At 37.4% G+C, this 140,000-nt stretch overlaps 8 protein-coding genes across 13 annotated transcripts in view; 4 read left to right on the forward strand and 4 right to left on the reverse strand.

The window, feature by feature from the left end:
• The window catches only part of LOC109097897 (multiple C2 and transmembrane domain-containing protein 1-like), a 28,923-nt gene extending 11,094 nt beyond the window's left edge, over window positions 1-17,829 (reverse strand). Inside the window, exons 1-11 of one of the 2 annotated variants that reach the window (XM_019111516.2) lie at window positions 16,804-17,829; window positions 9,489-9,603; window positions 8,310-8,452; window positions 7,219-7,298; window positions 6,717-6,840; window positions 5,244-5,282; window positions 4,202-4,369; window positions 3,518-3,648; window positions 3,195-3,381; window positions 2,481-2,574; window positions 1,225-1,327 (exon numbers count right to left, since the gene is read on the reverse strand). In XM_019111516.2, coding sequence (XP_018967061.2) covers window positions 1,225-1,327; window positions 2,481-2,574; window positions 3,195-3,381; window positions 3,518-3,648; window positions 4,202-4,369; window positions 5,244-5,282; window positions 6,717-6,840; window positions 7,219-7,298; window positions 8,310-8,452; window positions 9,489-9,603; window positions 16,804-17,268 — 1,649 coding nt within the window. In that variant the 5' untranslated portion in view covers window positions 17,269-17,829. The remainder of the gene's footprint in view (window positions 1-1,224; window positions 1,328-2,480; window positions 2,575-3,194; window positions 3,382-3,517; window positions 3,649-4,201; window positions 4,370-5,243; window positions 5,283-6,716; window positions 6,841-7,218; window positions 7,299-8,309; window positions 8,453-9,488; window positions 9,604-16,803) is intronic. The other variant, XM_042733114.1, reaches the window with a different exon arrangement.
• A 6,008-nt stretch (window positions 17,830-23,837) lies between these two features.
• On the reverse strand, window positions 23,838-32,610 carry sept5b (septin 5b). 3 transcript variants are annotated; one of them, XM_019111512.2, is made up of 12 exons: window positions 32,532-32,604; window positions 32,360-32,373; window positions 30,484-30,574; window positions 29,151-29,237; window positions 28,932-29,073; window positions 28,718-28,852; window positions 26,631-26,748; window positions 26,412-26,513; window positions 25,509-25,605; window positions 25,216-25,351; window positions 25,024-25,126; window positions 23,838-24,295 (listed from the first exon to the last, which is right to left on the reverse strand). In XM_019111512.2, the coding sequence occupies exons 1-12, from the start codon at window positions 32,572-32,574 to the stop codon at window positions 24,233-24,235; spliced, it is 1,131 nt and encodes a 376-aa protein (XP_018967057.1). In that variant the 5' UTR covers window positions 32,575-32,604; the 3' UTR covers window positions 23,838-24,232. The 3 variants fall into 3 exon arrangements, with proteins under 3 accessions (XP_018967057.1, XP_018967059.1, XP_018967058.1); XM_019111514.2 differs by having other exon boundaries at window positions 23,843-24,295; window positions 28,932-29,055; window positions 32,360-32,370; window positions 32,532-32,610; XM_019111513.2 differs by having other exon boundaries at window positions 23,845-24,295; window positions 28,932-29,055.
• Window positions 32,611-47,474: 14,864 nt separating this feature from the next.
• On the forward strand, window positions 47,475-49,040 carry LOC109097894 (claudin-4-like). Its single transcript, XM_019111511.2, has one exon. The coding sequence runs from the start codon at window positions 47,622-47,624 to the stop codon at window positions 48,270-48,272; it is 651 nt and encodes a 216-aa protein (XP_018967056.1). The 5' UTR covers window positions 47,475-47,621; the 3' UTR covers window positions 48,273-49,040.
• A 1,235-nt stretch (window positions 49,041-50,275) lies between these two features.
• On the reverse strand, window positions 50,276-54,669 carry acads (acyl-CoA dehydrogenase short chain). Its single transcript, XM_042733115.1, has 10 exons — window positions 54,544-54,669; window positions 53,378-53,541; window positions 53,134-53,283; window positions 52,691-52,802; window positions 52,354-52,505; window positions 51,973-52,143; window positions 51,243-51,380; window positions 51,023-51,118; window positions 50,832-50,888; window positions 50,276-50,750 (listed from the first exon to the last, which is right to left on the reverse strand). Exons 1-10 carry the CDS (start codon window positions 54,569-54,571, stop codon window positions 50,598-50,600), a joined length of 1,221 nt encoding a protein of 406 aa, XP_042589049.1. The 5' UTR covers window positions 54,572-54,669; the 3' UTR covers window positions 50,276-50,597.
• Window positions 54,670-55,339: 670 nt separating this feature from the next.
• LOC109098179 (beta-crystallin B1-like) lies at window positions 55,340-57,693 on the reverse strand. The gene is made up of 6 exons (XM_042733116.1): window positions 57,640-57,693; window positions 57,244-57,390; window positions 56,507-56,625; window positions 55,999-56,131; window positions 55,777-55,919; window positions 55,340-55,694 (listed from the first exon to the last, which is right to left on the reverse strand). Exons 2-6 carry the CDS (start codon window positions 57,367-57,369, stop codon window positions 55,574-55,576), a joined length of 642 nt encoding a protein of 213 aa, XP_042589050.1. The 5' UTR covers window positions 57,370-57,390; window positions 57,640-57,693; the 3' UTR covers window positions 55,340-55,573.
• Window positions 57,694-59,954: 2,261 nt separating this feature from the next.
• On the forward strand, window positions 59,955-63,596 carry LOC109098205 (beta-crystallin A4-like). Of its 3 annotated transcripts, none has more exons than XM_042733117.1 (6): window positions 59,955-60,112; window positions 60,432-60,478; window positions 61,476-61,594; window positions 62,877-63,018; window positions 63,134-63,276; window positions 63,364-63,596. In XM_042733117.1, the coding sequence occupies exons 2-6, from the start codon at window positions 60,440-60,442 to the stop codon at window positions 63,509-63,511; spliced, it is 591 nt and encodes a 196-aa protein (XP_042589051.1). In that variant the 5' UTR covers window positions 59,955-60,112; window positions 60,432-60,439; the 3' UTR covers window positions 63,512-63,596. The 3 variants fall into 3 exon arrangements, with proteins under 3 accessions (XP_042589051.1, XP_018967355.1, XP_042589052.1); XM_019111810.2 differs by having other exon boundaries at window positions 59,962-60,112; window positions 60,435-60,478; XM_042733118.1 differs by having other exon boundaries at window positions 60,086-60,112; window positions 60,403-60,478.
• Window positions 63,597-64,611: 1,015 nt separating this feature from the next.
• On the forward strand, window positions 64,612-116,433 carry grk3 (G protein-coupled receptor kinase 3). The gene is made up of 21 exons (XM_042733119.1): window positions 64,612-66,909; window positions 73,322-73,398; window positions 89,013-89,086; window positions 89,345-89,446; window positions 90,924-90,998; window positions 91,096-91,157; window positions 91,244-91,295; window positions 91,397-91,488; window positions 91,576-91,675; window positions 91,761-91,839; window positions 93,646-93,776; window positions 98,708-98,802; window positions 99,844-99,951; window positions 103,287-103,353; window positions 105,517-105,617; window positions 106,257-106,323; window positions 107,204-107,299; window positions 107,669-107,831; window positions 109,485-109,621; window positions 111,462-111,575; window positions 112,885-116,433. Exons 1-21 carry the CDS (start codon window positions 66,797-66,799, stop codon window positions 113,044-113,046), a joined length of 2,067 nt encoding a protein of 688 aa, XP_042589053.1. The 5' UTR covers window positions 64,612-66,796; the 3' UTR covers window positions 113,047-116,433.
• A 2,487-nt stretch (window positions 116,434-118,920) lies between these two features.
• LOC109097712 (unconventional myosin-XVIIIb-like) overlaps window positions 118,921-140,000 on the forward strand; it is a 48,803-nt gene continuing 27,723 nt past the window's right edge. The window contains exons 1-19 of the mRNA XM_042733122.1: window positions 118,921-119,140; window positions 122,003-122,147; window positions 124,905-125,060; window positions 126,461-126,877; window positions 127,761-127,821; window positions 128,527-128,639; window positions 129,855-130,022; window positions 130,451-130,658; window positions 130,949-131,091; window positions 132,156-132,256; window positions 132,593-132,656; window positions 133,505-133,649; window positions 133,731-133,901; window positions 135,228-135,318; window positions 135,402-135,595; window positions 136,813-136,892; window positions 136,978-137,098; window positions 137,186-137,333; window positions 139,907-140,000. The exon at window positions 139,907-140,000 is cut by the window's right edge and continues 90 nt beyond it. Coding sequence (XP_042589056.1) covers window positions 122,109-122,147; window positions 124,905-125,060; window positions 126,461-126,877; window positions 127,761-127,821; window positions 128,527-128,639; window positions 129,855-130,022; window positions 130,451-130,658; window positions 130,949-131,091; window positions 132,156-132,256; window positions 132,593-132,656; window positions 133,505-133,649; window positions 133,731-133,901; window positions 135,228-135,318; window positions 135,402-135,595; window positions 136,813-136,892; window positions 136,978-137,098; window positions 137,186-137,333; window positions 139,907-140,000 — 2,514 coding nt within the window. The 5' untranslated portion in view covers window positions 118,921-119,140; window positions 122,003-122,108. The remainder of the gene's footprint in view (window positions 119,141-122,002; window positions 122,148-124,904; window positions 125,061-126,460; window positions 126,878-127,760; window positions 127,822-128,526; window positions 128,640-129,854; window positions 130,023-130,450; window positions 130,659-130,948; window positions 131,092-132,155; window positions 132,257-132,592; window positions 132,657-133,504; window positions 133,650-133,730; window positions 133,902-135,227; window positions 135,319-135,401; window positions 135,596-136,812; window positions 136,893-136,977; window positions 137,099-137,185; window positions 137,334-139,906) is intronic.

Consider the following 140,000-nt stretch of genomic DNA (forward strand, 5'->3'; position numbering starts at 1 on the left):
ATAATGGGCCGTATTTCTGTGGGAAATTATGTAGGGCGGTACTTCACATCAGGATTTGATCGGATGATGAATCATACCTTATGTAGGTTTTTTGAGATCAAGGTGTGCAACAAATTATGCAGAATAATTTCTATTTGTATTGACTATAATATGGCTTAGTATATTGCATTTACAAATACTGTATGAAGTCAACATGAATAGAATTTGCAAAATAATGTTTGGAAGTCAAATCTTGCAATTTTGACTCTTTTCTATGATTTCTGAGTTTACATCTCACTTTTTTTCTTGCAAATGTAAGTTTATATCTCACATTTCTAACTCTTTTGTCTTGTTTAACCGTTTAATTCTTAGTTTATATCTTGGAATTCTTGTTTGTCTCCTCAACACCACGGAATAAAAAAAATAAAGCAATTTTGACTTTTTATCTTGACACTCAGAGTTTACATCTTACAATTTTAACTTTACAATTTCTTTTTTGTTTCCTCCATGAAAAATAAAAAAGATAATTGTGACTTTTTATTTGAAAATTCTGATGCTTCTTTTTAAAACTGCAAGCTAACATTTAAGTTTTGTTCAGAACTGAGACAAAAAAAGGTGAGATATGAATTCATATGTGACATATTTCTGAGAGAAATTATGAAAGGCGGTACTTGACCAGGTCTGATACCTTGAACCATGTGGCTTTTTTTTTGGTTTTTTTTTTTTTTTTTTTTTTGTAAAAAGGTGCACTATAACTATTCTAAATGGTCGACTTTCAATTAGTTTTTAAATGACAGACAATAAAATGTCCAAAAATAAAAACACCTTAGACTTGCATTGAATAATCAATCGTCTACACCTCTTTTTTTTTTTTGTCACAACAATGCATTGATTTCTCAGTCTGATTAAATTACGCTACTGGAAAAAAGTCATGCAAATCATTTAAGAAATACAACAACTGCATAGCATCCATGTCTACTGCACTATTCGTATTTTCTTTTGAAAATGTGCATTTTGTTGGTTACTTGTGGTTATGAAAGTAATTGGATTTTGATGAAAGATAATGAAATGGATGAAGTAAATGGGAGACATTTTCATTTCTTGTTTTCTATAATATATTACACAATCAAGCCAAACTGATAGTTCAATCCACTTGAGTCCAGGTGACAGAACAACTTGATCAGCTGTGAATATTTGAATTCGTCCTCTGCTGGGAGCAGCGGTGGATGTGCATAATGAACTCACAAGGTGAAGACTTTATTCCACTCGGGGTTCAGTGTCTTGTAGACCGTGTGTGTTTGCAGACGGTCGTTACACAACTCCGCAATGCAGAACGGGTCGCTCTTTCCTGAAACACAGTGTTGCGTTCAAAAGCTTTTAGGTTAAAACACCCAAGTGAGATATGAAAATGATATGACATGATAATGTTTTTAGAAAGTCATTTTTACTTAATAACAAAACAGTTTGATATCGGTTTTGCTGCAATGCAGTTTCTTGTCCCATAGTTCGAGATTTAAGTGTGGTCAATGATGTTTTACAGTCCTCTCTCTCCAGTAATTTTATGTCCTCTTACACTAAACATTTGGGGTTAGTAAGGATGCATAAACTGATCAAAAGTGACATTTATAATGTTTTATTTGAAACAGATTTCCATTACTGTTCTTTTGAACTTGTAACATGGTTTCTACAAAAATAATCAGCGCAGCTGTTTTCAACTTTGAATGTAATAATAAATGTTTCTTGAGCAGCAAACCAGCATATTAGAATGATTTCTGGAGGATCATGTGAAATCCCATCACAATTATCAGAGTTACTCATGCATGTTTATCTGGTGATCACACTAAAATGTTGCCAAAGTGAAAGATTGGCATAGAGAAACTGATATTTTCATTATAATTGTATTTTAATTTTAAAGGATAGCCTGAGTAAAACATCTATGACATCTGTGCTGAAAGAATCTAATTCCACTCATCTCCCAACACTTACATGTTGTTTTATGAAATATTTGGCTAATTTTGAAGGGTTTGTGCTAAAATAAATAAAAATGTGAGGGGGAAAAAAATTCACAGAATCAGTGTGGGCAAATTTTGGAGGGAAAAAAAGTATAGAGGAGCTAAAAATCAGTCTTTATAAACCAAAGGCTTAGAGAAAGGCACAGAAAAATGTGTGTGTGTGTGCAAAAGGTTTTTAAAAGCCTTTGTCTGTCCACCACGGTGTGGTATTAGAAGGAGGCATGAAATCAGAACCCATGAGGTGGGCCGCTTTTGAGAGAACAGCAAACCTCAAAAACCAGATCAACTTATGAGTGCCAAAAAATTCAATTAGGAGGCTCCTCTCTTTCAGACAGTCATCTTTCCATCATACACCTCCAGAAGAGAAACTGAGGTGTTAACCACTCCAAAACATTCCGAAAAATGCCTGGGAGAGTCTTATAGACCATCCAGAAACTAAGAATCCTGGTTATCGTTCCACTGGGTACAGGAAGTGACATATGATTTTACCTGTGACATCAGCAGCCATCAGCCCCTCAGCCCGCAGGATCTTCACCTGCACCATTCCGACGTCCTTCAGGTTAAAGAACGACCTTAATGGACTCTGAAAAAGAACAAAAACGCATCACGGAGGCCCACGGCTACATTCAAAGCGCACAATCTGCCGAGCAGCAATACATCCATATGTTTCTGACAGCTCTATTTTGGCCCTAACTTTCTCTAATCCCCCGTCAGAGTCCGCGAGCAGTTTTGTGTCCACGTCAAAGCCACTCGACCGTGGACAAAAACACTGAGCCGCCACGCCAGATTATCTGGTGGCTCTCACCAATACATCTTCATTATGCAGCTGTTATGAAAGAAGGTCAGTCTGCATTGGTGGTGAGTTTCTGTAAGCGGTTCAGTGACCGGCCCTCCGGGGGACAGTGACAGGACAAAGACAAACCGTGAATAGAGAGGACAGACAGCTCCGAGAGCAGTGAGATGTCTCTCTCTCTCTGTCTTTGTTTGGTGTGAGTTACTCCACTGTCGTCCAGTTGTGAGCGAGGCCAGTGTTCATCCAGTAGTGCACTGGACTGTGATCATATTACGCCCCCTTTTGGTCATAGAAGTCTACTGCAGAATAGGGCATTAACAGTTTCTGCTGTATTTTGCACATTTATTTGATCAAAAAATACAGTAAAAACAGCAATATTGTGAAATATTATGTGAGGACGTCACACTTACATATCTCTTAATGATCTGCTGGCGTTCATGTGGGTCGTCCAGTAGGTTGACAGACAGGTCAGAGATGGAGACCGCGACTGTGGCGGTCAGAGTCACCAGCAGTACCAGCATCCCTTTATCCTCCTCCAGCTCAAGTTCTAGCTTATGTGTCTTCTCTCTGCTCAACTTGGACAGGTCCAGCTGACACCTGAAATATGTTAAACACATGCACTTCTTGTAAATCAAGCATCTAGCAATGGCGTATTGATGGGTTTGATTTCCAGGTTACAGACATACTGATAACATGATATGCATGTAAATGATTTGGAGGAAATTGTACGTACTGGCCGATGAAGTCATCTCTCATTCCAATGTCTTTATCCCAAACGGAGATCTCCAGAATGCCTCCCTCCTCGTCATACAGATGCAAGTCGAACTGCTCCCTCCACTGAGGGTTGAGGGTCTTGGGAATTGTCTGTTTGTACAGAAGAGAAGAATAAGTAACAGAGAAATAGTTTTAGCAGACAGTATTCTTCTGAAACTCATACTGAAGTGTCCTTCACATGACAAGGTTGTCATGATGATACGCACATGTTGAGATAAATAAATTAGTGAATGAAAAATGTATTCATAAATTAAAATATTATTTAATTTTATTTAATAGATATTAAACAAATAATAATTTTTGACTTTGTTTAATTTTCATTTATTATTTATGATGACAAAAAAAATTCAATTAAAAGACAAACACATTATTATTATTTAATTCTTTTATATATTAATAAAATTAATTATTTTAAATTATGACAAAAATTTTAAATTAAGATATAGCTTATTTTTATTCATGACAAAATGATAATGCAAGCTAGGGTTACTGGTGTATATTATTTATCCATTCCTTGGTTCCATTAGCAAAGAAATTTCTGTCAGAGGTGGGGAAAAAATATTTTTTCTTTTGGAATAAGGGCTTAATCGTTGAAAGAGATCCCACAGTGTCATGTTACCATGTTGAAATGCCACAGTCATACCTTACTCTTGTACTTCTGAGGGCCTAGTTTGAACTTGACGTAAGGGTCACTCAGGCCGTTCTGGTCCATGGGGATGAGGTTACGACCCTCGATGAGTCTGATGCTCACGATGCCCCTCCACAGCTGAGACTTTCTGTACAGGTCCGACAGCCGAAGATTCTGCTGCTGCTGCGCTCCGCACACACATCACAGGACATTAAAGGGTTACTTCAGTCCTATCATCTGCTCACCCTCATGTCGCTCAAAACATGATTTTTGGACACAAAAGGAGATTGTCTATACAGCAAAACCAAAGCTCCAAAAAGGACAATCTGAGCATCAAGGACACTACTGTTTTAAAGTTTGGTAAACATAAAAAAATCCTGAAAAAAAAATGCATCTCAGTTTTTACAAAAATACTAAGCAGCAAACAGTTTTTAACATTAATAATTGAGCAACACATTTTTTTTTTTCTGAAGAATCATGTGACACTGAAAACTGGAGTAATGATGCAGAAAATTCAGCTTTGCATTACAGGAATACATACAATTTTAAAATATATATATAAAAAGAAAATATGTTTTTTTAATTATAATTTTTACAGAATTTTTCACCAGCCTTGGTGAGCATAAGAGGCTAATCTTACTGAGCCCAAACTTTTGAACAGCAGTGTACAGTACATGATGACAGACTTCTGGATCAATCCCTTTAAGACAATGAAATGACTCCTCAGTGGGGAAGAACTCAAAGAGCGTGGAATGGTTTTACATACACCATGAAAGAATGGGTCACCAAAGCATAAAATGCAAATGTCTACAAAAAGGCATGGCCCATCACCCCGAGTGATGCATGACTGCTGCAACTAACTGAGCCGTACCGATAAAACTCATCCTCTGACCAGACTGCTGCAGTGCTGACATTTAGGGCATTTGGCACACAAACCAATTTCTCTTTGAACATGTTGCTTAAGTCGCATTGCAAAATGTCCCCTGATAAAGTGTGTGGGGCAGTTTACACAGCAGCTAGTCAGAGAATCTGAGGGCAAACGCTCTTGCTTTTTTACCTTACTGCAACTCTTCCAGCTTCTCCTCAGTAGCATGGTCTACAAAAACAACAGAGCAGGTTATATGCGTTACTGTATATTCAGGGGGCCGGGATGGAGGTGGGTGCGCTTTGATTACTGCCAAGACTACTTTTCTATTGGATGAGAACCTAAATCTCTAAATCTGATCAAGAGACGCATCTTCCGTTCTTACGCTCTGTCCTGATAATCAAAGCCGCCCCTCAGACTGCTGTTTCATCTGTTGGTAGAACATCATGTGAATTTTGATATGTTCTCCGCCCGCCTGCACACTACAGCAGGTTTCTAATGTCTAATTCAAAGTCTTTTCATGCATTATGCAGACAGCACAAACATCCCATCATCCCAGTGTCTCTCAAGAGGCTTTTTGGACTAGCCGAATAGAATCCTTATACTATTTTTGCACAGTATGCAATTTTTTCTGTAAGCCAACTGAGCACGTTGTGCTGGGCACAGTATCCCACAATGCAGTGTGCTTGACTTGATTAAAAAAATAATAACCATTTTTACTGGATAACTGGACTCCACAAACCAAATTAAATGCAACATAGTAGCTCACATGAGTGTGGAAGAGTAGGCTACTATTTGAAATGTACATTATGCATAATGCATACTGTTTTTTTTTTTTTTAAATAGTAGGCTAGGCAGTATATACACTACCATTCAGAAATTTGGGGTTGGTAAAATTTTATAACCTTTTTAAAATAATTCTCTTTTGCTCACCAAGGCTGCATTTATTTGTAAAAATACAGTAAAAACAGTAATATTGCGAAATGTTATAGCAATTTTAAATAGCTGTTTTCTATTTGAATGTATTTTAAAATGTAATTTATTCCTGTGATGCAAAGTTGAATTTTCAGCATCATTACTCTTGTCTTCAGTGTCACATGATCGTTCAGAAATCATTCTTATGTGCTGATTTTCTGCTCATTAAACATTTATTATTATTATTATTATTATTAATGTTGGATTAATTTTGAATTTAGAAATTTTCAGTTGTGTTGCTTAATATTTTTGTGGAAACTGTGATACTTTTTCAGGATTCTTAGCAAAAAAAGAACAGCATTTATTTGAAATAGAAATAGTGCGGGACATTATAAATGTCTTTACTGTCACTTTTGGTCAATTTAATGCATCCTTGCTAAATAAAAGTTTCATTTTCTTTAAAAACAACATCATAACCCCAAACCTTTGAAAGGATGTGTACAGTAAACAGATATCAACTTCAGTTGCATGATTCACATGCTTTTCAAAAACAAGATGACTGGTTGTGGTTGCCAAACACTTCCTGAGAGCTAAAAATAGTCTCATGAGAAAGGTGTGAAACAAATTTGAGGTCTGTAAACATGTGAGAATGAAATCTTTTTGGATGCATGCTAAGAATTTGTCAGCAGATTGAATCTTTTTCAACTTTTACAAGTATAAAACAACATAAATCTGCCAAATGAGTCTTACCGCGTGTCGGAGGGCCTCTCTGTCCTCTGTACTTCTTGGGAACAGAGTGACCACCAGCTCCAGAGACCCCAGGTCCTGATCAGGGCAGTGAGGATCTTGAAGGTCCAACTGAACATCAAGAGACCTACAACAAAAACATGAGCTGTTATGACCACCATTAAAAGTAGTGTTGTAGTTTATCACACAAGTGAGTAATCTTTTTGATAAATATGTTTAAACTTAATTATTTGATCTACCTAAAATGATAATGACCACTTGTCAAAATAATACTTAAATTGGTAACCGAAAACTTTTGCATTTGTATAATGCTTCATCCAAGACACTAGATGTCAGTATAAACTCAGTATAGATCACAACAAAACATTAGCAAAACTGCCCTTGTCAATGGTAATTTCATGAAATACCTAATACATTTAAACACCCTTTTATGCTGATTGAAAATGTATTTTGACACTAACTGTTGAATTGTTATAATTTTGCTGTAATGATGAAAACACGATACCTCTGCAGTTCCAGAGAATCAAGGTACAGGTAAGCCGAGCCCATAAAATCATCTTGAAGGCCAAAATCATAGTCAAACACCTAAAATAGATTGCAAAAGGGAAAATTCTTTAGGAAGAAATATCAGTGATCATTGTAGACTTTTTAATGACTGACTGATTACTCTTGTTGATTCAATAAAAAGAACCAGCTCATATGAGTCTGTCGTACTGGAATCAGTCTACAATGTTCAGTCTGTAATGCTTTTGTTTCACTGATGAATTCATTCATTCGGGAATCAGAATACATCGGTCCCACAATATGTTTTTGCTTCACTAAAACAAACCAGCTCATGAGGGTCATTCATTTTGAAATCGGTCAAAATTTTTCATGGTGTAATGTTTTGGATTTGCTGAAAAGAACCAGCTCATAAGAGTAATTTGTCCAGATTGATAGACACCTGTCGCATAGTATGTTTTTTATTTACTAAAAAGATCCGGGTCATTAGAGTCATTTGTTTTGGAATCGGTCTTTATTGTTTGTGCTGAACTGTTTTTGATTCAGTAAAAATCATTGGTTCATAAGAGCTGTTTGTTCAGGAATTGGACTACAGCGGTCACGCAGTATGTTTCTGATTCACTAAAATGAACCATCTCTTAAGAGTCATTTGCATTGGAATCAGTGTATATTGTTTTTTTTTTTTTTTTTCTATTATTCTCTAAAAAGAACCGGCTCATAAGAGTAATTCATTTGGGATTGGACCACATTGATCATGCAGATTTACTAAAATGATTAGCCTCATAAGAATCATTACTTTGGGTTTTGGAATTCACTGGTCAAAAATATGATTTGATTCACTGAAATGAATCGACTCATAAGAGCCATTTATTCAGAAACCAGACTATACCAGTCGTGCAGTAAGTTTTTGATTCACCAAAATGTATTACCTCATTAGAATCATTCATTTGGGTTTCAGAATACACCGGTCAAGCTATATGATTCTGATTCACTAAAACAAACCAACTCATAAGAGTCATTAATTCAGGATTCATACTATATACTATAATGGTAACAAGCATCCATAAACACTGTGAATAAAAGTGGTAATTTTACCTTAATATACAGAGGCTCTTGTAAATTGTCCACTATCAGACAAACACGCTCGTCCCAAACTGGGTTAAGGTTCTTGTGGATGATTTTACTACGGAAAACTTCTTTGCCGGCTATTTTGAACTTCACATATGGGTCACTTGTTCCTGAAACATAAGAGCATTTTGATTGAAAAAAAAAAATTAATAATACATTTAAGCGAATTGCAGCAATTCAGCAAATTTCTCAGTAAAAAAGCTAATGTGTAGCTAGGGTGTTCGGGGTGTGTTCCATGTGGTTGCTAAGGTGTTACTAGGATGTGTTCTACAGTATGTGGTTGCTAATGTGTTGCTAGGGTGTCCTGGGTGTGTTCTATGTGGATGCTAAGGTGTTGTTAGTGTGCGTTCTACAGTATGTGGTTGCTAAAGTGTTGCTAGGGTGTCCTGGGTGTGTTTTGTGTGGTTGCTAAGGTGTTGCTAGTGTGTATTCTACAGTATGTGGTTGCTAAAGTGTTGCTAGGGTGTCCTGAGTGTGTTCTATGTGGTTGCTAAGGTGTTACTAGGGTGTATTCCACATTATGTGGTTGCTAAAGTGTTGCTAGGGTGTCCTGGGTGTGTTCTATGTGGTTGCTAAGGTGTTACTAGGATGTGTTCTACAGTATGTGGTTGCTAATGTGTTGCTAGGGTGTCCTGGGTGGGTTCTATGTTGTTGCTAAGGTGTTATTAGTGTGCGTTCTACAGTATGTGGTTGCTAAAGTGTTGCTAGGGTGTCCTGGGTGTGTTCTGTGTGGTTGCTAAGGTGTTGCTAGTGTGTATTCTACAGTATGTGGTTGCTAAAGTGTTGCTAGGGTGTCCTGGGTGGGTTCTATGTTGTTGCTAAGGTGTTGCTAAGGTGTGGTCTACAGTATGAGGTTGCTAATGTGTTGCTAGGGTGTCCTGGGTGTGTTCTGTGTGGTTGCTAAGGTGTGTTCTACATTATGTGGTTGGTAAGGTGTCGCTAGGGAAGTTGTTTACTGGCCCAGGTTAAATTATATTCTGTGATATTCTGGCCACTTTGATCTAAAGAAAAATTTGATCACACATTTAAGCAAATCATAAAAGGAACATAAGTATTGAGAAGCATATGAATACATCTTATTAAACACACATTTCCTGACAGTGGTGTTAATGGAGACAACATGAGCATCAGAGATGCAGGTCTTACCGCCTCTGTCTCGAATGGCAAGGTTGTTTCCTTTTTTCAGCACGATGTCTAACTGGTACATTGATGAAGTGGGCAGTGAAGGCTGTGTTCCACCATTACCAGCTGCATTAATGCCCTGAATAAAACAGACATTGTCCCAGATACTTTAGTGTGAATGATTGACAGGAACTCCTCAAACATTTCATACACCCAAAGCCATTAATGACAAACCTTATAGAGTTTACTAACTCAAAAGTGCTCATATGAGAAAACAAACTCCTGGGGAATTTATGATTGAAACTATGACAGGATGTTGCAAAATGCTGAAAAAAAAAAAAAAAAAAAAAACGGTGCTCTGAAACCAGAATTGAGAACATAACACTGAGCTCTTGTTATGCAGACCAAGTATTATTCTGTTCTAATAGTTTTATTAGAATGGCCATTGGCACTCTGCATTCATTTAACTGGACTCAATACAACATATTTTCTTGTTTCAGTCATAGTTTTGGCTGTTATGTAGAAATATTATAGCAGTGTTGTGTCATGTTTCGACATGGCAAGTGTCCTGCAACAAGTAATTTCTCTGTCCACACTAAAAGGCACAATATGAAGCAATCAGTTTATCAGATAAATGTGATTCCACTTTGCTTTTATACTTTCACAAAGTCAGGACTCATTTTCTACCAGTTTCTTCCTTGTACCCTTTTGTGGAGATGTTCACTAGTGAAATAAGCTTCTTCCTGCATGCCACTTAATAACTTCGTCTTATCATTTGTGGTTGGTCACTTTATGTCAGTCAGATGATCTCATCCAGTCTAAGTAACCAGTTCTTGAACAGAATAAGCCACAAATAAAATGAAAAGCAAGAGTCACAGGAGGTTAAACTAGCTATCTGTTGTCAATTGTCTAATTTTTGCAAAGGAAATGAAATAGTGTACGTGTGATGTCAAGTTCACACATCTGACAGTGCTTAAAAACTGCCTGTTAGAGTCCAGAAAAAGTCATGTGGTTTTTCCAGTGGTGTGGCCTAGTTTTTAATGGTTTAGTCTGAAAAGTTGTGTATTCATCAACTACCATCATTGCGCCTATTTAAGCCACCAACTTGAACACCTGCTGCAAGTCATTTAAAGAAGGTATATCATGGTAAGCAGTTTTTTCCCCAACATCCAGTGTCCCGGACCCCCCATAACAACCAAAAATAATTTACTTGGGGTGGGGGGGGGTTTAATACTTAAAATGAAGTTTCCATTGCTGTATTCAATTTCGGAGTGTCTATTTACACTAAGTGCAAATAGACCGCCTTGTTGGCAGAGGCTATTTACACTAGCTCCACCCACAAACGTGTGATAGGGATGGTCAACACTATAAAAGACGGCTGTTGATCATCAGCTCCAGCGGCATAGATGGTAAAGCGCATACCCGGGTTCGAATTCGCCTTTTACCAAATTTTTTTTCTCCCTTTTCACATCCCATATCACATCGGAAAGGCATTTATTTTCAATAAAAACGGAGGGCTTTATTGTCCCAATAAGGTGGCATTCATTTAAGAAATTGAATTAAAATTATAATTTACACTCAATACGTTATAACTTCATACTGTTTTATTATGTACTATAATACTGAGGTGCAGATAATTGCCACTATTTGCAATAAGTAGTATAAATAGCAGGAAATCCTGCTATTTTAACATCATGTAAATAGAATCTATTGCTATCGGCACTTAATGTAAATAGCATCCATCACTATTTGCACTTAGTGTAAATAGCATCTATCGCTAAGAAAATATGCTATTTTCACTTAGTGTAAATAGTATCTATTGCTATTTGCACTTAGTGTAAATAGCTTCTATCGCTATTTACACTTAGTGCAAATAGCCGCTGCCATTAAATTTAGGCCTGCTTATGTTACATCATATTTTATTTAAGAGGACTTATGAGTGCTTAAACACCAGCTAGACTGAATGCTCATTTAGGGTGTGTTCTTTCGCTGCATGATTCAGTACCACAAAATACATTTAGAATGCTCCCAAAATTCAAGATATGGGGGCAGAAAATATATATATTTAACATTATTTATGAATTTGTAACTGCGTTTTAAAGTATTAATGTCTTGCGTTAAACAGTGTGTATTTGCATCTAAATGCCACTTCAGATGCAGCTTCTGTGTTTCCTCTGCATTGCATGAACTTTGTTGATCATGATTTTATTTGTCTGGTAACAGCCACAAATGTCTTATTATTATAATTGACTTCACTGATTAAATGTTTACGAATTTCACACACTTCTAAAAAAAAATGGCTTTACAAAGGTAAAAATGCCCATAAAGTCATCAAGTAAAAACAGCTATTCTGATCACAGGTCTGAAAATATTAGCAAACCTCTCCTCAACAAGCCTCTTGATTTGATTCATATCTGCAGCACCAATGGTGCAGAACAAGTTACGTGACAATGTTGAATATTTTGGGGCTTCAGAAAACACAGCACCACTAATTATGTAACTTAAACACACAGACAATATTTGACGAGCACTACAGACATTCTACTTCCTCTTTTTCACCCTTGAGTGAGAGATGATGTCAAAAACACTTTTCTCTCACACACTAAGTGTGTTTGCAGTGTCAGCTGAAAGCAGGCGATTTGCATTGTGGACCTTTAGAGCCTATTTAACATCCTGTTAATGACAGGATTGGCAAGAAGAAGGATATAGGATATTGTTATTAGATCAGGGATTCCTCTAACAACATCCTGGTGTCATGTTTGAGATATAGAAGTTCTTATAGCTGATTTACATTTACATAAACAATATTTATCTTCCTCCATCATTTTTGCATCGCTAAAATCAAACAGAAAACAGAACAGACTTCCAAATATAATGAATGAAAGGTTTCACCTCCTCGTCAGATAATTGGTCAGTCAAACAGATAGTCCCGCCTCAAACTCACACCTGAATGTCCAGTTTATAATGGTTCCACCTAGAGCTGCACGATTTGACGAGGTAAAAAATGTGTTATTTTTGTAAAGAAATTTTAAAAAAAGTGATTATGACTTAAACTGTGATTTTTTAAAAAAAACTCCAGGTTTAGTGTTTGTAGAGCTAAAATATTTGGATAAAAGAGTATATATCAATTTGTTTATTACTATTTCTGTTATGATTTATTATTATTGTTATTACAAAAACATACTATTGTAATTTCACTGTAAAATAAAATCAAATATATAAGAAAAATATCATTAATAATAATAATTTTCTTTTACAGTACAACTGTAAAATATATCACTTTGAATATAAAATTATATTTATTATTTTATGATAATTAAGATGGTTTATTATGATTATGGTAACTGATTATGATTATTATTATTACTAAATATAAACAAAATACAACATATTACTATGGTAATTTCACTGTAAAATAACTAAATCAATTATTTAATAAAATATAAAAATAATAATAATATAAAAATGACAATAATTAATATAAAAAAATTACACTACAACCACTAATTACTAATTTTATGGCTGCCTTATTTTCTTCATTTTCAAATGGTAACTCATCAAACTTTTTGACAGAATGCCACAGGGAGCCTTTGAGCTTCTGTTTTGGTGATAAAACTCAGAGCAGATGCAGAGATGGAGTTTGTGTGAAGAAGCATTAACTGCGAACTGAGACACTAAAAACACTGGTTCATGAACTGCTCACGAGAAGATAAACACAGTGCCAGGCTTAACTCTGAAACATGCAGCACACATAGTTTTTTAATTAAATCACAGCCTTTGCAATTTGATAACTGCACTGCATGTTGAGATTGCATTTTTATTTCAATTAATCATCCAGCCCTCATTCAACGCTCCCCTTTAAGACCTGTCTAAGATGAATTCACCTTTCTCTGTACTGTTCAGAGCATCTCTGTAAGCAAAGACACCCGTCGTCTCACCTCCGCTGTGAGGTGATTACAAGAGCAAGTCTCCTAAGGAGAAAGACACTGACATGGGATACAGCGCCAGCCAATGAAACAAGTCAATCACTGCACTGAAAATCTTTATTGAGGTTTGTTCAAGTAGCTCATGTTTATTGTGTCTATAAATCAAAGTCTCATAATAAGCTCCCTCCTGCTCCATAAAGTAGAAACCGTGTGAACGTGACATCAACCAATACTAGAAACATCTCTCTTTACTTCATTTCCCACATTCCATGACTTTACACGATCAGTGCCTAAGACACATGTAGAGTAGTTGATCTGAGTTGTAAAATTACTCCTGAGCAGATCAATCATCTCCACTGCCAGATCCTGAGTCACAGATTTCACAGAAAGGCATGCTGCTGTTTATCAAATCTCATACCTCCCCAAATACCTTCCTCATCTATCCACAAAGACAGCTCACGCGGCTCCATACCAAAACTGTTTGTCAAGTCCGCACATGCATTAAAGATAGCAGCAGTATGATCTAGAGGAACTCTAAGCTCCAGGTCGTGATGTTTGTTTGGCTCTAATCTATGCTGCACTGTTGGTGGCTGTTAAGCCAGTGATGTAATGGCTTGGGATGGACATGCATACAGAAAAGCTATATGTAGGCTACACTAAGTTTCAATGTCTAGTCAAACTTTATTGTTCAGGGTCTCTTGCTCAAAAGAAGCCATTTTGAATTATTATTTAAAAAATTAAAATCCTGTCATAATTTACACATCTTCACATCAGATTTTCTTTTTTCGGGGATTCCTGAACTTTTTCGTCAGCCTTAAGGCGGCGTACACGGTGCGATTCTGAAGGTCGGAACGTCGTGAGCCTTCGCAAATGTCACGAGTGAGTTTATCTGAAAATCGTACGGAGGCAGTCACACACGACACGAATTTACTACGATTTTACAAACTCTGAGCAAGCATTACGTTTCACGCCATTCATAAAAGTTTTCTTTGTGGCAGCTATGGCTTGTGACGTCCAAAAAAAGGAACAAAGACATGGCAAAGAGAATGACTGAAAAGAAGAGAAAAGCATGTACTTCTGTTCTTCATAAACAACTCGAGGTGAGAAGGATATTTCTGAATTTCTGCTTGTTTTGCCAGAAATACAACGGGTAGCCTATATTCATTCATAAAGCTGAACGGCAAAAAAGGCACAATTCGGAATAACAAATAAAAAATTGTCATCCTCTGATTGGTCAACTTCAGATGGATCGTCAAATGGTCTAGTTCAACTGCACATACGCCACGAATTTAAACCGACAGTCCGATTTTTTTTACATGTTTGAAAATTATCGGGAGGTCGGGAGGTGCTCGTAAAAAATCGCCTGCGAGCTCGTACAACAGCAAAAATCGCACCGTGTACGCCTGCCTTTAGACATAAAATATTTACTTGAATTTACTTCCATTAGATCTTAAGTTAATATTTCAATAATGTATCAACACATTTGCAAGTTCACGGCTTTCTAATGTCAGTTAATGGTCACATGACATGCAACTAAACAGATAAAAATCAAATCTTTTTATCATGTTTTTTATTATTGTTTTTATTTAAAAAAATAAAGTGAACCTAGCGCACATTGCATTCCCAAATGCACGTTAAACTTCCAGTGCTTGCAAAGATCATGAGAAGCAGCATTAACCATGAGCCAAGCCACTCTGAAAACACTGTATTATATACTGCACGCGTGTAAATGAACACAGTGCCGCTCTTAATTCTGAAACACACTTATTCACTTTCATAAAATCTTCTTCAGTGTCATAAAGAAGACAGAAAGACATACTGTACAGGTTTGTATTAACAACCTGATGTTGAGTTAAGTCTTATTTTTGGGTAAACAATTGCTTTAAGCAAAACACACCACTGGCGATACCAGAAAAGCAACAACAGAAGATCTCATTTGTTTTTTGAGATCTACAGTATATGTGAGTATGCAATCTTTTAATCTGTATTCATGGTTCTCAAAAATCTGATGCACATACACAACCAATAATATAAAATCTATTAATAAAGACAATAATTCACTTCTGCAACCTTACTCAACACTTGGCACCCTGTTTGGCTTTAAGCCTGTTATATGTGTTTGTGTGTCTTTACTTTTAGGCAAGTTCCTCTTCTTGCAAAACCAGCTTGGCAAACACCCCCTGGAACAAAGAGAACTAACTGTACAGTGCCATCATGACTGAAACTAGCAGCTGTAGACAAAACTCAATGTCAAGACCAAACTTTACAATTTTAAAAGAAAAACTTGTAGAAAAAAGGCTGACCTGAGCTCGTTCTGGCACATGTCCTTGTGTGAATGGGAATCTGACATGAGTTTGACTATGCAAACACATCACTTTGCATCTACAAATGTAAAAACGAACTTGCACAAAAACACCTGATTCAGGTAAACCTTGGTGTGCATCCATTAAAGGCTTAAAATGTGTATGTACAAGGTCAAAGATATTCACATGCATGCATGCAACAAAAAAATGACTCTACTGATAACTGGAGGAGTTCTGACAAGACATCTGATTTGGACTTGCCATGTAAAAAATATTACAGTGTCAAAATCATTCTGTTTTTGTTTGATTGTATTCAAAGCAGTTGGTAGGGTGGACTCAGCAAAAGTGGGACATCAGGTAAAATGAGGCAAATGGGCTTGATGGTCGATTGCCCTTTAAACCCAATCTAAGTAATTCTGGAAATGTTTCCATTTCCAAAATTACCATAGGATCCATAGGATGTGATTAAGCTTCAAGATCTAACAGATCTCAGCCTGCATATTAGTCTGGTTTTATATGGTGTCCATCTGAAGCATGCTGCTCATTTGTGGTCTGCTTCAAACTAGGATGTTTGAGATTGACTTGGTACACCTTGATCAAGTTTCACCTATAAAAAAACAGCTACTTGGTTATAAAAAAAAACAGCTTTAACTAATATAACATGGCTTTTCCAGCAGGAACTTGGCTGTAATTAATCATGTTTCTTATAAGAAAATGTATTTGTTGTAATATTTTGTAGCAAACAGATTTTCTATAAACCTAAATTCAGTTTCACGTTTGCTGATGACTCATTTTACCTAAAAAAGTCTATCACTATCAACTAGAAATTACACTAAATCTGTTTTAATACATTTATATTTAGGAAGCTGCGGCATCACAAAACCGTACAAGTTATTATACAAATTTATAAAAAAAAAAAATAATAAATTAATTAAAATAAAAATGTTCCTGTTTTGGATAGGTCACTGTATTTAAAACAAAAAACAATCTATTTTTTACGTTCTAAAATATCTGCTAATGTTAAGGTAGAGCATAAACTATCTGTATCATCCATCATATATTACTGCAGTGCTATTGCAAAAACGTCTGAAAGATTATAAATCATCTTACCACACTTTTATTGAGCTCTTCCTCGTTACCATTCATCACAGAATCATTAGTGCATGTGGACCCCTGCAGAGCAGGTTTATGTTGAGACTGCACCAACTGGGAGAGCGTCGGTTTGGAGCTGACGGTTCTTTTCAGCATCTGGATCTCCGCACCGAGCGACGCTGCTGTTACGGCCGCCGTTCCGACACCGAGCTCGGGCGAGTCGCGGCGCGTCCTTCCGCTCTCACCACCATCTGGAGCGGCTGCTGCGCTGGTCAGATTGGGTTGAGACGAAGACAACGCTCGGTCCAAACCATTTGGTCGTTTCTTTTTAAATATCCAAAACCCGCTTTCTTGCTTTCGGTCTTTTTTGCCCAGTTTGGGGCTGCCGGTGACTTTGGGTCTGCCGTGGAAGGATTTCCACAAGCCCCGCTGATGCTGATGGTGGGATGGAGAAACATCATCCATGTCCAGTTTCCCCTCCATATGATCTCTAAAGTCTGCTGCTGCGTCCCAGGCAGATGTTTCGGTGAGGTTAATGTTGAAAACATGCAAACCGATGCAAATAGCATTTACTTCAGTGTTGTGCTCAGCAGGACATGTTGAGTGTTAAACGCATGTTTGATGCGGAAGTAGAATGATGGAGAGGCAAGTTTTTTCAGAGCACATCTGCAGACCTTTCAAGGTTTTATAAAACGAGACAGTCTCCCACTCTGTTGTCCTCATACACGCCCAGTATCTTGAAAAAGTTGCTTTGGTATCCATAATAAATAAGTCCCATCTGTGATTACGCAACGCATCGTTCCTGCCCACCGAGCTCTTATTTACATGCACTTCTGTTAAACTCCTTCTACGTTGTGGTCTGTGTTAATTCGACACGACGTGATCGAAGAATGTAATATGCAAATATGTATGCAAAAACGATTTACCATAAGACAAACCTGTGGACTTCACGCAATATACAAAGTTTATTATTTGCACACGGGGTGGGGTGGGGGTTAGTTCGTGTTTTAGAAGCAATTCTTTAATTGAACAAATCGTTCTTGTTCAAGTTCAAAGACTGACTTCAATGACTGACTGTAGCGTGTACCAACAGAGGACAGAGCGACATGCGTCATAATCTGAAAACCACGCCCACCTGGGTGGGGGAGGGGGACAAAACAACGCTCTCCGTTTTTGGGAGGGTCGACAGCTTATAAATACGGAGGCCCGCACGTGGCATGCAATAAAAAGGCTAATCGTGTGCATGATTTACTATTTCATTCCCTCGACTTATAAATTGTGTGCACGATTTAATTCGTTCCCTCATTTTATAAATCTTATAAAGTACAATTTTAGTACATCGAGGGAACAAATTAGTAAATCGTGCGCACGATTTATTTATTTTTACTTGCATGTCATGCTCCTTATATAAAAACATAGTTCTGGGTTTTTTAGCTTGTTTACTGTACACCTTGTCACATAGCAGCTTTTAGGCATTGCTCTGTTTTTTGTTATAAGTCAGAAATGACAAGGAGACAGCTTCCCACAATAGGAAGTCAATGAAGAGCGTTAGATTGTTTACTTCTCTAAGGCGGACACAATGAGTTTTCCGATATGCATGGATGCATGTTAGGCCTACACAGACTCCAGAGAAAACAGGCAGGAAGACTTTTTCGCTGACTATTTTTTTTGTATGCATGATGATATGTGTGTTTGTGATTGTTGTAGTATGGGTTCTTTGTGTTTTTTATGTATGGGTGATTTTTGCTTGGACTCATGCTGTTCCCGTTTTGCAGTTGCCGAGGCACAGCATGAGCTTGACGCTTGGGGTGATGGAGATGAGCCCAAGTATATGGAGAGAGAGTGAGCAAACAGAATAAATCCCCTTCTCTCTCTCTGTCTTCCCCGGACCATGCGCGTTCATCAGTAGAGCGCCTTGGGAGTCCGGTGGTTTAGTGAAATCTGATTCCAGCTCCACAAGCTCATTAATCGTTTGTTTCGGCTGCGGATTAGATGCATACTCTACAGCTGCCTCGGGGTCCTGAGTTCGTAGGTGACCCATGCATTAGATAAGCTAAGCTAAGCTGCACAAATGCAGATGCAGGCACGTTCATTCGAATTGGTACTTACACTTCCAACTCTTGTTTCGTGTACTGCTTTAGGCGCAGACTCTAGGAGTCCTACAGAAGATGTTTGTCATGCACTGTGGTCTTGGTGCTTCATGCTACCATGCATAAGTCTGCCCTGCTGTTAATTTTTCTTTTCAGCTCCGCTGCTGCTTTGAGCTGGAACAAAACAGTGGGTGAGCTCACATATCTAGAGGAAATTCCTATGGCAAGCTGTTTTACACCTAATGCCATAGTGATTCGGCTGCAGAGTGAGAAGGGGTTTTTCCTGTCTCTCTCTATTTCTGCACTGCTTTAATTAAGGCACTTACATTGATTTGGCGCTTACACTTCCAACTCTTGTTTTTAGGCACAGACTCCACAGCTGAAGTTTGTCGTGCACTATGGTTTTTGGTGCTTCATGCTACCAAACACTAGTCAGCCTGACTAATAATTATTATTCTTTCAGCTCCGCTGCTGCTTTGGGCTGGAACAAATAGTGGAGTTTTGCAACACACTTTTGTTGTGCAACATGGTTTATGGAACTTCAGGCTACCAACACTATTTGCATGACTAATAATTTTTTTCATCCCAACTGAGATGCACTGAGCTAAGCTACTGTGTGAATGAGTTCACATGTAAGAGTATTTCTTATGGCAAGCTGTTAATGCTCACCTTGGTCAGCCTACTTCATGTGATTGATGCAGCGCTTTCGCTACCAACACTTCCTACACATGACTGGCTGCATTATGTGACTGCAGCATACATTATTGTGCGCTGGAAATGTTGGGTGTTTCATGCTACCAAGCAGTGGTTTGTATGACTAATTACTCTGTTCTTTTCATCTCTGCTGTTCCATCGAACTGGAACTTTTGCATGAATGTGGGCAACCTGTGTTTGCCTCTGTCAAGTGTGTTTGCCTCTGTCAGCTGTTCCGCCGCTTGTTGCGTTTCTGACTGATTTTGACAGTTCTCCATGCCTTAGCTTTTGGAGATCGAGAGGATAGCCCTAAGGCCATTGGTGCAGGGTCAATGTTGACATTCAAGCCCCCACTCTTGTGGTTGGTGCTGGCATGCCTAATTTTAGTTTCCATTTCCTTTTTCAGAGGTTTTTCCCGTAACTCAGGTGTCACGGGGGCCTCATGAGGGAGGATCAGGCTGTCGTATGGTTACACCATCCACCTTCTATGGCGACCACCCATTTGGGAGTAACGCTGTCACTTTTAGTGTGACTGGTTTGCGTTGATTTGGATTTGCGTCACCTAACCTCGTGCTTGGAGTAAGCAGTTTCAAGATGCTGATGCAGAAGTTCATCCTGTCTGTATGTGAACTGGAGTTTGATTTGTGACCATCGATCTAAGGATGCGTACTTCTGCATCCAGATTGTCAAGAGACTCAGGAAGCTCCCCAGGCTTGCTTTTGAAAAAGGCTTGCCAATACTGTATTCTTCCATTTGAACTTCTCGAACGCAAGGTGAATGGATGCATCTCTGGCCCTGTTGTGGCTCCAGGGTGACTGAGGTTTTAGTTACCTTGACGATTGGCTGATATTAGCTCAATCACACAAACTGTAGGCTGGAGAATGGAGATTGCACCCTCAGGTGAGGAGTCTCATATGGCAGAGTTTTGGCCGAGAGGAGGTGATTGTTTGTTTAGAGCAGTGGTTCCCAATCCTGGTCCTGGAGAACCCCCAACACTGCATGTTTTTGGTGTCTCTCTTATCTGACACACACATTTGAGGTCTTGGAGTCTTCACTAATGGGCTGATGAGTTGAATCAGGTGTGTTTGAATAGGGAGACGTCTAAAATGTGGAGTGTTGGGGGTTCTTCAGGACCAGGATTGGGAACCACTGGCTTAGAGGTAACGCATTGCCCTCTCTGGTTTCCTTGTCTCCTCTGTTGCCTCTGGGTGTGGATGCTCTAGCCAGTATTGGCCAGGACCAGTCTTTATGCATTCCTGTCGACCCGTTTGCTCCCGAACGGTTCTGTTTAGAGTACTGGTGGTCAAAGTGGAACGTCTGTTGTTGGTGGTGCCATCTGGCCCACTCAGACGTGGTTTTTGGTGTTGTTGGTTGTGTTGTTCTGTCCCATTGGGACATTGTTCTCAGGAATTGGTTGGTGTGTTAGGTTGTGGGCATGATTTGGACATCCCTATCCGAATTTTTGGAAGTAATGGGTTTGGCCCCTGAGCGGAGTTGTAATGTGTTCCAGTCTCTCGGCAGAGATTACGACACAATTCTTAATTCTAAGGCTCCCTCCATGAGACGCTGTATGCCCTTAAGTGGAAGCTTCTTGCTTCCTGGTGTAAGCAATGCAATCTTGACCCAGTCCATTGCCCTGTAGGGCCTTGCAACTCTTAAGATTATGTTGCAGCCATATCTGCTGAGCATTACCCATAAGAGGTGTTTCAGCGTGATGTCATCCTCTGGTTTCCAGTTTCATGCAGGGGTCGAGATGGCTTAGACCTTTCCGCTGGCACAGATTCCTTTTTGGAACTTGTCTTTCATTTGGAAGGCCTGGCAGGCCATCCATTTGAGCTGTTCAAGTCTGTGTCAGATAACTTTCGATCCTTAAAGGGGTCATATGATGCGATTTCAAGTTTTCCTTTATCTTTGGAGTGTTCTCTTTGTTTTTGTCTTGTAGCGCCGGTGTTTTGACCGGGTCACGCATCACAGTATGGCAATATTCTATTAGTTGACCGCACAGCCCATTGTCGTGGCTCTTCCAGTTGTAGGTGTGTTTTGGTAAGAGCAAAGGGTCTGCTGTCACCAAACAGAGAATGTCACATTGATAGAGAAGGCTATATCTTCCGTGTCTCTTATGCTTGAGCAGACTCTTTCCTCGGGCTTCCAGCTCTCTTAGGCACATCAGGCGTTATGGTATAGCGTTCCCATAGCAGCACTGAAGTGAACCTATGAAAGGGAACTTTTCGGGTACGTATATAACCATTGTTCCCTGAATAGGGAAAGAGATGATGTGATGCTGGCTGTTCTGTACCTTCAATAGCACTTCCTTGGGAAATCTGATGAAATAGCACGCAGCATGCATATAAGAGCATATGTGACGTACTTGGGCGGTGCTAAGTGCTATTGGCCAATGAATTGGCGTTATAGTATAAGGGCTTCAGACATTTGTCACACCGCAGGTGTTTCCAATAGCAATGATGCCATTGCAGCATCACGTTCCCTATTTAGGGAACCAAGGTTACATATGTAACCAAGAAGTTTTGGTTGGTGGTTTTTAATGAATCGGCGAGTGTCTAACAGAATTAATCTTTTGAATCATTCTAGTCAATAGGATGGTTCAAAATCCCCACCACTAACACACAAGCATTTTAGAGTCAACATTTTATGTATACTTTCAAAGTCACATATTTTAATACCTGAACCAATGTCATGGAAAATATAAATTTGGCTATTAATGACATGAAAGTGGAATTATATATTGAGAACTCTAAAAAATATATATTTACCAGAGGTGAAAAGATGTACAGACCAGACAGGTTTACCACAGAAGATGTTTATTTTTCCAAGGAATCATGATAAATGGCAGATGGTGCATTTGTCATGCTTATAGGAATAGCTTGAGTAAACGCATACAGGGCACATGAATCAATATCTCAATGCACCCATCTAAAACCAACAACAACTGGTGATATAAAAGATGTCTGCGCCTATTCACTGATACAGATTGTCTGATATCCATATAGTGAAATATTATAAATAATTAAGTGTTTTAAGACTGGAAAAGTCATCCTTAGTGTCATATTAAAATCTAAATTACATAAAACTGTCATATATGTTCAATCCATAAGGTAGACAAAAGGTTGCATGGATCAGTGAAAATTCTCTTCAACATACAGCAAAGTTTGCAGTTTAAGGTGCTCTGACAAGGCCTTCAGAGACAAATAAGCTTTAATACTGCAAATGTTTTGATACTTCTTAACCTTGTTCAAGACGTAATAACTTATTGGTATAGCTATTTTAAAAATAGAAAATCACTCAGATATTTAGTATTCTACTCAGTGCTCTTGTTTAAGCAAATCGGCACAGGCGCACAAACTCGCACGCGCACACACACACACACACACACACACACACACACACACACACATATACACACTCACACACCTTACTAAAAATATTTAAAAAACTGGGATAGAAACAGATCACAAAAACAGCAAACAAAAAACAATAAGACAGAACATTTGCCATGTCTGCTGTGAATAAAGCAGCAGTCTTTGCCATGGAAACAGTCATACAGCATCACATGGACTGTACAAAGTGTGAAAACAACTTTTAGTGTTGCCAAATATTTTAACTTGGAGCCTGGTTTTAGATATAAGGCTCGGGTGAAGTGACTAGGGCTGTGCAAAAAATCAAATGTGATTTTCATGCGCATCTCATCAGTAAAGACGCTCTTGTAATTAGTAGTATATCTCCAGCACGTGCGTTAAGATCAGGGTTGCCAGGTTTTCACAACAAATCCTGCCCAGTTGCTTCTCAAAACTAGGCCAAAACTAGCCCAATCACGTTTCCAGGAGGTTCCCTGATAAAAATTGCATCCCGGGGTTAAAATATACGTTTTTTTGGCAGGGTTGCCTTGGTAAAATTCGCATTTTAGGGGCTAAATATCACGTTATTGGTATTGGGGTCACTTCAACCTCAGACATGAAAAACAACCGCAGACTTGGCAACACTGGTTCAGGTGGAGCGGCATTTACTACACAGAGCCGTAGTCCACCGACAAGCTACACAAAATCGCTTTCAAAATCGACAAAGAATCGCCTGTGGTTTTAAAATCGATTTTGTGTAGATTGTCAGTGATTTACGGCTCTGTGTAGTAAATGCCAACCAGTGTTGCCAAGTCTGTGGTTGTTTTTCATGTTCGTGGGTAGAAGCGACCCCAATACCAATAACGTGATATTTAGCCCCTAAAATGTGAACATTACCAAGGGAACCCTGCCAAAAACGTGTATTTTTATCGCCCGGATCGAAACGCAATTGGACTAGTTTTGAGAAGCAATTGGGGAGGTTTTGTTTTGAAAATCTGGCAATCCTGATCTGAACTGATCCGAACTGATCCTGATCCTGATCTGGAGATATATTACTAATCAAAGGAGCGCCTTTACTGAGGAGATGCGCATGAAAATCGCATTCGATTTTTTGCAAAGCCCTAGAAGTGACCCTTTTAACCGTAGTGCTTGACACATGCATTCATATCTGTGTGTTGTGTTTGACATACAAATACATCTGTTTGCTTATCTACTGAAAATCCTTCAGTGTGATGATGTTAAAGTGTTATGTGTCTGCTTGTGTAAAAGTGCAGACAAGTTGAAATCAGCAGTTTTTGCTCAGGGCAGTGTTCACAGGTCCTGTTCGTGCATCTGCTGCTGCATTTTTTGAAGCATCTCCTGCATCCTCCGCAACTGTGAGGGACAAAGTCAGCGATATTAGGCAGATTCAGCATTTAGGGTTTCAAACAGGGCCTAAAATTAACAATCGCCAAGCACCAAAGGTGAATAAAAAGCAGCGTTGGTGAGAATATGAAACCCGAGAATACAATATGGTTTATCGCAATTATCAGTTTGCAAAGCTTGCGTTGTAATTATAAAAATAAATATTCCTGAAAATGCAACAAGCCCAAACATCTTACCAAGTTTATAATGAGAATGGTTTATAAATCTGTTGTCAAAAAAGAGAAGCATTTCAACAGAGAAGTTCCCTGCAGTTTTATGACAAAATAATAGCTAACATTTGAAAGCAAAGAAAAAAATATAAATATCCGTATTGTAATTGTACTGTTGTTATATAAAATAATAATAATTAGCATTCTTATATAAATTTAATATATTATTATGAGATACTTTACAGTTAAATAGTATAATAGGGATATTTCTTTATTGATTTATTTTTAATAAATAAAATATTTAATAACATTATTAATAATACAAATAATAATAATAATAATAAATTGCAGTTAGATTTTTCGCCTATTTGTTCTGCCTGATTTTTTAATGAAATAATGCACATACATTTTCATGACTGGTAAAAAAAAAATTATGTCTCCAAAACACTAGTTTTGTGCTCGATGCCACATTTATAAAGTAACAGCTAAGAACTGAAATGACTAGATTAAGCAGGACAGCTGACTGACCTCTTCATCCTTCATCTTTATCAACTTTTCTGTCTCTGCGTCCGGGGTGGACAGTGGTAGTATTGGGATGGGGCTCTCCACGCGATTATCCTGGGTCAGTTTGCTGGTGCAAACAGAACATCTCATAAGCGATAAAGTCAATGGCACAGTCCCTTTTTCTATGATATTTAGTAGGAAAGCATTGTGACTTACCTTGTCATCTGCTGTATGCACTGTGCCCTGTAGTTTTCATAGTGCACGTCACACGTGATGTCTTTCAGGTCGTGCATGTGTGAGCGAATCAACATGTTCCTCAGCTTGACAAAATCACAATGGGACTGATTCTCCACTGTGATAAAAAAAATATATATATATATATAAACACAAATCTGTTTCAAAACCTTTTAATACATTTATGGTTAGCTGGCACATGGTTGATCAAAACTTGTCAGCACAGAGTCTGTCTCATGCAAAACATAGATATTCAAGTGCAGATCCGTACTGACCTTCCACAATACCCCATGGGTAAAGTCTGCCTCTCACCCGCTGACCTTTGACCTCAACTATCGTGTTGCTCCCAATCACAGCAAATGGAGTGCTCTCCTGAAACACATAACATAGAACATTTAGATTTTTTGCTTCTAAATTTTAACGCTTTTAAAGATTACATAAATTAGTTAGCAAAGTTCTCTAGGAAGACTTAAGTTTACAGTCGTCTTTCCAAATATGGTGATTTATTCTATTGCTCGGTTGAATTATTTACTTTAAAAAAATATTTTATTTACTTAAATTATGAATATTTTTTTTTTTTTTTTTTTTTTTTTATTTTTTATTTTATTTTATTTTATTTTAGTTTGTTTAGTTATGTTATATGATTTTAAAGTGTACATTAATTAGTTAGATGGAGTTTAGTTTAAAGCTGGGGTTTTTTTTTTGATAATGATGGACTCCCTTTTCATGTATATATATATTTTAACTTTTTTATTATTTCTTTCTTTATTTATTTACTTTTAAAGTTTCTGCAGGAAAAGTTGAGCATACAGTAGTTTTTCAAATATTTATTTTTCTTTTATATATTTTTTACTTTAATTTTTTATTTTTTTTTTTAATTATTTTTTTTCGTTTTTTTTTTTTGTTTTTTTGTATTTTTTATTATTATTATAATTATTATTTGCGAAATTAAAAATGTGCCAGAGGAATAGTTACAGCATCTACCAGCAGTCAAACCTTAAACCCCTTAATGGAGGCGGTGCATTTGGTTTTGGATGAGTGACTTTGATTCTTCGTCAAACTCCCAATGGTTTTAATCTGCCGTGGACTCTATGAACCAGACATCAGCCTTGGATGGAACTTTTCATGTCTCGAGTCATTAAGTACTCCAGCATCTGTTTATGAGGCATGATCCTAACCTTTAGCTCTCGGTCCTGTTGCTTGAACTCCTCGTCCTCATCGGAATCACAGTCTGGGAACTGGTACACTTTGATTCCGAACTTCTCAATCTCCTCCCTCACCTTGAAAAGAAGGATGAAAAACATTGGTTACGTCAGAAGCCCTGACATGTGGAGTGAGGACGCTGTGTGATTCTGAGTGTGAGTGTGTGTCTGTAGAAACAGGCTGATCCACTTTACCCTGTCCTTCATCTTCCTCATCTCCGCTGGCGTCAGACAGTCAGCCTTGGAAATGAGTGGAACCACGTTCACCTTGTCCTGCAGCGCTTTCATAAACTCCACGTCCACGGGCCGCAGCCTGAGGGGGAGAAGAGAGAGTGAGTGGGCTTATCCGGGCTGAGATACTTTATTCACTTTTCTTTCAAATAAAGAGACATTTAGAGTCTAGAGGCCATATAACAATAAGATTTTTAGTTCATTCATAATAGGATGAAATGCATATTACTATTCAAATATTTGGGCTCAGTACATTTTTTTTAAAATGTTCTTAAAAGAAGTCTCTTCTGCTCACCATGGTTGCATTTATTTAATTACAAATACATTAAGAACAGTAATACTGTGAAATATTAATACAAAGCCAATTCCAAAAAAGTTGGGACACTGTACAAATTGTGAATAAAAACAAAACGCAATGATGTGGAAGTTTCAAATTTCCAAATATTTTTCGAGTTTTCTATGGGTGAAAGATTGATGCAGTATGTGGTCTGACATTGTTATGTTGGAAAATGCAAGGTCTTACCTGAAAGAGACGACGTCTGGATGGGAGCATATGTTGTTCTAGAACTTGGATATACCTTTCAGCATTGATGGTGCCTTTCCAGATGTGTAAGCTGCCCATGCCACACACACTCATGCAAACCCCATACCATCAGAGATGCAGGCTTCTGAACTGAGCGCTGATAACAACTTGGGTTGTCCTTGTCCTCTTTACTCCGTATGACATGGCGTGCCAGTTTTCCAAAAAGAGCTTCAAATTTTGATTCGTCTGACCACAGAGCAGTTTTCCACTTTGCCACAGTCCATTTTAAATGAGCCTTGGCCCAGAGAAAACGCCTGCGCTTCTGGATCATGTTTAGATATGGCTTCTTTTTTGGCCCATAGAGTTTTAGCCGGCCGGCAACGGCGAATGGCACGGTGGATTGTGTTCACCGATAATGTTTTCTGGAAGTATTCCTGAGCCCATGTTGTGATTTCCATTACAGTAGCATTCCTGGATGTGATGCAGTGCCGTCTAAGGGCCTGAAGATCACGGGCATCCAGTATGGTTTTCCGGTCTTGACCCTTACACACAGAGATTGTTCCAGATTCTCTGAATCTTTGGATGATATTATGCACTGTAGATGATGATAACTTCAAACTCTTTGCAGTTTTTCTCTGAGAAACTCCTTTCTGATATTGCTACACTATTTTTCGCCGCAGCATTGGGGGAATTGGTGATCCTCTGCCCATCTTGACTTCTGAGAGACACTGCCGCTCTGAGAGGCTCTTTTTATACCCAATCATGTTGCCAATTGACCTAATAAGTTGCAAATTGGTCCTCCAGCTGTTCTTTATATGTACATTTTACATTTCGGCCTCTTATTGCTACCTGTCCCAACTTTTTTGGAATGTGTAGCTCTCATGAAATCCAAAATGAGCCAATATTTGGCATGACATTTCAAAATGTCTCACTTTCAACATTTGATATGTTATCTATATTCTATTGTGAATAAAATATAAGTTTATGAGATTTGTAAATTATTCCATTCCTTTTTTACTCACAATTTGTACAGTGTCCCAACTTTTTTGGAATCGGGTTTGTAACATAAAATACAAGAATATAAATGTACATACATGTAAATATTTCCAAAATATATACTGTATGTGTGTGTGTATTTATATATACATAATAAATATACACAGTACACATACATATATTATGTAAACAAAAACTTTTATTTTGGATGTGATTAATCGCGATTAATCGGTTGACAGCACTAATAATTTTTATTCTTTTAAGAATTATTTTATTTTGCTAAATTTAACATGTAACATTTCATGTATTTCATTTTCATTTATGCATTTGCAGACACTTTTATCCAAAGCAACTTACATAGCATTTTATGTATATGTTTAAGGTATTTTTATATATTTATTTTAGTTTGTGCATCCACCGAGAATCAAACCCATAACCCTAAGCGCCACGCTCTACTGTTTGAGTGCTTTTATCTGAACATATTTTATTCAGATATGTACAATATATTAGCAGAGAGTCAGGGATGGATTACCCATGTCCAAACGGAGGGATGAAGTACAAGCAGCAGTGGACACGGTTATCCTGGATGTTCTTCCTGTTCAAGCCACTTTCATCCCGAAAATACTGTTCAAACTGCTGGTCAATATAGTCAGTAATGGCCTTCCAGCTGAGGATTGAGACAAAACATTCTGTTAACAGAAAACTACCAATAATGAACAAATCTGAGCTAAACTTTAAGTACTTACCTCTCTGTGTTATTGACAGCATCTCCAAAACCTGGTGTGTCTATAATAGTTAGCTTTAGCTTAACGCCCTTCTCCTCGATGTCAACCGTGTGTTTGATGATCTCCACGGTCTGACTGATGCGCTCTAAACACAAAATACATTCTTGAGGAAGGACAGATGTGTCTTTTAGATGGCATCATTTAAACTGCAGTAAGTCAAATATGGGAGCAGAAACATACCTTCAGCGTTGAGTAGTTTTCTGTCCTTGTACAGATCTGTGAGGAACAAGCTGTTGATCAGGGTGGACTTTCCAAGACCAGACTCCCCTAAAAAACAATGAGTCTGTGTAAACATGCAGAAATGCAGTTTTTGCTCATGTGGTCGAGGAAAGTTTGAGTCCCCCATCTTTATCTGTACTCTTTCCATTATACGAATCGTTAAAATTGGCAAAAAAAAAAAAAAAAAAACCATTTTATTTCGCAGGGTTATTATAGTTATATCAAACTAAAACTGAAACTAAAATTAAAACCAATAAAAACACATTTTCATTACTTGACAAAACAAATGTTAATTAAAAAAAAAAAATATAAAAAAACTTTTTATTCCGCTGTTTCAGCAACATTTCTCATTTTAATTTAGTTTAACTTGATGTGCTCAATTAAAACTAAAACTGAAATAAAAATTAATTAAAACAATTATATAATCCTACATATAAAAAAGACACTAAAAATGACAAAACACGCAACAAAATTACTTAAATTTTAAATAAAAATGCAAAATATAAAAATAAAAATAAATAAGAAAATATTAATAAACACTAATAGTTTCTCAATTGTACTAAAATAACACTGTTCCTTGCTGTTTTTGGTTATAAGCAGTGTCATTTTTATATACTATTATAGTATTTATAAATATTTTTAATCTTAGTTTTAATTTTCCATTTTCATTTTAATCTTAGTTTAAGTTGTAAATTTTGTTACATGTTTTAACTTTAGTTCATTTTTTTTTATTTAGTTCAGTTTTAGTTTTAGTAATTTTAGTACTTGAACTTCAACTTATTTTAATTCAGTTACTTGCCAAGGGAATATTTCTGAATTTCATTTCAGTTTTTTAATTTTCCATTTTCCATTTAATATTTATATTTTATTTAATCATTATTTTAATTAAATCGGATAGTCCATCCAAAAATACAAATTCTATAAATAAAATAAAATAAAAATATTAAAAGTCATAATTTACTCAGCCTCATGTTGTTCCAAACCTGTATGCCTTTCTTTCTTCTGCATGTGAAATACAAAAGAGATGTTTTGAAGAATGTTGATAACCAAAAATTTTTGGATCCCATTGACTTCCATTGTATTTTTTGTCCATACTATAGAATCAATCAATGGGAACCAAAACTGTTTGGTCACCAACATTCTTCAAAAGATCTTCTTTATTTTTGCTCCACAGAAGACAGAGAGTCATGAAAACATACAGAAAGGCATGGAACAACATGAGTAAATGACAATATTTAATAGTTGTAAAATGAGTTTCGGTTAACAATAACAACACTGGTGATAAGAACCTCACCTGCCACCATGAGTGTGAAATCGAAGCCTTTTTTGACCGACTTCCTGTGAACCTGATTCGGGAGGGTGGCGAAGCCAACATACTCTTTTTCCTAAAACAATGACATACCATGACATCATTTAATAACGCAATGCTAATACTACCACATTATTTTCCATATCAAAACAACTGTACAGTATGCAAAAACGGACATCAGCTAAGCAAATCATGTGATAGCTGCAGGATAAAGATGGATCCAAGCACCCAACCCCCAGCCTGATGTAGCCACACTCACTTCTTTACTAGGGCAATCCCAGAATTCCTGCCATATTTCATTGTGCTTAGAGAGTCTGTGCGGGAGCAGCCAGTGCCGAAGGCCTCACGGTCCATATTTACAATATTACATAATTTATCCTATTATATAAAACCTCTCTACTGTCATATAGAATCATTATGCTTGGTTTGCATCGCAGATATGCAAATTTAGCCGTTTATTGGTCCAATGCATCTTAAAGGGCAGCAGAATATGCAAATTTGTTTTGCATGCAGGATCTGTGTTTGTATGAAACAAAAATACAATAAGACTAACTAGTGTTTGTTTTTGAGAAAGCATTATATTATATTACAAAAAACAATTCTGGATCAAAAAAGTGAAGGTTACAAACTTAAAATCTGTTTTCACGCAATAGATTCTCCCACTTGGCTTCATCTCTAGGATTGTCTGGGAATCAGGGAAAGAGGTTTATCCTCACCCAGAGGCATGGATACTTGATTTTGCTTTCATGCACGACTGGCAACAGTCTCGGTCACTGGAAGCTGTGTGCATGTATTCGTGGGCGTTCACCGAGAAACAAGACAAGAAATGAACATTTCCTAGCAGACAGAGGCATAAGTGTTATTTTCATCAGTTGCCCAGGTTGACTGTCAGTTCACCCTCGGGTGGACATACAGAGAGCCAAGTGCACATTTAGACATTTTCTAAGCAAGTGCACAGAGCGGACCACATGAGCATCGGAATTTTTCAATATTTAAGAGGAATATGATATCAGAGAAATACTGCAAAACAGTGTGACACCTCATAAAAAATAAAAAAATAAAATAGGCATATAATAAATTTACTAGGATATTTATCATTTAAAAATACTATATGGGAAATGTAATCCCAAAAATGTAAAGAAAATAAATACAAACTTATATTTTGCATAAAGTAAATGAACCCTAATTTTGGAACTAGGAAGATTTTTGCATTGTGACATTTAATCAAATTTCTCCCCTAATGCTTATCACAGTAATGCATAAAGGGAAAAAAAAAGTGTCACAATGCAAACAAACATAATTCATTTTCTTTCTGCAAAACACCACTTTGATTTTGAGCTAAAATGTTTTTAAGATTCATCCATATAATTAAAATTATTATGTAATTCGTTTCAATGAATTTTAAGGAGCATGCTAAGACTAGTGGCTGATGGTATCAGCATCTTTTTCATTGTCCTCAAATGATGCAATGCATGCAGTTCTCCTGCTGCTTTACAGTGAGGTCAAACAGAGATTGTGATGAAATGTGGGACACTGAAAGCAGGCAGTGAGGATTAATTTCATGCATTTCTGAAAATGGACAGCATCTATAAATTTAATGGATAGGTTATTTGCAACACTTAAATATCAGACCGAATATACAGAATATAATATTTTGGTGTTCATTGTTACTCTCGCAACCAAACAGATGTAAGTGAGGCAGGACAAGTCATATGAGCCCCATGGCTCTATTCATAGCAACCCAGCCCACTGTCCCAGAAACATATGCAGCATCCGCGCAGATCTGAATCAACCTATGGCAAACACACAGATACGCAGCGCATTATTTACGTTGATAATTGCAGACTAAAAAGTATCTTACCTCTGCATCTTCTGCTGTGTGATGTGAGACGCCCGCAGCAGGTGAAGGATGCAGACGCCCATTTAGGCGTTCAGAAATTCACAGCGATTGATGCAAACAGACAAATTACGTTTCCGTTATTAAATCTTGCAGTTATTTCAGTCACATACCGGTAACACTTCACTTATCTTACCTGATTTCACCGCCCTGCTCTTGTACCTGGCGCTGCTTGTCATCCCGGCCGCTTTCTGAACGCCAAATCGCACATCGCACTATGGAGAAGGAGTGTTCATTAATATTCATTAGCCCAGCCTTCGCCATTGGACGGTCACCGAGGCATTGGATAGCAGCCGCACAACGGAAGCATTACTTAATTAATATTCATGAAATGAGGTTTCGCCATAGTAGGATTTATGTGTTGGCTTGAAAAACAGCTGGAAGAAAATAGATAGAAATAAAAACTTTTGTACCGACTTATAAGTGCATATTAAAAATAAATAAAATGCGATATAAATAAACGAATTAATCCCAAATTATTTTTAATATGCAATACTTTGATTAATAAGCCTAATGGATTTGGTTGTTAATTTTTTTCTTTTTCTTTAATTGACGCAATTATTACATTTAATAATAAAAAAATAAAAAAGATTGCTTATGTAAACGGTTCTCCCAGTACTGCATGCTGTAGAGATCTGACACATGGTGGCAGCATACAATCATATCCAGTTCGTGTTACTCTCATAAATGTTTGCACTATAATGGTTGGAATGGATGCATGTGAGACAGCCTTTGTGATCCATTCTAGGTCATGCATGTATAGTCATGCATTGTGATTTTCTTCACTGAGAACGACATGCAAAAGGAAGATGTCCAGAGAGCAACACAATAGCGAGACCCTGTTCTGTAAATACTGCCCAGGAAACTGTGTGACAGGTTACCAGGCCAAACTATAGAATTGTTTCTCTCCGTGTCAGAAACGGAGCGGTTTATTTATTCTAGAAACACATCAAAGGCTGTTTAAATTAGGAAGATGCTGACACTGTAACCCTGCTGGAGAAAAAAATGAAGCATGCAGGCCAGTGAATGAATTTGAATGAATTTCCTCTCATCGTTTGTTGGGGAAATAATGTTGATATCCCTCATTTGCTTTCAGAAGTTGTTTGCCAGTGCTTCTAAAACATATACCAATATTTTAATTGATGTATATTTGATAGTATCTACTATAATACATAAAACTATTTCAATTTTCTTTGTTTTTAAGTACTTCAGATTTGAGTATGGGGCCTCCAGCGAAGCAGGCTTAATCAGTGCAGGCTGTTTCTTCAACACAGAGGATTTGATCAATCTAAATGCCTTAGAAACCTTTCAGACCATTTCTATGGAGACTTGAAGACTGACATCTTATTGTATAGTCCTCAAACAAAAGAGCCTCCTTTGATCCACCTAGCATGACTTGTTGCTTCAGCACCTTTTTCTGCTAGATTCACAAAATCGGATCTAGGGGGACTTTTCTTTCATGTAAATGACTTTGGATGATTTGATGCGATCAGGGAGGGAGGTCAACACTGCACTGTAGGATCCACTGAAAGCACACAATAGTTCCCTCTGGTGCAGTTTGTAATTAATTTGGTTTATTCTTATTTTAGAGGAAATTTCAAACCCCCATGTTGCTTTTGAAAGAGAAATGATGCAATTATGTTGTTTATTTTATTTATTTTTTAAATGGAAGGTATGTGAGAGCTCCAAATGAGAGTATGTCTTTTATTAAGGGCAATCCAAAGAATAAACAGTCCAGGCAGGGGTCAAAACCAAACAAGGACACAAGGCTAGATCACGACAAGAGACGGACGAGGATAAACAAGGACTCCGTGACACATACTAAGACAGACCGGTATAAATACACAGGGACATCACAAACGCTAATGGGGAATTGACTGTGTGCAATGATTACTAACCAGTGACAGCTGAGTGTAATGAGGAGACAGGGATCGTGGGTAATGTGGTTCATTAAGTGACAGACACCGTGGGGAAGGAGGACATCTAGTGGTTACCCAGGGAACACAACCCAGACACTGTGACATAACCCCCCCCTCTACAGAGTGGCTACCAGACACTCCAAGACTTCAGAGACAGGAAGTGGAGAAGAAAAAAAAAAAAACACACACACACACACACCAACAACAAGACCAGGAGGGAGGTGGACTGGTGGAGGCAGAACAGGGGGAGGGATGGAGGGCCAGGCCCATGTAGGGGAACAGGAAGCGATGGCTCCACCGGTAGCCAAGGTGGATCAGTCAGTTTAGGGGACCGGGGTGGACCCGAACGTTCAGGTTGTGCAGACGGCCAGGGAAGAACCCGCCATTTGAGCGGCCAGGATGGAACCTGCCACTCCGGGGCCCCTGTGGAGACGTGAAGGTGCTCTGGACGGCCTGTGGAGACGTGAAGGTGCTCTGGACGGCCTGTGGAGACATGAAGTGCCTCGGCTTCGGGCACCATCTCGGGCACCGCATCAGACAGCGCCTCGGCCTTGGGCACCGCATCGGGAACGGCCTCGGCCTCCGGAACAGCATCGGGCACCGCCTCGGCCTCCGGATCGGCCTCGGCCTCCGGAACAGCATCGGGCACCACATTGGGAACGGCCTCGGCCTCCGGAACAGCATCGGGCACCGCCTCGAGAATGGCCTCCGCATCGGGCACCGCCTCGGCCTCCGGAACAGCCTCGGCCTCCGGAACAGCATCGGGCACCACACATTGGGAACGGCCTCGGCCTCCGGAACAGCATCGGGCACCGGCTCGACCTACGGAACAGCATCGGGCACCGCCTCGGCCTCCGGAACAGCATCGGGCACTGCCTCGGCATCGGGCACCGGCTCAGCCTCCGGAACTGCCTCGGCCTCCGGAACAGCATCGGGCACCACATTGGGAATGGCCTCGGCCTCCGGAACAGCGTTGGGCACCGCCTCCGCATTGGGCACCGCCTCGGCCTCCGGAACAGCCTCGGCCCTCGGGAACTGCATCGGGCACCACCTCGGCCTCCGGCACCAGCTCGGCCTCCGGAACAGCATCGGGCACCGCCTCAGCCTCCGGAAGAGCATCGGGCACCACCTCGGCATCCAGAACAGCATCGGGCACTGCCTCGGCATCGGGCACTGGCTCAGCCTCCGGAACTGCCTCGGCCTCCGCATCGGTCACCGCCTCGACCTCCGGAACAGCCTCGGCCTCCAGAACGGCATCGGGCACCGGCTCGAACTCCGGAACAGCATCGGGCACCGGCTCGGCCTCCAGAACAGCATCGGGCACCGGCTCAGCCTCCAGAACAGCCTCGGCCTCCGGAACGGCCTCGGGCACCGCCTCGACCTCCGCATCGGGCACCGCCTCGGCCTCCGGAACAGCATCGGGCACCGCCTCGGCCTCCGGAACAGCATCGGGCACCGCCTCGGCCTCCGGAACAGCCTCGGCCTCCGGAACAGCATCGGGCACCGCCTCGGGCCTCCGGAACAGCCTCGGCCTCCGGAACAGCATCGGGCACCGGCTTGGCCTCCGGAACAGCATCGGGCACCGGCTCGGCCTCCGGAACAGCATCGGGCACCGGCTCGGCCTCCGGAACAGCATCGGGCACCGGCTCGGCCTCCGGAACAGCATCGGGCACCGGCTCGGCCTCTGGAACAGCATCGGGCACCGGCTCGCCCTCCGTAACAGCATCGGGCACCGCCTCGGCCTCCGGAACAGCATCGGGCACCGCCTCGGCCTCCGGAACAGCATCGGGCACTGCCTCGGCATCGGGAACCGGCTCAGCCTCCGGAACTGCCTCGGCATCGGTCACCGCCTTGGCATCGGGCACCGGCTCGGCCTCCGGAACAGCATCGGACACCGCCTCGGGCACCCCCTCAGGAACCGCCTCGGCCTCAAGAACCGCCTCCGGGACGGCAGCGGGCTGCTCGGGAACCTCCTCCAGGATGGCAGCGGGCTGCTCGGGAACGGCCTCCGGGCCTTGAGGAATGGTCGGTGTCTGTCTCCTCCTCCGCCCTCTATGACGGCGAGTCGGCTGTACCTTGTCCAGCGACTCAGGCCTTGAGTCGGCCATCTTGTCTGGCGACACCGGTGTGAATTCACCCCTCTCGTGCTGTGGCGCTGGGCTGGCGGCCAACTTGTGCAGTGGGCCTGGGATGGCGGCCATCTTGTGCAATGGCTCTGGGCTGGCGGCCATCCTGTGCTGTGGTGCTGGGCTGGTGGCCATCTTGGGCATTGGCGCTGGGTTAGCGGCCCTCTTGTGCTGTGGTGTTGGGCATGCTGAGCTGGCGGCCATCTTGTGTAATGGTGCTGGGCTGGCGGCCATCTTGTGCTGTGGTGCTGAGCTGGTGGCCATCTTGGGCATTGGCGCTGGCTCAGCAGCCGTGACGTGAACACTCCTGGGAATCTCTAAGATCTTGTTCAACATGAAGTAATCCAAGAAGGTCTGGCTGGTGGCCGTCTGGCCTCGTGGTGTGGGGCTGGCGACCACCTTGTGCTGTGGCGCTGGGCTGGCGTCCCTCTTGCCTCTTGACGCTGGCCCTGCGGTCATCATGGGCAGTGGCGCCACCATGGCGGATCTGTGCTTCTTCTCCCCTCTCCGTCCGCCATGGTGATACAGTGGCTCTGATCCATCACACACGAGCCCCGGGTCGAAGGGGGGCCATGGTTGAGAGCGATGTTGAACCTCCTCTCGACCACTCCCTCCTCGGCGACCTCCCCTGGTCCCCCGGAAAACCACCAGGCGAGTTCCCTCAAAACTCATCCTCTCCCGCTCTGTGGCTGGGGAGGAAACATGAGCAGACATACCGCTGGATCTCAGTGTGACGGAGTCCTTCTGTCACGTCCAGGATACAAGGAAACACGGTGAGAGCTCCAAATGCGAGTATGTCTTTTATTAAGGGCAATCCAAAGAATAAACAGTCCAGGCAGGGGTCAAAACCAAACATAACCAAACATAAACAAACAAGGACACAAGGCTAGATCACGACAAGAGACGGACAAGAATAGACAAGGACTCCGTGACACATACTAAGACAGACCGGTATAAATACACAGGGACATGACAAACGCTAATGGGGAATTAACTGTGTGCAATGATTACTAACCAGTGACAGCTGAGTGTAATGAGGAGACAGGGATTGTGGGTAATGTGGTTCATTAAGTGACAGACACCGTGGGGAAGGAGGACATCTAGTGGTTACCCAGGGAACACAACCCAGACACTGTGACAGTTTAAGTATCAACTCCTGAATCGGGTAAACATTTTTAAATATCTTGCCAAGGAAAAATAAAAATAGAAATAAATCACACTGATCCTGATAGAATAGATTAAATTATTTAGTCTTGGAAAAACAATATTTGGGTTCTTTCCAGCAAGTACACGACTGTTCAAAACATTTTTGTAATGCTTCTTATGCTCACCTGGCTGCATTTTGTTGATCAATAGTGCATTAAAAAATGTAATATTGCAAAATATTATTTAAAAGAGCTGTTTTCTATTGTCATATATGTTAAAATGTATTTTATTCATTTAATGCAAAGCTGAATTTTCAGCATCATCACTCCAGTCTTCAGAGTCACATGATCCTTCCAAAATCATCCTAATATGCTGATTTGATGCTGGAGAAACTTTTTATATTGTTATCAATGTTGAAAACAGCTGTGCTGCTTAACGTTTTTGTGGAAACCACGATACATTTTATTTCTAGAATTTTATTTTTATTTTTTTTTGATGAATAGAAAGTTCAAAAGATCAGAATTGACTTGAAATGGAAATCCTTTGGAACATTATAAATGTTTTAACTTATCTTTTTCACCAATTGAATGTGTCTTTTCTCAAAAAAAAAAAAAACATAGTCTGTGGCATTTACAAAGTATTGTGGATTTCATCTTTTGCTGCAATGAAAAAGTCTTATCAGACCAGACATTTGCAAATAGCTTTAGATGACCTTACGTTAAACTTGTTTATCTGATATAATTTTCAATGGTGCCAGAGGAGCCCTATAAGCAAATTGAGAAATGAGAGAAAAATCTGGACGATCTCTAGTTTGTAATCAACTTATATTATAAACAATGGTGCAACAAAACAAAAACATCATAAAAACAGTGAGGCAGCGCTGCTATCGCTCATGCGGCCAAACTAGCACAGGAGCAAACTGGAGGAAAACAATGATGGGAAAATCCTGTAGAAACAGTGAAATAATCCACGCTCATCACAGTCACCTTCCTGTGCTTCAGTGCTGGTTATTAGACAGCAGCCAAACAATTAAAGCTGCAATTAATAGTTCATCCAGATCGAAACAATCACAGTATTTGGCAATCACACAAGCATTGTTGTTGTACTTTCATTCTTCAGTAACCTTGCTAATTTACAATTCACTTTCTTAACTGAAATATGGCTATGATGTCATCATGCTTCCCTGTAATTTCACCCAAGCATTTTATATTTCCCTGGAGCTAAGGCCATTGTTGCTAAGCTTATCTTTGCATACATCAAAAATGTCTTTCAAACACAGATATCTCTACATATGGCTTGAGTCCCTCCTTCAGTGTAAAGATGCAGTTACATTATCATAATTTCAGCAAAATTTCATAGACAAAAAAAAGGTCTATTGTAAATTGTCAATAGTGTAGTGATGTAAGAAGCACAGCTCACACACACGTCACTTTCAAACCAAACAGCTTTCTATTGGTTAACGAACTGAATTTAAATGGAAGAATAAAAAATAATCACAGAATAGAAAAAAAAATTAAAAGGTAATTGCAGCTTTGCATCTCGCAGTTCTGAATTTTTATAATTGAGTTAGAGTTTAAATCTCACCCTTCTGAGATTATACAGTGGGTACGGAAAGTATTCAGACCCCCTTAAATTTTTCACTGTTATATTGCAGCCATTTGCTAAAATCATTTAAGTTATTTTTTTTCCTCATTAATGTACACACAGAACCCTATATTGACAGAAAAACACAGAATTGTTGACATTTTTGCACATTTATTAAAAAAGAAAAACTGAAAAATCACATGGTCCTAAGTATTCAGACCCTTTGCTCAGTATTTAGTAGAAGCACTCTTTTGATCTAATACAGCCTTGAGTCTTTTTGGGAAAGATGCAACAAGTTTTTCACACCTGGATTTGGGGATCCTCTGCCATTCCTCCTTGCAGATCCTCTCTAGTTCTGTCAGGTTGGATGGTAAACGTTGGTGGACAGCCATTTTCAGGTCGGTTTAAGTCATTGTGGGTTTAAGTTGTTGTGAAGCCACTCCTTCGTTATTTTAGCTGTGTGCTTAGGGTCATTGTCTTGTTGGAAGGTGAACCTTTGGCCCAGTCTGAGGTCTGAGGTCCTGAGCACTCTGGAGAAGGTTTTGTTCCAGGATATCCCTGTACTTGGCCGCATTCATCTTTCCCTCGATTGCAACCAGTCGTCCTGTCCCTGCAGCTGAAAAAAACACCCCCACAGCATGATGCTGCCACCACCATGCTTCACTGTTGGGACTGTATTGGACAGGTGATGAGCAGTGCCTGGTTTTCTCCACACATACCGCTTAGAATTAAGGCCAAAAAGTTCTCTCTTGGTCTCATAAGACCAGAGAATCTTATTTCTCTGTTTTTTTAGCAAACTCCATGCAGGCTTTCATGTGTCTTGCACTGAGGAGATGCTTCCGTTGGGCCACTCTGCCATAAAGCCCCGACTGGTGGAGGGCTGCAGTGATGGTTGACTTTCTACAACTTTCATCTCTGGAGCTCAGCCACAGTGATCTTTGGGTTCTTCTTTACCTCTCTCACCAAGGCTCTTCTCCCCCGATAGCTCAGTTTGGCCGGACGGCCAGCTCTAGGAAGGGTTCTGGTCGTCCCAAACGTCTTCCATTTAAGGATTATGGAGGCCACTGTGTCCTTAGGACCCTTAAGTGCAGCAGAAATTTTTTTGAAACCTTGGCCAGATCTGTGCCTTGCCACAATTCTGTCTCTGAGCTCTTCAGGCAGTTCCTTTGACCTCATGATTCTCATTTGCTCTGACATGTACTGTAAGCTGTAAGGTCTTATATAGACAGGTGTGTGGCTTTCCTAATTAAGTCCAATCAGTATAATCAAACACAGCTGGACTCGAATGAAGGTCTAGAACCATCTCAAGGATGATCAGAAGAAATGGACAACACCTGAGCTAAATATATGAGTGTCACAGCAAAGGGTCTGAATACTTAGGGTCATGTGATATTTCAGTTTTTCTTTTTTAATAAATCTGCAAAAATGTCAAAAATCTGTGTTTTTCTGTCAATATGAGGTGCTGTGTGTACATTGAGGAAAAAAAATTAACTTAAATGATTTTAGCAAATGGCTGCAATATAACAAAGAGTGAAAAATTTAAGGAGGTCTGAATTCTTTCCGTACCCACTGTATGTCAGAATTCAGAGAAAAAATGCTGGAATTGTGAAACGTAAACTTAGAATTCAGACAAAAAGTCACAATTTCGAGATTAATTCAGAATACAGCTTAAAAAAAGAATTGCAAGACAAACTCAGAATTCTGAGAAAAAAAGTCAGAATTTCGAGATATAAACTTAGAATTCACATAAAAATAGTCAGAATTGCGAGATATAAACTAAGAAGTTAGAGAAAAAAGTCAAAATTTAGAGATGTAAACTTAGAATCCTGTTTAAAAAAAAGAAGAATTGCAAGACAAACTCAGAATTCTGAGGAAAAAAGCCAGAATTTCGAGATATAAACTTAGAATTCACATAAAAATAGAGAATTGCAAGATATAAACTAAGAAGTTAGAGAAAAAAGTCAAAATTTAGAGATGTAAACTTAGAATCCTGTTTTAAAAAAGAAGAATTGCAAGACAAACTCAGAATTCTGAGAAAAAAAGTCAGAATTTCATGATATAAACTTAGAATTCACGTTAAAAAAAAGTCTGAATTGCGAGATATAAACTCAGAATTTAGCCAATAAGTCAAAATTTAGAGACGTAAACTTAGAATCCTGTTTAAAAGAAAGAAGAATTGCAAGACAAACTCAGAATTCTGAGACAAAAGTCAGAATTTCATGATATAAACTTAGAATTCACGTTTAAAAAAAAGCCAGAATTGCGAGATATAAACTCAGAATTTAGAGAAAAAAGTCAAAATTTTGACTGTAAACTAAGAATTCGTGTTTATAAAGTCAGAATTGTGAGACATAAACTCATGATGTTGAGATGTTAACTCAGAATCACAAGAAAAAAAAAGACTTCTCGTGTTAAAGTTTGTTATGTGAACTTGCCACGTTGACCAACAGAAAGCTGCTTGTTTTGAAGGTGACTTAGATTACTTAGAAAAAAATAGCATTAAAAACTAGAACACATATGTTTATTCCTGCAATATAGCATCTAATAGCCTATTATGGAACCTGGTGGCAGTGGAATTACATAAGCACTACGCAAAACATATGGATTTGTGCCAGTTGCAGTGACGCTGACTGGGGAACCTTATTTGTTTCTGTTTGGAATGTCTCAAGGTGCTCTGTGTACAGGATGCTTCATGGCCACAAACTGGGCATGGAAGCTTTCTGAATGTTTCCAACAAATGGGCAGCAATGACTGCGGGCCACAATAACTTTTCTTGGGAAACTGGCATCTCAAGAACACATAGGGTTTGTGATATGCATCCATACAATAGCTCATTAAAGGTGGCTCGAGCGGCTTTGCACCAGCTCGGTAAAGATGCCTGGTACATTGCAGGAAACGTTTATTGTTCTGTACAAGCTGTTTCCTTGTTTCTCTTCTCATGACATACAATTGAAGCAAGATGGGTGGGGGTTAAGGCAAACGTTTCTCTCTTTTCTCGTAAAACCCAACTCAAACTGAAAGCTATGCAGAAATGAAATAGGAAAACTGAAGAAATTGCATATCAGCTCATCCAATTTCCACCAAATATAACTGAAGATTTTACCAGAAAAAACAAAAAACAAAACAACGACAACAACCATGTACAAAGTCGCAAATATTGTAAAAAGGGTATCTGAGAGGCTAAACAGTCCATAAATGTCTCTTTATGATTGTACTGTATGGACACAGGAAGTGGCCTCAGTCTTAAAAGATGACGGCTGATCTCAAGGCTGATAGGGAAAATGGCTCAGGAAATTGAAAGGAAACAGTGAGTCAGACGAGTGAATTTTCACCACGTGAGGGACCAGTTAAAAGCCTAAAGATTGCCCTGAGGGCATAAATGAGTAATTCCCAGCAAAATATTGGATGAAATCATGATCATACTTGTACAGTGACTGTAAACACAGCTGTATATAAAGTGCTTGACTCACAAATTCCTTCAGAAATGACAACATTAATGAACAAGATACAATCAGACCTGCTTCCTGGTGATAACTGGACCTGGATATAAACTTCACTACTGTACTTGAGGAACACATTATAAAATTCATTTTGTAATAAAGCCTCATGATTCATGAAGGGTGGGTGGATGTCAGTGACTCTTAAAGTTTGGCATTCGATTATTCCTATGAGCAATTGTGAATATAAACAAAACTCCCACTGGCTTAAATCACCTCGAAGCACCAGCCTGCATTCCCCAAGTTCAATGTTTAACCATTTACTCATAAACGACAATACAATTTGGTTAATATTCTAGTACAAAAATTCAATAGATTCACCCACACAGATGCATAATCATAAAAGTCATAATTTTGACTTTTTATCTAATTTCTACATTTTATTTGATAATTATGACTTTTTGTGTTCATTTCGACTTAGAATGTCATAATTTTAAGTCATAATTTAGACTTTTTACATCACAATTTTGATTTACCAATGCATTTACTCTTATTACATGGCAGAAATGGTCTTATATGAATAGAACATGTTGAAAATCACAGTATGTCCATTCAAAATGCTGTGTGAATGTAGCTATGATATTTTGAGTCCCCTTTCAACGTAAATCCATGTTTTTTGCCTGTTTTAGGACTTACGTAATAAATAGTAACTAAGCTAGTAACTAAGCATAAGCAATAGGAATTGCAAGCAATCATGAGCATTTTTGAAGAAGTTTAATTTAGACAGTTTAGAAAGCTTGCGAAAGATTAATAATATGAAATCTAATGGTTAGTTGGATCTGCAAACATGCTAGAACAATAGTCTTGAAGGAAATCATAAGACAGGACAGGATTTCCGCACTATATACTCCATCCGTCCCCGACCAACGTGACTCCATGTGCTCACCTCAGTCTCACTGTTCATCATCCACAGCCCGAGACTGAGCTGCTGTGACTGCTGCCAAAGAAGATCTTGATGCTTTGTTTCTGTGCTCATGTCCTGACTGATGTGGCCCAGATACGTGTGTAATTCCAGACACCTGGCATGGCTTCTGCACACCACTGAGACTAGAGGAAACATCTGCAGAAAACATGCACATCAGCGGTTTTTGTGTATGGACAATCCTCAAGATTCATGTTAAAAGTGATAAAACATATCGCCTCAATGGAATGCTGGGACGTCCATGGCTAGTGTATGAACATGATATGAGGTCAGCCTTTGATTAATGCAGCTTTGTTTGTGTTCTTTCTAATTATACTTCCACGCGGATGAGGGGCTGATTGTTCTCAGGATATTACGCTGGTTATTAGCTGACCCTGTTTTAATGTGTTCTGATTAAATGTACACAAACACGGACAGTCCTTTTTTTCAGATCAACTAGATTTTTACATTTCAAAAAATAAAATGTGGCATTTGCATGTTCAAAAGTAGATACTATGATCCCAAGTTGTTCTGGGTGGTTGCTAACAGAGTTGTGCAAAATTCAAAATTGAAGAAATGGTTCACTTTCAATTCTGACTCTGAGGTGTGAATTTTAATTTACTTGGCCACACCCCACAGAAAGTTGAATTGGAATTTGAATTGGAAAAAATAAACAATGCAAAAAAAAAATATATAATAATAATAATAAATAAATAACACGAATGAATAATGCATTTTGGGATATGAAGTTCTCTTTAAACCTGATTTTATTTTGTTAATTCATTATTTGTTTAAATTTTATATTTGTGGATTTTTATTAGTTAATATTTTCTTTTATGCATCTATCTTTCTAGGATTTATCGAACTAACAATTTGTTAGTTACATTTAGTACGTTAAATTTGATTAGATTGTTTTAGGATTTATCGATGTTTTATTTTGTTTTTTGGTTTTGGTACGTTTATCATAAAAACCCACTTTTCCTTCCCTGTGGTAATTTTCTTATCAGATCCCTCCCGATCAATTTAGGTCGCAAGGGTAGTGGTTCACTAATTGAGGAGACTTCAGTGACTGCATTTTGGGTTTCTAGGGGGTATATTTTCCCACTGTAATGACTAATATAAATAGTTAAAAGTAAACTTTAGTGGTGTGGTGTGGTCTATCTTGTGATCATCATGCAACATTTACTTTACAGTAAACGCATAAAGTAAGAAAACTTGAATCAGCCAATAAGAGCATCTTTCCCTGTCACCAGCAATTACTGGCATCCTGTTAGTGTTTTTAAAAAATGCAAGATGTCAGTTCACAGGACTGTGTTGGCAACACAATCACCAAGACAACAAGGGTGTTGGGATAAAAGCTGTTATGAAAAAAGAACCAAAACTGCATTTGTCTTTGGTTTGCTGATGTTGGCAGTTTTGTCCATTTACATGAGGAAATTTGAGCATACATTTAGAAATGTTTACAAATACACTCTTAAAATTGATTTTACACTCTTAAAATAAAGTTTTTTTTCAGAGTAATGTCATAGATTAACCAGATTTGTTTCCCCAGAGAACCTTTCAGTTCATAAAACAACATTTGTTCATATTTTGAAGAACATTTAAAAAAAATCTAAAGAATCTTTTTCCACTATAAGGTTCAAAAGGTTCTTCATGGAACCATCAATGCCAATGAAGAACCTTTATTTTTAAGAGTTTGACAGCTTTGGTTGTCCGTTTTTGCCAATATTGTGGTCTATATCGTTCCACTAAAAACAAGCTCTGAGATGTAAATGAGTGACATTGTGTGAGACAGACATGCATCTCCAGCAACACAACTACAAACATGTCAGTCCAGACAGATGATGTGGAGGCTGGTACATGCTGCAGAATTTTTACCCAGACCCTCCTGATGAACAACAGCTTGAAACAACAGAGATTTTCCTGCTTCGGTCTGACTCATGATTAGTGCTTCTGTCAAGGTGCCACTGATTGCTCAGCATTTTTACAACACTTTGGGAAAGTGGCTGACTTACTGATAGCACACTTTTGTTTTTTGAGAATCGGAGAGCTTTTAATACAAACTGAAACCTGGCAACAGTGAATGTCATTAATAGCTTTACATGGAATTAAGCCTCTATGAGGGGCGTCCACTCCAGTAAATGGACAATCGCACCTTATGGACATAGGAAATTGTCACTTCTGGGAAAGCAGATTTGTGTGTGAGAAAGCACTGTCAATTTAACTGTAATCTAATAAGGTACAAAATAACAATAATAATAATAATAATAAAAATCTTCAGGCACTGAAGTCATTTGGATCTAAAAGGCAAGAACAAAGCTAACTGTTTGGCTCTTGAGTCTTTGGTATTTAAGGTGGTACCGTGACTGTCTCCAGTCATTTTCTCTGCAGCTGCATGTTCACAATCACAAATACGAGACAGTTCACCCCTCTTCCTGTTTTTCCTGCGCCACTCCTCGGCATGCTTTAGGAGAGGAAGTAACAAATCTAAGCATACGTTATGACTGTACACATGACACACTGGACTGCACGTAGATGAATCCGAATCACGCAAGTTGAGGACATTAAAGGAGAGTTTTTATGCACAATTTTTTTTTAAATGTTAATAATTAAAAAAAGATTAATAATATAATATAGCATAAAGTAAAGAAACATATAATGATAAATGCATAAAAATGGCATAAGAATGACATTGTTTGAATCGATTATTATCAATATATAAGATTTATTTTAGTTTAACTGGTTTCCGCCATGGGATATAAAAAATTAATTGTGACTTTTTATGACTTTTTGACCCTATCTGAGGGTTGTTCCCCCTAAAAATATGATTAAAAACCATGCTGTGTATTTTAAATAGCACTGTTTTATACTTTAAATAACGTTGTAAGTAGTAAAACAACAAGTTTTAAGTTTAGAAACATTTTGATACACCCCCTCCCTTGACTCACAGTGCTTTGGTCCAAATACCTGCTTTCCTCTTTTACATCAATCAGTGTTGCCAAGTCCGCGGTTTTCACCCGGAACGGGGCTACTTTTACACTGTTGCCGTGTGTTGAAGCCATAGACTGTATAAGATTGGATCGTGTGATATTTAGCTCCTGGAATGCGATTTTTACCCGGAAACCCACCTGGAAAAGTTACTTGGCTAGTTTTGAGTAGCAATTGGGAGGGTTTTATGCGAAGACCTGGCAACCCTGCATCACCTACACACACACACAAGTGCGGTGAGTTGGAAAAAGTCAATAGTAGTGGTGAAACTCGGCTGTCAAGGTTATTTTATGCACTTAAACATCGGATGAAGTGATTATTTTCTTTTTAATACAGATGATGCCAATGCATTTTTCGATGAGTCCGCTATTTTAGCAATAATAAGGTTACAAAGAGCGCTGTCTCGGCGCGACCACAACAGCTTGACGTTTTCTGATGTGGCACGGTCTCCCTGCTGCACTAATAGTAGTAAGGCCTTTCTCTGTGTATACATATGATTACAAATACAATTTTAGCTGTATTATTTGTGTCCCCTTCAAAAATTGCTCTTGAAAAATTTAATGATTGGCCGTTTTACCCGAGACGCGGATTAATTTGCAGCGCTCCGTCGTCAATTATTTCTGACGTGCCATTTCAGCATAACGAAATTACCTCTTATCTCATACATTTGTGTGCTTGTTTTGACACCTGCCCCCCTTTTGTAAAGTGGGCTTTTCTTCTTAAAGAATACCAGGAAGACGAGGAAGTCACACTTCCAGTATGTTGTTGTTAACGCCACTTTTAAAAACTCAGACTGAATGATGCAGTTCAGTCTTATCCAGTTTTGCACAGCGTGTCTCACTTCTGATTGGCTGTCGGGAGACGCGATGCACTCTGATTGGCTGGAGCCTCTCCTCTTTGTTGTGAGTGCACTTATAAGACCACACAAGAGCAGAAAACTCCCATCGCATCTCACTCTGCAACACTGCCAAGCGATGTAGAGCTACTTCTGCTCTGAACACCTGCTTTGAACAAAAATACTTTTTCTAGGCTTTCTAAACTGCATTAAAAAATAACTTTGCAAAGATGATTTCTGCATGTCTGGAGATTATTGGACTTGGCTTGAGCGTCACCGGGACCCTTTTGGTGATGGTGGCTTGTGGGCTGCCCATGTGGAAAGTGTCCGCCTTCATCGAGGGCAACATCGTGGTGGCGCAAAACATCTGGGACGGGCTGTGGATGTCCTGCGTGGTCCAGAGCACGGGTCAGATGCAGTGTAAAATGCACGACTCCGTCCTGGCGCTGACCACTGACCTCCAGACCGCTCGGGCTCTGACGGTCATCTCAGCGGTTTTGGGTGTCCTGGCTCTGATGATAACCATCGCCGGCGCTCAGTGCACCAACTGCATCAGTAAAGACTCTCTCAAAGCCAAAGTAGTCAACGTCGGAGGGGTGATATACATCATCGCCGGCTTGTTTGTGCTGGTGCCTCTGTGCTGGATGGCCAATAACATCATCTCAGACTTCTACGACCCTCAAGTGCCTTATGCAAAGAAGAGAGAAATTGGAGCTGCGCTCTACATCGGATGGGCAGCGTCTGCCATGCTTCTGGTCGGAGGAGGGATCCTGTGTTTCTCTCGTCCACATGATGAGAAATCCTCATATCCTCTACAATATGTATCTCCACCTACAAAAAACACATCAATCAATGTGGAATATAAACAAAACTATGTGTGAACCTCAACGTTCAACCATGGACTAGTGGCTCTGTGCTTATGGACTTTCAAGGCTGTAAACTTTAATATTTTGGTAGTTCATCGATAATTGTATTTTTAATTCAAAAACAAGATTTAAGGTTCAAATATATATGAAAATGTATTTTTAGGTGCTCTGTTTCTTATAAATGAGTGTGAGAAATGATTTTTATAAGTTCAAATATTGCATATTCATTAAAACTGCATGTTAAAAAATGTTTAAAATAGTTTTAGATCTCATATTGCAGTCAACTTCCGAGTTACATGCAACAGGTCTTGTACTAAACTTAGCAAACATTCAGATAATCAGTTGACAGAATGGATAAACTTTGACTTTATGTATGTATAAACTATGTTTGATTATATTTTTTCTGTCTTTAGCTCCTTTAACAGTTTGTCCTAGTAATAACGAATTAGATGTACACGGGTATTTTTGTCTTAGTTAATGATATTAGGGTCAGCGGCCCACTTGTTTGTGTTTGATTTTAATCACTCTGGCGTAAGGGGGGGTGAAGGGAGGGTCTATATTTCTTGTTTTTGCTCCGCTTTATGAGAGTGCACTAATTAGGCACGGTCTGTGCTTCAATAAGACACTGAATAATGTCTATTGTTCTGCCTATAGACTCCAGGCTGCAGCTTTACATGAGACTGTTTTGATCATCTAAACCTCCTGATTGTAAATAGTTGTGTGAAACCATTTTTCAGTAAATCTTTGCATGTTCAAAATAATAAATAAAAGGTCTTTTGGTAATAATGTGTCCAGTTGCATAATTTTGATAGTACATAAATGAGGCATGTTTCATATGCATGAAATGTCTGAAGTGCACACAAGAATCGTAGAAAATGCTATGATATTGTTTTAGATTTATTTTTCAAAATAATCTAATGCTATGACATTCATATATATGAATGTGTTTATATTAATTTATTTTGTTTGCTGTTGTAAGTAGTAGTTATTGGAGTATTATTTAAATAAAAATTTTATGTTTTTTTAAGGCTATCTAAGATGTAGATGCATTTGGTCTTTCACCAAAACAGATTTGGAAAAATTAGCTTCACATCACTTGCTCACCAATGGATGCACTGCAGTGCATGGGTGCCGTCAGAATGAGAGTCCAAACAGCTGATTAAAACATCACAATAATCCACAAGTAATCTACACCACTCTAGTCCAGAAATGACATCTTGTGTAGTGAAAATCTGCATGTTTTGGTGGGAACCATTCCTTTAACCTTAGGCATTGTTAAAGCAAGGACAACAAAAGTCAGAGCCGTGACCTTTATCCTCATAAAAAATCATCAGCATCATTTCAGGTCTCAGGAATTCTGAAACTTTGACCCAGTTCTAAGTCCTTTGGGAAAAGCTCACATGCTCTGAAATTACAAAAAAATACGGCACACAAGATATGATGGCGCCTCTTCTTCCCTGATGTGGCCGATAGATTAGAGACCCGCAGCACGTGGGACTGAAGCCAAATCTGGTCAAGCACTCATTTCCCCATTAGCTAACAAACAGCACACACACTAACAAATGCATACATGTTAAATAAACAGGGCTCTTTAATAGGATTCTTTAAAGTTGTTTTAGTTTCTGAAATGAAATATGCAAATATGAAATAAATAAATATTCATATGAGATATGCAACCATTTTTTTTTATTTTATGATAACAGAAAGTCTGAAAAATAAATAAAAAATATTTCATATTCTGAACTTTTGTAGGTCACTAATCAAACTTAAGGCTTTTCTTCTGTTAATGCAGTTTTTATTATTAAATTAGGCAAAACTTTTGGAGCCCACTGAAAATTGTTCATGATTTCAGCATTGTATTATTTAAGTTGGCCAAAGAAATGCTATCTGTTTTAACACCCTCAAACTTTGTCCCATAAACAATTTCCCTTTACCCATAATTAAAAACCAAGTTGTATCATCAGAGGAATCTTAGAATTACAACAAGGTGTTACAATAAACCAACTTTAAACAAATAGTAGTATTAAAATGTGATATCATTATTTATTTTAAAATGCATAACAAATACATACAATTCATTATGTACAATCAGATATGCATTTAAATTCCCAGTGAAGATTAGTCCTTACAGTCTGATACAAAGGCAAACGATCCAGACTCTCTACTGCATTCTTGTGGCACAAATGAGAAAATGCACTTCAAACAGTCTCGAGTCACTCAATCTGTGATAGAGCAACATTAATACATCTTCAGTGGCCAGTCACAGTAACACAGTCCTGAGATCTGTGACTGACCAGATCAGCCAATCTAGGCACAGTGTCGACGTGAACATCAGCTCTCCTACTGCTGATATTCTTTGAGAATGTTGTTAGCGATGACTAATCTCTGGATCTCGCTGGTGCCTTCATAGATCTCTGTGATGCGGGCGTCACGGTAGTGTCTCTCAGCAGGCATGTCTGTGACGTAACCCATCCCGCCCAGCACCTGGATGGCCCACATTTCAACAAAATACTCATGTTAGTGCATCGACACAGTATGATAGGTTTAGAAATAAAATATCTATTTGATGATTACCTGGTGGGAGACAAACGTAGCAGCCTCAGATGCAGCCAGTTTAGCCATAGCAGCTTCCTGCAGTACAAACAAACACACACATACACACATTTTTCATACTATTCATTGCACCACTAACTCCAAGTTTAAACAAACCATTAGCACATTTACCATAAACTTCACAATAGTTAGTTATAAGAAAACAGACTAACCTTAGTGAAAGGTTTCTTTGCGTCTCTCAGCATTGCAGCTCTCCAGGTGAGAAGTCGAGCGCTCTCTGTGGCCAAGGCCATGTCTGCCAGTTTAAACTGAAAGAGACATTTACAGAGAAACATCAGCAGCTGAATCATCCCAGATGAAAAATGAAAACACTAAAGCTTTCCACTTTCCCTCTGAATGTCACACAGGGAGAGTTATAGTGAGTTATATCACCTGTATCGCCTGCAGTTTCCCAATCGGAGCGCCGAAAGCTGTTCTTTTATGAGCGTAATCAGCCGCACAGTCCAGCGCCGCCTGAGCGATACCAAGAGCCTGTGCTGCGATACCAAGCCGCCCGCTGTCCAGAGTTTGCTGTGGGATGGAAAACCGCTGCGTTAGATCACATGTAAACAAAGCTTTAGTTTATTAACTAACTTGACTAAAATGAAATGGTTTTATTTACAGTAACTGACAAAGGCTGAAATGGTACTGCGTTCCAAATTCTAAATATTGAAGAGAGTTGTTTCTCCCGACTCCCAACCTTTCCTCTTTAGACTCTGCAATCACACAGGTTGCCAGATTGAGGACACGCAACAGGAGCATGCGCAATTGACAATAAAAGGCGATGAACCTTACAGTGTAAGTTGATGAGCTGATTTATCTGGATTTAAATATGTTTCTGGACATAGAGGTTTTTAGATGGATGCCGAGGCTTTTTAGGTCAGGTGGCAATGTCTGAGCCAGTTTATTTGTTGGATTCAATGGTTGCCATACAGTACGCTGTGTTTTCCACCAACTGGCAACCCGGGGTGCAGAAATACTATTGGGTAAACTGTCAGTGGGTGGAATTACACAGATCGAAACAAAAACAGCGATTCCAACACGGAACGCACATTTCAAAGTAGAATAACTACTTTTATGCTTTGGTACAGTAGTACAGTCAAAAAATGACATACAGCCATACCATTGCAATCTTAAAGCCCATTCCGCGCTCTCCCAGCATGTTTCCGAGTGGGATGCGGCAGTCTTCCAGAATGATATTGGCAGTCGATGAAGCTCGAATTCCCAGTTTGTCTTCTTTCTTCCCTAAAGACAACCCTGGATGAGGCATCGGCACTAGGAAGGCACTAATTCCCTGATTTTTAATTAAAATAAAATAATTAATACATTGAATAAATAATTATACATTTATATATATTTTTTCATTAGAAAATTCCCAATTCACCCTATGAATACATAAAATCAAAACAATTTCAGCTCTTTATATTTTTATGTACTTAAAAAAAAAAAAATAAATACTGTATAATCATTCGTTTTCAAATCAGTTCATTCGTCGCACACGAACCTTGTGTTTTAAGCTCTTGTCTGTTGTGGCGAAAACGACAGTGGCGGAAGCATCCCAGCAGTTGGTTATCCAGGCTTTGGTTCCGTTCAGAACCCACTCGTCTCCCTCCCGCTGTGCCAGTGTTGATGCCGCACCTGCATCGCTGCCGTTTCCTTTATAGCGAAAAACATATCTTCACGCAACATTGCATACCACACTAAGATGAAAACAAGCCCTTACTGATGTTAGCATAAAAATGGCAACTCTATGGATCTATAGATGTAGAGTATAAATGAAATCATCTCAATAATCCACAACTGGTTGTTGTTATAAAGCAGACAACCACAGCTTTGTTTACCTGGCTCACTCAGAGCAAAACAGCCAACTTTTTCCCCCGTGGTGAAGGGAGTAATCCACTGCTTCTTCTGTTCTTCTGTGCCAAACTTCAGAATTGGACCCAGGTACAGTGACTAAAACACAACAATTCAATCGCATGCAGAATTACATCTCAGCTAAATGATAATGAAAAGGACAGGTTTGATTCTGAAGAGATTCAGTTCAGTAACCTGTAAAGTATGAGCAATAGTGATTGTATATAATATATGTATATAATAATATGTTTGGACATTTTTTTAAAATATTTAAAAATATATCTGAAAATATATTTTTTGCTATTAATTGCATGAGTTCTTTAGGCACTGCATAAATTCATTGTTTAACCATATACAGATTGAAGTTTTAAATATGCACTTAAACAGATTTAGCAGAATTCACTGACTCACAGAATAAAAGGCGACTCACATTATTCACACTGACGATAACTCCGGTCGATGCACATCCTCTGCTGAGCTCTTCCACGGCCAGACAGTACGCCAGATAATCCATCCCAGCTCCACCCAGACTCTCAGGTACCTCTACAGCCATGACACCCATCGCTCCCAGTTCTTGTACCTACACCATCCAAAAACCAACCGCAATCATCCTCACGTGCTCTCATCGAAAGACAGTGAATACTGTGGCGCTCCATGACTCAAGCTCCTTTTACCTGCTTGGCTGGGAACCTGTGATCTTTGTCCAGCTGAGCAGCGATTGGCGCAAGTTCTTTCTGAGCGTAATCCCTACATGTCTGCCTCATCATCTGGTGCAACTCTGGCAGCTCCGCAAGCTGGCTCAAACAGCGAACGCCATGCCCTACCACCATGCCCAGAGCTGATAAATACAGAAAAGAAGATTATAGTAACATGTATACTGTATATACTTACAAAATGAATAATGATAAAATGAAACGGCAACATAAATGATGATTCAGCAAAAACAGGTTAATGATAAAGCAGTGAAATCAAAGATACATTGGAACTAAATCAATCTAATCAGTAGAAAATATTTGAATATTACAGCATTTGCATAGTAAAATTACAAAGAAAATCATGAAACTTTCATGGCTAAATTACAAAAAACTATATATGTTAGTTTATATATATATATATATACACACACACACTCATATTTCACTAGTAGCAGTTATATGTTATGCGCATGCGCAGAACCTGCAGAGTAAAAGTAGGTAAAAGGTCATTGTGCGCTTTCACACCATCCAAAATAGCTATAATGAGAAAAAAGCATAAAAATTGTAGAATTGTGCTTCTGTATATGTATAATTAATTACATAAACCAACTGTGAATGCATAACGCGTGCATTTCTTTAAGAAACCAGCAGTAGTTTGACTGTTTATGACATTGAATGAAACAATGTCAGCTGTCAGGGTAAAGATTAACCCACCTATGACAATAAAGCACCCAAAACAACACGAACACAGCAAACTAACTTTTCAGATTTCATCCGTGTTCGTGCCTAATCATGGAGAATACATTTCAAGTTCATTTTAATAAGGTAAACTAAGCACGTCATTATTATTATTGTATCTACTGACTAGTTTATTAACGGTCTTAACTTTTGACCTAACCGAAACAGCGTCGTATAAAGGAAACGATTATGTTCTGCGGTAATATTTATTCAATTACCAAAAAAAAAAAAGATTTAGACGGTCGTGCAAATGTTTGTGGATTTAGAATCACTCTGGATTGGTGTCTTTAATTAACTAGCTGCAAACGCATCCAGCTGCATATTACATGCGCACACGGTCGCTCGTGAGCTGCGAGTGACACTGCTGTAAACATACAGTAAAAATCAGAAACATTTCTATTTCTGACCTCTCCGTGCTTTGAAAAGCGCCGCCATCTTGGCTCCTATGTATCAGCTTCATCAGCTTTCGCAACAGCAAACAGGAAGCGGTGTGCGACCGGTCGGGTCATGTGATCGTGACGTAACGCGGACTTTTATATTCATTTTTAAATGTCTAAGTAAATGAACGTCTCACTCTAATATGATAAAAAAAACTACAGTACAGAAACTGTATATTTACTAATCCATAATCTGATAAGTAATTGTTTTACAGATATTAGTTTTAAAATTATTTGAGTTTAAATTAAATTATTAATCTATGTATGTCGAAATGTTAAGTAAATTAAAGGATTCACTCTTTATTATAAAGCAGTGAAATTATAGCATAAGATACATCTTAATAAAAGCACATATACTGTGATACTAATGCATAATATGATAAATAACAGGTTTACAGATATTAAAAATTATTACAAATATATTGAATTTAAATTAAATATAAATGTATAAAAAATACATATTATATTATAAAAATCGAAATGAAATATTACATAAATATTTATAAAGATACGATTTATATTTAATTGCTATATTAAAACCATATAATTAACCCATATAATACACATTATGTTCAAATTATGGAATATATTTCACATGAGAATTTGGTTAAAACCAAGTAGCTCTATTTTAAATATTTAAATTTTCCCTGGAAAATGTTTTTTTTTTTTTTTTTTTTTTTTTTTTTTTTTGAGTGAATTGTGTATTTGTATTGCAGTCTGTATTTGTGTATTTAAGTCCTTTAAATGTAAGAAAAGAATGACAAGCTTTTTTGTTTTTCCAAAACATGTTTATTATTGGCATCATAAAAAGTCAGTTAGATTGTCTGGGACAATTTAAATGAATCTATTCTGGGGGGAGGAGTCAGAGAAAAGGGGGAGGTACGGGGATAAAAAGCGCCATGAGAAGGCTAGTCTTTATGCTACAGGACCACAGCGGGATGAGTTCACTGTTTAGCGGTGGTCAGGTTGAAGCAGCCGCGCTGGTGGAACTGCATGTCCCTCACACGGCGCATGGACTGAATCTGAGGCTGGAAGGCACAAAACTCATTGTAGTGTCTGTAGTCGCCGCACTCAAACAGATACTGGTAGCCTCTGTAGCCGGGGTACTGGTATCCCACCCACTTCGAAAAGAGGAACAGAGTGTGTAAAACATGGGATAGTATTGCTCTTAGCCGTTACCTGAGGTTTTGATTTGGTACTCACGCTCCACCGGGAACCCTCACGCTGCCCACTCTGTCGCAGAAGCCATGCGCCCACAGGGTTGGCACGTCATCCTCCTGGATCTCCATCTTGTTGCCCTGGAAGTCACACAGCTCGTACAGGCAGATCTTGTGCTCCATGGGGTCCTGTAGGCATTTGGACCAATTAGCAACATGCATCTGAATACAATAAGGAGAAGTTGCGATGCTCTCCCGAGTGTCCTACCATGCGGATGGGTCTGAGGGACATGAGACAATCACTGCGGTAGCTGTTTGACCAGGTGTCCCAGCGAGGATACTCGCCCTTCTCCAGGATGAACATCTCGCCACGGAAGTTAGTCTGCTCGAAGGCAACAAAGCTGAAGACATGGACAGCAGGGACAGATGTATACCAGAAAAAAAGAGGGATGACAGCATGAGTACGGAGGGAAAAGGATGGTACCTACTAGACATAGCTCAGGGTTATATTAAGAAAAATGAAAATGAAAAAGTGAACATTTCACATTTTAAAAAATGTTTAACTTTATGTACTAGAGTAACTAATACTAAAACTCAAATAAAAACAAGTAAAAACTATATATATAAAATAATAATAAAAAATGACAAAAACACAAAACCAAAAAAAGTTTAACAAAGGAAGTCAAAATACTGATATAAACTATAAAAGTATCTCAATGCTTTAACTACAGCCTCTATGTTTTTCCCATCCACGTTAGAAAATGTCCATGACTTACGGGCCGCACTCAACAATGATACTGCGGACTCTGTCCATTCCGCGTTCACAAACGTTCATGCACTCATTCTGGACCTCCATCATCCTGCCCTGGAAGTTCTCCTGGTCGAACAGGAAGATCTGCAGGAGACGAAGAAGTAGAGCATGACCAGGTTTCCCACTTACGTTCCTAATTCCACAATTTAGCCTGATTTTGTGGATACTCTTAAAAATAAAATTTCCAAATGGATTTTTCTTCACCGATGCCATAGAAGAACCATTTTGGGTTCCCCAAAGAACCTTCTTAAAACCATTAAAGAACTTTTTCTATTATGCACAATGGAAAGTTTCCATGGATGTTGAATGGAACTATAGAAGCCAATAAAGTTCTTCAGAATTTTGAACCATTTTAGATTAAAGTTATTATTTTTATTATTTTTATTTGTTTTTTAACTATCTAAAGATTATTTTTCTACTACAAAGAACTTTTTGTGCAATGGAGGTTCTATAGATGTTAAGCGTTCTTCATGGAAGTCAAAAAGAACTCATTTTATATATTTCTTTTATTTGTTGAAGTATCATTTGGGTTCCTCAAAAAAGCATTAAAAATCAATAGATTTTAAAGGTTCTTTGTGACCCAAAGATTCCAATAAAGATACTTTACTTTGAAGAGTGTAGGTTTCATGTTAATCATAATGTCTGTAAGTGGTCTGTTTGACAAAATCCGATCTCTGAAACCAGTGGAACACAGATACTTACTTTGTAGTTACCCATGTATCCGGGGTCTCCGGTCTTGGAAGCCTTGCTGGTGGCGGCAGGGGCGGGAGCTCCCTTGTCCTTGGCGTCAGTGCCCTGGTTGGTGGCGGACTTGGCAGTCTGAGACATGATGAAGGGGTTCAAGAACGTCTGTGAGAAAAGAGCAAAGGGTGGGAAAATGTCATGAGGCTTGAAACTGGTGCGTATACTCCAAAACATCCATGTGGGACTAGTGTTGTGGGACAGGGGTTGAATGTAAGGGATAGTACGGTTTGGGCTTCACATTTCAACTGGTTCCAATCCTTGAAAAACCAGTGAATCCAGGGCAATTCCCTACTAGATCTGTGAGATGGTGAAGGGACTCAGCTTTTGCTGTGTCCGTTTTACCTGGGCTCTTACCTGCTTGAGTACAGCTGTGCTGGGTTGGCTGGCTCGTGCTGGCCCCCTCTGACCAGTGCTCTAACTTTTATACTCTGGCAAGGGGAGTACAGAGGCGCTCAGGGTACAATAGAAACACGCCGTCATCAGACTTTGCCTGTGCCAAAGCCGCAGGGTCATCGCATAGCCCAGAAGGCTCTCCCCACAGCGCCCGTAAGCATTTTACTCTCAATGAAAAGCCCTGACAATGCCACTTTCCCTCTTAGCTATATGCTATAGGCTGCATATGGACAGGGGTCAGGGGTCACGTGATCCTACTCCACTCTACTTTGCTCTCTAATGTGCTCTCTGACTTTGCCTGAGTTTCACATGAAATACACGCTGTGATGTTTGCACTCGGATTTCAAATGCATTACAATATATAATATACATTTTGTGTGCAATTATTATTTTCACAAATTAATTTATATTTAGTTTTTTATTTTTTATATATATTTTAATATTTTATTTTTAATACATATATAATTTTTTATATATTTTTTTGGTTTAATGCATTATTATTATTAGTAGTAGTAGTAGTAAATACTAGAGAGCTTGTGATGTTTATATATGAATCTATATTTTAATATATAGTGCATTTTATTATAATTATGATTATTATTACTATTGGAGATTATTACTATTATACATAAGAAATATTTTTATACATATAAAATATTGTGTTCATTATTATTATTATTGCTACAAAATGTTGGCCATATTAAAATCCATATCTGATATCTATTAATGGTTTGATTCCAGTCATGATTTTTAGGCTTCATATTACGTTTTCAGTGGCATCTTTTAGGTCATGTTTGTGTCTTGGTATGTGTGATAGCAGACACAGAATCAGCTTGTTATGCAACAGAAGGATCCCACATGGAGCTGCACAGAGTCTCACAGGTACTCTTTGAACATGCGCTATGAAATATACAACTACAATCTTCTCAAATGAATGCTGCAATAGCCCTGTAACAACTGCAATGTATCTTCTGAGAGCCTCTCCTTACTCTGACTCACTGATTAGCAATAACCTTTGAAAGCACAGTGATAAATAAAGAGCAGTGTACAAACCTTAACATGTTTTAGCTTTATAGAAGCCTTACAGTTTTCATCTAATTGTATATAATAAATGTTTTTTATATTCTGACTTGAATTTTTTTTGTTTGCTTTTTATGTTTGAAATTTGCTATATGAATTGAATGTATTCTTCTTCTTATTATTATTATTATTAAAGTTGTTTCACTGTCAATTTATTTATTTAATTTTAGATTACATTCCTGCAATGTTAATGAAGGTCAGAATTCCATATTTATTGATTAAAACTAAAAATAATCTGGAGTGGTTAAACATTTCTGTCAAGGTTTCTCTTGGGGTTGGATATGGAACTGCAGAGAGTTTGTGAGACTATGAAAATGGCTTAAATAAATATGTATGTATGTACTAAGTAAGTAAATAAATAAATGTCTATTAAATGTAAAATATAGCAATAACATATAAAGGTATGGGGTCAATAAGATGTTTATTTTAAAGAAATTAATGTTTTTATTTAGCATGAACACATTCAATTTATCAAAAGTGGCAGTAAATACATTTATAATTTTACAAAAGATTTCTATTTTCAAATTAATGCTGTTTCCACAAAACATATTAAGCAGCACAGCAGTTTTCAATATTATTACAATAATAAAAGATGTTTCTTGAGAAGCAAATCAGCTTATTAGAATGATTTCTGAAGGATCATGTGACATTGAAGACTGGTGATGATAAATAAATGTTTATTTATTTATTTTTTAAATTGTTTGTTTTTAGCCTTTTTTCACTTTTTGTTTTCACATCTCCAAACTATTAAAAAACCAAGCCCAAGATCAATTATTTTCTTCAACATATTTAAAGGTTATCTAAAAGTTTGATTTACCTAATTATCCTGGGCCACAAAATAGAGATACTTTAAAACTGTATAGTATTGTACAAAAGCTAAATATATTATTGTGTAAATCTGAATACTTTTGAATAATTTAGTATCTTTTATTATGTTATTTACTGTAAGTGTATGACATCTTCACAGCATCACTGCCCTGCTGTCAATCATTATTTTCAACGCATTCACTGAACCAAAACAAGAGCGTCATATATGGGATGTGTCCAAGACCAGCACATCTCCCTCTTCACATGCACCGTCTCAGATCCTCGCCGGCCCTTAACATGTATGTGCTTGTGACTTGCGTGTGTCCAGGTCCGAGGCCTGGATCCAGGCAGGGATAGTGTGGCGTTTGCACTTCTCCAACTGTATAGATTTAACCCCTCCTTTGTCACCTGGACAATGGCAGGCCCCTCCCTCGCTGCTGAGCTGGGGCTTTTACTGGGCCCTTTGCCAGGGGAGGCTTTAAAAGGGTACATGCACATGCCCAGCTTTCACTCTCACATCAGGACGTCCCAAGGGCATCAAAGCGAGGTGAGTTCTTCTCTGCTATGGGCCCGTTGTCTGTCCCCCCACCTCCCTCATATGTCTAAACCACGACAGGCCACGGCTTCTTTTAGAGAGGCCTTCCTGTTTGGTCCGATAACTTGAGAATGAGTCAAAAACAGAGCACATAGTGCTGATGTAAAGTCTCACTTAGTCTAATTCAGATACGCATCCATGCTTGTGCTGTTTCGTGTGTGTGTGAGATGTATGGGATGCTGATTTGTCATCACTATTATCTTTAGTGACTAATTCTATGTTTAATCTGGAACTTTGAACAGTTTGAATCAACTTGCTCTTTGTTTTCAAGCAGACAAGATGACTCACCATTGCACCAAGTTCTCTGGCCATTGGAAGGTATGCTGAAAAAAAAGTGTTAGTTAATTCAGTGTGTTACTTCTCATTTATTTGTAATTGTTTGAGAAATTTACTATCAATATCTGAGTGAAAATTAATATACACCATTTTTAGTATATTATATTTTTTGTTTTAGTCATTTAAAAAAATAAAATAAAATAAGAGACTATTTTACAAGAAAATACTATTTTTGTTCTGCTTCAAAATTCCATGTTTAATTCAATGTTTCCATTTCTTTGCAATTGTGAAATTTACTTGAGATTTATGAGTGAAAATTCATTGTAAATCACAAAATTATAACAAAAATGATTGAAATACATTTTACAAGAAAATTTTAGTATTTATACTTCTAAATATGACATTAATTTAGTGTTTCACTTGCCATTTCTTTGTATTTGTTTGTGAAATTTACTAGCAATTTCTAAGAGAAAATTGACTTTTTTTTTCAAAGTTGTAAATCAAACAATGATTACTGAAGTACATTTTACAAGAAAATAGTATTTCATTTTCTCTCCTCCAAAATTTCACATTAATTTAATATATGACATGTCATTTCTTTGTAATTGTGACGTTTACTAGCAATCTTTGAGAAAAATGTTCCGATTTTTCAAAGATGTAAATCAAACAAATATACATACAAAAAAGACATATCACAAGAAAAAGATATTTCAGTTTTTCTAATTTCGGGTTTAATTCACTGTGTTCTTTGCAATGAAATTTACATGCAATTTCCAATACATGCCAATTTTTTTCAGCGCATATCCGACACTATGCTGTCACTCATCAAGATCTTCAAAATAAGCTGTTGTGCTCCAGGAATGTTGTTATCTGGACGCTTTTGCTATAATTTAATAGTATAAGTCCTCAAATGTATCCGCTGGTGTTGAGTAACTGCTGCTTTTAGACTGCTTCACATCCCATTTGGCCTTTTCCCCAACATGCAAGTCTTTAATAGTTCCCTTGAAATCTTTAAAGGTGCCCAACCTCTGTCTTCCAGATCATCGTGTACGACGAGGAGTGTTTCCAGGGTCGTCACCATGAGTTCACCTCCGAGTGCTGCAACGTGATGGAGTTCGGTTTCGAGACTGTGCGCTCATTGAGAGTGGAGAGCGGAGCGTGAGTGTTTTCTCCAAACTCTTTGTCTGATCGAATTCCTGAGGTTTGTGCCAATCATCTTCACTAGCTGAGACTTCATATCAGAAAAAAACAAGATCTGACCCTTCACTCACATAAAAACATGCTCTATAAGGCCAAAAGCAATGTATACAGCAGGGGTTTTGTTTAACAAGCGTGCTCTTATTCCATGTGGCATTTTATTTATGTAACCTTAATCTGAACAGGCAGGTCACTTAAGAACATGTTCTGATGTACAAGGACAGTCTGATTTGAAAAGTTCATGCGACAAACTGATGCCACAGTGTTGTTTTAGTAAAAGATGATTTTTCGACGGTGTAAATATAACATTATTTTGAGTATGTTCTTTAAGAAAAAACTATTTCAGTTTTTCTACTTCAAAGCTTCAAGTTTAACTCAATGTGTGATTTGTCATTTCTTTGTAATTACTTGAGAAATGTACTAGCAATTTCTGATTGAAAATTGTTTCAAAGTAAATCATACATGATTTTTTAAAAGTACATATATATATATACCATTAAAGTATGTGTGTGTGTATATATATATATATATATATATATATATATATATATATTCAGTTTTCAGTCTTTTTTGTTATTTTTTTGTTTAATATGTCTTTTTAGCCTTAATTTATTTTGTATTTCACTTATAGCTATTTTAGCACTTCAACTTTAATTTAATTTCAGTTAGTTGCCAAGGCATACCTATTTGTGTTTAAGCTGTAATTTTTTTTATCTAATATTTATATTTTATTTTATTTTATTTCAGCTAATTAAAAAAAATAATAATCGTTTCAGTTAACAACACTGAAAAAGCTGTAAATAAAACAATTTTGATAAGATTATTGGAGTAAGTTTCACAAGTCTTTCTACTGTAATAATTTAATATGTGTTACTTTGTAATTATTTCTGAAATTTCTGAAAGTGATATTCAACACCAAGTTCTTTCAGTGTATTTTATATATATAATATTTTGCATTTACTTTCAATTGTTTTCATTTTAATTTTAGCTCAAGTTTAAGTAAGTTTGTTATGTGCTTTTGTCTTTTTTTTATTTTTATTTTTATTTATTTATTTTATTACAGTTTTAGTCATTTCAGTATTTCATCTTATTTTATTTCATTTAGTTGCCAAGGCCAAGTTTTTTCATCTAATATTTATATTTAACTTTAGCTTTATTTTAAATCAAACTAAAAAGATAACTTTAGTAGTCAATAATAACAACACGGTGGCACACAAGTTCAACTGAGGTTTAACCCTTTCAGGTGGGTCGGCTACGAGCACGGAAATTACCAGGGTCACCAGTTTGTGCTGGAGCGTGGTGAGTATCCTCAGTGCGATGCCTTTGGAGGAAGCAATGCTTACCACATCGAGAGAATGACCTCCTTTAGACCCATTTCCTGCGCTGTAAGTTCACAAAGCTTTAAAACCACTTTGACCCAACCTGCCTTATCTGACCTCATTTTGCATTGGAAAAAACATGCTCATTGGCTGACATTATGTTTAATATGATTCCTCCCAGAACCACAGGGAGTGCAGAATGACCATCTATGAGAGGGAGAACTACCTTGGCCGCAAGGGAGAGCTCAGTGACGACTACCCCTCTCTTCAGGCTATGGGATGGTGCAACAATGAAGTGGGCTCTATGCGTGTTCAGTCCGGAGCGTGAGTATCTGTTTGGGTTCTTCTGTGTCATTTTTCCTTTCGCATTTTTCATTCACCGCTGACTGTTCTTCGATCCGCACGCAACAGGTTCGTGTGCTACCAGTTCCCTGGTTACCGTGGATACCAGTACATCATGGAGTGTGACCGCCACTGTGGGGAGTACAAATACTTCAAGGAGTTTGGCTCCCATTGCCAGACCCCTCAGATCCAGTCCATCCGCCGTATCCAGCAGTAACGGACTTCTCCTCGCCCCTCTCCTTGCAAAAACTCTCATGCCCCTTTCTGCCCAATGCTAAATAAACTGTCTTTCTTAAATCTCACTGACCTCCTGTTATAAATCTGTGTCCAAAAAAGAGTGCATTTACTAAAACCTCAGAGCAACACTGAATTTTGGACACTTTCAAACAAACTGAGAAATATTAAATGAGTTTCTTTCTTCTGCTGAACACAAAAGAAGATATTTTAAAGAATGTTGGTAACTAAACAGCCGACGGTACCCATTGACTTCTATTGTTTTTTCATTCATACTATGGAAGTCAATGGCTACCATCAACTGTTTGATTGCCAGCATTCTTAAAAATACATTATTTTGTGTTCAACAGAAGAAAGAAACATATACAAGCTTGTAGGTGAGGAAAGGATGACAATTTTTATTTTTGACTGAACTATCCCAAGGAAATAAAATGCACTTTCACCAATTTTCCGCCAGAGGGAGCAATAAGCCTACAAGCCAAATGATCAAAAAGGCATGCAATATAAATTAATCAGGTTTATTGAGAAACAAAATATCATAATCCTCTTTGGAGAATAAACGAAAACGGTCCATTACATGACTAAACTTGTTCCTAGAAGTGGGTTAAAATATCATTGTTTGTCAGATTAAATCTTATGACCAGGAACAGAAAGGAGAAACCCAAACAACAAAACGCACTATGCTTTTTTGTAGATGCACTGTTGATAAAAGAGGTGGGATGCGCTTACACAACAATTTTTATTTTGATAACATGGCGCAGCCACTAGACTTCGCTACTATGATATAGCCGCGGGTTATGAATATTTAATTACGTACAGTGACGTGCCACAGTACGCCCAGCAGATTTGCTGAAAAATGAGTGGGCGATATCAGACAGCCAATGAAAAATCCTTCTATGCGGAAGGTTCGACTTATGAATATTAATGAGGTAACGTGACTGGGCGCTTCAGGAAGGTTACTAAGCAACGTCAGCAGGATCTATTTAATATGCAAAACTCAGCCTTCGCCGTAGTAGGTTTTAACGTACCTCGTTTTTTACGCTTTTGCATTTACATTTAGTCATTTAGCGGCCGCTTTTATTTCAAGAGAGAGCATGTGTTGCGTAAATCGATTTAGTTAAAGAAATATAACAAAATGGCAATAAAACAAAAGTGCCACTGAATGAAATCAAAAGGAATGCGAGACTACACACCTCAAATACTTTGCGTTACTGGAGTCCGGCTCCGCCTCGTCGATCCAGTTCCATGTTTTGCGGCTCCAGCGCCGGGTTTTGCGTCGACTCGGCCGCTGGGAGGAAGTGCAGCGCTCAGAAAAGCCTGAATTTCACTTCACGACGCGCCGTGGGGCTCAGCTCACTCACACACAAGCACTAAAACACGAAAATAGTCGTGTATTCCCATCTGGATTAACCGCAGGGACTCCTCAAGAAGCACTCTCCCCCGGAGGACCTGAGCGGGATCGGACTGGAGTGTTTTATGTGGACGGATATAGTGTTTTTGTTGAGCGATGTCGGAAGAGATGAAGACTTGGATCTGCGACCCAAACGCGGATGGGAACGAAAAGAGTGATTTCTCTCGGCAGTAACATCGAAAAATCCAAAGTACATTTGAAACCCCTGAACGAAGCGTGTCGGGGTTAAAAGCCACGTCGTTTTTCTTCCTCGAAACTCACAGTTTCGTCCATATAAGCTCGAGTTTGAGACGCACAGCCATGCATATGAAGTTCCGCAAGATCTAGCGCAGAGATTTCAGGGAGAACTCTTTATTTTTGTGTGTTTTTTTTTTTCACAGCTTAATAACAGCTGTGTTTTTATGTTTATTCATGTGTTGCAGTCTCATCTGACCACGTTTTGTGGCACCATCGCGACTTTGTTTTTTTTTTGTTGTTTTTTTTTTTTTTTTTTTTTTTAGAAAAAGGAAACTCGGATTGCTTTCGTTCACATTTGCTTATTTCCTTTTCTAGCGCCCCCCTCTCGTCTGTAGGTTACAGTGGAGCAATATCTCAGGCGGTTTTTTTTTTTGCTTAGAGCACACCTCTCATTACATAAATAAATTGACAAGCAAGCAAATCCAGTTTAAGAGGGAAACTGCATTGCATTGCACGAGGCAATGTACTTGCCACACATCGAAACGCATCTAGTTTAGTTTTGTCCCTTTAATCGGCTTCTGAATTCAAGACAACCAGCTTGGATCAGCAAGAGGAGTGACAGGCAGATCTCAAACATCGAACCACAAAAATGGGGATTTGTTTGTGATCTTACCAGGATATTTACACAAATGCATATGCTGTTTAGATCTTGAACGCTTTTTTTGGATATTCAGAAAACAATCCAGCAGCTCGTGTCGCATCGATAGCCATTATTTATGTTTCTCCAACCACTGGGCTTCAGATTTCCTCCATCTTTCCGCCTTTTAAGAAGAGGAGGATTCATATTACCCTTATTATATGTGGTCTGTTTGCGTGCTGTCGACTGGTTAATGTGATTGAACGGGAATATCGGCGTCCATTTTCATGCATTGGTGATTTGTCAGTTTTGCAGCGAGCTGGCTTGCTTTATTTTAATAGCCACCTTAAGGAGATCGTCTTATCCGCTCGTGTTCTATATCTTTGTGGGTTTTAACGGGATCGCATCGACGTTTTGAATTGAGCATCATTTATTTGTGACACTGACTGGCCAGCTTGCATGTATTTGTAGTTAACAAGCCCGTTGTTTCCATTCATCTGCACAGACGGTGGCTTAAATGAACTTGCATGTATTTTTTTGACGGTCGTTACACCCGCAGGTGGGTCGTTCGCGTTAAACTCACCCAAAGGGGGTGGGTGCTGGATGGGGGGTTCGATTAATCGATATTATCGTTATCCCCATCTAGAATTATCATTGTTTTGGACATTTCCGGACTTGGAGGTGATGCCATGCACGCATATTTCTTCTCTCTGAAACGAGAAGTAATTTCTGCAACTCCGGTGGACTTGAGGGTGACGTTGCTTTATAGATAAGCAACCTATAGATTTTCAATTCCGGGTGGATTTTTTTTTCTTTCTTCTGCTTTTTTCGTCTATTTTCAGCCACGATGGTTGATTTCTGAGAGACTTCTGAGAGAAAAAAACGATAATAAAAGAACTGAGGCTGGGGTAGATGTTCGCGCCTCTCTCGCGCATCATCATCATCACAGCTCCCGCGCTCGTCTCGTGCTAAGTCCGCCCACCGTCCCCTCACAGCCGGTTCTGGTGCCGTTAGCGACTCGGTTCGACCCAGAGGGCTCGAAGATGGCGGACCTCGAAGCGGTTCTCGCCGATGTCAGCTACCTGATGGCGATGGAGAAGAGCAAATCGACTCCAGCGGCCCGCGCGAGCAAGAAAATCATCCTTCCTGAACCCAGGTAAGCGGAACGAGTCTGTCAGACAGATAATTCATACTCATTACGACTAATATTTTGTTGTGAAGCGGTGGGTTGACATGTCAACATATTAAGGTATTAATTTCCACTGCATTTTGACTGAATATTCATGTAATTTGGTGTTAAATAAGCGATTTTAAGTGTTCACCATCCTTAGCAATGGCCTCTCATGTAACGTAACGTTACACACAGGGTTTACTTTTTAACGTTACTGCTTTCATTCGCTTACAGAAAACACAATGCTATTTTTAGACTAGCTTGTTGTGTATATAGCTTAGTATTATACCATGTTATTTAAATACTTAAAAGTAACATGTAAATACGATGTTATGAATTTGATAATTAGGCCTGTTATACAGTACTGACTAGTAGTACTATGATACCGTGGCGACACTACAGTACTTTTTTGTAAGCGTTGGCTAAATAAATACTAATTATTGTGTTATTAGAGCTAATGTCACACTTTTTGTGCTGTGTTTAGTGTTTTTGAGGTTGTTCAGCAGTTACTGAGGCCTGCTGGGAACATTCCCCCGTGTGAATCAATGGCTCTTATCACCTGTAGATTTGCACAGGGTTGAGGGTGATATTCACTGTAAAAAGGGTCGAAATTCTGACATTGCCTTCACATTTGGGCTTGCGTACTCAATAAGGCATACAAATGCCCTTTGTTGGGGTTTTGTGTGACTTTTTTTGAATGCTTAGACCTTGGAAGTGTTGAAGCAGACAGTATCTATTGTATTGTATTGCAGTATAAATGTAATATGTTGAATGTGTTTCAGTTTCAGTTATGTGGTTTTGTTTGTCTTGATTAATCATTTTTAATTTAGAGTTTTTCACTTCTGCTTTCAAATGGTATAATCTTTATATAAAAATGTTATATTTATGTCGGATTGAATTAGTTCACTTCATATTAGCTAGACATTCAACAATTCTTGTTCCACTGAAAGCAAGGAATCTGATGTTGTTTCATAGTAAACCTATACTAAACATAATTAGATAGGCCTAAAATATTGTTAATTATGATCTTTGTTAGTTTATTGTACCTGTCCTCTTGGATATCATGTGAGGAGTCCCTTGTGTGTATTGTCCGAAAACCGTAAAAGTGATAAACTGACTATGCCGTCAGATTTTATGTAGTTATTTGGCCATTTACTACCCCATCGGGTGACTGAACATTGTAAATGTTATTTAGACCTGCTATTGGTCACAAACCAAGGCCCAAGAAATAGGAAATGGTATTTCATATTTCACAGTTTGCTCATCTCATTGGATCACTGTGGTGATACGGTTGTCAGTTTACAATGTAAAGCCTGTGGTTCAACACAAAGCTTTTATTGTACAGTTTACACAAGCATGTGTCTCAGTATAGCCTGTGCATTCGTGGAATTGCAGTAGTTGGAATGTTTATAAAGTTTATATAACACTTTAAGGTGATTAGTGATCTCTCGGTGTAGCTGCAAGTTTTGTTGTCAGGTAAACAGATAAGACTGGTTAAAAGTGCACAGGTAGCAATGCATCCCATTCTTGGAAATATGGGCAATTAAGGCCATGTTAAGACTTTTCCTCAGCGTGTTATGGTAGTGTTTCTCAATGTTTAATTACCTAGAATGTAGTGAGGGTGTAACTCAAAACTAGGACAGTATTGTAATTTTACTACTGTAAAGTATCACTTATGAAAATTAACTTGGCATTTAGCTACATTTATTTTGATTAATTTTTACAGGGCAAAAAGGTCCATTGTGTATTGTCAGTAGTGTAGAGAGCTCACACAGAAGTCACTTTCAAATCAAACAGGTCATTTTCTATCGGTCATTACATAAATTTTTTTGTGAACAGTTTGAATCCTTTGTGAAATCTGTGTGGGGAAATCTTTTGCTTTCAAGCAAGCAATACAACTATTATTACATTAAAATTATTTGTCTGTATCTTTGCAATTGTAATATGTTTCTGTCTTAGGCATAATAATAATATAAACTTGATGTTGTTGTATTCTAGGGATGTTCATTTTGGTTATTTCTCCTAACCGACACTCGTGAACCCTTTATTAACCGTTAACCGACAAGATTATTTTCAATTAGAATGGATTAGTGTCTGTGACCCTTTAAAAATACTAACATTTGCTTCCCAGCAAGTACTTTTACATGCACAAAAAGTAGCAAACAACAGAACATGATGATTCACATGGTCATTAGAGCTGTGCAAAAAATCGAATTCGATTGTCATGCACATCTCATCAGTAAAGCCGATTCTTTGATTAGTAGTAAATCTCCAGCATCTGCTTTCAAACGGAGCAGCATTTACTACACAGAGCCGTAGTTCACTGACAAGCAACGCAATATCGCATTCATAATCGCAGGCGATTCTTCACCAATAATGAACGCGATATTGCTCAGCTTGTCAGTGAACAATGGCTCTGTGTAGTAAATGCTGCTGCTCTAATCAGCTCATTAGAAGTGAGCACCGTGCATGAACTGTTCCGATTGACATGGTCCTTAAACAGTGCTCAAATGTGTTGAAGTTTACCTCACTTTGGAACATTCATTCATGGATTTGCGCTGCGCAACGTCTTCACACACGGAAGTGTGACATCATATACCTCTGTAAATAAATACAATTTAAATTCACGTCTCACACACTTCAATGCACTTTGAATGGAACATATACGGTACGTTTGCTTTAAACTAGAATCATGGCGGGACATCCTGTGATGTCCACTTCACAGGGCACTTACGTTTGAATAGAAAAAATGTCTGAAGCGATAAGAGAAACATACAAAATGTGCAGGGCAGGGGGGCACGAGGCCTGGAATTGAGAACCGCTGCTCTACACTGCTCAGAACTCGCGTTTGAATCATCAGTGGCAAATCCTTTATGTAAACGTACTTTCAGTCTGTGAGTCAGAAGTGCCGGCATTGTAGTCTTCTCTCCCAGGATCAGGAAACAGTCCTCCATAAAATGCGTTTCTCACATCTAAATATTTGGGTTGAACTGTTCTGGAACAATGTTGTAAATACAACTTAACCATTTTCTTAAATTAACGATTTCTAGTTGTGTTTTCTTTTGGAAGGCCAAACAAAGTATTTTCACTTTCACAACGAACATCTGGGCAGCGTTATGCAAATGACATAGACATGTGGGGGCGTGTTTAAATGAGGCATTTTAGGATGGCGTGGACAAGTCTTAACTTATAAAGAATATCTCTTTGGGTTTGAGACTTTAGGCTTTGCAACTTTACAGATCTTATCTATTCACGAACAGCTTGTAACATTCAAAGAGAAAGGAAAACTTGAAATCCCATTATATGACCCCTTTAAAAAGTCTACCAGCTCCAAGTCAATGCAAAGACTCTGTTCGGTATGATCCCTGAAAATGGGATGGAGCACCTAACTGATGCGCTTAACTTGAAAATGTACCATGCTCCATAGCTTACAAACTTTTGTGGGAAACGCTGGTATAGATGGAATAATTTTGTTTAACTAGTTGCTTTAATTGCTTGTTAAATGTAAAGTTGCATGAATTAACCTCAGTGTTCATGGCTTTTTTTTTTTTTTAAGCATGCTAATAGAAATTGAAATTGTGCCACCTTGAGCTTTAAAGACGATTTTGTTGACGTGATGGTTCTGAAACCTTGAAACGAGAATATCTTTAGTGCGTTTTAAGCGCTCAGCTTTATTGCTGACCTGCTGATTATTTATAGAGCTTGTCCTAAGTGATTGTCACCTATGTAAAAGCATTCAGTCAGGCTTTTTGAAGAATCTTCTTTGAGTCAGCCAGCATCAGGACACAGGCAGAGTAAACTCGCGGCAAAGATTCATTTATGATTAATCATCTTCCTTTCTACGCCAAGGCTAATATAAACGTCTCACCCTGGGTCCGAGATGGTGCATGTGCCGGTGGGCTATTTAGCCTCCCCGGATGATGCTGTAATGCGCGGTTCGAATCTGAAACCATAACAAGGGTTGGCTTTTCCGTTCGGCAAAGTGGTAAACCATACATCCGCTGCTCATTGTGATTAGTCTGCTTTAGTGGCTCTTTAGTGAGGGATTACTGTAGTCCGCAGCAGGGCGGCATTACCACAGATCGAGTGAAAGCATTAGCCGTTGACATCAGTGTCCCCATCATTAGCATTATTACAGGATCCGTAAGCTTTGTGCCACTCCCAGCTGCACCTTTGTACTAAGACTGTTGTTTAACGTCAAACTCTTCTTGTGACACTCAAGCACTTGTTTGTTGTTGTTGTTGTTCAGTAAGCGTTTTTAAACCTCTGTGGTGTAAGAGAACCGTATCAATATCCCATATTGACAGCAGAAATTATCCAGTGTACATAAGAAAGCATAAGCTAATGGTACAACAAAGGCGTTTGTTAATAAATAGAAGGTACTTTGTCCTTTGCCAGCAGAGAAAGTAGCGGCGGAGCGAGATAGCGTGGCTCTGCTACATTCTCCTCGGGCCAGTCGTGAGCCCGCTGGCAGAGAGGTGAGATTTTGACAGCATGACTGGAAGTGTTTGAGGAGCTGGTGGGATTGTTTGACAGCGAGACGAGTGGAAGAGACTGGAGATTGTTTCAGTCACGTAGACTTTGGACCGTGGGATGGAACTGATGCGATTGCAGACAGACAGATAAAGAGATGAATGTGTCTGAATCCGGAGAGAGACAGGCAGCGAGGGGTCGCGCTTGTTGTGGTTGAATGCAATATCTCCTGCACGGGTATAATACTGCGTTTAAATTGTATCCATTAGTCGGTGGTTTTGAACTAGCTACCACTTTTGAGATGCTAAAGGCCAGTTAATGTGTCATAATAATGTAGGCCAGGCTATAAAATGTGAATGCGGTGCGTGAGTAAAACATGTAGTCATTAATAAATGAAAAGTTTATGTCTTAAAAGAGCTCATCGCAGGCTTGAGCTTTCAGCCACTTAAGTGATCCAAATATCAGATTTAGCTTTTTACAGTAATGTGTTAAGTCATTTACTAGGGCAGGGCGCTAAAATATTATTTTAAAGCTTATATTGATTTGATATATCCCTATTTATGTGTTTGCTCTGAAATTACTTGGACGGGTGTTTTTAGAATGTTTAATGCTAGAATTAGATGAAATATTTAATGATTTAACCAATATAACAAAAACATGGTAATCAATAGCAGTATTTGCTTTTGCATTATATAGTTCTAAAGTTTTGGGGTCAGTAAGATTTTTTGTGTTTTTAAAGTCTCTTATCCTCACCAAGGCTGCATTTATTTGATTTAAAATGCGGGAAAAAAGGAATATTGTGAAATTACTTTAATTCAAAATAACTCTTTTCTACTTGAAGATATTTTACAATGTTATTTATTCCTGTGGCGCAAAGCTGAATTTTCAGCATCATTGCTCCTGTCTTCAATGTCACATGATGCTTCAGAAATCATTCTAATATGCTGATTTACTGATCAACAGACATTTCTTAGTATTATTAATGTTGAAACCTTTGTGCTGCTTAATATTTTTGTGGAAATCATGAAACGTATTTCAGAATTTTTTGATGAATCCTGAAACAGCATGTATTTGAAATAAAAATCTATTGTGACATTTTAAATGTCTTTGCTGTCACTCTTGATCAATTTGCATGTTTAGCAATATGCATCCTCTCTGAATAAAAGTGTCAATTTCTTAAGAAAAAATATCCCCAAACTTTTGAACTTATTAAAATGGTATAGTGACATTTTTATAATGATTCAAATGTATAGTTGAATAAGAGCCATGAATTGATTCATTGAAATGGACAGTTTGTCTTTTCTGTGCAATTTTTGCACACTGTCACACTGATATAACTTAATGGCTAAATATAAATTGCATTGCATCTTCATAATATTTACAGTATTGCTTAATTTTATATCGCCAACTAAATTACCATAAATATATAATGAGTTTTCGTCATCACACAGCCCTATTTATATTAGCAGTCCTGATATAAGCCCTGTCCGTTTACCGTAATGTGTCAGGTCACTCACTACAGGGGTGTCCGTTTCTGGTCCAGGACTGCAGGAGCATGTTTCGGGACAATCCTATCTCCCCTGACATGCACTCTGACTCTGTGGGGCTGTGGTTGGGTGATAATGAGCCCTTGGAGGTGGTGCTAATGGATTCAGTCTCCCAAACTTGCTGCTCATTAACACCCTCTCCCAGGGCAGCACGGCAGTGCCCTCCGTTGGGAAGCGACGGGCGGAGAATTGAGCAGGTGGTTGTGGAGAGAGCTAAACTAAGGCCGGGATTGAGGTGGAAGGGCAGCGCAGGAGGCTGGCTGACAAATCCTCTTGCCTTTCTCTCAAGGCCAGATGGGTCTTAGCTGATGTGGGGTTTGGATGGCATTTGTTTTGCATGTTTTGAACTAAAGTATTTTTTTCCCATTTTCCTGCAGTATTCGGAGTGTCATGCAGAAGTACCTGGAAGAAAGGGATGAATTGACCTTTGACAAAATCTTCAACCAGAAGATTGGTAAGTTTTCCCAATCTTTCATGTCGCTTTGAGCCAGGTTTGCCTTGTAAAAAGGTCAGAAGTTCTTTGTCATCATTTCAGATTTGTAAAAAGGCCATTATTGAGGATGCAAACAGAGTAATTCTTCGAATACGCTTCTAAAAAAACACCACAGACCCTTGAGGAGGACATTTTAATCACCATGAAGTTAAATAAGGATCTTGTTCTTCCTTTTTTTTCTTATCTGCCGAGTCAAAGACAGCTCTTTGTTCTTTGTAACCACTGGCCGTTATGTCTGCTTTTCTCTATTAGTCACCTGAACAGTTAAACTCTTTGTCAGACAGTGTGTTGTACAAATGCTCATGTGTTGTGGTGTGATAAATGCATATGCCCAAATAACCTCAGGTACCTAAGTGAAAGCATGCTTTTTTTCCACTTGGTGCTTTTGGAAAAAAAGGCATTTGCTGAAATGTGTGAAGTGTGAGCTGTGAAGGCACCATGGGAACACGGCAGCCAGCCCCAGATTTTGATTAACTTTCATTTTTACTTACTTCTGTGTCTGAAGTCCCAAGTGAGGATCTGCTCCAGTGGTTTCTCTCTTTCTTCTTAGTTTTTTTATTTTATTTTGAACACGTACACAATAACACACTGATAGCACCTCGTTAGGGTAGCTGAGATTCTTATCACCCGTTTTAACAAACAAAATGGATAGATTTGTTAGAACAGGGTTTCCCCACCTGGGGTTTGAGCGTTGAAGGAAAAACTAGTAATTAATTAAAGGAATATTTCACCCAAAAATAAAAATTTGCTGAAAAAATTACTTACCCTCAGGCCGTCCAATGTAGAAAAGTTTGTTTTTTCATCAGAACAGATTTGGAGAAATTTAGCATTACATCACTTGCTCAAGTTTGTTTTTTCTTCAGTGAATGTTTGGAGTAATTATGAGAGTCCAAACAGCTAAAAAAAAACATTGCAATAATCCACAAGTAATCCACATGACTCCAGTCCATCAGTTAACATCTTGTGAAGTAAAAAGCTGTGTGTTTGTTAGTAACAAAACTGTCATTAATGGTTCAGATTATTGTGGTGATTTTATCAGCTGTTTGGACTCTCGTTCTGATGGCACTAGGGCTGTCAAAAATGAATTTTGAATATTCGTCAAAAAAAAAAAAAAAAATCACATTCAAATGCAAAAACGTTGAATTCGAATTTTAGGTCTGCGTCAGCCGTCAGGCAGCCGTATCAGTGGCGCACTAAATCCGACGACGATGTAAGTGTCATTGCATTTTAATGCTTTTGTTAGCCTATCCAGTTAAACCCACTAGATGCAGCGCTGCTACGTTGTTCATTCAATATATTGCGGAAAACTAGAGCATCAGTGTGCAGATGATGTTGTTTACGTCAAAACTGAAACCAAGCCGTTCACACAGAACGCATATTTATCACATTTTCTAGAGAGACAGCGTTGCACTCACGTCTCGCTCAAGAGAGCGGCATGTTTAGAAAGCCATGTAAAATTAATGTAAGTTCAACTTTTAAAAAACAACATGTCTCAAGACTTTATGGCGGTTTTTCTGCATCCCACTGTATCTGATGTTTGTAAATGAAGAAAGTAGCCTACTTCTGTGATTGGTTTTTGGTCCTTTGTATTTGTTTCTCTTTCTAATTGTTTAAGCAACTTTATTAATTATATATTGTTTATAAACATTATTTTAAACATTATGCACTTCTTTCAAAGATAGTCGTGTTATTTTATTACACTTTGAAGAAACGTGCATAATATTTTGCTCAATGTGCCCTCTTGTGACCTCAGGAGAGAAGCTAAAAGCTTTTTTTCCCCCAACTGAAATTATGCCTTTTAAATTTGAATTCGAATTTTGATGATATTTACTGCAGAGGGTCCATTGCTGAGCAAGTGATGTAATGCTAAATTTCTCCAAATCTATTTGGTTGAAGAAATAAACTCATCTTAAATGGCCTGAGAGTCAATAAATGTTAAATGTTGGGTATATTACTCATTCAAATCAGGGGTGCCCAACCCTACTCCTGGCGATCAACTGTCCTGCAAAGTTTAGTTCTAACCCTAATCAAACACACCTGCCTTTAATTTGAGTGATCCTGAAGGCCTTTAATTAACTGCTTCAGGTGTGTTTGATTAGGATTGGAGCTGAACTTTACAGGACAATCGATCGCAAGGAGCAGGGTTGGGCACCACTGCTTTAAATCAGAAAAATGTAAAATAAATGTTGTATTTGTTTATCTGCATGTCATGTGACCATTAATAGACCATAAATTCATCCCTGTTTGGATCCTAAGGAATGAATGGTGCTAAGCTAAATGCTAGCATAGTGGCGCTGTGCATTACAGTGATTGAGTGCCCGCACTGAGACGGGAGAGGTACGTATCAACTCGTCTAAGTTGAGGGAAGAACATAGTGGAATATGGAAAAACGGTGGCGTTTTCCTTTAATGGTTTGTCTTCTAAAGTTCTTAGAGTAGTTGTAGGCCATTGTGCACTGAACTACCTAAATCACCTGTTTAAAGACATTATAATACAGGTCTATTATTGTTCCCATATAAGTATGCCTGGTGTTGGATCAGATGGAAAAAGTGAAGGAAAAGGAGTCGACAAGTGTCTTACTTGCATGTGAACTTCTTCAGTACTGTTTGAAAAGCATTCCAGGATGCACCTCTTGTAGTTAAGAATCTATTCTGAAATGCAGAAAATAGTAGCAAGTGGTCATATTTATGTGTTCTTATTTATGTTTTCATAGGCTGCATGGTTTAGACTGTCAGTGTTGTTACAAAAGTGTAACTGTAGTATAAAATGAGTCACTGTTACAAAATGTTATGCACATATAAACAAATGGCCTATTTGAGTGGGAAACCTGTTCGTGATCTTAACAGGGAAGCTAAGCCACTATGCATGTGACATGTTGATGAGTCTAAACAACACATTAATTAAGTGAAAGAAGGATTTTCACTAATGCAAATATCTGAAGCTTGCAAATATTTCAGGTCCTCTCTAAAGAGAGATGTGAAGCAGGAAACCAAAGTTCACTGCTGTGGTGCCGCTAGTTCACATACTGAATTTGAATGACAAATGTCTCTGTTTTGCATCTGACCAGTGAAGGAGATAATGATGGTTGCATAATCAAATGCTTCCCTTCTGTCTTTGTCTTTTAACCCTAGTTGCTGTAGCATTTCATGTTTATTCGATGAAGCAAAATGATGTTGCATGATGTAACGATATACATTACTGCTGGCCTTTTCTTTTAGGTTGCGATAGCTGCAATCTATTGATCTATTTTTGTTGTTTTTGATGACGTGCATATGATCATGATGTGCTAAAAAAAAAAAGCTAAAGTTGCATGGTTTCTCATACGTTTAGTTTCTTTTTAGTAGGCCGCCTTGATTTATTGCTTGAATATGAATATGAAACTCCTTCATGCTTCCCACTATGAAGACCCTACACTCGCTGTGATCATATGAGACCTAATAGGGATCAACAAGTAGCTTTTACCATTAAAATTGCATGAGAAATTAATAGAAACAAATCTAGCTTAGCAGGAGGAGATGTAGAGAGCAACACAAGGATGAAAAGCTCAGGCTCAGTGGTGTCTGTCGGCCCAGAATGACAGAGGAAAATGCCATCCTCCTCCATTGATATAATTAGGTTTGACAGTCACAGCCATGAAGACGTTTGCATGGAAAAACTGAGCATTGGATGTCCGATTTTATTGGCGGAAGAACTCTATTTACTGGAACATCTGAAATGGTCTAGATAATGCTGTCTATACATGTTATAATATGAGAAGCTTTCGTAAATATTGAAATATGGAGCAAGAGGATTGTTTTTCCAAGTCAGTGATATTTTTTTCTTCTTAGCAATCCACACGGTTAAAAGTATCATGTGCCGAAGTTTAATACCCAAGTTAACATTGATCATGTTAAATGAATTTTTCCCAGCATTGTAAGCTTTGAAATGGTTAACAGCCATGTGACCAATAACTGTCTGGCGCAGTGGGAGAAAAAGCTTCATGTTCCTCCTTTGATTGTGCCAGACATGCGTAGCATTTCACAGCTACCATTGCTCTCTCTCTAACCTCACTGGTTAAACTAAAGCCAGTTTGCCCAAACTCTTCCATGACCTACACAGTCATGATCTTGCATGCTCTGCAGATCGATAAGCTTGTTGCATTGTTGCCTTTTATTAAATCTTCGTCCTGTCTGGGAAGTCACGACTGACTGTAATAAATAATGCAGGGCAGCTCAGGGCGAAGATGAATAGCCCTGTTTAGCTGAACGACATTGGAGAACTGGTGCCTGCATGCCTGTTTGCATGTATCTGCGCAGAAAGAGACAGTTTGACAGCAAGTTTTGAGCTGATAATGATGTCTCTCCATCCCCCCTCTTCATGACACATAATTTATTGGTCTGCGATGTTGGTCTATGATACAGAGGCTGCACTGCAGTGCAATTCGCTCTTGTTTGCACTCCCTTTCTTCTCCTTTTGCTCTTTTTCTTGTTAGCATGCTTCACTTTGTGGCAGGTGACATCAATTTCATTTTATTGCAGCCAGCGGAATTTTTGGAACAAGGTCTTGAACCCTGCACAGAAACTAAATGTTATGTTGCTGCAGTGCTACTGCTCAAACATTAACAAGGAGACCAGAGATGTAGATGTTCAAGGAGTAGTTCACTGAAAAGTGAACTTTCTTCATTCTCTTCATCATTTACTCCTCATATTATTCAAAAAAGCCATTTGTGACTCTAGACCACAAAACCGGTCATAAGGGTCAATTTTGACCGGTTTTGTGGTCTAGTCATGGCCTGGGGAAGTCGTGGCCTAATGGTCAGAGAGTCGGACTCATAACCCAAAGGTTGCGGGTTCGAGTCTCGTACCGGCAGGGATTGTCGGTGGGGGGAGTGAATGTACATCGCTCTCTCCCACCTTCAGTACCACGACTGAGGTGCCCTTGAGTAAGGCACCGAACCGCCAACTGCTCCCGGGTGCCGCAGCAAAAATGGCTGCCACTGCTCCGGGTGTGTGTTCACAGTGTGTGTGTTCACTGCTGTGTGTGTGCACTTTGGATGGGATAAATGTAGAGCACTAAATCCAAGTATGGGTCACCATACTTGGCCACATGTCACGTCACTTTTGTCAAATTGAGATTTCTACATCATATGGCTTATAAACGTCATATGGCCGAGATACAGCTATTTGAAAATCTGGAATCTGAGGATGCAAAGAATCTAAATATTGAGAAAATGGCCTTTAAAGTTGTCTAATTGAAGTTCTTAGCAATGCATATTACTAATCAAAAATGAAGTTTTGATATATTTATGGTAGGAAATGTACAAAGTCATGAATATATATATTTTTTTATCTTTTCATTTGTCCCGTTAGGCGAAATACCACCAATAGCCACGACTGTTCTGCTGTGATTCAGTGTATTTATGAAACGCAACCAAATGACCAGTCTCTTCATTTCATGGCCCAAACATCACTTATCATGCAGGCCCCACCTCCCTCTTTTTCGTCTTTATGGTTTCACGATGACAGACTAGAGCTGTCAAAGGACACAGCACACACCGTCCCTGAGCACATGCATCATAAAACCATCCTCATATCTCCACCATCTTTTTTCGTTGGTTGGCTGCAGTTTATTCTGCTGTATGCGTCTCATTGCTTTGATGCCCGAGTGAGGCGTTCACAGCTCCTATGGATCTCCCGATCTGTTGTTATGATGTTATTCCTCTATCTGCCCTCCTCCTGCTTTCTTCATTTGTGTTCTCCCTGTCCACCCCTCCTCCCTCATTCACATCTCCCTTTCTCTCTCTCTCGTTCCATCTGTCAGAGTTCTGGAATGGATGTTTGAGAGTTTTGTGTTGCCTAGCAACTGCTGTTGCCATGGGAACGCCGAAGATATCCCATGTATGCTTGACGACCGGGAAAATGAAAATAAAGGATGAATTAAAGAAGGAAATAGATGATTTCCATTCAAACAAAGCAAAAAAAAAAAAAAAAAGTCCCTAAAAGATTATTCACTCATATGTTTGGATAATTACACCCATCCTCTTCCTGGCCGGAGGCTGCGAGCTCTGATTGGTCGGATTGATCAATGACCGTTAACGGTTTAGGTTTCATTTTCAGTGTATTTAGATGCATGGTTGACCTTTGTGTATAATGAGAGTGAAACATATCGATGTGTGTCCTTTGTGAGTGAGTCAGACCGTCTGTGCCCAGATGTGTTTGTGTGTGAGTGAGTTCATGCAAACGTGCGCATGTGTGCACTAGCATTGCAATAATTGACAGTTGTTTGATCCACCAGCCTCTGTTAATTGCTCTGGGATTTGGAGAATTAATTGGCCAGTCAATGTCATTATTTCCACCCCACTCGCCCTCTCTCTGTCCCTACACCAGGGATGGTCAAATCACGTAGCTTGAGGGACACTTTTAGAAAATGCAGAGTGACTGGGGTCAGTGAATAAAATGACCTGGTAATATTAGTTTTGAAGTGTGCAGTGTCTGTTATCGGCTTCATTTTTACATTCTCATTCAGTCAAAACATAATGTACTTGATGTGAATTCAAGGTCTTCTTTGACCTTGTATATGTGTTGCTCACGTGCAGTGACAGTCCAAAAATAAAGGCTGGATTGTGGAGGCAGGCCGGTCTTTGAGTATAGACCAAAGCCAGGTTTTAAATTTGAAGGCTGCTTGTCTCTTCCCATTGCTGCGTGGACCGCTGGGAGAGGCTCTGGAGATTTGGTATTTCCAAACCTGCCTGTTTTCTTTCTGCCAAATTCTATGGCAACATCGCATAAATTTCAAGTTAGTGAAAGCTATCTATTTTAGATGTGGAGTGAAATCAGAAAAATCTTTGTTACAAAGAAACTCTATGAAAATTTTTTTATCCCGGTTTCCACAAAAATATTAAGAAGCAAGATTGTTTTCAGCATTGATAATATTAAAATGTTTCTTGAACAGTAAATCAAAATATTAGAATGATTTCTGAAGGATCATGTGACACTGAAGACTGGAGTAATGATGCAGAAAGTTCAGCTTTACATCAAAGGAATAAAATACATTTTAAATTATAGGTTATTCCTGTAGAGAAGAGTTCTGTTTTACTGTATTTTTAATTAAGTAAATTCAGCTTTGATGAGACGTGACTTGACTGAATGGTAGCATACTAATACCTTTATCATGAAGTACATGAATTAACATTGAACAATAGTTACATTAATGCAGATTTATAAATGCTGTTAAAAATCCTTGTTTATTCTTAGTTTGTGATACTTAAGGCATTAACTAATTTTAATGAATTAAACCCTAAACCTTACCGTTCTTTTAATACCAAAATGCACCCAAATCTAGTTAAAAATTGACTATTCAACATTTGAGATATAGTGTTAAAGTATAATGACATACACTTGATTCATTTTTTTTATATTCAGAAAAAAAAAAAAAAAAATCAGTGTATTTATCTGCGGGGTACTCAAGCAGTCTGGATGACCAAAATGAACATCCCTACTGTGTTTTGGGTTGATTCATATCCAAACAGCTCCAGTTGGGCCTGGTCCACATAAGCATCGAGAACGGCTCTATTATATGCTGTGACTGCAGGCGTTCTCTCACAGAGTCATTGTCTCTTGGCCGGTCACCATGCTGTGTAGTTCTCTAATCATTTCGGGCTGTTTTTCTCTTTTGTCTCTCTGCCGCAGTCTCTCGTCCTCTGTCCAGTTTTGGCAGAGGGCCCTTGTGGGTTTTTACAAACTGTGGTCTGGTGTACACTTATTTTCCCAGGCAGACACAGGCTGTATCTGTGCATGCATCTTTGCCCTGTAATTGCTGTTTATTTTAGCCGTGTGACATGGCTCTTTGGCTCTCTTCTTACTACCAGTTTTACCAATCAGATCCGGCAGGTTTGATCCTGTGATACTGAACATCCTGTTGACTCTCTGAGAGTTTGAATGACAGGTTTAAGAGCCACACACTTGTCAATATGCAGCCAGAGATGTTTGCTGCTTTTCAAATTAAGCTTGTGACCTTCCTTGTGTGCATGGCAGTTTGCCAATCCTGCCTGTTTGACGTTGTGAGATGACAGTTTGAAGAACGAGCCACAGCTTCCAAAAGAGCAATCTTCTGCTCCAAGTTGCTCCACCATGGGATTCTCCCGCGGTGCGGTAGATGTTTTGGCATCCAGATGAAGAAGTAATGCATTCAGAATGCCAAGTCTTGGACCAGGGAAAATGAACCTTAAGTTGATATTGCTTCATTCAAATAAGCAGTAGCAACAGCGGCAGCTAGTTGTGATGTGGGCCTTTGGATGAAAGGTTTGTGTTAAATGACAGATGGCAAATAACCTGTTTGGAGACTGTCACGTTAGGCAGAAAGGAAAGTTGCATCATCTTGCACTTTGATGCAATGACATCAGGGAAGCCACATCCGCCACCTTGGTTATTATTACTTTTAGCAGGAAGAAAGCAAAGTTTGTTTTCTGTGTCTTTACAGCTTGGAAGTGATCGGAGTTTAATGAGTGGCTGCCATTTCGCTTTTTTTGCGCTAGCATTTTTATTAGATTAGAGAGTGACACGCTTGCTATGCACATTCACTATTTAGATTTTTTTTTTTTTTTAAAGCTGAAGTGTATTTGTCAAATGATAATAGTTGTCTTTGCATACTAAAGGCATAGTTTACTCAAAATGTATAATTCTCATCATTTACTCACCCTCATGTAATTCCAAACCTGCATTGCTTTCCATTTTTGTAGAACACAAAAGATATTTGGAAAAATGTATCAGGGTTTTTTTTTTGTGTGTGTGTAGTTTTTTTTAATATATACAGTGAAAGTCAGTGGGGTCCAATTTTGGACCCAAATGATTTTCACTGTATGGACAAAAAAGTAACATCTTCAAAATATCTTTTGCGTTCCACAGGGGGAAAAAATCTAAAACGGTTTGGAATGACATAAGGAAATGATGACCAAACTTTCATATTTGAGTGAACTGTCCCTTTAGGTCTTTTGTAGATTGAATTTTTCCAAAAAAAAAGCAAGTATGTAACTATTTGTTTGGCATATGGGTGAAAACTTGTTTGGCAACAATTATTATTTTCAATGCTCTGCCTCAGAAACTACACTCTTCAGCACTTTATCAGGGGAGAAAATTCAGTTTCCTGCACTTTTAAAATCTGGCCACTGCTCAACACGACATGTGCAGTGCCTTTTGGTCTGATTCATTGTGTATATAGTCATGATGCTCAAGACTAGAAGGATCTGTCACTGGACTTGAACCTGAACAGAAGCTCTGGCTGAGAGTCTCAAGCCCACTCTCCATTCGGCCCGGCATGAGTACGGCGTCTTTTCACTTCCCGCCTCCTTCCACACTGTCGCTGATATTGAAACTATGCATAGGGAAGTGTTTGTGACAGAATAAGAGAAGATGAGGGCGTGTGTGAAATGGAGTCATGACAGTTTCGGCCTAAAATAAACATATACTTGTTTGCTGAGTCTGCACTGTGGCTGCTTGTGGCTATGTGTCTTTGTGTGCTCGTGTGTATTTAATGGGCTGTCTGATTTTCCATCTTCCATCTTCACCTGCCTTGTAAATATCGCTAAGACACTCACATTGTTGGCAAAGTATTGTAAAATAAAGACACATTAACCTGGCCTACTAAACTGCCCAGGAAATGGTGGTGGTTTCCCTTTGCGATGGCCCACAGTAAACTCTAATGTATTTCCTTGTGTTTTTGGGCTGTGCGTGGGCAGTGTGGTTAGTGTTGGCCTGTGCACTTGCATGCGCATGTGAACGCTCCTCCCCTCCTCTCACAGAGGCCCACATCTCGATGGTGGCTGGTGAAAAAGACAGAATCAGTTCTGGCAAACAAGTGTTGAGAAAGTCAGACCTTTGTATAACTTCAGATGCATGGAATTTACACTTTCAGAATTCCGTATAAATTTTTGTAGAATTAAAACACCTGTCATACACAAACTTCTAATTGTCTCTTTGATGTTTGTTTTGCCTTTAGGCTCATTTGATAATGCTTTCAGCTGCTAATGAGGGTGTAGCACTCTCAGCTACTTCATGTTATCTTCATGTTACATTTTATGCATTGGCCAGATGCTTTTATCTAGTGCATTGCATTCAGAGTACATTAGAGTAGTTTTTGAGCTACAGTGAAGTCAGTATGATTCGATGTCCACAGCCTTTTTTCTTTCTTTAATAGGATGGATTTATGAGAATAGTAGGGCAAGAGTTGACTTTATCTGTTGTGTGTTGATTGGATTATGAAAAGTAGACATTTTAGACCTGAAGTTGTGGAGAGGATGCAAATTTTGTCCATTTAGGTCTGTAGTAGTTGTTAGAAAGTCAAACCCTATAATATGCATTTGTTTTTTAAAGGGGTCATATGACATTGGTAAAAAGAACATTATTTTGTGTATTTGGTGTAATGCAATGTGTTTATGCAGTTTAAGGTTCCAGAAAACACATTATTTTCCACATAATGTACATTTATCGTTGCCCCTCTATGCCCCGCCTTTCTGAAACACGTCGATTTTTAGAAAGCTCATAGTTCTAAAAAGAGAGGTGTATGCTGATTGGCCAGCTATCCAGTGCATTGTGATTGGCTGAATGCCTCAAGCGTGTGACGGAAATGTTACGCCCCTTACCATACTGTGATGCCTACTCTTGGATTTGGAATACATTTTAAGAATACTATTCCCATCAACTGGTCAAAATGCACAACGCCGCTGTATGCTGCTTGAAAGAAACGTGCACATGGGGGAACACGTGAGAGACGCGCTGCATGAAAGCACATTCACTCTCTGACAGCAGATGGTGCTAAACTGCAGAAAATGCAGCCCTTACCCTGGAAACCCTATAAATAAAGCAGCTGCCCTACTTTCCAAAACAATAATTTTAAATAGCCATTCAGATTTGTGTATTCGCTATGGTGTTCATCACAGTGCCAAATACTTAAATATTTAGATTTTAATAGGCTATTTATTTTCAAACTTTTTTTTTTCCACAACAGGGCCGTGGCAACAGCGAGAATAAAAGCTACACCTTCTTTCTTTGCGTGAACATTTGTTAGGCATTATGCAAATCTTCCCACATCGTGACGTAGACATGTGGGGGCGTGTTAGAATGAGACGTTTTAGGAGGGTGTGGACAAGTCTTAACTTTTTATAAAGAATATCTCTTTGGATTTGAGACTTTAGTCTTTGCAACTTTACAGATCTTCTTTATGCACCAAGAGCTTGTAACAGTCCAAAGAGAAAGGAAAAAATGAAATCGCTTCATATGACCCCTTTAAACAGACATTTGAATACCTATTAAATATCATATTTATTTTAGTATATTTGGGTATGTGTTATACAAATATATATTTCTAAGCATTTATGTTTTTACTATATTTTATGTTTAGTTTGATGGTTGGTATGTTGTTTTTTGGTTTTTTTTTTTTGTTGACTTTGAATCAACAATGTGGAGAAAAAACAGTGCAGATTCCAGGCCTACATGTAATTATTCCCCAGCTGTATTCAGAGGGGCTGTCAATGGATTTCTACTGGATTATTGCACTGATGAGTTTTTGATTCAATGACAGTCCTCCCAGATCTCCTCTGCTTCAAGAGGAAGCACACACTGAGTTGTCCGTCAGCAGGCTAACCCCACCTGTACTTGGGCTCGAGTGAGAATCCTGCAATCAAGAGAGATCACTTTGTGCATTCAAAGTGCGATTAAGGGTAATCCATTAACTATGTGACGCCAAAGGTTGGCATCCTTTTTATTTCTATCACTCCTGCTCACTTCATCATTCCTGCTCAGAAGATAAGGATGAGGAAACCTTGAATTACACTATTTCATCTGCAATTTCAGTTGATGTGCAGTCAACATGATGTTTATATGTGGCTGATTCAGCATTTACAGCTGAACTGCTAGTTTTTAAACCACTTTTTACCTTCCACAAGCCTGTTGTTTTCTTGTCTTTGTGCATCTTTGTTCTCATTTATATGACCACTATCTGATCAATATGTTTACATTGTGATCAATGACTGTGTTTCCATACATCTGTGTCCATGTCACCAGCTGCTGGGTTTATTTCTTTCTGGATGGTCTATATGAGACCTTCTGACTCCACACTGCTGGCGGCAGGAAAAGGAGGAAGACAAAAGATGAGTGTCCGAGAGATAACAGAGAGGAGGAAGAGGACTGCAGGGAAGATACTGAGTGGAGAAAGCAATGTTTTTGAGAGGCACTTATTAGTATTGCTACAACTATTGCTCATACTTCAGAGGTCTGATTGTGGTACGGACATGAATTATACCTCAAATCATGTGGCTATTTGTTGAGAGGTGTGCGAGCACTTTTCAAGCTGATTAAGCTTGCAAAAATGGGCAAAAAATCCGATAGACAGACACTGAAGGAGGAACTGAGTGAGAATGAAGTATCACAATATAATACTACACCGTTGTCACCTTAATGTCAATAATGCTTCATATCATTTTGGCTGTTTGTTGTATTATTTTTCTCTAAATGCTTATCGGTTTGTGCACAGCCCATTTTACTTCCTTAATACAACAGATTTATGAAAACAGCAGGATAAGACTTGACTTTATCCATTGTGTGTTGACTGGATTGCATAAAGTAGCTTTTTTTCAGATCTGAAGTTTGCAGTTGCTTGTGGAGAGGATGACGTTGCTTATTGTATTTTATTATATATTTAAATATTTAAATATTTAGAAAAAAATAATATATATATATATATATATATATAAAGAAAAAAATAATATATATATTTTTATATATTTTTTAAATGTGTTTTTGTTGATTGTTCGGTTTTTTTGTTGGGGGGTATAAAACACAAAGTTGGTTGTTGATCTCGTGTTTGATTGATTGCCAGCTGACTGGTGCATCTCTACACAAAAATGTTTTCTAGTTTATATAATATATGTTACCCTTGACCACAAAAGCAGTCTTAAGTCGCTGGGGTATAGTTTTAGCAATAGCCAAAAATACATTGTATGGGTCAAAATTTTAGATTTTTCTTTTATGCCAAAAATCATGAGAATATTAAGTAAAAATCATGTTCCATGTAGAAATTTTGTAAATTTCCTACTGTAAACATATCGAAACTTAATTTTTGATTAGTAAGATGCACTTTAAAGGCGATTTTCTCAATATTAAGATTTTTTTGCACCCTCAGATTCCAGATTTTCAAATAGTTGTATCTAACAAACCATACATCAATGGAAAGCTTATTTATTCAGCTTTCACATTTACCGATATGGGTGTTTCTATGGCCGATGCCGATATTTAGAAATCAGGGCAGCCGATTGGCCGATATATGATGCTGATTTCTTTGGCCGATTTTCTTTTTCTTTTTTCCCCCTTCATCTCGTGAAAGAGAGCTTGTGTATAGCAAATGACAAAGCACAAGATGGTAATAGTAGTAGAAGTAGTAGCCTAATTCATAGTAATAATACATGGCTCAATACTTAAGCACCTTGTCAAAACTGAAGCATGCCTTTTTCTTTATGTTTGCTGACACACACCAGAGTTTCCCGCAGTCTTGCAAATGCAAATTCATTCTCTGCCAGCAGGAGGTGCTGCTGGAGCGGGAGATATAGCGGTTTCCCCGGTAACGGCTGTAATCAAATAAGCCTACTTTATCAGGCATTACAGGAAAGATGACATTAAAATGATATCGAAGCTTTTCTGAAGACGCTCGTTTCTTTTCAAAGGTACATTTATATAAAAACACCCGCGCTGCATTTTAATTTTGAAACGTACAGTGCTCAGTTTATTCAAGGAAATATAAGTCTTTTGGAAAATCTATTTGTGGTGGTTAGTTTTGATATTGTGATGAACTGCCACAAATAACTCAATGTATGGGAAACACTAGACACTTCTGTCAAATGGCCATAGTGATAACAAAAATGAAAGAGTTCACTCAAATTACACAGCCTGCAGCTCACGAGTGATGACATCGTGGAGACTATTGTCAGCCCAGAAGTTTCGTCTAAATTGCATGTGTTTCTACTTTCACATGCAAATGACTTGTTGCACTTATGAATATAAGCATGATCGGTATCAAGTCTAGTAGGGTAAAACGTAATTACGCTTTCCAAACGGTCTGTTTTGGCCTGCCATCGTTAGCTGAAGCTGAATGTGAAAAAGGCACGGCTGCAGAGTGTGAGCTGCTCCGTCTCACGCAGCCAGAAAGAGAGAGATTCTCCGGTATGGCATTCTGCAACAAGGCTTAGCTGCCCGCAGATGCGCCTGCCTATAAATCGGTCGATGCAGTTCAATTATAAAATGCCAAAAATCGGCCAGATTAATCGGCCGGCAGATCAATTGGTCGACCTCTGGTGTTGTAATGTTTTGGTGAAAATGTCATTTTAAAACAATGTAATTTTAATTTTTTATTTAAAAAGAATAGGTGTAGAATTTGTGCTTCAGCTGCCCTGCAGCATCATGTTTGTGGTGTTTATTTTTTGCTTTTAATCTCCCAAAGATAATTCCGCTGTGATCCAATTAACGCCTGCATTACCCTCCTATTTTAACAGCAGTAATCAGCTCGCACTAATGCTGCAGGTATCAGAAGCAGCCCCGCTCTCAGATCTCAGCGCCCAGCGCTGGAACAGTCACGCCAAGCCACTAGAACAGCTTTTCTTCCTCCTGTCATCCTTTAATCAGCTCCATTTACATCACTTGCAAAGACCATATCACTCCTTGACACCCTTGAATTGTATTTCATCCACTGACTTTTACCCTCTGTTTGTCTGTGCGTCCGGCCGATCAAGCGCTGAGATGTGCAGCCGAGGTCCGTCCCTTCCGCTCATGATGGTGGCCCATTATTGTTGCTATGGGAACAGTCTCAACTTTGCTGTCTGTGCTGATCTTCTCCCTCTGTGCTTCGTTGAAAAGCAAACAAATTGAAGATGAGAAAGGAAATGCTGTAGCTGGTGGGATCTAGTGTAATGAAAGGTCAAGGTGGCCGTCTGATGGAGGATTTTCTGAATTAGGAGAGTGGTGTCTGTCCCGTGATTTAAGGATAATCTTCTCAACAGTAACTAATCCGCGGTCCACTGGTTAGGTTGTTATCATCTCTCACTGATGCAGGTTTGCGTCATATTTCATCCAAAAGAGGATAAAGTTAAATTGTTTTACATAAAAGCCTTTTTATTATGTCGTTATTTTCACAATAAATCAACCTAGAAAGTGTCTTTGCAAGGATGAATGCATGTTTACGATGAATTTCCATAAAATATATATCGCTTGTGGTCTTTCTTGTATTTCCTTCACTGTGTGATATTGATTTGATTATGAAAATGCTGCTTTGTTGGAACAGCTTCCCTCTTCAAAGCTAATCATATTCTATTTATTCATGGTGGTACAGCTGCTGTTTGAGCTGTCTCTTTCTTTTATTTGCTCTGGTTATACTTTTGTTTACATTGGCATGAAAAGAACTATGACAGGCCTCAATATAGCTGCTGTTTTCTTTGTTTTTTTATATATACAATACATTTTTCTTGTATTGTGCATGCTAAAAAGGCCAAGTCTTTCCATCAATCGTTCTGTTTCGCACCTTACCTAAATGTTCTCTTTCCTCCCTCTGTTGTCCAGGTTTCCTCTTGTTCAAGGATTTCTGCATGAACGAGATCGACGAGGCCCTTCCGCAGCTGAAGTTTTATGAGGAGGTAAAATTGGTTTAAATCTATATGGTCCTTTCATTGCTAACATGACAGTCTTTGTGGCATTTGTGTGGGTTTTTTACTGAATAGTTTCCAAGTTGTGTGTTTGACCTGACCTGTCCTCTTTCTGGTTGTGACCTTAAATGGCACAGCTCAGTCGTGAAGTTTTGTTCCCCCTCTATTGCCCTAAACAACACCATGTGTCCTATTAAAGAGTGTCGGGTTGTGTCTGAGATGACCATAATCTTGTTTTGTCCCCTTCAGATTAAAGAGTACGAGAAGTTGGATTCAGAAGAAGAGAGGCTAACTCGCAGTCGACAGATTTATGACGTGTACATTATGAAGGAGCTTCTATCATGTTCACATGTAAGAGAACATTTGGCAGAATAAAATTATCACTAGCAGACATTTCACATGCATATGGCAAAGGGCTGCATTATTAAGCAATACTAAAGATTATGTCTTTGCTGATTTTGCATTCAGCTACTTTTAAAACTTGTCACTTACAGCATGTTATTTAGATAATTTCTTGTTTTTCTGTTTTTATTTATAAACCATTTATCTTGGATTAATAGATGACCTGGCAAAAATAAACGACAAATATAATAATATAATCAGTATAAATAGTATTGTAATATGTGTATAAAAATTATTCTATTTATGATATTTGTTTTAAACATTTTTATTTATATATTTTATATTTATATAAAAAAAAAACTATTTTTCTTTTTTTACATTTATATACATTCTATATATATATATATATATATATATATATATATATATATATATATATATATATATATATATATATAAATAAATAAAGGGTGGGGGGAGATTTCTATTCTTAGACGCATCGTGATGCAGACGTGGACAATTCTGAATCCATTCACGAATGTCAAAAACGATTTCCTGTTTTTTAATGTTAATTGATAACTTGATGTTGATTGAACGCAAAAGGCAGAACTCTAACTGGCGTATGGAGGCATTTTGCTTCTAAGAAGTTGAAGGGGGAAAGACCCTGAACAATAGCCACACTATGCAAGTTGTGTCAAGCCAAACTAAAATATTTTGGAAATACAAATATGAGAAACCATATTACAGATTATGCTTAAGTCTGTGTTAATTTTCTACAAGTATGCTGCTACAGGCACATGTTTCTATTCCCATTGGTTCTTTGTAACCTTGTTGTTAACTTGCCAAATCACTTTCATTTGTTTTATTAATAAAAGATCTTGGAAATAAATTCATTATGGATCATTTCAGAAACTTTGCTTTCATAGTCAGACAGTGAGAAAAAAGAAAATCTGTATTAAAACAAAAGATCCATTGTTTTATCATCGCATCGCAGCCCTCTAAATCATAATCGAATCGTGAGGTGCTTATAGATATATACACATACACACACAATATATATTTTTTAAATTATTAGAAAAATTTTTTTTTTTTTAAATATATATATATATTTTATAATATAGGAATATAGGAGGAACGGGTTTCTATAATGCTGCTAGCTGGAGGGACTATGGTTCTTATTGTCCATTGCAGATCCGGAGACTCCATTCGGATGTTTCTTTTGAGAAAACAAGTGTCCCATTAGCCTCTGTCAGTTTCTAGTCATAGCTTTTCAGAAACAGGAAGCCTGAGTGAACCAACACAATGGCTTATAGGACACTCAAGGCCTGTGCAGTTATGTCACAGTGTTTTATGTTGTGATAACCGGGAATGCTTAAGAGTCTAATGTCAAACTTGACGTTTGTTCAGGGCGAACAGTTCTTGTTGTTTTAGTGTTTTGACCTCCCTTATCGCAAAATATCACTTAATCTACCTTCCTTTCTCACAGCCCTTCTCTAAGAAGGCAGTAGACCATGTCCAGACTCACCTAGCAAAGAAACAAGTTCCTCCGAATCTCTTTCAGGTAAGTCCCCCAACACAAAATAAAATCTAACCTGTTTTTAGGAAGTAGCAGGACTCCCAACAGATCCTGATGCATTTGTTTGCTTTGCTTTTTCCAGCCATACATAGTTGAGATCTGTGACAGTCTTCGAGGAAAGATCTTTCAGAAGTTCATTGAAAGGTGACACAGACGGCTACAAATAAACTTACTTTTTCATTACATGAGAATGATTTTAACATCTTAAAACCTTTCACTTCACTCTGTAGTGACAAGTTCACACGTTTTTGCCAGTGGAAGAATGTAGAGCTCAACATCCATGTGGGTTTTTCCTTACATTTGGTGTTTTTATTCACCTGTAAGTTGTTTGTTTTCCTTTATAAACTGGTTCTCTTTAATATTGCCCTTGTTTTTGCAAATAGTTGACGATGAATGACTTCAGCGTGCATCGGATTATCGGCAGAGGGGGGTTTGGAGAGGTTTACGGATGCAGGAAAGCAGACACAGGGAAAATGTAAGTGCTGTTGTAAGGATCAAACCAAGAAGAAGACAAATTTGGGTTTGCATAAAAGCATCTGCTCATTTACTGTGTGTGTCTCAGGTATGCCATGAAGTGTTTGGATAAAAAGCGAATCAAAATGAAGCAGGGAGAAACGCTAGCGCTCAACGAGAGAATCATGCTGTCGTTGGTCAGCACTGGGGTGAGTGAAACATACAAACTCAGACCACACACTAACATCCCTGTCTCACTTGTTTGACCCTCTCTATCTCTTTCTCTCTCTGCAGGACTGCCCTTTCATAGTGTGTATGACATATGCCTTCCACACTCCTGATAAATTGTGTTTCATCCTGGACTTGATGAATGGTAAGGGCAACCATCATCTCTTTGGCCTGCTATAGATTACACATTACAAAAATATGAGGCATTTTATCGAACTAAAACTATTTAGTTTAATGCCCAATGCTAAAACTTCGAATGCATGACTTTTTGCCACCCAAAAGAACAAAAAGAAATTGGACTCTGTCATATCATTCTAATACTATTTTAAAAAAAAAATTGTTTTGAAGTAGATTTTTTTTTTTTTTTTTTAGCTTTAATTTTAGTTAATGATTTCAGATTTTTATAAAGTATAGTTGGTTAAGTATAATTTTTAGTATTTATTCATCATTATTTATTCGTTTATTTAGCTTTAACTAAATGAAAATGAGAAATATTGCCTTGGCAACTAACTGAAATTAAATGGGTTTCTAAATAAAATTATTCTATTCTTTAAGATTTATTTTATTTCAAGTTACGAAAATGTTTATGGTTTTAGCTAATGTTAACCCTGGTTCATAGTAATTTCAGTGGTTTTGCTTTAAATGCATGAGCATATTTTTGTGCTGAAAGTTTGAACTGAATACGTGAATACCATGAAGTGTATGAACTGAAGTGTGAATATCATGAGCATCTTTAAATCTTACAGATCGAAGCCAACACCTCCCAGTGTAAGATTGTAAAAGCCCATTTAGAGCTCTAATTTTGGCCTTCCTCTATAACTTAATGTCAGTTTGAATATGGGGCGGAGCTTCCTCTTCAGACTCTCACACTTCCTATATCTGTGCTGCAGCGTGGGCCACTTCTCTGAACGTCCTTCTGGATTTGTGATACAGTCACATCACTTACACAGGTCTTCAGAAACAGAGGAACATACTCTACAAAAACATTTGGACACTGATGAGTCCATTAATAATAACCCTTGCTACATATCAGTATGATAAACATTTGCCCAAAAAATGTGTAACGTTGAAGTGGCTGTTCATGTGACGTCTCTCCATCAAATTACTCTTACAGGGTAGACTAGAAGATCCCTAACTGACCTATTATTTGTAACGTAATTAGAGAAGATAGGTGTTTTGCAAACTGCAATTAAATATAAATGTCATTGCTCAAAAAAAAAAAAAAAAAAGCTGTTAGGGAAATTTCATTAATTAAAAATTTGAATTTAATCCAGAAGTAATCATCAGGTTTCCCAACAGAATCGTTGGGGATTTCAGGGATTTCTTCAGTATCTTTCATTTCTTTATGTAATTTAATTCAGTTTAATTTTTTCTTTAATTTATTTTTGTTTTGTTTAGTTTTTTAATTGTATATTTTTCATTTAGTTTAATTTTTTCATGGTTTATTTTATTTTGCTGTATTTTTAGATATTTTTTTTTTTAATTCCCTACCACTGAAAAAGTGGTAGCACTTTACAATAAGGTGTCATTTGTTAACATTAGTTTATGTATTAAATAACATAAACGAACAATAAACAATACATTTATTGCACTATTTATTAATCTAATTATTAAAAAATACAGTTGTTTATTGTTCGTTAGTTCACAGTGCATTAATTAATGTTAATAAACGCAACTTGTGATTTTAATAATACATTAGTAAATGCTGAAATTAACATTAACTAAGATTAATAAATGTTGTAATGTGTTGTTCATTCTTTGTTCATGTTAACTAATGAAGTTAACCAATGTTAACTTATGATCCTTATTGTAAAGTGTTACCGAAATGGTAATGAAGTTAAAAGGTTTAAAATCACTGATTCATGAGATTTATTGTGATTATATTCTATTGACTGCTCGTATACATTTATAACACTGTGTAATTGTTTGATATTGTACTTGTGTCTTTCAGGTGGAGACCTTCACTATCACCTGTCTCAGCACGGTGTCTTCAGCGAGAAAGATATGCGCTTTTATGCAGCTGAGATCATACTGGGCCTCGAACACATGCACAATCGATTCGTCGTCTACAGAGACCTCAAGGTAAGGTCATCGCCGTCCCAGTCATTCCTTTTTCACAGAGAAAGAATTGTTCGTACCGTCCTCTGTCACTGCAAAGCATGTTGATCTGTGCTTGCGATTCCCTGTTGCTGCTGGAAAGGGAAAATGAAATGTTCCGTTAAGTTTGTGTATTTTGTAACGTAAGCTTGTATCTGTTCTGCGTCGTCGTCTGAGGTTATTTTTATTAAGTTTGGCTGAGCTGCCTCTCTTGGCAGCACTGTTTATTGTCTTTAAACGGAAAAGTACGTCAAATGATGGAGCGAGTCATGGTTAACCTACAGTCCCAGACGTTGAGTGTAGCCTTCCATTCAGATGACCGCGGATATCACGTACTTTGTCGACCCTCCGTGTGGAAGCAGCAGGAGTGCAGCTATGCGATCGTTGTGAATTATGCAATTTTAAGTGAGATGTTTGGGCTTCACGCTGCCAGATTGCTGAGAATATGCAGGATCTTCCCTGGCAAGCTCCTGAAACGGGACACTGCACATGCGAGCGGGGCGCATTTGGTGAGCGAACGATCCTGTTGTTTTTCCACAGTACCACTGCTGTTTGTGTAGAAGAAAAACTTGTCCCTCTGAGCAACGTTCCTGAGAGCCATAATACATGGCAAGATTTTCAGTGCAGTATGTCTCTTAAAGGGATAGTTCACCTAGAAATGAAGTTCGTCAGTTCACTTTTCCTCATCTTGTATGCTCCATTTTTTTTTTTACCTGGAACATTACAGGAGATGCTTTTTAATAGTCTTTACACAGGTCTTTTTACCCACTGGTAGTTTAAAGCTCATAGAAAATCTCATTGCTCAAAATCTAATGTTAGACATTGTTTAATTAACTTTGTATTTGTAATTTTGTTCTATTTTACTTACATATGCTTGAAAAAAAAATGTTCCCCCATATTTTATTGCTGGCAGTTCACTTGGCTTTAAAAATGTTTGAACTTTATTAGTTATGCCACTAGTACCACTAGCTGTGGTATGGTGGAAATGATCTAGAAATGATCTGTGACTCAAAATCCGTAATATGATCTGATATGTCTGATCCGTAGCACCCTTACTCTCTTGTTATTTGAAGAAAGAATGCAAACACAGAAGTTTTTGATCATGCTGATTTGTCCACAGTTGTCCAAGTTCAGCTGATGTCCTTTTTATTCAGGTTTGATCAATTAATTTTGGTCTACCAAAATCTGAAGAATGGGCTACCAGGAATGGTGAAATTTTGCGAGCCCTGATATTACATTTTTATTTTTATTTTGAAATCTCATTGTTCAAAATCCCAGTATATTAAACTCCCAGTATATTCTCATTTTCTGTGATTGCATGACATTAGGTGGCTGGTTGGTCAAATTTTTTTTATTTTTTATTTTTTGTGTTTGTTTTATTTTATTATATTTGTTTTAATTTTGAAATCTCATTGGTTGACGTATGAGTATATTTGAGTGTGTGTGTATACAGTCGTGGTCAGAATTATTGGCACCCTTGGTTAATATGATCAAAGAAGGCTGTGAAAATAAATCTGCAATTTTAATCATTTTGATCTTTTATTTAAAAAAAATCACAAATATCTAACCTTTAATTGAACTAAAAACAATTGAAAATGGGGGAAAATCTCATTATGAAATAAATGTTTTTCTCAAATACACGTTGGACAAAATGATTGGTACCCCTACAAATTCTTATGAGTAAAATATCTGTGAAGTATATTTCCATTCATATTTACAATTTTAAACATGCCAGGGTGATTATGAACATGAAATTATCCAGCCATGGCTTCCCGTTTTTTACAGGAATATAAAGAGGAGGGAAAACAAAGGCCAAATTCCCTTAATCATCCATCACAATGATAAAAACCAAAGAATATATTTATGATGTGCAGCAAATGATATTTATTTTTAATGGTGTATAAATAGGAGGGAAAACAAAATTAATGACTCACCCTCATGTTGTTCCAAACCCGTGAGACCTCCGTTCATCTTCGGAACACAGTATAAGATATTTTAGATTTAGTCCGAGAGCTTTCTGTCCCTCCATTGAGAATGTATGTACGGTATACTGTCCACGTCCAGAAAGGTAAATAAAAACATCTTCAAAGTAGTCCATGTGACATCAGAGGGTCCGTTAGAATTTTTTGAAGCATCGAAAATAAATTTTGGTCCAAAATTATCAAAAACTACGACTTTATTCAGCTTTGACTTCTTTCCCGGGTCTGTTATTAGCGCGTTCACAGCACATCCGGTTCGCGAACGAATCACTCGATGTAACCGGATCTTCTTGAACCAGTTCACCAAATCGAACTGAATCGTTTGAAACGGTTCGCGTCAACAATAAGCATTAATCCACAAATGACTTAAGCTGTTAACTTTTTTAACATGGCTGACACTCCCTATGAGTTCAAATAAACCAATATCCCGGAGTAATTCATTTACTCAAACAGTACACGGACTGAACTGATGACCGAGCCAGATAACGAACGAAACATTGATTCGTTCTCGAGTCAAGAACCGTGCATTTTTGCATCGGTTTTCGGATCACCGGTAGTGATGGGAAGTTCTGTTCGTTTTCCGCGAACCGGTTCTTTCGGAGAGTTTGATTCAATAAACCGGTTGCCGAAAACGGTTCACCAGTTCTTTCGCGCTCGACGTAATGACTTCATTGGCGATGATTGCCCTTGATTCAAGCCTTCGGTTTACCCGCGCTCATAACATTAGCACAGAATCAGTTCAGAATCAATCAACAAAAGAACCAGTTCGGTTCAGACGCCCTGTGTGGCAGTCTGCTTCACGCATGCGCAGTATCATCAGCTCCTCGGTTCTTGAACCGGACGCGTCCGACAGAAACGGTTCTTGACTCGAGAACGAGTCAATGTTTCGTTCGTTATCTGGCTTGGTTCAGTCAGTGTACTGTTTGAGTAAATGAATTACTCCGGGATATTGGTTTGTTTGAACTCAGAGGGAGTGTCAGCCATGTTAAAAAAGCTAACAGCTTAAGTCATTTGTGGATTAATGCTTATTGTTGACGCGAACCGTTTCAAACGATTCAGTTCGATTTGGTGAACTGGTTCAAGAAGATCCGGTTACATCGAGTGATTCGTTCGCGAACCGGATATCACTAAACTGCAGTGTTGTGAACGCGCTTCTAACAGACCCGGGAGAGAAGTCAATGCTGAATAAAGTCGTAGTTTTTGATATTTTTGGACCAAAATGTATTTTCGATGCTTCAAAAAATTCTAAAGGACCCTCTAATGTCACATGGACTACTTTGAAGATGTTTTTATTACCTTTCTGGACGTTGACAGTATACCGTACATACATTCTCAGTGGAGGGACAGAAAGCTCTCGGACTAAATCTAAAATATCTTATACTGTGTTCCGAAGATGAACGGAGGTCTCACGGGTTTGGAACAACATGAGGGTGAGTCATTAATGACATAATTTTGATATTTGGGTGAACTATCCCTTTAAGCTTCACAAATTAGAAAGTGACTTTAAGAAAAGAGTTAGAACAGTGAAAATTCCCATTTCCTCCATCAGGGGAATAATTAAAGATTTCCAATCAACAGAAAATGTCGCAAATCTGCCTGGAAGAGGACAAGTGTCTATCGTCCTAATCCACGGTGAGGAGGAGAGTTTGAGTGACTCTCCAAGGACCACAGCTGGAGAATTGCAGAAAATAGTTGAGTCTCAGGGTCAGAAAACCTTAAAAAAAAAAAAAATCAAACCGCACCTACACCACATGTTGTTTGGGAGGGTTTCAAGAAAAATAAATCAAGAAAAGGAAATGCTCTCCAAAAACAATCCCCAGCATATTCTGTTGTCAGACACAACTGGATCTTCAGATGAAACTAAAAAAATTTGCTTTTTAGCAATAAACACTCAAGATGGGTTTGGTGCACACAGGGATCTGCTGGAGGTCCTGGACATCTTGTTCAGATACATGGCATCTTCGATTCTATCAAATACCAACAGATAAAAAAAATCAAAAAGTGACTGACTCTGTTAGAAATCTTATAATGGGCCATGTTTGGATCTTCCAACCGGACAATAATCCAAAAACAAACCTTAAAAACAACACAAAAATGGGTCACAGGGCACCAAACCAAACTTCTGCTAATTGTCTCTGATCTCTTGTCAGGTGCTCTCTAACCTCATCAGGTATTATAGGAGAAAACTCAGAGCTGTTATTATGCCAAATGGAGGTTTCAAAAAGCATTATAAAAAAGGGTACCATTAATTGTGCCCAATGTGTTTTAGAGAAAAACATTTGTCATAATTATATTTCCCCCCGATTTTAAATTCTTATTCTCCAATGAAAGGTTAGACTTATGTGAATTTTTTAAATAAAAGATCATAATGATTAACAATGCAGATTAATTTTCACAGTTGCCTTTGATCATATTTACTAAGGGTGCCAATAATTCTGACCACAACTGTGTGCGCGTGTGTGTGTGTGCGCGTATGTGTGTGTGTGTGTGTTTTTTTTTTTTTTTTTTGTGTAATGTGTGTGTATATATATATATATATATATATATATATATATATATATATATCTATATATATATATATATATATATATATCTATATCTATATCTATATATATATATATCTGGATAAATCTTAAGTCAGAATCCCTGAACATTAAACATCAAATATATTCTCATTGGCTGTTATTGTGTGGCGCTGTGTGATGTAAATGCTTTCTGTTGCATATAGTGTTTGTTGGTCAATTTTAGCTTTTTGCTTAGAGAAAGTTTTACACTTGCTGTTTTTCTTCATTAAATGTACTCCATTTAATCACAGTGATGCTGTTTTTGTAGATGTTGCTTACAAAAGGACAGTCTGTTCTTTATCAGGCTCTTAAAAAGATTTTTTGGACTGTTGGACGGTGTCCTAATCTCCACATCACTTTCTGTTCCTCACAGCCTGCAAATATCCTGTTAGACGAACATGGACATGTTCGCATTTCTGACCTGGGCCTGGCCTGCGATTTCTCCAAAAAGAAGCCTCACGCCAGCGTGTAAGTTCCTCTTCACAAGGCTTCAAAACCTCATCTTTTATTAGTGCAAAATAAAAGTGTCTGTTGTTTGGGGAAGGTGTGGTTGCTACTGTTCTCTAACGATGTTTCTTTGAGCATACACAAGCTCTTTGTTGTTTCATACTCGTGCATATTGCAGCAGGGGTTTTTGTTGTTTGTTTTTTTGCAGTCAGCTATGGAATTTTATACCACAGTCTAATCCGTTTTCTCTATGTGCATGTATATAAATGCTTTTACCAACGAATTTCATATAAGCAGTCACGTTATACATGCAAACAGTGTTTGTGCTCAGATTTTCACTTAAATTGTTTTGGCTGTGGTGTTTTTCAGTGTCCTTTCATCTGAATTGTTGTAATGAATCTCTTTATTTTTCAATGATTTTTTTAGAAATGTTTCCCATTTGAAGGGAACAATTAAGTTTTTTTTTAATAACCTCAGTGTACACCAAGGTTCAAAAGTTAATTTGTTCAAAAATGTAGTAAAACATTAATATTGTGGAATATTTGTACAATTTAAATGAACTAGTATTTTAATATATATTAAAAAGTACTTAATTCCTGTGGTGGCAAAGCTAAATTGTCAGTATAACATCCTTCAGAAATCATTCTAATAGGCTGATTTGATGCAGTAATGTAATATGCAGACAAACTGATGTTTTCAAACCAAAGCTCTGTCTCATGCACTGAAAGCAAGTTGTGGATATGACATCATAACGGTGACAATTTTAACATATGGCTGTTTACATGTCAGCACCAATACAGTGCTCATTTCACATTCAAAAACAGTTTTATTCATGAAATATTCTCTCTAAATATAGACAGTGCAATCTTAAAAGCACAGTAGCGAAAACATCCTGGTAAATGCAAAGGTCAGAGAGAGGATGGAAAACCTTTTGTGTGTAATGTAGCAGTTCTTTAAATGTTTGTATGAGAATGAGCTTTGTTGTGTTTACAGTCAATGTGTGCTCAGCCTGGGGGGTGTGTACGCTTTGAATTTAATGTGCATTAATTGCTGTGTTTGCAGAGGTACCCATGGCTACATGGCACCTGAGGTTCTGCAGAAAGGAACAGCGTATGACAGCAGCGCCGACTGGTTCTCTCTGGGCTGCATGCTGTTCAAACTCTTGCGAGGGTAAGAACGCCCTCTGCAGCAGCCCACTCATGAATTCTTTATCTTTCTCTCTCTTTTAGTCTCTGTCTGTTTTTCTCACCTGTTTGATGTGGAGTGTAAAGTTTAAATGTCAGGGGTTTGGAGGTAGGAGGTCAGGAGCAGACATCATAGAGAAGAAAGACACAGAGAGTGGGGGTGGAGACCACTGAAACAGTTGCTAGGTGGAGAGTGGGGAGGGGGTGTAATGGGGGAGGAGTCTGGGGCATGTCTTTTCACTGAGTGTCATACGCACTTCAAAGCAGAATAGAAGAAGTTCAGAACTGGCCTGAAAACACACTCTTTTTTTACTTTACAAAACAAAAAAACATGAATTCTATATGTATTCTGTATAATCGATATAGATGTATATATTTATCATTATATATAAATTAATTATTTGATTTTATAAATTATATAATTTATATATATAATTTAAATGTATTTACCATTTTAGAGATAATTTAATTATATATATATCACTTTAATCTTTTCAATAATTATCATTTTAATTTATATCTGCATTTGTATATGCAATGTTTGGTGATTTATTTTAATTTGTACCATGGTCTGTTTGTATACTGGATTCTGATTGGCTGGCAGGTGTGCATTAAAACCTTTTAATGCACAGGTAGTATCAAGTCAGTTTAATCACCGTTCTATATTAATGCATACACACAGAGAGAGAGAGAGATCGGAGATCGCAGATTGCACTGTGTGCACACAGAAATTTGTTACCGCTTCCCCGCGACTTTTATTTTAAAAATAGCCTAGATACTATATAGCTACATTATACAGTCTCTCCAGGATTTTACGGAACTTTTTTCTGATTTTTGTGGCATAAAATGACTGATTTTGCTGCGGCTTTTCTCAAAATTTGCGGTTATATTTGCTGCATTTCTTATTGTTTTGCAGTGAAAATATACCACAGACAACATTCTTCTAACACTGTTATGACTTTTCTGACTTCAAGAACCACTGTAGGTCTCTAGTGCCATTAAGTTCTACTAGGGATGTCAACGATTAATCGATGAATGATTAATTGTCGATAAGAGATGCAATCGATTAAAGCTGTCGATGGTTGGTTAACCGATTTAATGTTGAGCTGCTTGTGGCTCATGCGCACTCAACACGTGGGAGAGGCTGTGAGTGACGGTGACGCTATATAAATGCATCATTATTCATTCACAATGTACAAATTAAGCTTTTAATGTGATTTAAACTTTAAAAGTCCATTAAAATAGAAACAACACAAAAGTTCTTCAACATGGAAAGCAATAGAAATGTAGTAACTAAGTCATTTCCCCAGATAATTGTTTCATATCGTGCACTTTGCAGGGCTGCGGGACACAGGACAGAAAGGCTATCATACAACTTGTTAATTCATTCCTACAACTTATTAATTTGTGGCAACTGTCCATGTTTCATTTTTGTTCCCTAAATAACCCATGATTTAACTGAAATAAGGGAACAAATTAATAAATCGAACGAATTCTTAATTCATGAAATCTTTAATTTCCCTTCCCATGTTTACCAGAGTTAGAGATGCGAAAACGGTGATTAAAAGTAAAAAACAATAAAATAAACCTGCGAAATTAGAGGGTTAGACTGTGAAGATTTAGGAAAAGAAACGATGCCTAAATGTTATTGAATTTGTGGAAATTCGTGACCAACCAGCAAACCAGAACAAAGCCACATAAATGAAGGCTATAGGCTCGAACGGCATCCAGAGGCATGGTGGCGATCTAACATTTTCTAGTTAAGCTTGGTCGTGATCTAACATTTCCCAGTTAACCTATTATTCCTCTAATAAACAAAGCTTTTATACTAAATAAATAATTGCTGGATTCAAAACAGCGATTAATAGGCGCTGTGACCGACACTGACAATACGTTTTCCCGGAGCATTCAGTGATGTCACTAAACGGTGATGCCATCGTTCACAAGTTTCTGCATGGACCTAACTAGGGCACAGGTTCTCAAGCCCTGGGACAAAATGGGATGCTTTAAGGAAAATGTATAGTCTATATAAGTAATAGGCCTAACATAAAAATAACAATTTGTTTTCTTTTTTTTTTTTAAATATGCGAAATATATCTGATTTAAATAATTAAGATAACGGATTTAAAACAGAAGTGTGGCGGCGCTCCATAAGTTCACGGAAAGAAAAGGATGACAACGCACATTCTGTTTGTTTGCTTTATTTTACATGAGCACAAATCTTCTGTTTTTATTGTGAGTGTGCACAAATGAAAGTAAACAATTTTGCGGAAAAGGTTGTTTTATTTTTATTTTTTTTATGTCTCAGCTGTTTCGTAGCTTATTTTTACCCATCTGGTCAAATGTTGCACTGCAAACATTAACAGCTTTAACTTGTCAGTGCTGGCAAATGACGATGGTATAAGCGGGATAATGCATGGCTAGCTGTGCATTTAATGATTTCACATCGAGTGGTTCTTGGCCTCCACGTCGTACATTAAAATTGTTTAATGCACAGCTAGCATAAACATGTGTGTGTGTGAATTTTGTGTCTTTTTTATATATTTGTTTATTTTATTCTTCTATTTTAGTATTTAAACTTGTTTGTTTTTTTTTCAGTTAGTTGCTAATGCAACATTTCAATGAAATTTATGAATTTTTTTTTGTTTTTGTTTTTCATTTTTCCTGTAATGTTTCTACTTTTTCATATTAGCATAATTTATTAAGATAAACAACATGTTTTATAGTTTAAGGTAACGATAAAACTGGTAGTTAGCCTTTCAGAGGATCCATCTCAATTGTTGCTTTACACCAAAATGATAAGACAGTAAAATATGACCATGATGTGAATAAATAAGCTTTCCATTCATGTATGGTGTGTTAGGATCGGACAATAGTTGGTCGAGGTGCAACTATTTGAAAATCTGGAATCTGAGGGTTCAAAAAATAAAAATATTGAGAATCGCCTTTTAAGTTGTCCAAATGAAGTCCTTAGCAATGCATCTTACAAATCAAAAATTAAGTTTTGATATATTTGCAGTAGGAAATTTACAAAAAAATTTCATGGAACATGGTCTTTACTTAATATCTTAATGATTTTTGCCATAAAAGAAAAATCGATCATTTTGACCCATACAATGTATTGGTGGCTATTGCTACAAATATACCCCAGCGACTTAAGACTTTGTGGTCCAGGGTCACAATGATCAGCGACTGTGATTGAAACTTTTCGAACTCTCACGCCTGCACGTCAATGCTAAATCACTGTGTGTCCTCTCTGAGGTTGCGAGGCTAAGCATTGTGTGTTCAGTTAAGTGAACTCCGTTTCTTCTCTTCTTGCAGGCACAGTCCATTCAGGCAGCACAAGACCAAAGACAAACATGAGATCGACCGCATGACCCTTACCATGGTGAGAAACCAAAGCCCCGTCTTTCTCTGTTGTTAGTCTTTATGTACCTTCACACATAATCATGTATATATATATGAGTGCTCTGATTTAAGTTTCTTGGTGCAGGATGAAAAATCCCATAAAAAACTACCTAGAAGATCTTAACAACCACCCAGTTCTTAGTTATAGCTTTAAAGACTTCAATTGAATCTTATCTACAAATGCTGTAGCCTAACAGTTCAAACTGGAAAGAGCTCCCTTATGCTGATTATCAGATAGTGCTGTGAAACAGGAGATGGATAAATGAGCCACAGCTTTCCATGGAAGTGAAGAGAGAACATTTCATCACAGTTTACACCCACTGTTTAACAAGGGAATGCTAATGGAGAGGAATTTGCATCCACGCTTTGCATTTACTGTCCTCCTCTCAAACATCACAGTAATTTAGTCCTCATCGAACTGCCATGCTCTTGACTGTTGTACAGTCACTAGAAGGGAAGTCACTTGTTTTTAATGCTGCTTTTGTGGTTTACCTTCAAAATTAGACACAACTGAGCTGCCTACTGAGGCGTCAATGATCACAAGGCAAAATTGTGCTACTTTCTGAGACATCTTGTTTTGATTAAAAGGAAAAGCAGCGCCAGTCCAGAAATACATTGTGCAGTTTAGTGGATGAAGTCAATGCAAATGTCAGTTATGAATGTATTTTTTATTCTCAGCAGAGATGTTAAACAGTTTTCCTCTGACTGGCAAGATGATCGTGTTTTGTTTGTAAACTGGAACACAAAGATTATGGGCCAAGTCTGACAGTGCTGACACAGTGTTCATATATATATATATATATATATATGTTATTATCCTGGTGAAATAAAAGCTTTTCTGTGGATGCAGAGCAATTTTGACACAATCATTGAGCTATTAAGGTTTGTTTTTGGATGCCGACCTCACAGGGAAAATTATCCAGATTTCATTAGTCAAGGATTTAGTAGGTATCTTGTAAAATGCGATGAAATTTTATAGTCCGATCAGATTGAATTAAGATTGGACTGTAAAACTCTATCATGACTCCACAGAGGTTCATTGGTTTAAGATTTTTTTTTTAAAGAAGTCTCTTATGTTCACCAAGGCTGCATTTATTTGATCCGAAATACAGTAAAAATGGTAATATTGTGAATATTATTATGAAATATTTCAAATAACTATTGTCTGTTTGAATTTATTTAAAAATGTAATTTATACCTGTAATGCACTGCTGAATTTTCAGCACCATTACTCCAGTCTTCAGCGTCACATGATCCTTGAGAAGTCACTCTGATATGCTAAATTTGGTGCTCAATTTAATTTCTTATCATCGTCAATGATGAAATCAGTTGTACTGCTTAATATTTTTTGGAAACCATTTTTCAGGATTTTCTGATGAATGGAAAGTTCAAAAGAAAAGCATTTATTTGAAACTGTAATGTTTTATAACATTTTAAATGTATTTACTGATGCTTTTGATCAGTTTCAGGTGTCCTTCTTGTACATACATATAAAAAAAATAAAAAAATCTTACTGACCTCAAACTTTGGAACAGTACTGTATACAGTGCCACTTTTGAAACGGGTGGGAAAAATTCCCATAGACTTTGCAGTGAGGAACTACAGACCAGAATATTGTTGAGACTTGAAGCTGGACACTTCTGTCTCAAACACACTCGCAATTACAGCAACAAGCTACCACTCAGAAAACCTTAGCATCTATAATGCAATGCCCTGTTATTTAGTTCAGTGTTATGGTGACTGTACCTGACAGCCTGAACTGAGTGAAGCTTATTTGTCTGCATTTACTGTGACTTTAGTGAACGTTGACCTTGATTTGAATGTGCAGTTGGCACTGCCTATTACGTAAGAGAATTGTTTTGGTTGTCCTCACATTCATTTGTATGATTGTGAGGATATTTAAACACCGCTAAGCACTCTGTACTGTTAATGCTCTGTTGATCTAGACGGCTACTGGAACGTTTGCTATTCCTGCATATTTGCATTTTACTAATGAATGTTCAGTGTGACTGATGAGGAAAGCTAATTAAACAAAAGCAAACATCACGTGGAAGTCAAACACCAGCCGACATGGAGTAAAATCATGTTTAACGAGATGTCAGTCAAGCTTATGAGCCACTTCCTGTTCCTTCTCTCTCATCAGAATGTGGAGTTGCCTGACTCCTTCTCACCTGAGCTCAAGTCCCTCTTGGAAGGACTCTTACAGCGAGACGTCGCCAAAAGATTGGGGTGTCTAGGACAGGGGTAAGTCAAAATCCCTTCCATCGAGATTAGACATCTGTAATACTTAAACATTTTATCAGATGTGTATTTGGTTTGTAGTGAACTATCCAAATGAAAAATAAAAATTTTAATGCCACTTGTCCAAATGAAGTTGAACTTATAAAGACAGAAGGGCATGCTGGGAGTTATTTGCAGCTCGTTCTGAATTGCTGACACCTGCTGGTCAAAAGTGGTGATGGTTGATATACATGCTATTTTTCCTGCATACATACAGTATACTCATGCAAAGCAATTTATAGCTATATCTATGTAGCAAATCTCAATTTATTTTTGTTGCAAACTAAATTATCACCCAGCTCTTTAAATAAAGTTTGATATGCATGTATGTCTAACTATATCTGCCTACATAAAGTATACTCAGGTAATGCGATTACTGTCTAGCAACAAATTTCAAATGTGCGATTGTTTATATCATTGCAACATGCAAACTATATTACTGTCCAGCTCTTATCTGCTAAATGCAGCTATAAGACATGCAAATGTCAAGATTTTAGAAATATCAACATGATTTTCTGTAAAGCTGCTGTGAAACAGTGTGTTGTGTGAAAAGCACTTTACAAATGTATTTGACTTGAATGTGATCTCTTTTATGCTCTGTAGGGCGTCAGAGGTAAAGGAGCATGTGTTCTTCAAGGGAATCGATTGGCAGCAGGTCTATCTTCAGAAGGTGAGACCTTCAACCTTGTTTTCAGTACCAGCCCTGTTGCAGTACTCATACACTCTGATAGAATAAGAGGTTTTGTGTAATTGCAATTTATAACTGATCTGATTTAGAGTCCAGATGATGGACTAGTCATTCAGCAATCGATTAGCAAGCCTCAGATTTTTTCTTTTTAGTGGTGCTGCTTTAATAGGAATGAATTTAGATGAACATCATCGCGGAGAGTGTGTTAGAGTGCTAACAGTGACTGTTAGCATACTAAAATCCTCTCTAGGAAGTCGTGACTCTAATTTCATTCCCTTTACTGCACCGTTGGAACCGGCATCAAAGCACAAAGCCAAGCCTTCAACGATACATTTTCATAAGACCATTACTGTCAGACCTCAAATCACTTCCTGTGAGCAGTGTTCCCGTTAGTGTGCACAATCTGTAGATCTCTGTGTTATGAGGACTATAATAGTTTTCTGAAATAACAGGTCATTGAGCTTGTGGAGTGCAACAGTCAGGTTCTACAAGTAAAAGCTCCATTCATTTTATCCATAGGACAACTGATTTTAAATGATAACTTATAAACCTTACTGTAAGTTTAGAGATTGCAATTCAATGGTTTTGAGTTTGTGTTGAAAAACTGTGTTACCCATGTTGCTGTACAGAAAATTTCACCAATCAGAGAGTAACAAATCGCACCAAAAGATCTTGCCGGGAGAACTCATGTAATCGTAATTGAGTCAGACTCATTATGCTGTTATATAATGTATATAATCAGCATTGTTAAATTATTAGTTTTATAATCCTCCATCATTTTGCAAGATGAACTAGCTAATTTTGAAAATGTTGTTTTGAGTTTGTGTGATATTAATTCTCTGAATCTTTTGTTTGGTTGCAGTACCCCCCACCCCTCATTCCCCCCAGAGGAGAAGTCAATGCTGCAGACGCCTTTGACATCGGCTCCTTTGATGAGGAGGACACCAAGGGAATTAAGGTAAAACCAGTAACCGAGAGACCAAACTTTTCACTCATTCCTCTTATTGGTGCTCAAGGCTGATGTCTTTGCTTCAGCTCACTGACCATCAAAGTGGACTACTTAGTAGGTCTTTAAGTGGAGCCAAGATTGCGTCCAGCACTGAGAGAACCGTATAAAATCTAAGAGCACTTGAGCTTGTGTTTCATGCTTTAAAAACTGGAGGAATTATCCACTATGCTGTGAGCATGTTAAATGACTCCCTTATAGCCAGAATTTGACTTCTAGCAGAAAGTCTGGTCTATGTTGCAACTTTATCTCTGCCCACTTAGACGGAATGAAATTGTCTGAATTGAAAGTAATTGTAATCTTTGTCCCTCTCCCTTTCAGCTGCTTGACAGTGATCAGGAGCTCTATAAGAACTTTCCGCTGGTGATCTCTGAGCGCTGGCAGCAGGAGGTGGCCGAGACGGTGTATGATGCCGTCAATAGTGACACGGATAAGAATGAGGCACGCAAGCGGGCCAAAAACAAGCAGCAGGGCCATGAAGAGGGTGAGACACAGCACATAAATTGTATTGTTGTATTTATTCATTTTCTGCCCATTTCCCCCCAAATTTGCATTAATGTATGATGCCTTATTAATCAAATATTTTTTTTAGATTTTATGTATTTATGTACTATTTATGTTTTGATATTCACTGTCATTCAAAATTTAGGGTAAGTACAAATTTTAAGTTTTATTTAATTTTTTTTATTTTTATTTATTTTTTGTTTGTTTATAAAGGCTGGTATTTACTGGATCAAAGATAGTAAATTCAGAAATGTTGTGTTATATTATTACAATTTAAAATAACTCTTTTCTATTTTAAGTTATTTCAAAATATTATTTATTTCTGTAATTGCAAGCTGAATTTTCAACATCATTACTCCAGTCTTCATGTGCTCCGGTCACATGATCCTTCAGAAACCATTTAAAAATATCCAGATTTTTTTCAGGATTCTTTGAAAAGAAAGTACAAAAGAGCAGCATTTACAGCATAATTAAAAAAATATTTTGTAATATTATAAATTACTTTACTGTCACTTTGGATCAATATAGCTAAAATAATGTATTAAAAAGTATATATTTATTTAAAAACATTTTAAATCATTTAAAATTTAACATTAATTTTAAAAACATTTTAAATTTTAAAAACACCCCAAACTTTGAATGAAAGTGTAACTGTAATATTTTTAGAATTTATTTTAAATTTTGTATATTTTATAGTTTTTGTTTTTTATATATAGCCAACTATTTGGTTTTGAATCTTGAAATATAGCCCTGATATTGCTTTGTGAAATTTGTCCAATAATAAGCTAACATATATGTATAGCAGAGCTTCCTGTGCAGTGAATAGATATTTAGAAGATTTTATTTCTTAGAGAAATCTATTCATATACACAACATTTGTGACTAGTGAGAGGTGCCATGGCAATGTACACAGAACAGCTGGTTGCAAAATGCTGTTTGTAAACATCCTGTTTGCTCTTCATCAGACTCTCATTTTCTGACTGTATTTTGGACTTCCAGAAGGTCAAGAAACCTAATTTAACAGCCGCTCCAGGCGTCTTGTCGTCTGCAGCACTCGGTCATTTACCCATGTTTTAAGCCGGTCCAAAAGATAATGTTTTCTGGTAGAAACTCCAGTTTGTGTTAAATCATAAGACGTCTTCAGAATTGACAAGCAGTAATTTCACACAGTGGTGCAGAGAGAAGAAAATGGCCTCTGCTACGGTAGTGCTACATTCTCCAGCATGAATTAAAGGCCCGGACTGACATCAGCTAATCGACATTCACGGGTCCAGCGTCAGTTCCGTCAGCGACCTCGAGGAGAGGCCTGAACCCTACGTACTTGTCATGCAGTGCTGGTGCCACATGCTTCCCTCAAGGGATAGACACAGAACCCATCACATGACCGACTGTGCGCTGGTCAGAAATAGATCTGAAATAGCCTGTGTAATTTAGGAATTCAAGTGGGTTACATCTGAGAGAGAGTCATTTATTCACTGTCAGCTCTTTCCAAATGTGACTTTCTTTATAAAAAAAAAAAAAGAATAAATATGAATGAGAGTGTCCCAAAGATACTGAATTTTAAGTTAATGCATTTATTCCAAAATGGCTTTGAGTGTTATGTTGACTGTGTGTGTCTGTGGTGTTTGTGCAGACTATGCGCTGGGGAAGGACTGTATTATGCACGGCTACATGCTAAAGCTAGGAAACCCCTTCCTGACACAGTGGCAGCGGCGGTATTTCTACCTGTTCCCCAACCGCGTCGAGTGGAGAGGTGAAGGAGAGTCTCGGGTGAGTGTTTTCGTGTGTTTTGTTTGCTCTTAGCACCTGTATAAAGGGTTAAAAGGCCATTTTTTGAGAATGAACATGCCTGTGTGTCCCTACGCTGTAGGAACATTGGACTAAAACATTAAAAAAACATAAATTCAAGGTGAGTCTGGTGCATTTTAGCTGATTCCCCCTCTCCTTTAAATTGCATTGTTCATGGCAGAGCAGGTAATATCAAGATTTTGATTAAAAATTCTAAGAAGGAGAAGGCGAGGAGGAATCACATCACTTTACGTAAACGCTACATCGTCCTCCACCCTGCTCCAAAATTCCCATAGTGACGCAGGTTCACCTGCAGCCTAAACCATTGAGACACCCACCTCTCCTTTTAATATCCTCTGCTTCTTTCCACTGCTAAACCAAACCTCAGTCTTTTCCCATCCGGAGGAAGCGTTTGTGCTCAGATCTGTGTAATGCAGAAGTAGGTCACTGCAGGTTCCCTGGGGCAAGAGAGTTTCTGCCCTGATCTGTAACTAAGATAAAGAAGTGCAGATTTTGCCAGTTTCCTGCATTTTTAACTCCCAGAGTCCCTGAATCTTCGATCTGAAGGGTAAATGCACTTCCTGTGGAACTTGTTGGAGAGGAGATGCGTGGAAACGGATGGAAAGGAAGGCCACTCGCAAGTCAGATTTGCAAGCAGTGATGCTTATACTTGACTACATTGTAGTTCTGTTTTCTCAATTTTAGAGAGCCAGTCTGGCTTTAATTTTCATTCATTCATTATTTATTTTATTTTAAAGTTCTATAATATAATGTTTTTGAACTTATGTCAGACTCCATTCATTCATTTTTAATTAATTTTATGTAAGGTCAGTTTTCAGTTTGCACCCATCCTGTCGGTTTCAAATAAAACTTGTTTATACTATTATTGTTTTTAATTTAATATTAATCTCACTGGATTATACAGAAGTAGCCATTGTGACATGGTGATTTAATATTTTAAATAAATATTGTTGTATGATTACAGTAATATAAAATTTTGGTCATACAGCCCAACCTTAGTATTTGTAATATTATATAATAATGTAACACTGTAATAATCAGTACATTCCTATTTTTATGTTCTAATACAGTGTATTTAAACATGTTTATTTTATTTGTTATTTATTTTTACTTTAATTTTAATTTAAAATTAAACATTTTAATTGACTGTACTATCAATGCCATTTCATATATATACTGTATAAATATATATATATATATATGTAACATAGATAGAAACACAGAATTAATTTGTTTGTCATTTCTTGAAATTGATCTCTGCATCCCTAGTTTTATGCTGTTATACAGTGTTATTTGAAAATCGTTTCCTGTTCTCGCAGTCGAACGGTGAACAAAAGGCTTCTTAGGAAAAAAACACTGGCTGTCTAAGTCTTCACACAGAAGTGCACTTTAAATCAAGGTCTTTAAAAACCAGACTGAATGTGGTACGTGTCATTTAGAGGAAAAATATTTGTACAGAAGTGAAATGATTTCCATTATCCTCCAGTCTGAGGGGAATCAGGTATCCGCGATCAGACAGTTACATGAGATGCTGTGTCTGTGGCCCGCTGTACCACCACTGACTCATTGAGTACAAGAACAGCTTGTCATCCGTGTCTTTGCTCCCTCGTAGCCCCAGACAACCTCTAGAATTTCTACCACAGTGTAAGTGACACCGATAGATGCGTATACCTCAAGCATAAGGTAAAATCCCACCCATACAGAGCTAGCAGGTAGCATGGCGTGTTCCTCTTGAACACAGTAGGATAATCTGTGAGAAGACTCTTACAGGAACGCACTAATTAGTCTTTCCTCCCCCCAGCAAAACCTGCTGACCATGGAGCAGATTGTGACTGTGGAGGAGACGCAGATCAAGGACAAAAAGTGCATCCTGCTGAGGATCAAAGGAGGGAAACAGTTTGTCCTGCAGTGCGAGGTAGGGCACCTTCATGCTGTTCTCACAGTCTCGTCGAGGGATTTTCTCTTCCCCTTTTGGTTTTGCATTATCTTGCTTCACTTTTATTGTTCCCTATGCCTCTTTTTCAAACTCTTGTGAGTGTTTTATTATAAATGAATACATGAGTTAATGTAAAAAATAAATCAAAAATTCCATTTGAACAAAATTCACACATTTACACACATACTGTAATATCATATGAGATTCAATAATAATGCACAATTAATAATGAATATTACATAGTGAATGTTACTGTTATTTTATGGCCTTGCTTTTCTTAGAAAATAAAACTTTTGTTTCAGACACAAAAATAAGGCAGAAAATGTAAAGCACTGCCTCTGTGGTCTGCTTATACATGATAATGTTACATTTATTGAGATTAATATAATTAGTAATATACAATTAATAATAAATGGTACCTAGTGTTTGTTACTGTTTTTTACTGTCTTTTTTTCTCAAAAAAGAAAACGTTGGTTTCAATCACAAATATAAGACAACGTGGTTGTTTATTTTTCATTTATTTTTTTTAATAAATAAATAAATAACCACAGTATATACAGTACTTTTGGTCATGTTGCCTAAACGTTCCATGTGTTCCCTTATGTTTGCTCTTGTGTTACTTCCTACTTTTCCAGAAAAAGTAATGCACAGCCTTTATGGAGTTCTTAGGAATGATATTAAATTTAAATAAATAATTGCCTAGATAATCCAAAATAGATGGATTGTGCAGAAAAAAGCAGGGCCTCTGTGGGTTCTGTGTGTGCTGCTATGAACTTCTGTTCTAGGAAACCTCCTTTATCTATTTGAGTCTATTCTGTGGGAAATATTTTTCCCATCTGCACAGGAGCCGCGTCATAAGTGCATGTTCGTGCATTTGCAGACCTTAGCGAACATTAATCTGAAATTAAACCTCATAATGTGCTGATTTGAAATGGTTTTTATGGGCAGCTCATGCCATACAAATATCTCTCAGATCGAGGCTTAAGCTCGATTGATTCCAATCCAGTTTGACTTTTGCATGCTAATGATACTCTAGGTACAAAAGCATACCAAAATATTGGTGCAAAATACATTGAATAAAATCTAGTTTCATTTAATTCCATAAAGTGACTTTCAGAATGCAGTCTGGTATTGCTTTATCCACAAAAGAATTACATTTTCTGCTGTATTTTAAATTTTGCATCCAAAAGTGCTGATTAGGCAGCTCACTAGCATTTAAAAGTTCTTGATATATAAAAAAAATTGTAAAGCAGTTGAGACTGAATTTCTGTTATTTTACTTTTCACAGAGTGATCCAGAGTTCGTACAGTGGAAGAAGGAGCTCACCGAAGCATTCACAGAGGCCCAGAAGCTGCTGCGTCGTGCCCCCAAAGTCATTGGCAAGGGGCGAGCCAATGTTGTGGAACTGTCCAAACCTCCGCTCGCACACCGTAACAGCAACGGCCTGTGAGCCGCCCACCTCCCGCCACCCTTGTCCACCACTCCCCTCCATCCTCTTCATCGACACACACACACACATGCACATACTCTTACACTCTCTCTCTCTCCCAGCAAAATGCTTGTCCAGCACCATTAGGCTTCCCAACCGGCACAGCGAGCCGCCATATGGTCCGTCTCAGAAGGTTCTGCTGGACTGTGCCCTGCTGTTCTTCAACTGTTCGTCAATCAAATGCACACACACACACAGTTCCTCGCAACGTGATACACTGGGGTGGGCGTCACTCCAGGATAATGTTAAAGAACAATCAGTGATGTCAGTGCTGTATCTGGGACCTCGTTTTGACCAGTGGTGCAGGCTGGTATACTGCGCCCCTTTTGTGAGCATGTCATTCCTTCTGTGATCCCCACGTTCTCCTTGCACACACCGGCATGCTCGTATATTAGCAAAGAAAGAGGCCTCTGCTGTAATAATGTCCACTTGGAGCTGCTCTTTCAAGTGGCAGTGTACTAGAGCCAGACAGTATCAGTACCTCTGCTAGAGCCATGCAGCCTGAAAGATCTAATCAGATGGAAACAATCTCAAAAAACGATGGCTTAAACGATATCACTCCCGTTGTCTTTCATGTCCTTTGTGGGAACGCCAAGGCCACCTCACCGACTGTCCCATTCCTGAAGCATATGCTTTGCACCACTTTCTGTCAACATCGTGGGCGCATGGCATGCATGCCGTTTTTTGCTAAACAGACTCAGATTTGGGGACTGTTGTGGCACCCGACCTTCGTCCCGTACTTGTAAAGTACAGAATTCTTGACACTTCCTTAATAATCGCCAACAGATTGAACGAACTGCAACGGCGAGTGTTGTGCGCATCCAAGTTGAGCTCTCAGAGGACTACGTACAGTGTAAAAATTAGGGAGCGTTTTTCTTTCTGTTTTTGTTTTTTTTGGTGCTCAGCCCTTGTAAACACCAAACTTGGTTGGGTCGCTCACGTGCATTAAGTGCATGTACTTATGCGTGTACACAATGCAAAAAGTAGGTGTTGTTGCTTTAAAGGAAATTCCCCAATATTTTCACCAGGAAGAATTGTTTTCTTTCACCTTGAATGTATTTTTGTTTCTCTTTTTTGTTCGTTTGTTCGTGGGTGGAGTGATTTACGCTGCTTGACACAATTGGTAGGAACGTGGCGGGATGTTTGCTAAAACATGAACCCAACCCCTCCCCCTAAACCCACAGAAGTGCAAAAAGTGCCAATGAAATAAACATTCGACTTGAGACACCTGAGAATTCCTTGAGTCCAGGCCGCCTCCATCTCCCTGTGAACGGACCCCAAGAACAGTGTTGGAAACTGAACGCACAGATAAAAACTGAACTGCAGACCTCCAGTTGCGTACAAGGGCGCCAGTGGACAGTTGACGATGCATGATGTCTCGGTTAGAGGGACCACTTGGAGAGAAAAAAAACAGCAGCAGCATCCCTGGAGTCTTCTATCCGACTGTATATATGAATCCTTTCTCTGTGCATCTACAGTATAATCTTCTTGACAATGTTTGCATATATGGCGAATCTCTGTCTCTGCCTGTCTGTGTTTGTCCCTATGTCTCAGCTTTGGGGGGGCGGGGTGGGCTGGGTTCACATCTGTCAATAAATCAGCGGGCGTGTGCAAACCTCAGGCTGAGAACTGTGCGTACACTCCTCTTTTAGGACCTTCGGTGTGAGAGCGAGAGTCGGATGGCTTATCTCATAATGAGGTGTGAGGAGGTCTTCTGTCTGTCTCTCGTGTGTTTCGTCATTATCCATTCACGGCAGGCAGACCGTTATTCAGTACGATGATAGTAGGACGCTCACACTTGCAGGTGTTTGGAAAGGTGGGCTGCGGGAGGAGAGACAACTTAAAATGTTTGTTGTAAGGCTTGATTTAAATATAGTTTAAATTTTTATATTGTTTTGAATGTGACGCAAATGCAGATTTCTATAGATGACATTTTTTGGAGTATGTTATGTGCATTTATTTTGGTCTTTTTTTTTTGGAAAGGAAAAACAAGCACAGCTTAACAGGCATGAGGTGATTTTAAAGAATTGTTTTCTTTGTGTATTCAGGTTTTTTTTTTTTTTTTTTTTTCATGCAGTAATTTTCTTTTTCTACGACTCCCTTCAGTGCATTTCCAGTGATTTGCATGCGGCGCTCTGCAGAAATCGCAGGGTTTTGGGAGTCGATCAGTTTTTGTAGCCTTTATGTGTCGGGGAGGTGCCATCCTGCAGATGTTTTAGTGCCCTTCAAGGGTTTTATTTTGAAACCAAAATGGCTTGTTTTGAAATATATATCACTGCACTTTTTCCACCACGCTTCATGAGCTGACGAAAAAAAAATGTGCCAAACGACTGTAGGAGAATGTCCTTGAACCAATGAAAAGCTTGCGTGATGCTCGCCGGCTGTTTCTGAAACTAAAATTGGTACGTTTTAACGGGCGAGCGGCAGCGAGTTTGAGAAAGGGTACAAAAATGTGACCAAATTCAGGTGACATGGAACAAGTGGGCTGCGAGGCAAACGATCCGACGTCATTGACGATACGCCTCAAAGCTACTGACCGGCGACGACCGGTACCGTTTTTTGAATATGCTAACCCATTTCTCAAAAATAGGTTGGCACCTCCGCCAGTCCTAAATATCCATGTTTTATTCAGGGGTTTTATATTTTATTTTAACGGTAGCTTTTCAGTCACTTCGTCAGTGTTTGCTTCATTCAATTGCTTGTGTGTCTGTTCCGTAGCGGTGAATTTTGTGTGGGGGCGAACGCAGGTTTCGAAACGCAAGAGGGCGATTGATAGGAAAGAAAAAAAAGAAAACAAAATCTAAGTATATATGTGTATATGAAATGAAAACAAATGAGCTTAGGTTTATTTAAAAGACTTTACGACGTAGACACAAAAAAATTGACTCGGGAAGGGATTGGGTTCGATGTGAGTTCAACTATTTGTGGTGAAGAATCAGCTCAGATCTTGCACATAAAAGTTTAGATATTGTACCTACGAGTTACAGATTATTATTTTTGTTTGTTTAATACAGGTCTCTCTTGCTCTTTCATATTTATTGTCTGGTCGGGGAGCTAGTCCCTCTGTGCGTTGGTTTTCCTAGGGCACAGAGCTGTCGAGTATCTGGGTTTACAGTCAACCGAAACTCTCTCTTTTTCATGTGCCACAAACAAACGCAAACGCAAATACTACTGTCTGGGGTTATTACCGTTACGGTTATGATGATTATAATTATTGATAATATTATTCAATGAATGATAATTGTTATTAAAATTATTTTTTGTTTTTTGTTTTTCAGAACAGCTAGGAACATGTGTGTTGGACTGCTTATAAAAACAGTTCAGAAATAAAAGCCCCTTTTTCGTGTTGCCATGTCTCTTGTCTCCATGCTTTCAAGCCGCTTCATTTTGGGATTTATCCTGTTTGTATTAGAATGAGTTTGTATCTTCAGAGTGAGATTTATAAACTTAAATCTCCATTAGGCAACTTTCAGGGCATGTTAAAGCCATTTGGAGGGACTGCGGCCAAGTCTCCTCACTGGAGCTCAGTGTGATTGAGCAGTGCATTAGTGTTCTGGAGTAAACACTCATCTCTTGGACATCCTTCTCTATCCTGCAACTATAATCAAAGCTCAAATGATTCGAAGGGTTCTTGAGGTTTATTGTCTTTGCCATATTGTAATATCTGTCCTCGTTTACCTCTCTTAATGGGAAAAGGCTAAATGGTGTTTTTAACTGCACTGGCCTTGAAAGTATTTGGACACTCGAGTCGCAGTGTCTAAATGTCATTAGATAAGAAAATCAAACCAAGTGACATCTGTGCTCAAGTGCTGCTGGACCTTTTGATTCAGTTTTTCAAAAACAGTTTGTGCTTTCTGTAAAGTAAATGCTTTTATGCAATTGCCATCATGCATTTTTAAAGCTAACATGAATTCAAAAAAAAATTTGTAATGTTATTTTGTCAGTGATTCAAATGAAAATGTCTATAATCTTTCATAAAAATGAAAACATCTGGTCATCAACTTTTTCATGATTGTCAATTCCCGATACCCGATACATCAGCAGTTCTCAACCAGTGGGCCGGACCCAATGATTGAAAATTAGACAAAAGAAGCATTAAGATAAGATGGAACAACTAAACAATTTATTTAATTTTTTTCTTTGGAAGAACCAGTTCCTAGTGCTTTGAAAAATCTGTCTATATGAGGTCGCCTAATTTTAATAGTGATATGAAGACCTGAAAAAAGTCATATAAATAAGTTTGTATAACTCCTTTTCCATTTTATGAAGAAAATAAATTTTTCCCTGAAGGCCAAGCTCCATACCAGTTTAATGGTGTATTAAACATTGATTTTTTTTTTTTTAAAGATATTAATACATTAAATCACAAACCAACTGTGAAAACCCATAAAATGACGAGGCCTTCAAATGTTGTGAACAATAGTTTTTGACTGTTTTTATTATTATTATTATAAGACTTTAAATGTCTGATATATCTTGGGGGCAACTGTATGTTCTTTTTATTTATTTATTATTAGTTCAAATAAATGCAAACTTGGTGCCATAACACAATAGCTGTTTACATGCATCAGAATAATTGGATTATAATCAGATTGATCGACTAAAAAGCCTTCATATAAACACAGACCTGAAATCGTTCAATCAATATAAAAATAAAAAAATCAATCATGTAAACTCTTGAATCTGACTATTTTCTCAATTGGATAAGAAAATGCTATGCACACATGTACTGTGCCATGATACACACAATAGAATAGAATATACTTGTATTGTCCCAATTTTGGGAAATTTGTCATGGTTTAAAATGACATAACCAGCAATCAACACCCACAACACAAATCACATGGTTCAATACAATACTAAATAACGAAACCATCCAAATAACTTACAACCTAATGTATACAAAGTCTTAAAAATCCCATACTTTGAAATTCTATGTCTAATAATTAAACTGACTTTGGCACAAAAATGAGTTTTGATTTGATTGGTTTACACACTGGAATTCTAAATTGTCTCTTCAAGTTACAAGATTCTCATTTAAAATGTGTTGTCTGTTCAAGGTTTCTTGGCTTCTTTTATTGTAGACGCCCCATGTCATGTGAACTGAAGTGTTTGAAATGCATGGAATGCACATGTGAACATATGTGAATCATATTGTAGTGTTTATTTATTTCAGAATCTAAAATCAAATTGGATCCATTCGAATCTGCCTAAACGGTTTAAGCTGATTTAATGAATGGGCCTTCAAAGTGAGACCTTTCGTGTGAAATCGATTTAACAGATGATAATCAAGTCCACTAAAGATTACATTTATAATCTGGCGATCATCTTGAGATCAAAACGATGGCTCCGCTCGACCCTTTCTAAAACCGCAATGTCCATTGGCCTCCGGCGGTTCCTCCCAGAGATCATGACTGTGCTGATACTCCTGTGTCCTCTCTCTTATTCTCTCTGACACCTCCTCCTGCAGCTCACCCCCCACCGCTGCGTCTCCCAGCTGAGTCTGTCCATCAAACCGAACCGCCAGTCATTATCAAGCCTGCGGACCCTTGACTTGTGTGCTTTTTCTAGCTGTTTCCAGCACTGCTTTCGAGACGGATTTCCAGCGTCCAAATGGGGTCATTCTGGACATCCAGCCTTGACAAAGTGTTCAGAAACATTGCTGCCAATGGAATCCAACATGTTTTGAAATCATGCACACCAGACGACGCATCCAGTCAGATCCCCAATGTGTTAAAGTCAAAATAATGTCCCGTTTCCCTCCCCCCCCGTTTACAGCACTCAAGTGTTTCCCAAACAGGGTAGTATGTCCCACCTCTTCTAGCCTCGGGATATTTATAGCTGAGTCTTGTGTTAACTCAGCTGCCATGCTCATCTCTGTGAGTGTGTGTGTGTGTGTGTGTCCTGCCACTCTATTTCAGATTGCAGCTTCACCCTCTCAGTGACAGTGAGACTGTGTACCTTGCTTTTGGCCTCTTAGTTTTTCCCCGGAGTTTCACGCATACATTTCTCTCATTGGATATATTCTTCCACTCCATCGAGGAACCATCACAAGGTATGCCTGCCTGTTGGTTTTTCATATTGTCTCCCAAAATCGGTTCTTTTTGTAGGTCCTGTGATTTATTTATAGATCCCAGACCCTCACAGACACCCACGTCCCGTACGGCCGGTCTGGTGTTCTCCTTATGAGATTCGGGACGTTGAGCCATTCGTCTAGGCCCAGAAGTGGAGTGGTTTGTTCTGGTTAAGAAATGAAAGGCCTTGTGTTTGACTAAACGTGGCGCTGACTCCTGCTGAAATCTGAGCTCCCAGGATCATTTTCTGCCTCTGACTAATTTGTTTTGTTGTTTGCCGTGTAATGTCGAAGCGGATGACAAGATGTCCAGGTTTGGCAGGATTGGAAATGTGAATGCAATGTCATGATCCTGCGAACTAAACTTCACATGAGTCTGTCTTTGTGTGCATTTGCATTAAAATGAAGTGATTTGCAGGAACAAGTGAGCTACTGTTTCTTACAGCTGTCATTTGCAAAAAGATACATGAAAGTTTGATATAAACCATGATTTTTGATGATTACTATATTTATATTCCATTGTATTACTATGGTACCTGTCTAAAATCGTGGTATTTCCATGGTAACAGAAATTAATTAGGGTAAAAAATCCCAGGAATTCAAAATGTTTGTAATATCTGATATATTTCATGTGTCTTATATTTTTAATATTATATTCTAGAACTAGTTAAATGTTTCGGAGAAAAAAAAACCTTGAGATTCACTCATTTACACTGAGAATTTGTCAATGAATGGATGAAATATCTGGCAAAAGGATGGCAGTATAGTTTATAGGGTTAGAACAAATATACCCAAACAATCTGATTTTATGGGGACAAATATTTAACTATAGTAAAAGTTAATTTTTGACACCGTGGTACAATTATTATTATTTTTTTTTTTATTAAATATTTTTTTATTTTAACTTATTTGTCATAGTAACACGTGAACAATAGTTTTGTTTGGTTGTTGCAGTACAATAATATAGATTTTGTTCATCATTAATCATCATATTTTAATGCAAATAATTTCATTTAATTATAAGCTCTCTGTGTCGGTAGATTCCTTGGAGTTTGCCAAATGTGGTAATACCGAGTTTACAGCACCTTAAGTGAACAAAGTGTCAACAAAATGAAACCGATTTGTGAAATGAAAAACTGCTGTTTCCAGTCTGTTCCTGCCATTCAGCCTTCATTAGACTCTGCTTCTAGGTTTGTTTTCGTCGTGTGTTTGTGTTGCTGGAGCAGGTGATCTGTGTTTATCATGAAGCGAATGTCTCACTGAAGACTGTGGAAGAACATAATCTCTTTCATTTCGTGCCTTATTACCTGAAGAAGCTCAGATGGATTTATCATCAACAGCCTAATTCCAGATTTGTTTTGTATTTGCCTGTGCAAAACACTCTGTGAAGATGCCAGGTAGTTCTGGCTGGTTTTAACAGGTTTCTAATGTGTTTTTGGTGGTTTCTGGGGCATTACCCAAAACATAACATATTCAGTTTCATACTGTAGATGTGTCTCAGGTCCTTCCTTCCCTCTAAATGCATGGAGTTATGTGTCTAGGTCTAATATTTATATATCAGCAACAGCACTAGTGATCCTCGGCTCCTTAGCCAGCGCCACTATTAATTACCCCCAGATCTTCTGCATTACAGTATGTTTTCTGAGCAATGACCTCTATTACCTGCACAACCCGCTCATTCTCTCCTGCTTTAAATCGTTCTGGGTTAAACTGCTGGTAAATGAAGAGCAAAAAGTGAGAAGATTTGTTTCATTTGAAATGTTGTAATGCATAAACATCTCACAGCAGCAGGACAGCAGATGAAGACACACAGAGATGTTTTTAAGTGTCAAATCATTTGCATAATGCGTCCTGTATCTGCTAATGTCTGCCTCACCAGATTGCTCAGATTTACACATTAAGACTAAATCTCGTGGCAATTTCACGATGCAAAAATGTTATATGATTATATTATATGATCATATTTTTATATATTATTTATAATTAAGGATTAATTTTAGTTGAGTAATTATAATTAATTATATATTAATTATATATATATTACATAGCATTTATTAATCTTAGTTAATGTTAATTTCAGCGTTTACTAATGCATTACTAAAATTTTAAAAAGCTTTGTTTGGTAACAGTTAATGCACTGAACTAACATGAACAAACAATGAACGACTGTATTATTATTAACTAACATTAACGAAGATTAATAAAGAGTGTAATAAATTTAGTGTTCATTGTTCATGTTTATTAATACATTAATGACACCTTACTGTAAATTGTTACCATTAAAATAATATTATTACTTATTAAAATATGTATTATATGTGTTAAAATATATTACTTATTCATAATTAAAAATATATATATATATTATTTATAAGGTTATTATTGATTATATTTACTATATATTTATACAAGATTGCATAGTAAAAAAAAACACTTTTAGAGGCATTTTCATAATATATATATATATATATATATATATATATATATATATATATATATATATATATATATATATTGAATTATATTAACATATTAACTTTGTCTATATATTTATGCAAAATTACATTTTTACAATTTAAAAAAATAGTAATAATATTTTATAAAATATTTAAAATATTAAAATATATAAACACCTTTAGTAACTGAGTATTTTGCTAGAACATTCAAGGTAAATGTAAATAGTTTACGGTAAATAAGCATGATAATATTGGGAGGGTAAAAGAATAAATTTCACAGCCTGCAGTTAGTCAATGTTTAAGCTATACATTTTTCATACCAAGTACTTGTTTCATGGGTTCATCCCAGTATATTATGATAATTTTGTGTCTCTCTCTCCATCTGCAGGTCCACAGTGTCACTGTTTCCATTTTTTGCTCCACGTTGTGTCCTCGCTCACATCTCTCCACCTGGCTGAGATCTCCCTGGCTGACCTTTCACCCCTCGTCCCACCATGGCTCTCTCCTCACGCTTAAAACTCTGGGAACAGAAGGGAGGTGCAGGCCTGGAGCTCAACTCAACTAACCCGAGTGCTGCTCGACTCGCCGTTTATTAACCAGCACCACTCCACCGTTTAATCACTCTTCTTTCACTCAGTCTCACACAGACCACACACTGACATTATCTTTAATATGAAAGTCTCTGTAAAGTAATGCAGGTCACTTTGGCAGATATTAGACATACAAGAACAGCATCTGTAAAAGAGGAAAGACGGAAATCTGTTCTTGTCAATATTACATTTTAACTACATCATCAAATCGAACAACAATAGTATCAAATGTTGCTTCTCCTGTCCTAGGATAAATAAAACACATGAAGTTCCTTAGATTACCTGCAAAGATCAATTATCAATTTATTAATTAATTTCCTATGACTCAAGTTAGGCCATCATGTATGTTTGTTTGCTAGCATTATCTTCATTTTCATTTGGTAGCTGGTAGTTTTTTTGGGACAAAGTATATGTAGAATATATGCTAGATGTGTGGTAAAAATATATATTAAAAAAAATATTTTTCAAATGTAAAATATTTTCATTTTAAACCTTCAAATGGAAAAATATATTAGAAAAAGTCTTTTTTTTTTTTTTACAATCATAAAATACATTTTCAAACTGAAGTTTGTAATGTGTGTGTGTGTGAGTATAAACTTACTAAATCTTGATATTTACTAAAGGTTGATGTATATAGCTTTATATATATTATATATGATATTTAGCTACATATACAATAAAGTCATATATATATACATACATACATACATACGCATATATATATATATATATATAAACTTTTTTTGTTTTTGCTCTCTATGGTGCTCCACTGCTTGTTTCGCATTAGCATGACAGGAGCCTTAGCATGGGTGCCGTTATTCTGTAAATCAAGGGTCCTGAATCTGTCACGGGGTCTGTTATCCTAAACTAAGCCAAATAAATGCTTTTCCAATTGTTTCCAGCTGCTATGTACACTTAACTATATGTGATCCTGGAACACATAAGGGTCACTTTTTTTGAAAGTTTGAAATTGAATTTTTTTTAAAAATTGCATCGATGTATGGTTTGTTAGAATAGGACAATATTTGGCCGAGATACAACTATTTGAAAATCTGGAATCTGAGGGTGCAAAAAAAATCTAAATATTGAGAAAATCATCTTTAAAGTTGTCCAAATGAAGTTCTTAACAATGCATATTACTAATCAAAAATTAACTTTTGATATATTTATGGTAGGAAATTTACAAAATATAAAAATGGAACATGATTTTTGGCATTAAAAAACAAAAAAGGATCGTTTTGACCCATAAAATGTATTGTTGGTATACTGGTACAAATATACCCGTGCTCCTTTGTGGTCCAGGGTCACATGTAACAGCACACAAGCTTCATAGGCAGTTAAAGCTAGCTGGTACTGCAGACTGAATGCTCTCCTCTGGCTAGTGGTCATGCAGTGCAGTTATTGTAGACTGTATCTAGAGTTTCAGCTCTGCTGGCCTGCTCACATGTGTTTAATATCACTGCAAGTGCTGCTAATAGAGTGGCAAGGGCATCAGTGGAAACTTTCAGCGCGTATATGGGACACTTACTAAAAATATTATCATTAGAGTTTGCCCTCATAAACATTTACCATGGTTTTAATATGGTACAACTAGCTGTGGTAACATATAGTTACAGTGTTTTGGTAGAAGATTCATGGTAAATAGTCATGCTAATATTGGGAAAGTAAGGTTATAATTTCACAATAATTTGTAGTAGCCTGCAGTTGCTAAATGTTGAAGCTATAGCAAATACTTGGTTTTTTGAGTGTTATATTGATTTTTATCTGTGGTCACTATTGGCCGTACTACGAATTAGTGCTGTCAAATGATTAATCTCATACAAAATAAGTGTTTGCTTACATAATATATCTATGTGTAGTGTTTTTATTTATTATGTATATATAAATACACACACATACAGTATATATTTTGAAAATATATTTTATATTATATATAAATATATTTAACACATAAACGTAACATATTTTTCATAAATGTATACATGCATGTGTATGTATTTCTATATACATAATAAATATACGCAGTTCACATTATGTAAACAAATTTTTTTATTTTTGATGTGTTTAATCGCGATTAATCGTTTTGACTGCACTACTACAAATATCCTTTTTATGTTTGCTGTGCATGAAATATGGTAAATTGGAAATGAGGAATGTAAGGTAACAAGCTAAATATCAAGCTTTAGTAAGTTATTGTGCTGGATGAGGGAAGTTATTGATTATTTTCCAAAACAAAAATGGTATTGCATTGCCATGTTTGTTTGCATGTTTCTTAATATCACGGTATATGAATATATTAATCATCTTTGCCATAGTATTTAAATTATTTTTATTGTATATAGTATTTATTGATTTGTTATGCATTTACTTGTGTAAACTGTTGTTTGTGTTGTATACATAAAATAAAAAATAGGAAATATAAGTCAAAATGAAATTTATATAGGTATTAGCTATATTTTATTAAAAACAAATATATATGCAAAATGAGCTTTTTTTGTACATGAAAAATAATCATTTTATTTTTGTAATTTTACCAATACTTGTGTAAAATTTTATTTACAAAAAATGTTAATAAGAAAATGCATGTCTGCAGTGGGAATGTTGTTGCCTTCTGAGCATTTTTCATGTGATTGTGTCAGTGGTTTGTTTGTTTGTGTGGAGTTCATGACTGGAGCTCCTGTATTCCTCATCTGTGAACAGATCAAGGAGGAGAAGAAGCCTCCAGCCGCCGCCACCACCGCTACACAGCCACCTCCTCCTCTCTCCGCCGTCCCGGGAGGATTCCTCAAACAGCTGGTGAGAGAGACCGAGAAAGAGACGCGCCACAAAGAGCCAGAGCTCAAGGAGGAGAAGACGGTGAGATCTCACTTCACTGGGTGGGATTCTGATGGAAAAACCTTCTTCAGAATAACATTCTTCGTAACTGCTATCTAACTTTAGGAATGTTTAGAATTCTCAAAACATTACTTAAATGTTCAAAAGACAAAACAGGAACAATTTAAATTCCTGAAAAGAATGTTCTCGGAATGTGTGCATTCCTGAAAAGTGGAGTTAAATAACCTCCAGGTTCAGATCACCTCCAAATTGTCTTAAATCAAATAAGGGAAGGTGTTTTGTTTATTTATTTTTTTTATTTTTTATTTTTTAGTAAATCAGAAATACATGAATGTAAGAAAAAATAAAATGTTCTTAGAAGTCTTTCAGTCTACAGTACACTATAAAGAAAATTGCTGTGAACTGAAAAATGTTGCTATACAAACTTAACTTCTTTCTTAAGAAAAATAAGATGTTCTTAAAATATTAGCAAATTTCAATAATTACGCTTAGAACATTTTTCATGGATTACACTTCTTAGAATTCAACTTAAGAAATGTCTTCTTAAGAATAAACAATGTTCTTAAAAAAATGTTAAAAACATTTAAAAAATTGCAAGAATTTGAATTGTTAGAATTGATATTAAGAAACGCCTTACCTTTTTCCTGTAGGGCAAAAAATACTTAAGAACTTTTTCAAGAATTTCAAGAACATTGTCACAAAATTATTTTATCTTAAGAAACGTCTTTACATCTTCCTCAAGAAAAAAAAAATAAAATATCAGTGAATTTTCAAAAATGACACTTATGAGTATTATTTTTAACTTAGAATTCGTCTTATGAAATGAGATATTTTGGATAAAAGGATATTTTTTAGGATAAAAAAAAACTAGATGTTCTTAAGAAAATGTTTGCAAACTTCTAACTTCTACATTTTTACGAACCTCTTAATATATACATATATACTAGTCAACATTTGAAGTGGATCAAAACCTTTCATCAAAGTTGTCCTGAAACCTAAAACCAAAATGCTCAATATATATAATAAAAATATTAGCGAATTTAAAGAATTATACTAAGGCACATTTTTACGAAGTTAGAATATTTGCACATTTTTCAAGAATTACACTTAGGAATTCTTAGAATTGATCTTAAGAAATGTCTTAACTTTTTTCTTAAGAAAAGAAAATTTGTTCTTAAGAAAATATTTGCAAGCTTTTCAATTATTGCAGTTAGGAACATTCTTTTGAACCTCTTAGAATTTTAAGAAATGTCTTAACTTCTTTCTTTAGAAGTTTCTTTCAAATAATTGATGCCACTGCCTTATCATTGATGAACTCACCATTATGGGCTGGTTTTAGTTGGCTTTACCAGCATGTGAGGGCTTGTTTTGATATGAAGATCACTTACAACAAGCTCCTTGTGTTTTAATGCCCCTCACAGCCCAGGAAACTCAGCGACAACCTGGTCCAGAACTTCTTACTTCCTGACCAAACTCCACCGATACTGGAAGCCGAGATGGCGCTTCGAGCGGAGCAGCTGGTGAACGGGGAACGTGGCCGTCACACCGCACTGACAGAGAAGAAAACATCCTCCCCCAGGAGGATAATGTCACCCGAGACAAAAAATCAAAAAACCGGCTCAAAGTCTACCACTCCAGAGGTCAGCCGGCAGGAGCAGACGCCTAGCCCCAGGACAGAGACAGTGAAAACTCCAGCACCACCGCTGGAAAAAGAAGTGAAGAAAGAAGAAGTAAAGGTGCAACAGGAAGTTAAACCCCAGAAACAGGAAGTGAAAGAGCCAAGGCAAGAGCCTGAGGGTCAGATCACTGTAACCCCCATAAGAGAGAAGGTTCCAGTGGTAGGTAGAACATCACAAACACACCAAACACAACACACTGCTATTAGCGTGACGCTTTACACGTGTCTTTAGCACCTTAAACATCACCAGAAGTGATTGTTTTCGTCACATTTTGGAAAATTTCTGACCATAGTCTTCTCTACGCTTTCAAGTTTTTGTAAAGCTAAAAACATTTTTTGATGTTCTTAATGTTGCTTTCTGGGATCTAATATTTAAAAATAACTAAACAAATAAAAAGTTTATTAATATAATTGACTTATAACTGACACCAGCTGAGACTTTCACGTAACTGTGACTTTTTATCACAATCTGACTTAATATTTCACAATGACTTTATCTCAATTCTCACGTGATTTTTTTTTTTTTTTTTTGTTTTTATCTTTTTTTTTTTTTTTTTTTATTATTTTGAGGTGTGATTATTATTAATAAAATCAAAACTAGATTTTATTTTGGTTATAATTTATTTTTTATTTTTTTTTTAACTTGATTATTTTTATCTCAGCAGGAATGGGTTTAACTATGAGATTGCTGGTACTCACTTTAACAATATTTTGTATTATTGCTGTAACTTTTTTTTTTTTCTTTTACATTTAACAGTCATTAGTTTACTGAATTAACTACATTTTTTGTTTTAAATTTAATTTATTATAAATATTGTTATTATCATTTTTCATTTTAATTGTAATTTTAGTATTATGTGCTTTTTGTCTTTTTCTACTTTTTTGTATACAGAACAGCTTTCATTTATTTCCATTTTAGATTTAGTCATTTTAGTACTTCAACTTGTTTATTTCAGGTTTTATTTTACTGTCCCCTCAGTTTTTCAAATTTTAGTTAACAATAACAACACTGGATTGTTTTCTCTCTCTCTTTCTCTCTGCAGAGGGATGTGTGGTATGAAGCTGGCAAAGTGTGGTATGCTCACAAAGACGGTTATACACTCGGTTAGTCACCTCTTACACCTGTGCTTGAGTGTCCACCTGACATTTAATAGAACAAAATCTGTTGTTAAGGACACATTTTTTGTAGTTGTTGAACTGGTTTATCATTCCTGAATCTTACTAAGTCATGTCTGAGCACTAGACCAGCTCTCCTGTGGTGTTAAGTTACAGGTTATTATTAGCGTGTTGTTTTAGAGGATGCTGTTTACATGTGGCCTTATTATTATTTTTGGTACTATCCCAGAAGTCACTGTTTTCACACTATGTAAAAGCCACCGCATTGCTTTCAGTGTCAGCTCTTGCTCTCGCATTTTAACTTCATATTGCTTAAAATATATCTCTTCTGGTGCAAGATTCTCTTTGCATGAAAACATTGTAAAGGGATCAGAGGCTAATGTTTTTGCTGATTGGATCTATGGTGCCGTTAGCTGTTGCGATGCTTCAGTTTAGTGATGAATGGGTTTAGTGTTCTTATCTTATCAGGCTCATAGCCTCGATAAATCTACGTGCCGAGGCTACCATGTAAAAAGATTCGAAGATTATTGCATGCAACTCACAGAACTGCAGTATCTTCATGAACCAAAATCTGTCAGGCTCTAAAAAGAACAAAAGCACCAATAAAATACTTCATACAGTATGAGTTGTTGCACTAAGTGTGATGTGGCCAAAGCCACTGGATTGACCTGCCTGGCCTCTGATTTGTCTCAGCCACTCAGCTAAAGCCGGACGAAGGCACACCGGAGCTCCCTGATGCCAGGGTGAGGGTTCGACTGGACTCTGATGGATCTGTCCATGACGTTTCCCAGTATGAGATTGAAAAGGTGAACTATTCAACGCTTTTAATAAGGAGTGTAACGTTACACAAACATGATGGTTCGGTACATACCTCAGTTTTGACATAATGGTTCAGTACGGGAAAAAAACGTCAAATGACTTATTTGTCATTTTAATTAAACAGTGGTTTACTGAAGAAATTACTGCTCTCTTTAAATTCAATTATAGTCACAATTTTCTTAAGAATAAAAATCTACCTCGGCTAATGCTTATAAACTATATTGGGAGCCCTATTGCGTGCACATTACTATAATACAATAACAATGAACAATAGATCCCGAACTATTAAATTCAAATGCTATTTTAGATAAAATAATAAACACTCAAATAAAAAAAAAATGTATGCAAACATTTAAATTGCACTTGAAGTTGTTTTTAGATTCAATTAAATTAAAAAATAAATACGACCTCATGTTGTGTCAATCATGTTTACGCACTGCCTGCGAAACTTTCATCCATCATAAAAAAATTCAAATAAACACTGGAAGCACATGAAGCTGTTTTTACATTGATGTCTAAAGATCATTGCACACTGAATCTGAAATTTTCTCACGTTAAAAAATAAATACGACCTCACGTTGTGTCAATCACGTTTACTCACTGCCTCTGAAACTTTCGTCCATCATAAAAATATTGGGATCAGTTTCGATTTGCTGTGTTTTCGCATCCGTAACAAGCATTTTAATAGGAAAGGATGATGAATATGAATATGAAAAAATTTTGGACTCTGTGTGAAAGGACCTTAAATCTAATTATAAAATTTATGACAGACTTACTTAAACATCTGTATTAAATAATTAAGGCATCACTAACAGGTTAAGTGAAATATAATGAATATATAGTCTAATATAGTGCATATATTTAGTAAAATGCTCTTCTCTAGAATTTCTTTCTTTAGTGAAATAACGAGCTGTTGACAATGAATGACTTTCCTGAGGTAAAAGTAATGCTATATGACACTTTGTTTACAAGCTGTTTTACTGACGATTTTTTGGGGGGGTTGAAAAAATGTCATTTATTGTTTGAATTTCATATTGAAATAGAGCAAATCGGAAAGATGAGACTTTGTTAATATCAAAAGTAACAATGTCTAAAACTAGAAGTTTTAAATTACACATGGATGTGTGTACAGTTACTCCCCTACTTTTAAGTCATCCTGATGTGCGTGACCAGTGTTGACTTTTCTTGGTGGCTGTGTTCAGCTGAACCCACCTGAGCTGGACCTGTGTGAGGACTTGAGCGACCTCGTGAGCGTGAACGAGTCGAGCGTCCTTCACACTCTGACCAGTCGAGCTAAAGGACATCTACCCTTGACTCACGCTGGGCCCAATCTACTGGCTCTGTGGCCTCCGCTGTGCTCGCCAGGGAAGGTAAGAGCAGCGTATTTACAAAACCATCAATGAGACCTGTATCTTTTCTTTACTTATTTATTTAGTTTAATTAATTATTTTTTATTTTTTCCAACATGGAAAAAATTATAAATAAATGCATTTTAAATTCAGTTCAGTTGCTGAATTTCTTCTGAGGTAGCGTTGTACATCAAATTTAAAAGTAATTTATATGTGTGGGTGTGTATATACATATGTACATATTTTTATTTATTTATAAATATCAGTGATAGGCTATATTTATATATTTTTATTTTTATTAAGGCGTGTATGTATGTAACATAAAAAAGACTTTATTACTTAGAATGCTATAATTTCAAGATGAAGACTTTGGTCCCACCACAGAACATTTTTGTGAGGGTGTGACATGCAGAACATGAACTAGCTTTTTGAAATGTGTTTTGCTTCAGGGGCTTCGGAGCAGACGCTGGGAGTCCTGGGAGGCTCCTGGCCCACTGCAGGCTCTGGTGAGGAGGGTGTACGTGTCCATGGTGGGTCAGCGGAGGGACCAGACGCTGGTGGCTTTGGGCCGCAGTGGCACAGGGAAGACCACTTCCTGTCAGTCATTTTCCCAGGAGCTGCTGAAACAAGCAGGAACAGCGGGAGGAAGCCTTACCTGTGAGTGCATGCACTTCTGTGTTTGTAACCCAAAGCTATAGAACGTGAACTTGGTCACACTGGGTGAATTGACTCATTGGAGCCTCTGGTGGTTACAGGCTCCTATCCTGTAATTACAAGAGCGTCTTCCTCTCACAGTGTGACCTGTTTCGCTTCACTGAATCTGTGTGAATCTGCTTCTGCTGACGTTCAGTGATAGGTGAAACGCTATAGCAGCAGTTTAGAGGCTGTTTAGTGCTGTTTGTCCGTTGTCACAGGTTGTGAGACATGATTTGTGTGTGTAACTGCAGTAGAGCGGCTCCAGGCAGTGTTTACAGTGCTGCGCTCGTTCGGGTGTGTGAGCTCGTCTCACAGCGAGGCCTCGACTCGATTCGCTATGGTGCTCTCACTGGACTTCAACCACGCTGGACTCGCTGCTGCCGCACATCTGCAGGTGCTCCGATCTGTCCATCTGTTCATCTGTCTGTCTGTCTATCCATCGGCCCGTACATCTGTCACTATCTATCTGTCTATCTGTCTGTCTGTCTGTCTGTCTTTTTGTTTGTTTGTTAGTTAGGTGTGGGCGATATTATCAAAATCTTATATCACGATATGAGCAATTTTATGTCAGTTACGATATATCGCGATATCAATATTTTTGCTTTAAAAAAGGTCTTTTATGATATCAAAATTGTTGATACCATATAAATTTCATAATTCTTAAAAAAAAAAACTCAAGCTCACTGAAGATTTGTAAACTGTCAGCGATTAAAAAGAAACTAAATGCGATCAATAGGGCAAAAAAGCTACAGTAGAACAAATAAATAAGAAATGCTAAATACATTGTATGAAGTAATCAAATGTATAAAAACTGCATTTTTCTCATGTGTAAATTAAATATACTATATATTTCTTCTTATTAAAGTTACAAAAGTTATTTAGTCAAAGATCGGCGAGAGGTTTTCTCTCTTTTGTTGTTTGATTAACGTGAATGACAGACAGCAGGAATATTAAACTGCTGTCACTTTAAGACCTACCCGGATCCAATATACTGTTACATGTGTTTTCTTTCTCGGCTGATTGCTGTCACTTAAGACCTAAAACACTGTGTTTATGAGGATACTTGCAAAAACGGGCATTTTGACACCTACAAGTGTGTGTATTTAACCGTTCAAGGCCTATGAAGCACCACTATGAGCACTGTCTTCATGTGCGAGTGCCTTTTTGACAGCGTTTAGAAATAGTCTCTCTCTCCAGTGCGGGCAGACAGCAAAATGAGTCATATTTCGCTGCTGATTGCATTTCAGTGGCTTAAAATCACTTGGTTTTAAATCGCAATGCTTAAAAACCCATGCAAATGTTTATATGTCTACGCAACTTTTTTTCTTTTTTTCTTTTTGTTTTTACATCTGTTTGTCTTTTTTTTTGTCTTTGTTTATTTGTGTTTGTGTTTGTTCATCTATCCATTTGTCTGTCTAGTCCATCTATTCTAACTAATGTTTTCTCTCTCCGTTTCAGACTATGCTGCTGGAGAAATGGAGGGTGTGTCAGAGGCCGGAGGGAGAGAGTAACTTCCTGGTTTTCTCCCAGATGCTCGCAGGCCTCAGCACAGACATGAGGTCAGTTGGGTCCCTGGAGCTCTCTGCGGTCACACTCAGTAGCATTTGCTTCTTGTATTGTGAAGCCTCTTTCTGGTTTCCTGGCTTCAGCGTTATTAGATAGACAAAGTTACCCATCATTAAACCCCAGATCATTCACCCTATTGTTAGGGGTTTGTTTTTGGATTCGGTTTCCCCTCAGAGGCACGCACAGGGTCTTCAGCGAACGCCGCTTTGGCAGAACGCCTGCTCTTTTCATAGCTTTGCCTTAAAACAAAAGCTCCGGAGAGCTTGGGGGGCAGGATCTTGTCTGATGTCATTTCCTGTTTAAATTTAAGTCTTGTTTTCTAATCACAGGACTCAACTGCAGCTGCACCAGTTAAAGGAACACAACTCATTTGGAATTTCATGCCCAACCAAGGTATGAACTGTTTAAAAAAGCAAAAAAAAAAAAAAAAAAAAAGTAAATGTTTAATCTAACATGATAAGTGCATCTGCTCTGACATGTTAAGCTTTGGTGCATATGTGGGAAACATTTACTGTATGTCTGGCTTGCAACATTGCCTGATCCTCTTCTCTCCACATCTACCCACAGTTCCATCCAATAAAGAGAGAAAAAAGCATAAATTCATTTAAATTAAGATTAAATTTAAACTGCATTACATTAAGTAACTCACTTTCAATTAAATTATGAAATTGAATGTAACCTGATTTAAATGAAATGTAAATTAAATTAAATTGATAAGTTATTTTTAAAGGTGCTATATATATATAAAAAAGTAATTTTTATTTATTATTATTTTTTAATTCAACTAAAAATGATAATTGTTTACATTACTGCCCAACAATATATTAAGACTTGTATCTACATCCAATTTTATCCACATACATACAATATACTAACATAAAATGATATATACAATATAGCAAATCTCAACTTCTTGATTGTTTATATTTTAGCAAAATGTAAACTATATTATCGGCCAGCTCTAATCTGCTCTAAGATATTAAAACCTTTAAAAATCTCTACTGTAAGAAGCGCTATTCAAATCAACTTGATTTCAATATTTAATAACTAAATAATGTATAATTTGTTTTTCGTTTTTGACACTATTATTGATATAATGCAACAGAAATGAGACGGACTGGACTTGAACCCGTGTTTCCTGAATGAGCACCAAGGCTCAAAGCATCTTGCAGATGTGTGTTCTGACTTCAACTTTTCTTTAATATGTTTTAATAAAGTTGGTTTTTCATCCTTCTCCTCAGGTGGATGAAAAGCAGAGAGCTTCAGTGGGTTTTGGGAAGCTTCTGGCAGCCATGAACACTTTAGGATTCTCCTCGGATGAGCAGAAGGCTATTTGGCATGTTTTGGCAGGAATCTACCATCTCGGCGTGGCAGGAACATGCAAGGGTAAATCAGGACTTACGGCTTTATTTTGTCAAGCGAAAAGTATTAGGTGAGTCTTAACTCGATGTTTTTCTGTTCTTGCAGTGGGTCGTAAGCAGTTTATGAGTTTTGACAGCGCGCAGACGGCCAGCGCCATCCTGGGTTGTGAGGGGGAGGAGCTCCACACTGCCGTCTTCAAACACCACCTGAGGCAGTTACTGCAGAGAGCCACCGGAGGCGTCAGAGAGCGCCGCGCCGCAGAGGAACCAGAGGACGGTCAGAAATACACACCGTACTCTGTTAAACCCACCAGACTCAGATCTCAGCTCAGATGTGTAGAGAGGAACTAGAGAGAGTGTACTGGACACTTATTATTTATATGTTTACCAAATCAATTAAATATCGTTCTTATCAAGTTTTTATTATTCAGTTGATGAGGACTGGAGCTATTAAGCAGTTTAGCATCATTATAAAAAGATATTTGACCACAGAATGGTGATCAGTTAGAAACAATTATTTCTAAAAGCCACATATTAAAACCAAATAAGAACCAATAATGTTGCTTCTGTTTTATAATATAAAAAATAATTATTTTAATGTACAGTACAGGTCAAAAGTTTGGAAACATTACTATTTTTAATGTTTTTGAAAGAAGTTTCTTCTGCTCATCAAGCCTGCATTTTATTTGATCAAAAATACAGAAAAAAAAATGTAATATTGTGATATATTATTACAATTTAAAATAATTGTTTTTAAATTTATTATACTTTAAATTATCATTTATTTCTTTGATGCAAAGCTGAATTTTTAGGATCATTATCACGTGTTCCTTTAGAAATCATTCTAATATGATGATTCATTATCAAAGTTGGAAACAGTTCTGCTGCTTTATATTTTTTTCAGAACATGTGATACTTTTTTTAGGATACTTTGATGAATAAAAAGTTTAAAAAAAAAAAAAATTAAAAAAAAAAAGAAGCTATGTTTTTAAAATATAAATATTTTTGTAATAACAATATACACTACTGGTCAGTAATTTGGGGTCAGTAATTTTTTCTTTCTTTCTTTTTTTTAAATAAAATCAATACTTTTATTCAGCAAGGATGTGTTAAATTGATAAAAAGTGATAGTAAAGAAAATATATTATTAGAATATATATTATTAGAATTTTTTTTTTATTTTGAATAAATGCAGTTCTTTTTAACCTTTTATTCATCAAATATATTAGACAGCAGAACTGTTTCCAACACTCATAATAAATCAGAATATTAGAATGATTTCTAAATGATCATGTGATAGACTGGATGTTACATGTGACACTGAAGGCTGGAGTAATGATGCTGAAAATTCAGCTTTGCATCACAGGAATAAATTAAATTTTAAAATATATTCAAATAGAAAACGTGATTTTAAATTATAACAATATTTCACAATGTTACTGTTTTTATTGTATTTTGATCAAATAAATACAGCCTTGGTGAGCAGAAGAAACTTCTTTTAAAAATATCGTAATTATTCAAAATTTAGCAAAATCATACACCAGCTCTATTTAATTAAGGATGTGCTAAAAAGAAAAATATGTCAAAAGTGTGTGTGTTTCAGGTCCGAGACTGAGTGCTGCTCAGTGTGTGGAAGGGATGGCGGCTGGTCTGTATGAGGAGCTCTTCACCTCTATTGTGTCTCTCATCAACAGGTAAACACACTGTTCAGTGACACTTATATCTCTCCAGAGTGATCTAGCAGTGTTTCCCAGTCTTCCTCTGGTTCTCTCTCCAGAGCGCTGCACTCTCAGCAGCTGACGCTGGCGTCTGTGATGGTGGTGGACACTCCGGGCCTGAGGAACCCCAGACACAGCGGTGACGACCGGGCCGCCGGCTTCTCTGAGCTCTGTCACAACTACTTACAGGAGAGACTGCTGGAGCACTACTTCAGCCACACATTCACACACACGCTGGAGAGATACACACAGGTACACACACCACTACAGAGATACGTTAGGTGTTCTAGTGTTATGTCTCAAAATACATTACATATGAATATGAACCTTGATGATTTAATTTAAATTGAATTGAATCTTGTTTAAAAAGTAATATGTTAAGTAATGTATAAAACAAAAGAACATTTCTATTAATATTTAAATTGAATTGAATCTTGTTTAAAAAGTAATATGTTAAGTAATGTATAAAACAAAATGTTATATGACAACCTCAAACATGTTAATTTTTATTTTATTATTTTTATTTTAATAAAATAAATTAAAAGTATCATTCCTACTGTGTGTGTGTTTATATATATATATATATATATATATATATATATATATATATATATATATATATATATATATATATATATATATATATATATATATATATATATATATATATATATATATATATATATATATATATATATATATATATATATATATATATATATATATATACATATATATATACACACATATATAACTTATATTTCTGTGTTTTAGACTGCCATTATGAACTAGATGTAAAAAGACCATATCTGTCATTTTTTTTATGGCACCACATAATTCATATTTTTGGTTTTTGTTATTGACAACCTCAAAAAAAAAAAAAATTCATATTTTTGGTTTTTGTTATTGACAACTGCGAAGAAACATTGAGTATGAACCTTGCTGATTTAATTGAATTGAATTAAATAAATAATATGCAGAATAATATATAAAATGACATTCCTGTCCATACTTATTCTATTACTTTTATTTTTGTATGTTTTACTGCCATTTTTCTATTTCTATTTAATCAAAAAAATTTAATCTAAAAATGCCATACCTATTATTTTTCATGGCACCAAATTCTATTTTTTAGGCAATTTTATTCACAACCTCAAACAAATATTGACTATTAATATAAAATATTAAATGTGATTAATATAATTTAATTTAATTTTAAATAAGTTTGATTTATTTCATTTAAATAATAATATAAAATAATAATATAATAAAAAAATGGATATATAAAATAATGTTTCCTTTGCATATGTATATGCACTGTTATTTTGTTGTATGGTCAACTATATCTAAAAACTTTTTTTTATTTTTTTTTTTTAGTTTTTTTTTTTTTTTTTTTTTTTCCTTATTTAATGGAGTAATGGAGTTTTTAATTTTTTATTATTATTTTATTTTTGAGTTTTTTTGATAGTTTGGGAGTAGCTGTCGGTTTCACGGCCCCTGAGACGAGTCCATCAGAGGTGGTGTGTGCTGTTGACCAGCCTGGAGTGCAGGTATCACTCACTGATCCTCAGCACACTTCTTACTCTCGTCAGTCATGCATGTAGTTTCACAGCATGTGTCTGTGTGCGTTCTCAGGTTCGAGGACCAGAAGGTGACTCTCGAGGTCTCCTGTGGGTTCTGGATGAAGAGATGGTCACTCCGGGCTCCACCGAGAGCACGGTTCTGGAAAGAGTGTGTCAGTTCTACTCCGGCACAGGTACTCCAGCCTGATCCTGACCTGCTGCTTTCATGTTTTTTGAGATGTTTCCTCAGGTTTCATCTTTCTTGCTTGCTTGCTCCTCAGTGCGCCAGTGCGAGCAGCCTCTGCAGTGTGAGATCGCTCACCTGATGGGTTCAGATCCGGTCCGCTATGATCTCTCTGGCTGGTTCGGTCAGGTCCAGAACAACCCGTCTGTCCTTAACGCCAGTTCCCTCCTGCAGAACTCCTCAATGTAAGAGACAGCAGATGATCACAGACGTTTGCACTGCTGTAGATGACCTCTAGTAGATTTTCCTCAGATAATATTCTGAATATTGAACTTTGCCAATTAAATTTTAAATAAATTGTTAAAATTATTAAGTTATTAATGATTTACTATTCATTAGTATTACTAAAATATTCATTATAATATTAAAATATGAATTAATCTATCAGATCTGATATTAAAGGTGCCAAGAAAAATAGCAGGTATGATACTTATAAATAATTTATAGAACAAATACCAAAAATGGTGGTAAAACTTAAGTGTGTTTTTGTGTGTGTTTTGTTTTTTGTTTTTTGTTTGCACTTTTGACCTTGAAATAAAATTCTTAATATTGGATCTTGCAAATTAAAATGAAATGTTAAAGTTTTTATTTTATTTTATTTTATTTTATTTTATTATTTTATTTTATTTTATTTTATTTTATTTTATTTATTTTATTTTATTTTATTTTATTTTATTTTATTTTATTTTATTTTATTTTATTTTATTTTATTTTATTTTATTTTATTTTATTTTATTTTATTTTATTTTATTTTATTTTATTTTATTTTATTTGGTTGACTTCTAAAAGTGCTTGCATACAAGGGCTTTTCCTCGAACAAAATTCTGAATATTTAATTCTCCAAAATTTAAACAAAATGTTAAAGGTTTTTCTGAAAGTTGAAATTGATAATTCGACATTATTCATGAGTATTTTTAAAATATTAATTATATTAAAATATTGAATATGTTTGGTTTATGTGAACTAATATATGTAATAAAATATATATTAGAAAATATATTAGAAACCAAAAGTTTATATAATATGTTTTATTTCAGAAACATTTTTATTATTATTATTGTCTGGTGTTTGGTTCATGTGAATTAGTATGACAACAGTCCATCCTTAACCACAGAAGTGACATTTATGACATATAATTATCTTTTTTGCATTCTTCTACATCTCATTTAATATAGTATAATGCATTTCTCATAGCTGCTTGTCACTGAATAAATTCAGTGACAAGCAGCTTTTTTTGCACTACGTCTGCAGCAGACAAACACAAGTGCTTTGTGTCTTCAGTTTTGGTGATAAATCAAATTCAGAAACACAGTGAAACTGGTGTCTTGTCCTTCTGAACTGTTACCTAGCAACAGGGATAAACATCTGTTGCTAGTGCTCACAATGGTATTCACGCTGATGACGCAAATGTGCCGCAATAAAGACAAGTGTGAATACAGACAGCATCAGTGTGAGCACTACCATGAGCTTGGTGTCGACAACTTTTAGAAAAAAGTGCTTGTTTGCTTTCCATTTTTTTATTTTTTTTTTCAGTTATACTAAAAATGCATAGCAAGCGATGAAAAGAATTCAAGCTGCTCAATAAACACAGTTCCTCTGTAGAAATGCAGCATGCAACATGAATACTGTTGTAGTTTATGTGTTCAAACCATGCCAGATTGCTTTCATAACAGCTGTAAACCACACTGGAGTGCACATGAACTTAAAACTAATTCTATTGTAATTCTATAGTTGTATAATTAAAAAACCTCATTTTTAAATTAAAAGAAAATTATAGAATTAAATAAAATACATATTACCACCTATATTTATAACTAATATATAACCAACTTTTTTGCATTTTTTGCATAGTTCTGTATTCAGATGTTTGTTTGAGCAAAAGGTCTAGTATGAAAGTGTCCTCAGAAATTTAATTTAAAATTAAATAACATGACATTGCATTGTATTACTTACATTAACTTAAAAAAAATGACCAACCATATTTATAAATTCTACCATTTTGCTTTTTGTTCTGCAAACTATATCTAGAGATGATTTAAACAAATGTAACTTGAAATTGTTTAATCTAAATTAAATTCAGATGAAAATAAAATTTAAAATATTTATTGTATGACAAGAATTTTGATATTTGTTCTCTAAACTATATGTAGTGATGCCATACCTGGCACCATATACTATTTCTCCGGCACTTTTATTGATTTGTAATAATATAGAGGGAACAGGAAATCAACATTTTATTAATATTTATGACTTTTACGTTATCAGTACTTTAGTAGGTTATGTGTACAAAACACAGGTCTTTGGTGTTTGTTGTTAGTTGTGGAAATGGATAGGTGTTAATTTTAATTTGAAAATTGAATTTTTTTTTTTTATTTTTTTTAAATTTATTTAATTTTATAAATGTTTAATTTCATTAATTATTGCCATTTTTCTATGCTTTTAAGCTATGTCTGGAAAAGCAATATCTGATTATTATTATTATATTTTTTTTTTTGTGGCACCACATGCTTTTTTTGCCACTTTTATTGATAATTCACTTTTTATTAATACTAATGACATTTATATCATCAATACTGTAGTTCATGTGTACTAAACATGCCACATGGCTTTTATACCATTTGTAAACCTCACTGGAGTGCACATGAACTTGCTTTCTAACCAATTAAAAACAAACCGAATTATGAAGTCAAACGAATGTGGGTTCATACTAAAAACTCATTAATTCTCTTCTCCTTCTCCCTCTTGTTCCTCTTCTCAGTGGAGCGGTGAAGGCCCTGTTCAGTGGGCGGGTGTCCGTGCCGCCTCTGTGCCGGGGTTTGGGTGGCGTGGAGGGCGGCTCTCAGCGCTCACTG

The sequence above is a fragment of the Cyprinus carpio genome, chromosome B10 (genome assembly GCF_018340385.1).
Source record: "Cyprinus carpio isolate SPL01 chromosome B10, ASM1834038v1, whole genome shotgun sequence".
NCBI classification, from domain to species: Eukaryota; Metazoa; Chordata; class Actinopteri; order Cypriniformes; family Cyprinidae; genus Cyprinus; species Cyprinus carpio.

Excerpts from the sequence above, each read along its gene's own strand:
- sept5b (XM_019111512.2), bottom strand. The coding sequence starts at position 32,574 with ATGACAAGCAGCGCCAGGTACAAGAGCAGGGCGGTGAAATCAG. Across the intron at positions 29,074-29,150 it reads AAAACTACTCAACGCTGAAG|AATGTATTTTGTGTTTAGAG; the intron begins GTATGTTTCTGC and ends TCCTTCCTCAAG. Across the intron at positions 26,514-26,630 it reads TGAGGAAGATGAAGGACAGG|GTGAGGGAGGAGATTGAGAA; the intron begins GTAAAGTGGATC and ends CTTCTTTTCAAG.
- LOC109097894 (XM_019111511.2), top strand. The coding sequence starts at position 47,622 with ATGATTTCTGCATGTCTGGAGATTATTGGACTTGGCTTGAGCGTCACC.
- acads (XM_042733115.1), bottom strand. The coding sequence starts at position 54,571 with ATGGCGGCGCTTTTCAAAGCACGGAGAG. Across the intron at positions 52,144-52,353 it reads ACAAGAGCTTAAAACACAAG|GGAATTAGTGCCTTCCTAGT; the intron begins GTTCGTGTGCGA and ends ATTAAAAATCAG. Across the intron at positions 50,751-50,831 it reads CTACGTTTGTCTCCCACCAG|GCCATCCAGGTGCTGGGCGG; the intron begins GTAATCATCAAA and ends GTTGAAATGTGG.
- LOC109098179 (XM_042733116.1), bottom strand. The coding sequence starts at position 57,369 with ATGTCTCAGACTGCCAAGTCCGCCACCAACCAGGGCACTGACGCCAAG. Across the intron at positions 56,132-56,506 it reads ATCATTGTTGAGTGCGGCCC|CTTTGTTGCCTTCGAGCAGA; the intron begins GTAAGTCATGGA and ends CCATGTCTTCAG. Across the intron at positions 55,920-55,998 it reads CCCTCAGACCCATCCGCATG|GACCCCATGGAGCACAAGAT; the intron begins GTAGGACACTCG and ends AAATGCCTACAG.
- LOC109098205 (XM_042733117.1), top strand. The coding sequence starts at position 60,440 with ATGACTCACCATTGCACCAAGTTCTCTGGCCATTGGAAG. Across the intron at positions 60,479-61,475 it reads AGTTCTCTGGCCATTGGAAG|ATCATCGTGTACGACGAGGA; the intron begins GTATGCTGAAAA and ends TCTGTCTTCCAG. Across the intron at positions 63,277-63,363 it reads ATGCGTGTTCAGTCCGGAGC|GTTCGTGTGCTACCAGTTCC; the intron begins GTGAGTATCTGT and ends CGCACGCAACAG.
- grk3 (XM_042733119.1), top strand. The coding sequence starts at position 66,797 with ATGGCGGACCTCGAAGCGGTTCTCGCCGATGTCAGCTACCTGATGGCG. Across the intron at positions 73,399-89,012 it reads AATCTTCAACCAGAAGATTG|GTTTCCTCTTGTTCAAGGAT; the intron begins GTAAGTTTTCCC and ends TCTGTTGTCCAG. Across the intron at positions 99,952-103,286 it reads CTGTTCAAACTCTTGCGAGG|GCACAGTCCATTCAGGCAGC; the intron begins GTAAGAACGCCC and ends CTCTTCTTGCAG.